Source organism: Pseudochaenichthys georgianus, chromosome 8 (genome assembly GCF_902827115.2).
Source record: "Pseudochaenichthys georgianus chromosome 8, fPseGeo1.2, whole genome shotgun sequence".
NCBI classification, from domain to species: Eukaryota; Metazoa; Chordata; class Actinopteri; order Perciformes; family Channichthyidae; genus Pseudochaenichthys; species Pseudochaenichthys georgianus.
The window spans coordinates 61,739-205,917 of NC_047510.2; the positions used below are offsets into that span (position 1 = coordinate 61,739).

The 144,179-nt window shown below is 44.0% G+C and overlaps 6 protein-coding genes and 2 long non-coding RNA genes across 13 annotated transcripts in view; 3 read left to right on the top strand and 5 right to left on the bottom strand.

The window, feature by feature from the left end:
• Positions 1 to 25,460: 25,460 nt before the first annotated feature.
• Positions 25,461 to 56,759, bottom strand: wipi1 (WD repeat domain, phosphoinositide interacting 1). Of its 3 annotated transcripts, none has more exons than XM_034089043.2 (13): positions 56,614 to 56,759; positions 48,496 to 48,578; positions 43,089 to 43,255; positions 37,331 to 37,427; positions 36,867 to 36,964; positions 34,147 to 34,239; positions 32,789 to 32,859; positions 32,469 to 32,576; positions 31,805 to 31,969; positions 31,273 to 31,380; positions 28,683 to 28,822; positions 27,996 to 28,096; positions 25,461 to 26,171 (listed from the first exon to the last, which is right to left on the bottom strand). In XM_034089043.2, the coding sequence occupies exons 1-13, from the start codon at positions 56,736 to 56,738 to the stop codon at positions 26,121 to 26,123; spliced, it is 1,407 nt and encodes a 468-aa protein (XP_033944934.1). In that variant the 5' UTR covers positions 56,739 to 56,759; the 3' UTR covers positions 25,461 to 26,120. The 3 variants fall into 3 exon arrangements, with proteins under 3 accessions (XP_033944934.1, XP_033944933.1, XP_033944936.1); XM_034089042.2 differs by having other exon boundaries at positions 43,089 to 43,258; XM_034089045.2 differs by lacking the exon at positions 48,496 to 48,578.
• Positions 56,760 to 57,952: 1,193 nt separating this feature from the next.
• On the bottom strand, positions 57,953 to 82,694 carry LOC117451496 (actin-related protein 2/3 complex subunit 1A-A). Of its 2 annotated transcripts, none has more exons than XM_034089822.2 (10): positions 82,568 to 82,694; positions 81,862 to 81,985; positions 74,604 to 74,708; positions 73,750 to 73,972; positions 72,211 to 72,318; positions 71,246 to 71,452; positions 70,893 to 70,968; positions 66,160 to 66,350; positions 65,540 to 65,630; positions 57,953 to 58,717 (listed from the first exon to the last, which is right to left on the bottom strand). In XM_034089822.2, exons 2-10 carry the CDS (start codon positions 81,923 to 81,925, stop codon positions 58,637 to 58,639), a joined length of 1,146 nt encoding a protein of 381 aa, XP_033945713.1. In that variant the 5' UTR covers positions 81,926 to 81,985; positions 82,568 to 82,694; the 3' UTR covers positions 57,953 to 58,636. The 2 variants fall into 2 exon arrangements, with proteins under 2 accessions (XP_033945713.1, XP_033945714.1); XM_034089823.2 differs by lacking the exon at positions 57,953 to 58,717 and adding an exon at positions 65,082 to 65,171 and having other exon boundaries at positions 82,568 to 82,691.
• Positions 82,695 to 90,856: 8,162 nt separating this feature from the next.
• On the top strand, positions 90,857 to 91,939 carry LOC139434281 (uncharacterized). The gene is made up of 3 exons (XR_011643639.1): positions 90,857 to 90,937; positions 91,182 to 91,346; positions 91,719 to 91,939. It is a non-coding gene; the product is annotated as an uncharacterized lncRNA (long non-coding RNA).
• A 4,407-nt stretch (positions 91,940 to 96,346) lies between these two features.
• Positions 96,347 to 98,545, bottom strand: cog1 (component of oligomeric golgi complex 1). The gene is made up of 4 exons (XM_034089119.2): positions 98,165 to 98,545; positions 97,293 to 97,540; positions 96,703 to 96,884; positions 96,347 to 96,546 (listed from the first exon to the last, which is right to left on the bottom strand). Exons 1-4 carry the CDS (start codon positions 98,468 to 98,470, stop codon positions 96,347 to 96,349), a joined length of 936 nt encoding a protein of 311 aa, XP_033945010.1. The 5' UTR covers positions 98,471 to 98,545.
• Positions 98,546 to 99,989: 1,444 nt separating this feature from the next.
• smim22 (small integral membrane protein 22) lies at positions 99,990 to 105,341 on the top strand. Its single transcript, XM_034089620.2, has 4 exons — positions 99,990 to 100,098; positions 101,932 to 102,058; positions 102,899 to 102,972; positions 104,974 to 105,341. Exons 2-4 carry the CDS (start codon positions 101,932 to 101,934, stop codon positions 105,019 to 105,021), a joined length of 249 nt encoding a protein of 82 aa, XP_033945511.1. The 5' UTR covers positions 99,990 to 100,098; the 3' UTR covers positions 105,022 to 105,341.
• A 3,400-nt stretch (positions 105,342 to 108,741) lies between these two features.
• rogdi (rogdi atypical leucine zipper) lies at positions 108,742 to 120,362 on the bottom strand. 2 transcript variants are annotated; one of them, XM_034089962.2, is made up of 11 exons: positions 120,152 to 120,362; positions 118,522 to 118,593; positions 116,554 to 116,636; positions 115,222 to 115,276; positions 115,070 to 115,150; positions 111,873 to 111,968; positions 111,684 to 111,782; positions 110,534 to 110,644; positions 110,391 to 110,440; positions 109,256 to 109,382; positions 108,742 to 109,048 (listed from the first exon to the last, which is right to left on the bottom strand). In XM_034089962.2, exons 1-11 carry the CDS (start codon positions 120,224 to 120,226, stop codon positions 109,007 to 109,009), a joined length of 891 nt encoding a protein of 296 aa, XP_033945853.1. In that variant the 5' UTR covers positions 120,227 to 120,362; the 3' UTR covers positions 108,742 to 109,006. The 2 variants fall into 2 exon arrangements, with proteins under 2 accessions (XP_033945853.1, XP_033945852.1); XM_034089961.2 differs by having other exon boundaries at positions 110,534 to 110,647; positions 120,152 to 120,360.
• A 3,823-nt stretch (positions 120,363 to 124,185) lies between these two features.
• The window catches only part of glyr1 (glyoxylate reductase 1 homolog (Arabidopsis)), a 28,080-nt gene continuing 8,086 nt past the window's right edge, over positions 124,186 to 144,179 (bottom strand). For both annotated transcript variants that reach the window (XM_034088652.2, XM_034088651.2), the window contains 8 exons: positions 143,671 to 143,744; positions 143,427 to 143,526; positions 142,504 to 142,614; positions 142,314 to 142,415; positions 127,572 to 127,734; positions 126,670 to 126,849; positions 125,301 to 125,425; positions 124,186 to 125,204 (listed from right to left, as the gene is read on the bottom strand). In XM_034088652.2, coding sequence (XP_033944543.1) covers positions 125,130 to 125,204; positions 125,301 to 125,425; positions 126,670 to 126,849; positions 127,572 to 127,734; positions 142,314 to 142,415; positions 142,504 to 142,614; positions 143,427 to 143,526; positions 143,671 to 143,744 — 930 coding nt within the window. In that variant the 3' untranslated portion in view covers positions 124,186 to 125,129. The remainder of the gene's footprint in view (positions 125,205 to 125,300; positions 125,426 to 126,669; positions 126,850 to 127,571; positions 127,735 to 142,313; positions 142,416 to 142,503; positions 142,615 to 143,426; positions 143,527 to 143,670; positions 143,745 to 144,179) is intronic.
• Positions 134,579 to 135,937, top strand: LOC139434282 (uncharacterized). Its single transcript, XR_011643640.1, has 2 exons — positions 134,579 to 135,230; positions 135,592 to 135,937. It is a non-coding gene; the product is annotated as an uncharacterized lncRNA (long non-coding RNA).

Sequence of the window (144,179 nt, forward strand, 5' to 3'; positions counted from 1 at the left end):
TGCGTGCGCGTGCGTGTACGTGTGTGTTTCTCAATCGCGAGTGAAGCTGCTGCAGAGCCACTATTTCAAGCATACTACGTCATCGTGTGCCGCCGAAGTATACTGTTCCAATCTCCAGCATACTTGGAAATCTACCGAGCCCGGCGTACTTCGTTAGGAGAAATTTCGAGGCTGCACTTGAGAGGCTTCTCAATACTCAAATTTCCCCTCCTCGACTCCCCTCCTCGACTCCCCTCCTCGAGACTTAGACCCGCCCACAGGAGATGCGAGCGGAGGACCGAGGAGGGGAACCGAGGAGAGAGGAGGGGAAGCAGCAGACGTTTAAAGAAATGAGAACTCCTCTCCTCTGAGCGGTCATATTAAAGCGACGTCCGTTCATTATGACGTGGCAACAGCTGCATCAGCTGTCGAGTGTTTTGTCATATTTTATAATCTCTGTTAGATCAGCTGAACATTGTTCCCCCACATATTTTATTTGAATTCATTGAGAGTGCGGTATAATGAGACAATAACAGGCTACAGATGCGGACACACACACACAAATATATTTATATAAATATATACAATTTAAAGTATGAGAGCACTCTCATAATAACGTAACACAGTCAGAGACTGGATATACCCCCCCCCCCCCATCTCTCTCTGGTCGCTGAAATGGGGAATTGAAATTACGGGCCAAAAGTTGTATTTGCAAGTATTAAAAGTAAGGACATCAAACCAACTGAGACCCGTCTGTCCGCGGCATCTGCGCACTGTACAACACACACCTACACACTGTACAACACACACCTACATACTGTACCACACACACCTACAGCTGCTAAAGCATAATCAGGCTACAGCCGTTGTGTATTTTATTATGTGAAGCACTAAATGGTTTTAGAAAAATATGGACTCTTTGTAGATATCTACTAAACTAAAGCAAATAAAGAGAGTAGGCCTGTTATACTGAGTGATATATATTTTACACACTGCTCTGCTTTCTGCAGGACCTCACAGCTGTTCTCACTGTAAACATCGCGTTGCGATGAGAGCAGGTTCTCAAATAATATCCAGGGGATGCATGCAGAGCTGTCATTGGCTGAGATAAGTCCGGCCGTGCGTCACGCCTCCACCGTTCCCGGAAATGCATCCGCGGAGGAGCCGTGGAGGAACCATCAGTGTATCCTCGGTTATAGCTCCTCCAGAGAGCCTCCTCGATGCTCGATCCTCGGTGTGCATTTAGAGAAATGAGACGTCCTTCAAAATGGCGCGCTGAAATTCATTTCCGGGTCACTACCGGAGGACCGAGGAGTCGAGGAGTCGAGGAGGGGAAATTTGAGTATTGAGAAGCCTCTATTGTCACTGTCACTACCCGATCCGTCCCCCTGCCCGATCTGTACTGCGCCTGTGCGAGATGGTGCGCCATATTGGACAATTCCGGACGGCAACCCAAGGCCCTTTCTCATTTCTCTAACTCCCCTCCTCGAGACGTAGTTCCGCCCACAGGAGATGCGAGCGGAGGAGCCGAGGAGCCGAGGAGGGGAACCGAGGAGAGAGGAGGGGAAGCAGCAGGCGGTTAGAGAAATGAGAACTCATTTTAAAGAGACGTCCATTAATGATGACAGGAGGCACAGCAGCCCTCTATCTGATGGACAGATGTGTTCATGACGACTTATATATTTACTTTTTATTAATTCACAGTGCGGTATAATGAGACACACACACATATATATTTATATAAATAATATATACAATTTCAGAATCAAACAGAGCACTCTCATAATAACGTAACACCATCAGAGACTCGATATAATATCGTTTTACTGCCATCCCACGGAGCTGTAATAATGGATACATTGCACATGTTTGCTGTAATTCATTATTATACTACATGGGCTGTATGATTACATCTTGTACCGTAAATGTTGTATTAAATAAAGTTAATATTACCGACGTTAGATTAACGTCCCTGTAGCTTCTTATTGCACTAAGAAGCTTATTGCACTGTGTGTGTGTATATATATATATATATATACATATATATATATATACCACCCACACCAACACCACACACACACACACACACACACACACACACACACACACACACACACACACACACACACACACACACACACACACACACACACACACACACACACACACACACACACACACACACACACACACACACACACACACACATATATATATTAAGTCCCCAAACAAATCCTCCTTAATTGATCTAATTTTAACAAATGTTCCACATAAATACTCATCTGTGGGAGTAGTTGCTAATGATGTGAGTGATCACTGTGTTGTAGCCACAATTAGGGACACTAAGGTCCAAAAGGTTAAACCACGTGTCATCACAAAGAGAGACAAAAAACACTTTGTGGAGCAGGGTTTTGTGCATGATCTGTTTGATTTTGATTGGGGTAGAATCAATCTGTGTGCTGATGTAGAAACTGCATGGTCTTATTTTTATCTTGGTTTTATGAAAATTATAGATAGACATGCACCCCTGCGTACATTTAGAGTGAAGGGACGAAACAATCCCTGGTTTTCTGCTGAGCTGTCCAGTCTCCTTCATGAGAGAAATAATGCTTGGGCTAAGGCTAGGAAATCAGGCTCAGAGGTAGTTTTAGTTTTAGGCAGCTAAGAAATAGCTTCACATCTCAAATAAAAAGTGCTAAATCAAAGTACTATTTGTCGGTTACCACAGAAAACCTGAATAACCCTAGGAAATTTTGGAAAGCCATAAAATCGATTTCCACTGGTGATATCCCAAATGAGCTACCTCCGTGCCTTACCACAGCATCTGGCATTATATCAGACAGGGCTACTATGCTACATTGCTTTAAAGGAATGGTATGCTCATGACACTCATTTTTTAAAAATTATCATCCGATAAAACAGACCAGTCTCTGCCAGTCTCTCTCTCTCTTTTTTTTTTTAATCCGATGACATTATCAGTGATTTTAAACTGATTATATACCGAAATAACATCAACACTGTGGGCGCCGCCATTTTCCGGACGTGACGTAATCCATGCGTTTGGTTTTCGAAGACACGTTGATCTCCATGTTATTTACTGTAGTTTCTCTATTCAAATATGCCTCACTGTATCGCAAAATATTGCCATAATTCGGATAGGAACAATCCACGGAATGCTCGGTTCCATCTGTTGCCAAAAGGTAAGCGTAAGAAGTACATTCGGAGGCAGTGGCTAGCGAAATGTGGCCGGCCCGAACCGAGAGATTCACAGGCTCATGTATGCAGCGAACATTTCACATTTCCGGACGACTACTCTGAGAGTATGATCAAACATAACATGGATTTAAAGAACAACCATTACTCAATGGAGATGCAGTACCATCGGTCTTTCTGGTGTCATCATCGACCAGGACACCAGTTCGGCCAGTAGAGAAATCGCCCTCTGCAAGTGTGAAGCGACGGAGGAGCAGAAGTAGTGCTCGGAGTAAGAATAAGGTATGTTATAGCGCATTTCCATTGCAGCGGCTAGCCCCGTTTTAACGTCCTTTAGCGTCCAGGCCAGGACAGTTTTTGGTGGCCTTTCCATATAGCGTAGTACCGGCTAGTGTGTATTTTACCCCAGTTTTTTCCGGCCCCATAAAATCGTGATTCTATGGCCAGGGACAACGAAGCTGAGTATGCTAAACTAGAGAGGGAATCGCTAGCAAGGGTGGTACTACATGCATACATATAGTATCTTTTTTTTTTTTATAAATATGTTTATTGATTTTCAGTTTACAAAAAATCACCTAGGACGAAGACATAGAGCCAAAAGCAATACATATATACACAGGACAACTACTTTACATTAAAGAAAAGTAGCAACACTAAATTAAATTGGTACATACCACAAGGGCACTCTAATACATCTGCAATCATCGAGTTTTCCAGCAATAGGACCGTATTTCTACAGAGGATATCACAGTCATTTACATTTTACCATATTGTAGCACATTATAGAATTATCGCATTATCCTGCCCCAGTTTCGTTCATAAATTGAGATAGGTCGTTGTTCTTGGTGTACTCTATAAAACATCCCCAGACCTTCTGGAACAGTTCTTGTTTGTCTTTAAGAATGTAAGTGATTTTTTCTAAAGGCAGACATAAAGAAAGTTCCCTAAACCACTGTGCAATACTAGGTTTGCCCAGCTTTTTCCATGTTAAGGCAATCACTCTTTTTGCTTGGAGTAAACATATATCTAAAAAACTTGTTTATAACGTTGTATGTTATGTCCATCCGGATATAGGCCAAGTAGGAACATTTTTGGTTCCAGCTTTAAGCTGATCGCCAAAATATTCTGTACTGTTACCCTAACCTCTTCCCAGAATTCCTTTATTCTTGGACACAACCATATACAATGAAACAGTGTGCCTTTTCCTTCCCCACATCTGGTGCACGTGTCTGGGATATTAGCGTTACATTTATTCAATTTTTCTGGTGTAATGTACACTCTCATTAGCCACTTGTATTGCAGAAGCTTTAGACGCGTATTACCCGTCTGTGTTTGGGCCACCTTACAAGCTGTGCTCCACTGTTCCAATGTTAGATTTTCCTGTAAGTCATTTTTCCAAGCATTGAGTCTAGAGTTCGAGGATTCTGAGGAGAACGCCAGCAGGAGATCATAGAATTCAGATATGATGCCCTTCCCAAAGGGGTTTTTAATTAAAACTTTCTCGGGGCCAGCATGAGTCGGTCCTGGTTCGCTCCTACAAAGCTCCTGAGTTGCAAGTATTTAAAAAAATGTTTACGAGGAATTTCGTGTTTACTGACAAGTTCCTCAAATGATAAAAAATAAAAAAAATGTCTTTTAACTGTCCCACCCCCTTTTCCGCCCATAGTCTAAAACCTCCATCGGCATTCCCTGGCACAAAAAGAGTATTTCCCCATATTGGGCTGAACCCGGAGAGAGAAGAGGGTTCGTTCATATATTTTTTAACCTCCTGCCAAACATCAATCATATTTTTAACTATAGGGTTAGTTGTAGTTTTTTTAAGGTTTTTAGGGTTGTCAGAGTATAAAAAAGTAGGAAGTGGGAGCTTTAAGGAGCAAGACTCAACATCCCTCCATGCCGGAGGCCTCTCCTCTGTGTAGTAAAACATCAATGTCCTCAGCTGAGCTGCCCAGTAGTACCACAACATGTTAGGGAACTGTAATCCTCCTCTATCATAAGGCAAGTACAAAAGAGATAAACGGAGCCTGGGGCGTCTGTTATTCCATATAAAATTACTAAACATTTTCTTCATTCTCGGAAAAAAATCTGGTGGGGGTGGCAGGGGGATGTTTTGAAATAAATATAAAAGCTTGGGGAGAACATTCATCTTGAGTATATTAATTCTACCCATTAGAGAGATCGGAAGGTTTGACCATCTATCAACTGATTTGGAAATAGACTCTATAATCGGATTATAGTTAGAGTTCACAATATCTTCCAATTTGGGGACAATCTGAATACCCAAGTAAGTGAAAGTATTTACTGTTCTAAAATGACCAGCATGTTTGGGTGGGTTAGACCTTTCCTCCGAGTTAAGGAGCATGATGGAGGATTTTGAATTATTTACTTTGTAACCCGATATTTGGCTGAACCCTTTAATCAGATCCATAAGAGCCGGTATAGAGTTCTCCAGATTTCTAAGGAAGAGAATCACGTCATCAGCGTAAAGAGCTATTCGATGGTCAAACCCTCTCACATGTATGCCTGAAATCATTGTGTGCTCTCTCACAGCAATAGCAAATGGTTCAATTGCGATTAAGAAAAGAAGGGGGGATAGAGGACAACCTTGTCTACAGCCCCTACCGATCCTTATCGGCTTTGATATGATATTATTTGTAATTATTTCTGCATACGGGTCGTTGTATAAAAGTTTTACCCAATTACAAAACTTCTCCCCAAAGCGGACAAGAAGTTCAAACAAATAGGACCATTCCACCCTGTCAAAAGCTTTCTCAGCGTCTAATGCCAAGAGAGCTGTATCCGGCGCCCCCCTTTGGTCATGTAGAATGTTCAAAACCCGTCTCACATTGTGAAATCCCTGACGGCCAACCATGAACCCATTTTGATCCTCTTTTATAATTTCAGGCAGCAGGCCTTCCAGTCTCCTTGCCAAGATCTTACAAAGTATCTTCAAGTCTGAGTTTAGGAGGCTTATAGGGCGCATATTTTCGCACTTGTCATTTGATTTCCCAGGTTTTGGCAGAAGTGTGATCAGCGCCCCTCTCAAGGTGGGAGGAAGTATTCCATTTTGAATAGATTCAATAAACATTTCCAAAAGGGGTGCCTTTAATTTCGCTTCAAATTTTTTATAGATATCGATGGGCAGGCCATCCGGTCCTGCTGCTTTCCCCGATTTCATGCTCTTCACTGCCTCGGAAATCTCCTCCAAAGACACTACATTCTCTAATTTCAAACTTTCCTCATCCGATAATTTGGGAATCGTGAGGCTATCTAAGAATGGACTCTGGAGCATTGTCCCCTCGTCTATTTCAGAGCTGTATAATCTTTCATCATAATCCCTGAAAGCCCCATTTATTGCCACAGGGTCTGCAACGGTCTCCCCCTTGTTCAGCACAGTGATAGTCCTTTCAATTTGAAGTTGTTTTATACGCCATGCCAGGATTTTACCTGACTTTTCCCCTTGATCGAAGATGGATTGTTTAAGCTTCAGTAAGTTAGCTGCTGCTTTAGAGGCTGACATTTCATTATATTGTGCTCTTAATAGTAACAGTTCTTGGTGTAATTTAGGACAGGGATTTCTAAAATAGGTGTTTTCCATGGCTTTAATTTTGGACTCTAATAATAGTATTTTTTGTTTGGCTTTTTTAGATTTGGAGCTCGTAAAGTTAATAATCTGACCCCTAATATAAGCCTTAAACGCTTCCCACCTAGTACTTGCAGAAGTTTCAGAGGTGTTAAGCGTAAAGTATAGATCAATTTGTTTTCCCAGAAATGCTATTAGGTCTGAGTCCTGTAACCATTTGTGCTGGAATTTCCATTTGGGGGGATCCCTCAACAGCCCTGGGTCTACATACACAATACTATTCGGGGCATGATCCGAAATCAGAATGCTGTCATACATACAATCTTTAACTTTGCATACCAAACTTGCAGAAACTAAAAAGTAATCAATTCGGGAATATGTTTTATGCGTATTAGAAAAACAGGAATACATTGACAATCCAGGGTATCTGTCCCTCCATATGTCCCTCAAATGTAGCTCTTTAATGGACTGGTGAATAATTTTCCTACTTTTGTTATGAGTCTTGTCTATATGTGAAGCTCTATCCTTAACAGGGTCTAGAGTACAGTTAAAGTCTCCAGCTATAATGTATTGACCTTCGAGAGATGCCAAGATAAAGAACAAGTCATTGAAAAAATGTGTGTCGTCCTTATTTGGTGCATAAATATTAACCAGATTAAGACGTTCTGTGTACAGAGTACCCTGAATTATCAAATACCTTCCCATTTTATCTGCGATTACCTTTGTGACATTTAATGGAATGGACCTATGTATAAGAGTCATGACCCCTCTCGCCTGGGTAGTAAAAGGAGCTGAAAATACCTCGCCCCGCCATCTCCTCCTTATTCTGATGTCTTCATTCAAGACCAGGTGCGTTTCTTGGAGAAAAATTATTTTGGATTGTAAATCCGTTAACCTTCCCATGACCTGCTTCACCTTTTTAATCTTTTGCATCCCTCTACAATTCCAGGATGTAAATTTAATTTCTAGTCCGCTGGTCATAACTATCCACTCCAAATGGACTTTTCATGTAGCAACATATTAGAGTACCCCTAAACAACAGTAACACAAATAATAACAACATATACAACATGGATGCTTCTAAGTGCATCAGCCCCAAAACACATACCCCAAAGCCCATAACCCAGGCTTCTTCCCCCCTCCTTACTGTACACTCCAGTATAGCTTGATACCACTCCACACTTGGTGAGGAGTAGTCTAACAACGCCATCCACCCTAACGTGTAATCTTTCCCTCCTGTATTTCAGGTATAACCAAACTCTTTTCCTTTTCTTTTTTTTCTTTATTCAAAACATTGCACAATTGAGCAGAGATGTCAAGGCACATCTAAGATTGTCCAAAAAACTAAATTATAAGTGTTCATGTTTATGCCTTAGAACAGAGTAAGGAGGGATGTAAACGCCACTCTGAATCACAGGACACCAAGTTGTCACAAGTATATGCTAACGGCTACCTGCATTGAGGTGAGGCAAAAACAAAGAGATATCACAGAGTAGCTTAGCCTTTAGCTATCTGTAGCGTTAGCCCCCAGTCTGGGAGCTCCGCTGGTGTCCTTTCCCACATGAACTATAGCATATCAATAAATCCGTATTACATGTATATCAAGGCACAAGTTTGTAAAAAAATAATATAGAAATATTCAGTATTTTAGCGATTACCTTGCTCAACTCAAATCAGAACGTAGCAGCTAAGAGAGGGTGGCCATTTTTAAATGCCCCGTTCCTTGTAGCTCGTGCTAACAGGAGCTATGCTGGCAAGCTAGCCATTTCTTTGGCCTCATAGCCCTGTTCGACCCGGTATCTCCTCCTCGGTTCGCCTGATAAAGGCCTCTACGTCCGCTGGAGTCTCGAAAGTTTGAGTTTTGTCTTTATATGTCACCAGCAATTTGGCAGGAAGAAGCATGCCGTATCGAATCCCCATGGTGCGAAGTTTCTGCCTCACGGCGTCGAATTCCTTCTGTTTCTTATGTATCCCAGCCGCCAGGTCTGGGTAGAACCGGACCGGCCTGTCTTTGTAGAATAGTTGTTTTTTAGCTCTAACCGCTTTCATCACCGTCATCTTGTCTCTGTCATTCAGGAATTTCACGATCAATGTCCTCGGAGGGGCATTTGGATCGCTTCTCTGACCAATTCTGTGTGCGCGTACCAGGGTTAGCTTCGAGTTTAGCGAGGGGATATCAAGGGCCTCCGGGATCCACTTTTCCAGGAATAAGCAGGCGTCGTCGCCTTCCGCTTTTTCCGGCATATTTACCAGCCTTAGGTTAGAACTTCTGGACCTTGCTTCCAAGTCGATAACTTTGTCCTCCATGACTTTGTTTTTACTCTCGAGACTCTGTACCTTAGCCTGTAGGTGGATGATGGTGTCCTCTGTGCCAGAAATGCGCAGCTCCGCATTGTCAACACGTTCCATACATTCTCCAACCTCCTTCCTCATTCCAGCAATTGCAGCCAATACTCCATCCTGTCTGATGGAGAAGTCTGTTTTTAGGTCTTTGATAGCCTCGAGAATTGGCAAGTTTCTAGTTATTTCATCTTCGGCGTTCCCAGCATTCCCATCTGCCATTGTGATAGCATTAACTGTAGGTTCTTCACCCTGTATGGGCGGGCCAAAATCTATTTTAGATTGGGCTTTTCCTTTTCCGCGACCTCTAACGGATTTTTTTGGGGGCATCAGGGTCTTCTTTAGCTACTATATTGTTCAGTTTGTTGGTTTTATATCAGGATTAGTGAGATTGTGCGGAGGAGAAAGAAACACGTCTGTCTAGCGCGCCGCCATCTTGGGAGCTCCCTACATATAGTATCTTATATCATCTTCCCATTATACACACATGCATTTCCAAACATTTGGACTACCTATGTTGCAAATGTATTATCTTTTCAATGTACACACGGCATCTACTGCACGTCTGTCCGTCCTGGGAGAGGGATCCCTCCTCTGTTGCTCTCCCTGAGGTTTCTCCCATGTTCCCTTTAAACTGTGGGTTTTCTCCGGAAGTTTTTCCTTGTACGATGTGAGGGACTAAGGACAGAGGGTGTCGTATTGTCATACTGATATGTATGGCTGAATTCCCCCATCCAATCTCTTCACATTGGTCAAAACTTGTTCCTCTGCTGACGAGTCCGAACTGAAATACTCCACCATGTTTCCGTGTGTTGACAAAGTGAACGCATGGATGACGTCACGACCATCACGTGACTACTGAAAATGACAAACATGGCGGCGGCCAGACGGAATATACAGGTCTTGATCAAAAAGAGCTATAAAATCATTATTTACCGGGGAATATGGCTGATTTCTTCAGGGTATGGTTTAAACATAACGTTTCACTAAATACTGAAGTTTTGATTAATTATCTAATGAGTGGACCATTCCTTTAATGAGCATTTTGTGTCTTATGGCTCTCTGTTTGGCTGTGTGGCTCCTGTGAACGCTCCAATCCTTGACTCTGAACAATGTGGTCTGGAAAACCCTTTCAGTTTTACTCCTTTAACTGTTGGTATTGTTCATGAAGCATTATCCAAGTTAGATCCTAAGAAACCGGCTGGCCCGGACAACGTAGAACCTTTCTTTTTAAAGATAGCTGCAGATTTTATTGCTCCACCTCTCACTACTCTTTTTAACCTCTCCCTCAGCACGAACACAATTCCAAAAGTATGGAAGTCTGCTTATGTCTTGCCTTTACTGAAAGGAGGGGAGGCAACTATTTTAAATAACTATAGGCCAATCTCTAAATTGTCAGTTCTGGCTAAGGTTCTTGAACGCTTAGTGAGTGAACAAGTAAAGGAGTTTTTATGTATAAATGATATCCTGTCTAAACATCAGTCAGGATTCAGAAAGAAACATAGCACCATCACTGCCACGATGAAAGTGGTAAATGACATTACTACTATTTTAGATAATAAGCAGAGTTGTGCAGCTCTGTTTATTGACCTTTCCAAAGCGTTTGACACCGTTGATCATTGCATTTTAAAGCAGAGGCTACTCAGTATAGGCATATCCAGCCATGCAGTGGGTGGTTTGTGAACTACCTCTCTGAAAGGTCCCAATGTGTTCATTTTGATGGACTGTCTTCTGAGTGGTTAAACATTTCTAATGGTGTTCCTCAAGGCTCTGTTTCAGGACCACTTTTATTCTCCATATATATTAACAGCGTAGGTGATAATGTGGATGAAGCTACTTTACATTTGTATGCGGACGATACCGTGATGTACTGTGCAGGTCCCTCCATTCAGGAGGCTGGTGTTAAATTACAGGCTGTTTTTAACACTATTCAGACTCAGCTCTCTGAATTAAAGCTTCTTTTAAATGTTGAGAAAACCAAGGTAATGCTCTTTTCAAAAGCTAAAAAGACACCAGAGCCTGTTTTAGATATTGTAACTAAGCAAGGAACAAAACTTGAAGTGGTTACCTGTTACAAATACCTGGGTATCTGGCTTGATGATTGTCTCTCTTTTAAACTTCATGTCAATAACCTGCTTAAAATACTGAGGGTTAGGCTAGGTTTCTTCTACAGGAACAAGTCCTGTTTCTCGCTGGAGGCCAGGAAAAGGCTAGTCACTGTGACCTTTTTACCTGTGCTGGACTATGGTGATCTGTTGTATATGAATGCACCTGCCAATTACCTGAGCAAATTGGATGCTGCGTATCACAGTGCTCTGAGATTTGTCACTAATTGTAAAGCGCTTACACATCACTGTACACTGTATACCAAGGCAGGTTTACCATCACTCTCTGTACGGAGGCTCAGTCACTGGTACACGTTTATCTATAAAGCTTTGTTGGGTAAACTCCCGTATTATATCTGCTCTCTGATAACACAGAGAGTTGCAAGCAGCTATTGTCTGAGGTCACATGATGTAGTCTTGTTAGATGTGCCAAGAGCAAGGACTGTCTTAGGTAAGACAGCTTTTATGTGCGCAGCTTTTATTAGGGCTGTCAAACGATTACAATTTTTAATCAGATTAATCACAGCTTAAAAATTAATTAATCATGATTAATCACCATTCGAACTATGTCCAAAATATGCCATTTATTTATGTATATTGTTGTGGGAATGGAAAGATAAATGAAAGAAGGCGGATATATCCATTTAACATACAGTATCTATATTTATTATAACATTTTTCTGCGTGTCAAAATGAAAAACAGCCCACACACCTATCAATCATCAAACCGTGGGGTCTTAATTCATTACGTGTTGATTTCTATCAACGGGGGAGTACTTCAGGAAAGTCGACAGGGGGGCGGGCTAGTGGAGTACTTCGTGACCACAGAGTGTGAACGTTGTGATCAGCTGTTTTAGCGCAGTTCTCCAGTGAAGGGGGGGGGGGGGGCTGCAGTCGAATAGTCCATTTAGCTTAGGAACCTTCCTAACCGAGTGAAATGACCCGGAAGTCCCTCAGTGGCAGCCATGATAAGTGCCGTTCGAATTCTCTAGAATGATAGGAAAGGAGGTTACCCCTCCGTGACGGAGTGAACTCCGTCTGTAGCCTCACTCGCAGCTCAACGAGGCTCCTCCTGTCAGATGGAGGGAGTAAACACAGCAGCAAGCTTTGGGACGGCCTCGCCTCTCTCCGGCAGAAACAGGAAATGCCGTAACTGTATCTAACAACGGTTTCAAATCAGCATCTCTTAGACAAAAAGTTTAAATGAATAACTCAAATAAAACTCCAAACATCTTTCATTGTGTTTCAAAGCTCTTTTAGTTTTAAACCTGATGTTTATAAGCTTCTTAGTTTTGCAACGGTCTGTAAATATACACAACTTTATGATAAAATGCACACATTTACCTTTTCTAGACTAAACGCAGGTTTGATCCTAAGTTAAAAACATATGAGGTTATCATGAGGTTGTTAACATCGCAGTTTGTCAGTGGATGTTTGCTGGAACTACTTGTAAACAGCGTGTTTCCTGACAGACACACACAGCGTGACTCCGGTCAGGCTGAGACCGGTCTCAAGTCAGCACCGCTGCAGACTCGCTGTTTGAGGGCTCGATAGCCCACTCCCCCTCCACACTCGTTGCTTTGGAACAGCCCTTAATATGGCGGACCCTCCGCGTGAACGCGCAAACGGAGGGGTAGGGTGTGGTTTGGGAATGGGCCATAACCTCCTTTAGCTTAGGAACCACTGGACCTCCCTAACCGAAAGGAGAGGAGAAAATGCTGCCCCACAATGCCTTGCAGCCGCAGCATTTGACGTCACACAACAACACACTCTCACTCCCTAAGCGTCCAATAGCGGCGTTTGGTCAGTGTCTGTGGCGTCCAATTGTGACGCTCCTTGGCTCCTTCAGCGTCATAAAGGGACACAAATAGCTTTCAACTGATTGCAATGTATTCCTATCTGCGTCGGGATTTGACGCTCATGGAAGCACGGCATTCGTTTGTGTCAGCTGCCCTTAAAGGCAATGTGAGCGTCCATTCTCATTGGATGGAGAATTGTACACCCGGATGTAAGTATTCCTCTTACTGTCGATTGATTTTACAGTGATATCTGCACTACTCATCGACTAAAAAACACCAGATTATCCTTGTTAATTACACAACATTGATTGGTTTAAATTGTGTGCAATGCTTTTGTATTTTTCCCCTTCGATTCGGAGAAACAAATATTTGTTCTGAGTAAAGGATGGCAGTAGACACTACACTACCCAGAATCCCCAGCTATCGTTTGGACTACACCAGGGGTCTGCAACCTTTTTGACCAAAAGAGCCATTTCGCTTCTTTTTCCCAAACATTTTTTTGTCTGGAGCCGCAAAACATATTTCATAGTTTTTTATTGTTATATCAGACAAAAACTACAGTGTTTTGCATTTATTAGGCTATTTATTACATGATATAAAACTGTTAACCTCTAATAAGAAACAAAGAACTCTTATAAGGAGAATTCAAAATACTACACAGGCCTACTTTAAAATAAATTAAACACAGCACTTGGGGAGTCCTCTGCACATTTGAAGGGAAAAAAAATATTATTAAAATGGGCCCACTTTGAAATAAATATATATATAGCTGCACCCTAAAAAGAGTTAAAGGTAGGGTAGGTAAGAATGGAGAAACCAGCTTGAGTGCGCTAGAATTTGAAAATACACAACCGGAAAATACACAACCTCTTCCTTCAGACTTTCTTACAGAGCCCCTCCTCCAACACACACGAACGCGCACATGACCAATGAGGGCACGAGATAAGTTTGTGCACAGATGGAAGGCTGACAGGCAGGTAGACCATCCAGTTATTTTAGCCGGGCTGAGGCAGATGATTGGTCGTGCTTTTTACAGTGCTACGGCTTCCACAGATTAATTTTTGTATGTATTTATTGTCAAAGCATTTAATATATTCATTGCTATCGGGACCTTAAGAGCATTCCATGGAATATAACAACAAGTGTTTTCTGAAATAAATTACATACCCCATTGAATTATGACTGACGATCGTCAGCTGTCTTCCTCTCCCTCGTAAAGGCTGCACCATCGTTGACAACTTCTCTCTACATATCAAACATACCGGTAAACCAGCATCGTTTGCTGTGAAAGCAGATAACTCTGTCCACGCAGAACTAAATCCTGTGTTCCTCCGGTACTTTTCATAGTTCGCTCATCGATAGGGTGACCAGATCCCAACAAACCAAATGTGGGACAAGGAGTATGGTTGTGTGGGACAATGTGGGACACCCTCTCAACAGCACCCCCCAACCCCCGGAAAAAAAAACGTAGCAAATATATAACAACTGAGCAGAAAGTGAAGTCAAAATGCAGTTGTTTAATAAAGAAAAGTAAACTAAGGCTGCAGGCATTATTCACTGCAAGTGTTTAGAAATGCATCTATTTAATTCAACTAGTGTATTACCTGTACAAGTAGGCACAACATAACTTAATAGATAAAATAAAACCAACACTGGCCAGGAGGGAACAGAAACATAATAATACATAAAATAAAATAGCTTTCAGTTGTGTCCATCACAGCAACAGAAGGTGGGCCCCCACACAGTGTGTGGGCTATTTTGTCACCTAGAACCACTGGTGTCTTTGACTCTGTCAAACAACTCTCCACAGAGGCAGGGACCAGCACATCTGTTATTATGGACGCTGCTTTTGTACGACCACATGACATTTTCTTTACTATCTCAGAGTCTGGAAAAATGGTCGGCGCTAGCTTGTTACCAGTCATTTGACCGGTATGAATGGGAGTGTTGCACTGTGTGGTAAACACTGGTTATTTCTGCTGCTGTTTGTCTGAGTGACCATCATGTTTTGGTTTGAGTAGGAATGTCTCCATAGAGTGGGATGTCTCTTTTTGAGCGACACGTTTCTTGTGAGAATCGCATTCTCTGTGTCTTTTGACGTCGTATTCACTGCCATGTGAAATTTAAAAATTACTCTTGCAAAGATTGCAAAAAACTCTCTGAGAGTCGCCCTGCACTGGCTTCACCCACGGGTAAGTGTCTTCCCAGTCTTTGTTGTATGTGCATATTCTTTTCTTCTTAGCTGTAGTTTCAGTTTCCTCCATTTTCCATAACCTGCTGCGTCGCCTGCGTTCGTTGTTGTTGTTGTTGGGCGGGGTGGGGGGTGAGGGGGGGGGGGGGGGTGTGAGTGAGTTACTCTCATTGGTTAACACTTGACCAGCACCCGCCGTGTGTTACAGTTTGATTGACAGCAAACACAGCCCCCTGATGATAGCCTTCCCTGCTTTCTCAACAGCCATTGGATGAATCTGATTTTAAAGAAAAGCGTTTTAGCCAATCAAAATGAAATATGCGGGACATCGTCTCAATATGCGGGACGCACCAAAAGTCGTGAAAATGCTGTGCAGTCCCGCGCAAAGCGGGACATCTGGTCACCCTACTCATCGAGCCGGGGGTCAGGTTATTCGCCTCCAAGAAAAGGCGCTCGCGCGGGACCGGAGCAGGATGTGACGCATATTTTAGTTGACCTAATTAAAACCGTTTTGTTTTTTATTTATGTATCACCTCAAAATACAAGATACGAAACATTTTCAACCATGCAACAAAATATAAATAGTCCTACAAATACTTTTATTTTATTTCCTTCTTATTTTTGTCTAAACTCAAGGGAGCCAGAGCAGAGGGCTTAAAGGGCCGCATGCGGCCCGTGGGCCGCGGGTTGCCGACCCCTGGACTACACCATGTGCTCTGTTTGACAAACCCCATGATAGTCTTCTCTGTGATTGGAGAGTGTGCTCCGAGGGTTAAGCCGATTCTCGAACTGGGCTGCAGTCGGATAGTTTAAAAATCAGCTCCTAAATTCTAACCCTATTGTCTATTCCTTGACCTCTGAGTGAAACGTCACGGGGTTAAGGGATAGTGGATAGGAGAATTCAAAAGGACTTAGGAGAAGAGACTGCGGTACTTTAGAGAATCTGAATGCACTTCACTATCTGACCTGTTTATGATTTTCTCTGTTTTTATCCTTTCCTTCTATGTGAGGACTAAAATGGCGAGAGACAAAGGGCTGTAAAAATAAGTTTTATTGCAGTGGGGGAGGTCGAGGTATGCAACACAGGGTGGGGAGAGGAAATTCTGTTTGAGATCTCTGGCAGGCCAGGTTTTAAGGAAATCTATGTATCTTGAATAAGTATATGTGTGAGTTTATACATTCCTGTGTGTTAATAGTTGAAGGAACAAAAGGTACATTTTTCCTCTCCAATATAGAGAAGTTTTTTATAGATTTCTGAAATAATGTTCCCTTTTTTGTTAGAAATAGATGAGCACAATAGTTTTTCTTTGACTTTTTACCTGTTTATCAAAAGAGTGTTTTAAGCTATTTGTGAAGAAGGAAGATGCAGAATTAAGGGTGATTTCTGTTTGGAGTGTAAAGATTATCCCTGATAATGTTTTCTGGGTTAAACCATCGATAAGTTTTACAAATGGGGAGGGGCATTTTCCTTGAGTTTTAATGAGGTGCCTTCCCAACACCTGTGGTTTTCAAAGCTGCCAGGCGCTGATTTCCCTGTGAGATAGCGTTTTGGTATCTCCCCAATGAAACGCCACCCCTTCTTTACACTAGGGAAATGTTTTTCTGGTTGTTGGGTCTCTCTTCATGCGCTGACAAGACGATAGGATGTCCGCAGTGCGTGAATAAGGGCGGGAGTACTCCACACATTGCTTATATGACTCTTTGAATTGTATAAGTAATGTATTATATTATATCGTATTGCATTATTACTACTTTGTTTAATTAAAACGGATTATTGTTTAACTGGTATCCTGGTGTCTTCTAATTCCTTCCCTGTTATGATTTCAAGCAGGACTCGTCAAAACAACACGCGGTGAGGAGTTGGGTTGTAAAAACCCCTACCTCGCAACAGCAGGTAAAAGGGTCTGCACATGATAGACATTACTTCCAGGTCGGGAGAGCAATGTGTATGTGTAACCCTGCTGTCCATGCACCAGTCATTGTGGATGTAAACACACAGACCACCCCCTCGGCTCTTACCGGAAGCGCTGTTCCTGTCGTAGCGGTGGGTAGAGCGGCCTGGTAGCTGCACTGCTGCGTCCGGAATCCGCGGGTGTAGCCAGGATTCTGTGATGATCATCACACAGCAGTCGCGTACGTTCGTGTTAGCAGCTAGTAGTACCTCCAATTCGTCAATTTTCAATCGAGGAAGAGGCTTGGTAGTGGTGGTCGGTGCGGCCGCTTCCTTAGCCTAGCAAGCAGGCCTGCACGGCAACCTCGCTTCTGCTTCCTCTCCCTCCGGCGCCTGCGTTGCTTCACAGGCCCGAAAACAATCCAGGGAGACCCGAGCGGTCTCGCTATGTCCTCCAGGATGTTGTTAGTCCGGTGGAAATCGGCTGTGATGTCAGAGCGACAACTCATCCCTATGTCAAATAAGTCCATACGACTGTATATGTAATTCGCCTGTTCTAGGGTGTTCACGCACATTAACAAAAAACAAACAGTGCACAACCAAAACAGAGAGCTGTGAGCCGCAGCGACTGAGCGCGCCGCCATCTTGGATCAAGAGGATTTGTTTTTAAGATGAACAAAAGCTGCCAGCAACTATCTTGTCCTCTCCTCCTGACCGTGTCCTACATCTGGACAGCCATGTCTTTGCCCTCTTCTTAATTTATCCATTTTTTAAACCTGACAAATCAAAGAACAATATTAATTTCTTGTGATAGCTTCCAGTAGTAATTAATGGGTGCACCAAACAGTTTGTTTTAGCAATTAATTAATCTGTACATTTATTTAATTAACAATAATGTTTGTAAAAAACACTTGTCAGGGTTAGATTTGCAAGGGGGGTGAGGGGCTCTTAATATCCCTGCCTCAGATTTATTATTTAACGGCACGTTGTGCCATTTCCTTTTGAAATATGTTCTGTTAAATATTGAAGTTTATAATCCGATGCATGGCCGATGCATGGCCAGACCCGATGCATGGCCGATTCAACATGTTGAATCGGCCATGCATCGGGTCTGGCAGTCGGACCAAATAATCACTCTGATTGGCTGTTCAGCTAGCAAATCAGTGCATGAGAAGCGAAGCGGAAGTGAGGGACGTAAACAAACGATTTAAGAAGGCACACACAGACTGCTATTCATTTTCATCTCATCATGGCGATCTGGAATGATGCAAACGAAGACCTGCTCATCACCTTGATCCAGGAGAGGCCAGCTCTGTATGATATTACGGAGAAAAGATACTCTTCTTCTTCTCTGTCTTCCGGTTGTTGCCTCTTTTGAATGACGAATACACACTACCGCCGCCTGCTGGTAAGGAGAGTTATTGCCACTCACGCACTGAAGTCGGTGCGGTGTGTTCCCGTGCGACACATGGCCAAAACGCAGGAGAACACGGCCAGGCAACAGCCGACTTCAGCGTCGGCTAGTCCTCTGGTGACTGCTTGGTGTGTCAGGGCCTTTACTGTGAAGACGGGAGAGCTTGGTCCCTCTCTACATTCACAGAGGGCCAGCTATAGTAACTCAACGAGAGAGTAATGTCAAATGACAGTCCAATTGACCAATCATATCTTCCCTCTAAATGGGCGGGCTTTATTTTCGCGGACTTTATGACAGGTTCCGCCCGCTGTGAGGTCTATGCGGTCTATGCAAGTGGTGCAGTGACGAGTCCTAAAACCCGGAAGTAAGCTGCGCTCGGATTCCCTCGACAGAAAGCAGTGGAATTTCTCCATAGGATTTTGGAAAGTAGCTCGAAATAAGGTCTGTGGAAAACGAACCTGTTAGATAAATGCACGTTGTGTTCAGCCGGATAATATCCACATGTCTATCCTACTTTTTTTGATTCATAAATCTAATCGATAGATTTATGATCGATAGATTTATGATTAGCATAAGTTCGTTCATGATGGCTCACTTCAGTGATAGTGATGATGACATCGTTGCGAAATTATTAACCGAGTCATTTTTAAGATTGAGTTCCAATGATAAACTGGAGTGGCAAAGGATCAGCTGAATGACCCGCCATCAAGTGCTTCATCCAAAAGGACAGGAGGATGGACTTTGTGTTTCAGTGATTTATCATCAAAGGTAGGCCAAGTCATTTTCAATGTGGGCCGCCGTGCCGACTTAATTCATTTGTAATTGTTCCTTGGCTGTGGGAGCCCTGTCATGATAGGTGTTTATATACATGGTGTTGTTCTGTGTGGGGGGGTCAGAGGGCCTAGGTATAAAAGTCACGGCTCGCCACTGTGTTTAATGAATATAAAGTAAAAGTTCAATTTGGATAAGAATGCGCTTGGTTCTTCATTCGAGGCTTCTATTACAAAACATTTTGGTGCCGAAACCAGGGATGTCAAGACTTTGAACTGTGTCGTAGTTGGAAGCTAACTGGCTAATGCTAGCTGTTGAAATGACTGAGCGCTACGAACGGATGAGACGGAAGCCTCGACAACGAAGCTGATTACTCGTATAGAAGAGGAGGTGATCAAAGATTAACCAGACTCTGATAGACTCTGTGAAATGCTGACGTTATTGTCGAACAAGGAAGAAAGGTTATTAGATTTAGACAAAGGCATTGAGGATGAAACGCCGACGGACCATCTGGAGGAAGAGATTGAAAACACTCAGGAATAGCAGGACCGCATTATTACATGGAAATCCCGGGCCACCAGATACATTCAGAAGGCGCGGGACTCTGTGACTGTGCGGGTGAGCGATGTGAGTGCACCTTCAGTCAGATTACTGCTGCTCGCAAAGATAAACTGCGAAAACTGGGAAGATGCTATGTGTGCCTTGGCCCAAAACACATAGCAAAATTCTGCAAAGTCGAGGGTGTTTCATGTGCCTCGTGTAGTCACAGACATCACCAGTCAGTTTGTGATCAAAGTGAAGCTAAACCAGATGCCGACAGTGGAAGTACGGATGCTGTGGTATCCGCTGTGTCAAGCACAGTTCAACTGAGAGCTAATGTCCAGAACGCAGTCCTGCTCCAGACAGCAAGGCGTGGACAGAGGGCCCAGCAGGGAGGAAAGTCATACGCTGTCTGTTGGATGGAGGCCGCCAGAGAAGCTCCGTTCATGAGAATGTAGTTAAAGCACTAAGTACTTTATAACTTAGATGACCAAATATGTACATATGCTGACAGTTATTTTACTCTTATTTTTACTCATCTACTATTTTATAGTCTTTTATTATTATCATTTAAATGTTTTCTTGATTTTATTTATTTTTGATTTTATTGATCTGTGTGAATCTTTGCTGTCCTGTTTTTTCACGCTTACCCTGTTGCTGCTTCGTACAACTGAATTTCCCCTTGGGATTAATAAAGGTTCATCTTATCTTATCTTATCTTAGTGGTTAGGCAGGAGACGCTACGTCTTCACACTTTTGGAGCCACCTCTCCAATATTAGTACAGCGCAATGTTGTGAAAGTGTCCCTAAAGAATGTGTGGAATTCACAGCAAGGAATAAAGATGGAAGCAGTGGAAACCCCTCAAGTGGGCAGTGCTGTGATAAAGGTGCCGGGCGAACCAATCCAAAACGAATGAAAGAAAAGGGTCTGCAGCTTGCTGATTGTCCACTGGAAGGCGCTGATGATCCAGAGCGGTCTGTGTTAATAGGAGCAGACTATTACTGGAGAGTGGGGACAGGCGAGGTCCAGAGGATAACAGAATCGCTGGTAGCTGGACAAAGCAGCTTTGGATGGGCTTTGCAAGGGCCAGTAACAACCTCAGGTGTCACCGAAGCCACTTGTATGCACATAAGTCTAGAAGAGGACACTCAGATCTCCAAACAGCTACAGGCCTTCTGGGAGGTGGAGTCACTCACTGGGCATCGCTCATGAAAAAACCCAGAGCCCAGAGGAAACAGAGGCTCTTCAAAACTTCGAACAGGCTGTAAAATGCAAAGATGGCTGCTATCAAGTCGCCATGGCGACCAGAGAGACAAGATCTCCCAAACAACTTCAGAGTAGCAAAGGGGAGGGTTGAAGGTCTTAAGAGGAGACTTAAAACAGATGTGACCCTGTACACAAGGTACAATGATGTGATACAGGACGACCTGCAGCAGGGCGTCTGTGAGGATGCACCAGTGAACACATCAGCAGGAGGCTGTGCAATACGACATGCCACATCATGCTGCTATCCGAGAAGATAAAGCAACAACTAAACTAAGAATTGTGTTTGGTGATCATCCCATGAAGAGGGTTGCCCCCCCCTTAAAGACTGTCTGCTGACGGGTCCAAACCGTAACCCAACCTGTTCATCATTAAGTTCAGACTCCACCAGAAGGCGTTACTGCAGGTAGCTCTAGCAGAAAAGGATACAGATGCTGTTAGGCTCCTGTGGCTACACGGGCCTCCAACCAAAGGCGGTAAAGATGAGCTGCGTATCATGAGAATGAATAGAGTGACATTTGGAGTGTCACCTAGCCCTTTCCTGCTAGCTGCAACAATAAGAACGCATATCAAGCCGTATGAAGCAGAGCAGCATGTAGCAGTGGAAGCACTGAGAGAGTCTCTATGTTGATGATATCATTTGCAGCTCATGTGATGTGGATGAAGCCTTTTCACTTACCACAACAGCAAAGGAGATTCTGCCTCAGGCCGGCATGAGCCTGGGCACATGGGACACATTCAGCAGAGCTGAGAGCCAAGTGGACAGAAAGTGGAGCGCGCAACAGAAACAGCCACTTGTGGAAATGTACTGAAGGTGTTCGGGTTAGTATGGAAAGCAGAGATGGATCATTTTGTATTTGACCTAAAGGGACTGCTGGACATCTTAAAAGGCAAAGAAAAGGCAAAGAGAAGTGTACTGCAGACATCAGCTTGAGTATTTGACCCCATCGGTTTCCTGACTCCCTTCACTATAAGAGCCAAGTGCCTGTTTCAAGAACTGTGGGAGAGGGGGGTCGGTTGGGATGAGCAGCGGCCTTCAGACCTGGCTGAACAATGGGATCAGTGGTGTGCAGAGCTGCCAAAGCTCCACCTGGTGGCCATTCCGAGGTGGTACCAAATTGAGATCCAACCAAACTCACAGACAATCAAACTGCATGTCTTCTGCGATGCCAGCGAAAAGGCATACAGTGCTGTCGCCTGTCTGCAAGGACAAAGCAAAGATGGAGAGGTTGTAACAAGTGTTGTGGCCTCCAAGTCAAAGGTAGCTCCATTGAAGAAAATGTCAGTACCCCGCTTGGAGCTTATGGGTGCACTAATCGGGGCAAGGTTAGGGAATAATCTTCTCAAGCCACTCAACATGGGAAAGATTCAGCTTTACATGTGGACAGATTCGATGATGGTTTTCCATTAGATTGGCAGCTCAGCACAAAGGTGGAAGCCCTTTGTGTCAAACAGAGTGACTGACAGTGGCGGCCGGCCCATAGGGGCGCTAGGGGCGCCGCCCCACCTCTTGCCAGATACAAAATAAAAAAAAAAAATATATATATATATATATATATATTTAAAAAATATATATAATTTTATATTTTAATTTTTAATGAACAAGGTAAATATCATACAATTGGTATCACAAAAATGTATAATCTACAATACAATCTCGTTTAAAATTAATTGTGTTACGATGTCTAAAGTTACTGATAAGTCACATGTTTCCTGCCTGGCCTTGCCCATGGCATTAGTTTATCATTACGGGGCAGAGCCCCCGAGCGAAACAGCAGCAACCAGCAGGTTGCAAAAGTCTCAATAGTAAACTGTGCCGCCGAAACATAATTTCAGCCAATCAGCGCCGTCAAATATTTTGGTCACATGGGCGCTCACGTTGGCGCCCATGTTGCTTACGTGCGTTGACGTGAGTTGTTTTTTAGACTCGTGAGTGACCAAGGTGACGCAGTATTTGGATGAGAATGGTGTGCAGGTGGAGTCGCCGGAACCTCGGTCCGCCCAAGAGCTACTCTCCAATCCTTTTGAAAGGAGAAGTTTGGGAGATAAATTGATACTTAAAGACCTTGGACCGGACCAACCCGATTTGTATATATCACAGCAAGCTCGTGAAAAAGACAAAACGTATCAACAAGGCTTCTCACATGGCTAGCTGCATGCAAACAGGTAAATGCTATCTTTTGTTTCACATGCTTGCTCTTCAAACAGCCGGGGACAGATACGATCTGTTCAGAAACTAGACAAAAGTTAAACAAGTACAAACCACAGACTGTCTGTGTCATGGAGAATACAGTCGCTGGTTTATTTATGTCTGTAGGCCGTTGTTGTGAGTGTGGACGGTCGGAGCATATATAGCGTTAGCTTAGCCAAGCTCCATTCAGGGAACAAGCATTCTAAAAGGTTTTTCTCTGCCGTCTGTCTGCAGACTTGTCAAAGCATTAATTCATGGTTTTTACTAACCGGTATCAGTATGTTGTTACGTCGGCATCATTTAGAAACGTGTATTACAATTTAATCACGGTAAAATATGTTCATGTTGTTGTAGCTGTAGCTCCCGAGCCAGCGCGTCTTGTTTGAATGATGCGAGTAAACACAGCTGGCAGCTGCGGTGAAACTCGAGCGACGAGAGCGATGCGATAGGAGCGTTGAGAGCGAAGCGAATATTCGGATCGCGTCCGGTCTGAACGCAGCATTAAAGCGAGCTCCGCGCTGCACTGGAAACGCGCCATGACATCACCAGAAGTCCTAATTTAAGGGGTCATTTCTCCCAAAACATTTTTTTTTACTCACTCTATCAGCAGCCCCACCACAAATATTTTCCACCAGCCGCCACTGGTGACTGAAACACAAGGACTCACAAATCCAGAGTCGTGGGCTCACTGCAGCGGCAAATCAATCCTGCTGACTTACCCACCAGAGGCCAGAGCGTCCAGAACCTCATCCAAAGCACGCTGTGGTGGAGTGGACCCACTTCACTGTTTTCCACAGATGGAGCAGGGGTCATTGGTGGAGCTGTGATGCAGACGAGGTGAACGCTGAGCTGAGGTCTAACTCTCAGGCTGGAGTAGTTTCCTAGCACTGAAGCAGCTGAGCCACTGGAGCTAGAGACGTACAGCAGGTTCAAACTGGATTGAGGATAACTGCATGGTGGAAAGGCTCAGAGCTGATGCCCGTTCTCATGAGAGGGTTCAGGGAGAGCTCACAGCAGCAGAAGTGATGACATGTAATCAAAAGAACTCAGGAAAGGTTGCTGTAAGATAAAATCGTGTTATAAAAACAAGAACTATTCAGTTTTAATGATCTTTATTACATGTTAAAAATATGTACCTAAAACACAACACTAAAAGTCTATATAAGAGCAGATCAAAACTAAGGTGGGCGGAGGCCAGTGCATGGGGGGGCAGGCTGCTCCACGTGACCGTAGGGTGCAGCCGAATACTTCAGACGGGCCCCCCCCGGTGCTCTGCACCACACCACAGTGAGGGTGACTAGCCCCCCCAATGGCCGCCACTCAGCTGTCCTAAAATAAAACAAACAACTGAAACACGTTAAACAAAAAGGATCCCAGTTGGTTAAATGACGAACAGGTCACGTATACGTTTAAGATAAATGCAAAACTAATCGAAATTCTAAATCAACCAAAACACAGTAAACAAACAAAACTAAGCAAAACGCAAGACGGCATAAACGAAGAGAACTAAGTCAAGAGAACAAAACAGCAGCAGGTGAACCACAGGAAGAGGATTTGGAACCTTGAGCTTCAGGAAGCAGCAAGGAAGCAGCAAGGAAGCAGCAAGATACAGGCAGAGCTGAGAAGAGTGTCCTCTCTCTTGGTGAGGCACCCTACCTGTGGCACCGCCCACGACAGCAGAGCCAAGGGAACCAGGTGCATTGTATACGCTGCTCTCATGGGGGGAATGTTGGGGGAGGAGTCCGGCCTTGAGTTGCCTTCAGGAGCACTACTCCCTACACAAGGAATGGCTTTCCAATTGATGTTCACCTGTAGTGAAGTTGTTTTATTCTGTAACTGTGTTTCCCATTGATGTACAACATGTCTTTTCTATGTGTCTTCAATACAAAAGTCCAAACATTACTACTACTGTACGCACCATGTATTCAGTAAGGGATGGGTGCACTCGGAGGGTCCTGGCGCTCAGCCTCACTGGAGAGATGTTGTATGGCTGTGACCTCGAGCCATGACTCTAACATGAGGGGCTGGTCATGTTGGTGTCCAGAGACACATCGATGTGTTTCACCACACCGACGAACATGACTATTGGCTTCTTCACATCGTGACCTTCAACACGCTGGGCAGTGTGCCACATTTACACGTGCACGTATAAAACAGAACAAAAAACAAGACAAGCGAGTTGCTTTGCATAGGTTCATTTTTTTCTTCACTGTTTATTTTTTCTTCCACTTGTTTTGGTCTTGTGCAATTCTTTAAAATAATTTGCTCTTCTCCAAATGATAATAGGCACAAACAAATATACAGCACACACACCTTCTGAAGAGCAGGGCGCACACTGAAGCATCTACGACATGTCAATGCAGCCGGACAGAACACACAGTAAAAGCATTCTTCATCATGGAGGTGAACTCAAACAGTGCTAATGAGAACACAAAGGTGCTACAGTGATGCAACTTACTACAGATATTCGTCAAGTAAGAAAGTTGGTTATATTCCTGCCCCAGCATGCCCCTCATACGTCCAGGAAACACTCCCCAACACAGACTCCCTGATTATAGTTCCACGGATACAGATGAAAGTCAACAGTACGAGGAAGGTCAGAGGTCTCCAGGTGCTGTGACTAAATCAGAAGTGTATCCTTAGCGTTATGTAACACGAGGACCAGAACCTGGCTCTCTGGATTACTCATTCAAATGTCCTTCTTGGTCAGTGTTGGCTTTCCCACGTCACCTTGTATGTTAATCCACAGTACTTGATAGTTGCTTGATAAACTTGGCACCCTGAAATACTTGTTGTTGCTGTTCATCCCACCAGTGCCTGTGTCGGTCCTTCTACCCGCTCAGGAGCGCCTGGCCGGGCCGCCTCCAGTCCCGTCTCGGCACCAATTAATCTACCAAAAACACAGGAACACACCCGTTAGCTTTTCCACACGATTTGTCCTCATCAGCTCCTCAGTCTCGCTTTCTGTGGGGCATGCCGGCACAACACATACAACACGTTGTACCGCTGCACAGTCTGCAGACATAAAATCATACCTGAGTCGTGCATGTTTGGTTATTACTGCAAGGCAAGGCACATTTATTTATATAGCACTTTTCAACGCAAGGCAATTCAAAGTGCTTTAGAAAAAATTAAAGACATTAAGCATTAAAAAAGAAAAGCTAATAAAATAAACATTAAAAGGAAAAATACATGGATAAAAGTTACAGTGCCGTTTAAGATGTAAATAGTTCAATTAAAAGCAGCGACAAAAAGAAAAGTCTTCAGCCTGGATTTAAAAGTAGTCAGAGTTGCAGCTGCAGATGAATAGGTAGCTAGTACTGTACTTTGGTTGGCAGACTAGTTACCTTGAAAGCAAATCCAAATGTTATTCCCTTAAATGAGCAGATAGCAAATGAAGGGGCTAACTTTTGTGTTTACCTCAGATGTACTAATCTTTCCACAACTAAGGTTTGGAAAGCTCTACAGGGACATGCCACCTTCCATTGTTCTATTGATGGATTCAAGGGGATGGCAACATTACAGTGGGCATGGGCCATAGAGAGGACGGAGTAGAACAGCTATATTCTCCAGTCTACTTTAATGTAACTTATATTTGTATATAATGTGGTTGTGTCCACAGTGCGCACTGCTCATGAGGTCACTGACTGGGGACATCCTGCAGAGCCATACCGCCTGTACAGGATTTTCAATACGGCTCGTTAGTCTGCATTATCAGGCCTCACACTACTGTACATGTCATGGCCATTACATATACATATTTGTTTTGGCTTCATCCAGGCGTGACTGTTATGGAAAGATCTACGGCATGATTTTCATTCTGGAGATGTAAAGGAAAGATAATATTGGCAGAAGAGAGTTTTCTGATCTTTCTCAGAGTGCATTAACGATGGATTCACGAATGTAGCTTCACTTCACCCCAACACTGATCGTGTATCTTTCAAACATGATCACTGTTACATTATTATATGTTGAAGTGCCACTGCCTGTTGTAGGGTTTGCCAGTGGTGTTCACACATAGGGGGACCCATGCACACATATACGTTGTTGAGCTGATAACGTTGACACATCCCAGCAACAATGGAATTGAGATGATCTGCAGGACGAGGTCCTTATTCCCCCCCGCCCGCTCAGAAGACAAGATAACCTCGGACACCACTTCTATTACAATATGATGCAAGGTTATATTGGTTTGATAACACATTGTTCTGCACATAAGCAATGATAATAAGTGATATGTTCTTACATGGCTGATTCCTACAATGTTGGATTGCAATCAGAAACTATAGAAAGGAGCATTTATGAAATGGGCTTAGGTACTTCTCTGTGATGAATAAAGAAAATGGAAAAGTGAATATTAGTTATTTCTCTGGTGAAAGGGGGCTACCTATTTTCTGTCATTACTTCTAAGTGTCCGGAAGACGAGTTTCAACAAGCTGCACTCATGAGGGCCATCGAATCAACACTTCTCTAAACTAGATCATAAAAGCTTCTTTGAGGAGGATTGTTGAATACTCGTTGCTGCCTGGTGTATGCCAACAAAGACACTCTATTGCTAATGTTAATTATGTGAAGACAACATTGTCCTAGTTGAGTCCAAGGTTCTGATTCTGCTCTCATTTGAACAGCAATGGAGGACATGATCTCTTCACGCAGCCGTGCGGGGACTCGAGAGGAGCCCGTTGCAGGAGAGAGTTAGCTTATGGATGCTCACGGGAGGAAACTCGTTCTCGTCGTCCAGACACACAGGTCCAGCAGCAAACTCGTGTTCTGGAATGACTTCGCCTTTCTTTGCCCCGCCATCTTCAGAGTAGCCTGGGTAGAAACCGGAAAAGGAGGCAGAGAATCATCTTTACTTACATGCAGACCTGATTACCTCTGGACATTTAACAAGTTCTTATCCTACGGAGGTTATTTCTTTTTCCAGATGTTAGTTAGAGCAGACAAATAATCCTAATCTGCTTCAAGGTGATCTGCATGTACAGTAGGTCCAAGCAGTGTGGTTGAAGGGGGAGGCTGTGGCTCAGTGGGGTAGTGTGCTGATCTTTGGTGTCAGCAACTTCAAGACACTTCACCCCTAATTACTCCTGTGGGGATTGCCCACAATACTGAATGTATGTGAGTCACTTTGCATAAAAGCATATAAGAAGTGACCTTTTCTTTAGTGGTGTGAAATTAACCAACCACAAGCAGATATTTCATTTTAGCATTATTTCAAAGCTAAAAATGACTAATATGAATCTGTATAAGGCTAAAACTAATCCTATTCATCAGGGACAACATCAATGATAAAGAACCTGGTACCCTGGTTCATCTCTTCAGTTCGGATTGGAGATTAGGGGTCTTTTAATGAAACACACGACCTGATGAGCTGAACCGAGAGGGAAGGCAGACCGCTCACCAGTGAGGGTAGCAGTGGTGGGACCAGAGACTGGTAAGGCAGCGGTCGCAGCGTAGGATGGACACGCCTGTGCTGGCCCTGTGACCTCTGACCCCTCTGACTCTTCTCCTTCGTCCACGTTATCATCTATACCAAAAAGCCTGAGAGGGAAGGTAAAGAAGAACACAACATGTTGTTAAGACTTTTTGGAGTTTGCAGTCTCCGACCCTAAATGTACGATTCAGAAGTGTTTTAGTTCCATTGGCTTCAACAGGATCTGTACTGTGAAAAGCTTTTTCAGAACCCATAGGCAGAAAAGTTCCCCTTTTCTACCATGCCTGGATAATATTACAGTTTTAATATCAAAGGAAAAAATCACAATGCAGCAGGACACAAAGTACATGCTGGCTAAAGCAGAGTATTGCATAACAATGAAACAGTTATTTGAGGTGTAGGAATAGAACATTATTCTGAGGTTGAACTGAATTTGCAAACTTAACCATTACACATTCATTAGTGTTTCTTCATCGGTTGTGTGTAGTAAATCTGTAATGTCCTGACGGCCAGCATCTCTCTAACGGCCCGTCCACACGACAGCGTCGACAGCTTCAATCTGCCCATTCACTTTCAATGGGGTGACGTCACGTAGCCTCGCTTTTTCGCCGAACTGAATTGTGGGTAGCAGAGCGGTCCGTCTCCGGCGTCAGAAGTTGAACAATGTTCAACTTCTGACGCCGGAGACGCCGGAGTAGCCAGCGCCAGCCAATCAAATCCCGTTTCCCAAAATCTGACAGCTGAAGCCGTAGCCAATCAAACCGCATTCATTTCTACATTTCAAAAAAAGTCGGAGGAGAAACTAACTATCGCCGTAGCGAATCACCCGGTTTTGTATGACCAGACCCTCTTCACCTACCGGGATACAAACCGGAGGAACCAGCATGGAGGGAGGTGGCAGAGACAGTGGGGGAAACTGGTAGGTTTTCGCCTGTTTGGGGAGTTTATATATATAATTTTAATAAGATTTTATGGGAGCAATATATATATATATATATTGCTCCCATAAAATCCCCGGGGGTTTTTGCTTTGTATGTCGTCGGGGGCGGGAGATTCATGTGATTGGTTGTTGGTCGTGTTGCTTGAATAAAATCCCCAAGCTCCAGACACGCCCAGCTCCAAGCTTTTTTTGAAGCTGTCGTGTGGACGCTCCGTGAGTGTTAGCGATGCTTGCTAATGTAAACACAGACCATAATACTTCCAAAACACGTCACGCATAGTTTCTGATGCAGCACAGAGCTTGACATGTTCTTTATTCTGTGTTTACAGCTAGAACAGTGCCATATGTATTATTACATTACATTACATTGCATTTAGCTGACGCTTTTATCCAAAGCGACTTACAATAAGTACATTCGACCAGGAAGACACAACCTTGAGGAAAACAGAATCATAAAGTACATCAGGTTTCAAAGATCCAATCATTTCAAGTGCTCCTCAACTGGCTATAGATAAGCCAGTCCTTTATTAGTATATAAGTGCTCTGTTAGCAGTTCTTTGTTAGTCATTCTATCGCTCGAAGTGGAGTCGAAAGAGATGAGTTTTCAGTCTGCGCCGGAAGGTGTGTAAGCTTTCTGCGGTCCTGATTTCAATGGGGAGCTCATTCCACCATTTTGGAGCCAGGATAGCAAACCCACGTGTTTTTGCTGATAACAACTGTACTCTGAGTCACTCTCGTAGAAGTACTTTTATATATTTCTTGGACAGGGAGAGAGGGGGCCGCCACAGTATATGGGCTCTGCATGCAATTTACTGTAGGCCTAGTGCTGTTGTTGTTATCTAATATTTATTATAAATAATTATTAGTGAAACAAATTATTAAAAAAAATTCCAAAGTTAAAAATGTTTAAGTAAACTGCATCATAAATTAAATAAAGATTTCCCTGTCAAGTTTGAGAAAAGGGACAAAACACCCAAGGGAAGGGTGAGGCGCGAGGCAACGCAGGAACCATATCCTCCAGAAGCAGCTGGAGAAGCAGGCAGTCCACAGCTTCAAGTTCAAGCTGCAGAGAACCAAGACATGTCAGCAGCTTGTCCACCTTCCTGATAGACACCGGCTAATACATGGGATGTTCTATAGATTCTCCATTAGTATGACTTCATCATGTTGGAATATGGCCCTGTTTACTCGCAGCAGTTCACTGTGTTTACCTTCGTCAAGTCATCAGGATCTTTCCAATTTCTATTTGTACAATCTAATGAGAAGACGTCTTCAAAGCACTGAGCCCGCTCATCACGGTATATACATGTTATCCATGTAACATTCTGAAGGAGACTGCATTAAAACATGTCTAAAACATGGCTTTCCACCAGGCCTAATTCCATCCAAATCATCTGACTGAAACATCTCACTTTGTTTAAAATAAATCTTTAGTTTGATCTCTGAATGCAGAAATCCTGTACACATTCAAGATATACAAATCTAAAGATTTATTTTAAACAAAGTGAGATTTTCCGGTCAGATTATTTGGATGGAATTAGGCCATGTTTTACACAAGATTTGTAATCAATCTCTGCAGTGTGCTTCTCCGCCCTGTGGTTGGAGGTATCGCCTCACCTGTGTTTGTGGGCTAACATACACTCGCCTCCGTCCAGCGGATCCACGTTGTAAATAAAGAGCTGACCGTCAGCGGTGGACACCAGGAGCCGTGGAAGCTTCTGGATCCTGAAACATCAAGTATTTCTTTCAGTTGTTGTGTAAAAAATCATGGCATTAGTCTTTCGTCCAACACAAAAGTGATCGGACAAGGAACTGCACCCAGAAGTTGTTTTCAGTAAATATAATATCTGTGTCGTAGCTCGATCAGTGAGGACGTAATGAGGCGTGGTGAGGACAGATATACAGGCTCATCACACATCTTAACTCTCAGGTAGGGCTCGATCAGTGAGGACGTAATGAGGCGTGGTGAGGACAGATATACAGGCTCATCACACATCTTAACTCTCAGGTAGGGCTCGATCAGTGAGGACGTAATGAGGCGTGGTGAGGACAGATATACAGGCTCATCACACATCTTAACTCTCAGGTAGGGCTCAATCGGTGAGGACTGATGGAGTGCCATGTGAACTGGGCATAGAGAGCAGCTCACATAGCCATGGTGCAGACGTTCCTCTGGACGGATGTCAGCAGGTGGACGACGGCAAAGGCCCGGTCCTGGCTCATCATACCCGAGACCTGGGCCGGGAGGTAGCTGCTGGCTGCTGAGAACATCTTCCCCACGTAGGCTGTCCAGGTGGCCGCCTCGTCCCCTCCACTGCAAAAAGGCTTTATCATAAACTCCATTTATACTTTGGTCGGTACAATGTTATGGAAAATGATGGCACTAGTGGCCAGAACTACAACACAAAGGATGAAAGGAATACTGCACCCCAAACATGGAAATGGTATATTATTAACTCTGTATTCTTGAAGAAAACCTATTTTTCTTGCATGCCTCCATTGAGAATCCAGAAATGGAGAATGGTCTTTAAAAGCTCTCACACAGCATATTCAGTGTTCTCATCTATCCGGCTCATGTCCTTCCAAACACATTTCACATGGGAAGGCTTTCACATAGTAATAGAAACCCTCGTAGAGTAGTGAGCACACAACTGGATAAACGAGACTTCACTATGCACACGTTGTGTGAGACTATGTAAACAGGTGTTTTAATATCAATGTGGCTCTTCAATGAGGCCTTTCTCAAGGTGTGTGTGTGTGTGTGTGTGCGTGCGTGCGTGCGTGTGCGTGCGTGTGTGTGTGTGTGTGCGCACCTTGGTCCCAGTTGATCCATCTTGAAGATGTGCACCGTCTCTGTGTTGCTGGAGGCGCAGAGGAACTGGCCGTCAGGACTGAAGGATAAGGAGCTTATATTGACGTACCTGCAGACAGACAAAACACACACTCACAATTCCACAGCACAAGAACTTGAGGATCAATGAATACTTTGAAGCTGATAAATCTCTTGGAGTAGGCTGTAGTGACGGACACCTCTGGTTTGTTCAGTTTGGTGTATGTGTGGCTGTTGGCATTGGACAGTGCGATTCTTTCATAGAGTGCAGACCTTGTATGATGGTATCTTTAAAGCACTGACCTCTTCATGCCCCGGCGGAACTCAAACAGACGCAGGCCCTCAGGAATGGAGAACACTCGGATGACGGTTCCCTGTGGAGACAGACAGCCGGTGATGCATCATCTTCACTTTGGTGTACATCGTGTTCTAGCACAGGCGTTACAGTCTTATGTAACGTGATGCATCGGTCCCTGGGGGATGTGAGGCAAAGCCTTAGAGTCCAGTGCACCTCTGGATGAAGGCGTACCCTAATACTACAGGTGAAGGGGTTTTGTTATTGGATAGCCCTGTTAGGGAATAATTAGCTTAGGTATTCAACCTTCGACCCGGTTCATCGTTTTCTCTCTTCACCGCCTCTTTCCCGTGGCATAGGTCTACGGCCTCGGGAAGCTGGTATCTCTCTTCAGGGGAGCAGCTTGAGGCACTTTACTGTTCAGGGACGCACACTCTCTTCTATGGACGAGAGCTCTGGTTAGATTCAGGGTCCATGATTGTTTCGTCTCACTGATAAAGAATGTTGATTATTACACTCTGACAGCCGCTGTGTCACCTCGTGGCGGCAGCACATGTCTTGCTGATTATCCCGCCGCTAACTCCATTGCTTCAAAAGTTTCCATCACAGCCACCCAGTGTCAAGTGATGGAAAGCACATGTTAGAATGTGATGCTGACTGTTGAGAATGTGTGCTTGTTCTTGGCAGGAGTTCACATTTTATTTAGAGAAGATTCCATCTACAATGAATTTGAATGATCTATGTTAGCACATGTTTGAAAGTCAGCTTGTTCTCAAAACACTTGGATTAAACACTTTGGGGCAAAGCGCATAAGCCAAACCGCTGGTCGTGTTTTCAGGAAGATATGGCTATTTGCTAACTGGTTATAAGCGAAGACACTGTGTGTTCCTCTTGTGTAGCCTCAGAGGGTGGAGCTGTTGTTCCAAGGCTTTGAGGATCTCAGACTGTACATGGAGCAGCGGGACCATGTGGTAATCTGAAGACTGGGCATTGCAGTTCGATGAAGACAAAAGAAACGTGAACATGTTACTGAGTCAAATGTCAAATAGCTAATTGTTTTTGTACATGTTTTTTCTCTTTTGGCTCTATCTAAAGTATTTGATAGCCCATAAACATCTACAACCATAAAACGCCTCTGTATCTGAAACAATGTCATCAGCAGAAATAAACCATGGACTAATGATGTTGCCATTACTAACAGATTAGTCTGGCTGATGTCAGGATGGCAAAAAGATGGTGTAAAGCTCAGGATGATGGGGTAAAAGGAAATGTCAGGAAGTCGTCACAAAGCAAGGATCATTGTCTTTGGTCCTTCACCAGCCCTCACAGGACCGAGGTGTCCCACAGGGTCTGAGAGCGGGGTTACCTTCTCCGAGGCGCTGGCTAGCTTGGTGGCCGAGGCGTTAAAGCTGAGAGCTGCCAGAGGACTGTCGTGGGCCGGGATCATGGCCACTGTGTTCTGAAAGAAGGACATTGTTTGAGTTGATGTATTAATGTCTCTAACACTGGCTGTATTTCCATCAAGTTGCAAACAAAATTATTTCCATGACGAGGCGTCAAATAAAAAAAGTGACATTTGAATTCTTAATTGCCAGAAGAAAATGTGCTTGTTGATAAAGAAGTTTATGTAAAATATTTCGAATGTCAAACCAATAATACCAGACTCTTTGTGAAGAATTGTTTAAAGAGTAAACGATCAGGCTGGCATTAGAGTAATGTTGTTTAAAATATGGCAGACCAACAATGAAATAATTCTATCAAAACATGTATATATATGTAAATTAAAAAATGAACATTGCTGGCTCTGGTCTTTTCAACATCATTGTTGGATACATACTTCTTATCACATATTATTATATCATAGTGTTGGGAAGTACAATTAAACATTTAAGATGACACATTTTATTTACTGCTCATAACACTATTTTTCTCACAACACACAGTTCTTAATTATTATAACTTGTGCTGTTGTTATAATAATTATTGATATAGATTGTATAAAGTCGAAATGTTCATTTATATTTTTTGTTTAGAATTGGAAAATATAGGGCTGATATGTTCTTATTGTTATTAAAACATATTTTTAACAGTACGTGCTACTATTGTGTAACATAGCGAAAACGTCTTGATATTGAGCAATAAAGATTTAGTGAAGCTCAGCAGATCTTCTGCAATCGAGGCTTCAATATGTTTTTAAAGCACTTTGAACACACTGATTTACCATCAAAATATTATTTAAATAAGTGTGTCTGCCTCCTCTTGAACGTCAAGATGGACCCGGAATTCATCAAAAGAGCCTACAGAGAGAACACATATGGCCACTTTCTGCATGGTAATACTGCTAATGTTGATACTGAAGATGTCAGAAATGGATTCAGCATCCTCAATAACCCCCAAAACAAGCCCACAACTGTCACAATCAGCCAAGGCATTGTGTAACTATTGTCCACATAGGCTATAATGCTAACTAATGCTAATAACGAAACTAGTTGTGCAAATTGCCCAATGTATGCAGGTTAGCATCCGGAAGTTTCTATGTGCTGGGGAACCTACTATACATTTCTAACATAACACGTTGGGGTTCTCAACATTTCAGGGTTCAATAGGATAGCTGGAAACTAGATGCTCACCTCCAGCCTGCTCTTTAATAAAGCTTCACAGCGTATGTGTGTTGCTAGGCAACTTTAAGAAATGCAAAATAATAATAATTTGTTATCAATAAATAATTACATTTTTTGTTGGTGTGTTTATGGAAATGAATATGTTGTGACTGTTTTATAAAATTAACTGTTAGAGGCTGTGAGTTAAAGTGAGCTTTAAACAGCTTCTGTTGGCCTCAATGTCCTCCAACAGCTGACTGCTTCACCCTGACACAATGTCCTCCAACAGCTGACTGCTTCACTCTGACACAATGTCCTCCAACAGCTGACGGCTTCACTCTGACACAATGTCCTCCAACAGCTGACTGCTTCACTCTGACACAATGTCCTCCAACAGCTGACTGCTTCACCCTGACACAATGTCCTCCAACAGCTGACTGCTTCACTCTGACACAATGTCCTCCAACAGCTGACGGCTTCACTCTGACACAATGTCCTCCAACAGCTGACTGCTTCACTCTGACACAATGTCCTCCAACAGCTGACGGCTTCACTCTGACACAATGTCCTCCAACAGCTGACTGCTTCACTCTGACACAATGTCCTCCAACAGCTGACGGCTTCACCCTGACACAATGTCCTCCAACAGCTGACTGCTTCACTCTGACACAATGTCCTCCAACAGCTGACTGCTTCACCCTGACACAATGTCCTCCATCAGCTGACTGCTTCACTCTGACACAATGTCCTCCAACAGCTGACTGCTTCACCCTGACACAATGTCCTCCAACAGCTGACGGCTTCACTCCCACACAATGTCCTCCAACAGCTGACGGCTTCATCCTGACACAATGTCCTCCAACAGCTGACTGCTTCACTCTGACACAATGTCCTCCAACAGCTGACGGCTTCACTCTGACACAATGTCCTCCAACAGCTGACGGCTTCACTCTGACACAATGTCCTCCAACAGCTGACTGCTTCACCCTGACACAATGTCCTCCAACAGCTGACTGCTTCACCCTGACACAATGTCCTCCAACAGCTGACTGCTTCACCCTGACACAATGTCCTCCAACAGCTGACTGCTTCACCCTGACACAATGTCCTCCAACAGCTGACTGCTTCACTCTGACACAATGTCCTCCAACAGCTGACGGCTTCATCCTGACACAATGTCCTCCAACAGCTGACTGCTTCACTCTGACACAATGTCCTCCAACAGCTGACTGCTTCACCCTGACACAATGTCCTCCAACAGCTGACTGCTTCACTCTGACACAATGTCCTCCAACAGCTGACGGCTTCACTCTGACACAATGTCCTCCAACAGCTGACTGCTTCACTCTGACACAATGTCCTCCAACAGCTGACGGCTTCACTCTGACACAATGTCCTCCAACAGCTGACGGCTTCACCCTGAAAGAAACCAGGATTACAGACTGCAGCATATTATTTCAGGTGCTTTGTGTTATATGTTTTTTACCAAGTTGTTGGAATCATACACTATGATCTCCCCGGTGGTGGCGCTGCCGGGGTACGCCAGGTAGGAGTTGGAATGGTTGATAGAGAGAGCACAGAGACCTGCGGACAATCAGTCAGTCCCCATCATCATCATCATCATCATCATCATCATCATCATCATCATCATCATCATCATCAACAACTCACACTGATCAACTGCAAGCATAAATGATTGCACCTGTTCTCAAGTCATAAACAAAATAAAACTATTTCGGTCAGATTTTTAAAATATATCAGTATATTTTTTCTTACTTGCTTCTCAGGGCATAATGCAGTATATATATATAAATATATATATATATATATATATGTTAGTATGATGACCATCCACTCTTGAGTGCTTTGTCACGCTTCACTATTGACAACAAGAGCAGTTTTTATAAACCTGGATGGTCCTCTCAGACTTGGTGCAGTGCTCTGCCTCACCTGAGGGGTTGGACGGAGTGTTGAGCAGAGTCTTGAGCAGCTTCATGTCTTTGATGTTGTGGATATAAATGGACTCTTCAAGGCACACCGCCAGCCTCTGCAGGACAGAACACAGTGCAGCTCACATCAGTGAAACACACAAACCACAAGTGTTCAGTCGACTCAGCAAAGGGAACTTAAAGCTCAGCCACAGGAAACACTTTTGTTTGAATGATACTATATTATAGACTTGATCTCTGTCAACAGTCTGCCTTCGGGCATAACAGTGATCCTACAGGTCCAATTCTGGACCAAAGAAATCCTCCCTTTTACACTTTGAGTAAGAAGCCGGTCGGCTTTTAACCTACAAACATTTATTTAGCTCAACTTGTGGAACACTTCTAGAGGCAGGTCTGCGGTCCGTGTCTCCAAGTCTCCCTGGCTTGATCCTTTGTTGAGCATGCTCGTACATTTTTCTAGTTTTTTTTGGAACAGATCTTTATTTAATAAAGCTAGCTTTTTGTTTATACTTTTTCTGCATTTGGGTCCTGATTACCCCCTGCTCCTGACAGTACGAACCGACCAAGATATGGACCCAGCTGTTTTTGTCTGTGGCCAAGAGCTGTATGAATTAAAATACACTCTGAATGTATCTTTGAAGACTGGAGGAGGGCCTGAGGTCAAACATGCTGCCCTCCAAATGGCACGGATGAAGGTAGCTAATAAGCCCTGGCTAAAGAGCTTGTTGCCCGACTGTCTCCTGCTCCGGTGGTCCCCCTGACTCCTTTTCCCCCAGTGCTCCCATGGCTGTCCATCCGGCCTCAAGAGGGGTCCCATCTGGTCCACAGGATGGGTCCCATCGGATCCACAGATGGGTCCATCGGGGTCTCGGATGGGTCGGGGCAACAGGATGGGTCCCATCGGGGTCTCAGGATGGGTCCCATCGGGGCCACAGGATGGGTCCCATCGGGGCCTCAGGATGGTCCACAGGATGGGTCCCATCGGGGCCACAGGATGGGTCCCATCGGGGTCTCAGGATGGGTCCCATCGGGTCCACAGGATGGGGCCCATCGGGGTCTCAGGATGGGTCCCATCGGGGTCTCAGGATGGGTCCCATCGGGGCAACAGGATGGGTCCCATCGGGTCTCAGGATGGGTCCCATCAGGATGGGTCCCATCGGGGCCACAGGATGGGTCCCATCGGGGCAACAGGATGGGTCCCATCGGGGCAACAGGATGGGTCCCATCGGGTCTCAGGATGGGTCCCATCGGGGCAACAGGATGGGTCCCATCGGGGTCTCAGGATGGATCCCATCGGGGCCACAGGATGGGTCCCATCGGGGCCACAGGATGGGTCCCATCGGGGTCTCAGGATGGGTCCCATCGGGGCCACAGGATGGGTCCCATCGGGGCCTCAGGATGGGTCCCATCGGGGCCACAGGATGGGTCCCATCGGGGCCTCAGGATGGGTCCCATCGGGGTCTCAGGATGGGTCCCATCGGGGCCACAGGATGGGTCCCATCGGGGTCTCAGGATGGGTCCCATCAGGGCCACAGGAGGAGTCCCATCGGGGTCTGCAGCCCTCCTGCCCGTCGTCCAGTTTCTCCGCCGTGGCACCCGGCCCCCAGAGTGTGCCTTGCCCCCCTGCCAGGTGTCAGCAGAGACAGTGGGTCAGAAGGGATTGGGTTCATTTTAGGTGTCTTTCCGATTTCATTGATCAAGTCCACAGCGTCCAGATGGTCCAGACCCACAGACGGTAGGACATCACATGTCCAGAGACAGGGGACATGAAGCTCTGCAGGGATCTATACATCTCTTATCATACTCCTGCTGCCATACAAAACATGAGGAAGATCCAGACATTTACCAAGCGGTGGAGTTGCATTAAGGGGATTGTAGGATTCAGAGTACCAGGAGCTTGACCCTTACTAGACACTAAAGGTCAGGCTATATCGACACCTGATTCTATGATTCAAGAATTATATCATTTTCTGGAACCTTGGAGCACTGAATATAGTGCTTCAGATAGCTGTAACAATGTTTCACACGTGGTTACAAGCACCAACATGTCAATGTTTATCCCTCTGGGGCCATTTAAAAAAGCCCGTTAGCCACCTCAATTTTCAAAATGGAAACAGCCGAGGAAAAAGTATTTTACTACAGAATTTCAACCACTGGGTACATTTGGGTGATTTTGGTATTGAATTATATGTTTTTGACTATGGGAAAGTCAAATGTATATGTTTGAACTTGTTCAGAACTGTTTTGTGTAATTTTAAAATACAAAATGTAAAAAATAACACTTAAAAAATTGATAATTGCAAAAAACATGTAAAACTACGATTTTCAAACACCAACAGGAAACGTATTTCCATGTTTATTAGATATAACAGTATGATTGTGTATGTATTTACTCCTGACACCTGCAGCTGCATAATGCTGTACAGGGATGACCAAATCGGTAACATTTGCATCGTCCACTACATTCCGACTTGCATCCACACTTGGTCAGCTGCTGACAGCTCTCAGCGAATATCTGCCAATGATCTTCTTCTTTGGTCCATCCCCACTCTGCAGGATTCTGTATTTCAGGTTGAAGCACTGTTGACTGACTGCATATACCTGCCTGGCTGCACGTTTCAAATGCTGCAGTAGAGCCGCTTGGGTAGGAGGAATGGCCTTGTAGGCCCTCTGTTTCCTTGCAAACATAATAATAATAATTCCTTACAATTATTATAGCGCTTTTCCAGTGCTCAAAGCGCTTTACAGATACACACATTACACATATCATACATGCAATGGTCACTGTGGACAATACCCACAGGAGCAAGTTCAGGTGAAGTGTCTTGCTCAAGGACACACCGGCTTTACAGACGCAGCAGCGGCGGGTTTCACCCCTTGATCTGATGATCATTGCACAGCGCACTGCGCCACACCGTCCATCTTCACGCCTCGAGGTCATCGAGGCGCTTTTACAAGTACACATTGGTATCATACATGTACTGTGGACAATACCCACAGGAGCAAATCCGGGTGAAGTGTCTTGCCCAAGGACACAACGGCCTGACGCAGTGGCGGCAGGAGCGGGTTTCGAACTGGAGTTCCCCAGCACCCCCCTTGATCTGATGATCAGATGCACAGACCACTGCGCCACCCGTCCCCAACATGTCAAATCTGGCTTCATTAACACCCTCAGCAACACTGGACCTGTCATACATCATGACCACACATGTTTCCATGATCTTCAGTTCGTCATCATTAAACCACTGCTGGTGGATACTGGCTGAGTTTACTGAAGAGATCAGATGCCTCGTCACCAACTTCCCATGTCTGCCAAGCTGTCTTCTGGCCTTCACCGCGGAAAGCCGACACAACATCCCAGCCAGTAAAGGCATGAAAGAAGAGAATCCCTTTGCTCTTTCCCATTCCAATAGAAAGACAAAGGTCATGCACAGGGATCCACTTAAGGTTCCGTCCATGGCCAAAGGCAATCCACAACTGTTGCAGACCAATTTCCTGAAGGGTTGGAAGAATGCTGACTGCAATCACAAGAATATCTGTGTCGTTGGCTTTTATAATTATGTTTGTCTGCCCTCTTTTGCTGCTTGCTTGGCATGCACAAAGATTATTGTGTCGGCTTCTTCGTGACTACAGGGAGCCAACTCGTCTAGGCTCATGGTTTGGGTACTTAGAGCGTTTTCTTCTTTGGTCACAATGACCACATTGTGCGCTGACATCTGTGCAATTTAGTCAGCAAGGTAGTGTTGTCATTGTCTCTGAGAAAGCTCTGCCAGTTTGATGGAATGTTGCCCTTGTTGGTCACCCTACGCCTGACTCCACATCCTCGCCTTGACCTGGTTTCAACCTTTAGGCTCATGGGCAGGTAGACATCAAACACAATGTCAGTCCTCTTGTACTTGGTAGAGTGTGCCTCGATCGTGGGAAGGGAATCCCGTACTGCATAGTCTTCAAAGCTCAGGAGCCTCGTGGTGGAAGACGGTATACCAGTGCTGAACCATCAATAATGATGATATCTGCCTCAGGCTCCGTGTCAGCGATTGCAACAAGCGACTCGAGTATGCCAGCAAGCTGGGATTTCTGGCAGCTCTGAATATTTCCCCCATCACTCCGAGCAGCAGGGAATGGGTGGTTCTCATGACCAAATTGGACAGTGTAGAGAATAGTTGACATTCCTTCCTACCTTCTGTTTGGAACAAATTATCGAGGCTGGTTTTTGACGAAAAAAATCCACACGGTTCTTCTCGATTGGTTTGTAGAAGGTTGAATCTTCTACTTCGATTACGGCCATGAATTCCCGGAACTGAGCTTTGCCCCTTTCATAGTGAGTTCTCATCAAGTCTACTGCACTGGTGTGAGCAATATCCTTTGTGTCTAGGGACAACAGGTCACGGACGCTCCTCTTGGAAAGGATTGCCCATATCCGTAAATCATATCATAACTTGTGAGAGCTTATCAACTTTCTCAAACTTTTCTCACTTTCTCCTTTGAGCTCGTTCTGTCTGCTCATGGTGGCTGGTGTGCTCTGTACCCTCTTTGACTTCAGAGGCTGCTTCACACTGTGCGACCAAATGGCTGATTTCAGGCCCAGCTATCATCCACCTCCTGAGTGCTGATGGATCTTCAGTTAGGCCAATTGCTCCCCCATCTGCCTTGACAACAGCGTTGGCCTGTTCGTGGGCTCGGTCGATGGCCATTGCTGAGAACTCTCGGCTTGATTTGTGCACAACACATGTTCCACTCTCAAATTCCTTTCCCAGTTGAGGGTTTTTTTTTTTTTAAGGTCATCATGTCTCTGAGGTGGATAGGAAGCCAACGTGTATAGTTTGTGTTGTTGTGGCCTGGGTTAAAAAATGCCACAATGTCCTTGATTTTGTCCATCACATGTCTGACAATAGCAACAGAGTGGGCTTGATCTCGGAGCAGAGGTAAAAGTGATATTTTCTTAGTGTTGCGCTCAACTGTCGTGTCTATCCTGCAGCGCATGCCTTTATAGAGTTTTAGGTTCCACCCAAGCGCTATCGCCCTCTAGTGATCAGTCTGCATATCGCACAACACAGTTAGAATGAAATTGGTATTTAAATAACTTAGACACATTAAAATTTAAATAAATATGGGGGGTGACACTTCTTGAACCTTCTCAACATCTACTCTGTTGCGAATTTTTAATAATAAATAATTTAAACAGACAATCCAGTTTCTACGTGGTCCAGAATGTATGATTTGACATCAAAATCATTCATATAGGGCAGGCGAAAGTGAATTTATAGCAAAACAATTATATTTTGAAGCCATCAGCGGCGGCCATCTTGAAAAATGGCGGCCATCTTGGATTTTTGAGTGGCTAACGTGCTTTTTCAAAAGAGTAACCTCCATGGAGTATATGTGCCAATTGTAGTGCTTGTAACCACTTGTGAAAGATTGCCCTGATAATATTCACTTATCTGCAGCACTAATAAAAGGGAATATGCAATAAAGAAGAGGATGGGCAGGATTGTAAGTTCAACTGAAAAATAACATTAGGATTGATAACACATGCACTGTGTTATCATTGTGCCCACACTGCATTCTTTTTCCACACTGAAAAGGCACCCATAGTGGGAATTTCATGACATTTCCACCCTAGAAGGGAACCCAAGTTCACCAAGAGTGGAAACTGCCCCCTCGTGTCGGCCAGTGACTAAAAGCTATGTGGATGACCTCCTAAATGTTATGAAGAAAGGGATCCACTATAGTATTTGAGGGTGTGTGTGGCAGCTCACCTGTCTGTTGAGCTTGACAGCCCGGATGGTGTTGGGGTAGCTGTAATTGCAGATCTCCGTCTCCTTCTTGAAGTGGTAGATGTTCATGCGCTGCGGCATGGCGGTGCTCACTACAACCACCAGACTGCTGGAGAACAGACGCTCCACGATGTACACATCTGGAGTCTCTGCTGGGGGGGGGGGGGGGCACACAGGTAGTGATGGGACGCTGCTTTATGTTGCGTCTCTTAGATCCTTACCATGCGGATATTAGAACCTGGAATTCTCTTTCACTTCTGGTCAGATGAAATAATTCCAGATACTTCAAACTAAAGATATTTCAATCAGATGGTTATATCTCAGATGTTTAACATTTAATAAACATTGTACATGTCAGCCTGGCATTTTTTAGATCTGATGAATAAAAATGGGTGGTCTTCAACATGAATTTGAAATCAAATTCTATCATGAGAAACGATACCGACAATAAATAGTAGCCTGCAGTGGAGTTTTTGGTAATCACACATACATTATGTTGAGATCGTATTCAGAAACCAGATACAGATTTAAGGCAATATATTTTAGAGCACTCCTATTGATCTTTGTTGACATTTTCTTTACATCCTGACATGAATCAATGAATCCCTGCGTGTCCTATAAAGTGTCCTGTTGTGAGCTCCGTCTTCTGCTCTAGCACAACCTCAGTGTGTGCATTTGTGTTTGGACAACGTTTGTATGGACTGTCATGAAATACAGTTCAGACCTTCATGTTCTCCTCAGGGTGAATTGTGATTCATCTATTTATCACACACAGTACAACATACATTTTCATCAATAAAAAATACCTTTTGACGCGTTTATCCGGTTAGCACCTTCTCAGCATAAACTAAGATAATGAACATTGTAAATATTGTACCTTGTTGTGTTTTTGTGATCAGTGTAACAGCAGAAAGCCAACATCAGCAGAGCGGGGGCCTATGCTGCGAAGCCGGTTCAACCTAACCTGGATATGTTTGAGTTAGCCGGTTGGCCTAATCCAAAACATACGCGCTCTCGCTAAGCGGTCCTACGACGCGGGTTATCAAGTGGATCGCTCAAGCCAGCCGTGTCCTATCTAGTTAGGTGCGCGTTCACATGAGAGGGGTGGTATCTGGAGCGTTCGACCAATCACAAACATGGAGAAGCGCACTGACAGCGCAGCGTCATACTTCCTGAATGAAAAGTCAACTCTAATATTAGACATATGAAGAAGTTAAACTTTAAACATCCATGACTTAAACACTTGATCAGGATCAAAGCACAGAGCTGCAGCTGCAAGGTGAACACAGCTGGAACAGAACAAGTGTTTGAATGCCTCATTAACAGGTTCATGATATCACTGCCCGTCTAACACACCATCTGACTTTCATTACGTTTGTGTTTCCTCAACTTAATGTGTTGCTTAAAATAATCCTTCTGCATCCAGTCTGTGACGCTGTGAGTGCTGCACGGCCAGATACGGCTCAGTGACTCAGATCAGGAGATATGTGATACATTATGAAGTGATATGCCGCGGACTGTACTTAATGTACTCTGATCCGGGTACTTATGTTGTGGCAGATATTTAAGTAAGCTTTCTTAACGCTAATGTTATAATAGTCAGATTGCTCTGAAGATGGAGGTGATATTCTATTCATGTTCACGTTCACACAGTCGGTGATTTTTGCCGGCCGTCTTTCCTGCGACGGCAGCTTTTCTGTATTTCCTTTCTCCTGTAATATGACTTGATCGCTTTAAACTCCGCACACTGAGCTCTGATTGGTCAGCAGGCGGTGCTTTCACTGAGTTGAGCTCTTAGCCTGCAACCTCACCTGGTCCCGACCAGGTTAGCCGCTTAGCATAAGTTACCATGGAGATCTAGCCGCTAAAAAGAGAACCAGCTTCATAGGACCGGAAAGCCGGAGTTTTCCCTGAATTTAGCCGCTAAGCGAAAATCCTGCTTCGCAGTATACCCCCCTGGTTAGGTTGCAGGCTAAGAGCTCAACTCAGTGAAAGCACCGCCTGCTGACCAATCAGAGCTCAGTGTGCGGAGTTCAAAGCGATCAAGTCATATCACAGGAGAAAGGAAATACAGAAAAGCTGCCGTCGCAGGAAAGACGGCCGGCAAAAATCACCGACTGTGTGAACGTGAACATCAATAGAATATCACCTCCCATCTTCAGAGCAATCTGACTATTATAACATTAGCGTTAAGAAAGCTTACTTAAATATCTGCCACAACATAAGTACCCGGATCAGAGTACATTAAGTACAGTCCGCGGCATATCACTTCATAATGTATCATATCTCCTGATCTGAGTCAGCTGAGCCGTATCTGGCCGTGCAGCACTCACAGCGTCACAGACTGGATGCAGAAGGATTATTTTAAGCAACACATTAAGTTGACGAAACACTCGACACAAATGTAATGAAAGTCAGATCGTGTTTTAGACGGGCAGTGATATCATGAACCTGTTAATGTACGCATTCAAACACTTGTTCTGTTCCAGCTGTGTTCACCTTGCAGCTGCAGCTCTGTGCTTTGATCCTGATCAAGTGTTTAAGTCATGGATGTTTAAAGTTTAACTTCTTCATTTTTGACTAGTATTAAAGTTCACTTTTCATTCAGGAAGTATGACGCTGCGCTGTCAGTTATGCTTCTCCATGTTTGTGATTGGTCGAATGCTCCAGATACCACCCCTCTCATGTGAACGCGCACCTAACTAGAGAGGACACGGCTGGCTTGAGCGATCCACTTGATAACCCGCGTCGTAGGACCGCTTAGCGAGAGCGCGTATGTTTTGGATTAGGCCAACCGGCTAACTCAAACACATCCAGGTTAGGTTGAACCGGCTTCGTAGTATAGGCCCCTGGTCCCAACCAGGTTAGCCGCTAAGCATAAGTTACCATGGAGATCTAGCCTGCTAAAAAGAGAACCAGCTTCGTAGGACCGGAAAGCCGGAGTTTTCCCTGAAGTTAGCCGCTAAGCGAACATCCGGCTTCGTAGTACACCCCCCTGTTTCTTATGGCAAGGTATACAGTAAACACCATCATGTAAACAGCAGTATTTTAAAGATCATTTATATGATTTATCTGAGGGGGAACAAACACTGGAAAGGTTGAACACTCGTAGCAAGAAATAAATGTAAGAAGAAAGTATTTAGTGGAAACAGATTAACCTCAATAAGAGCTCAACCTGGTTATGAACAATAAAGCTATTATGCACTGTGTAACAGGTCGTGTCAGCATTTCAAAATCTCAGTGTTGCTTTTACAGAAACCTGAGGAGTGTGGGACAGATGAGCGGATGCAACACTTCACACAATGCAGTCTGTCCTGTTATTACATAATCAAGTAAACGTAACGGTCCACCCAGGGGCGCCGTAAGGGGGTGAAAAGTTAGGACGATTCTAAGGGCCCGTGACTGACAGGGGCCCCAAAATGTTTAGAACATTAAGAATAAAAATGTAAGTAACCTTTCATCAATCCTCAATAATTAACATTAATAGAACGTTATATTGATAAATTACTCACTAGACTTACGATTCATTTAACTTATTTTCTTTCAAAAGTTAATTACCCAAAGCCTCTGTACACCCCCTTCTATTTACATGTAATGGTTTGGTCCTGCCTCCAAACGCGTTGTGGCACCGGCACTTGCAGAGAGTGAAAGCATGTGAGGAGGGATGCTAGTACTTAGCCTACATACGTGTGTTGTACGGTTGTACCATGTTTCAACGACCAACAAAGTCAGGCTCTAAGCAAAGAAGAGAAAGGAGAGAAAGACAAGAGAGAGGGACTAAAGGGCGACAGTATGTCACCCAGTTTTTCACAAGAAAAGGTGGGTGTGGTCCATGAGTGGTGCAAATTAGTCTGTTAGCTAATGTTTTTTTGTTTACTAAGCTGACATTAAGTACTGTTAATATCTTTACAGAAAATGCAGAGGTCTTTCATTTCACTGCTCTTTTAGCTGACATTTAAAAAGGTATGGTAGGTAATTCACTTCAGAAACACTTTTTGTTATATATTCTATGGAATGCTCTTAACATCCGATAGCAATGAATATATTAAATGATTTGACAACAAATACATACAAAAATGTCATCTGTGGAAGCCGTGGCGCTGTAAAAAGCACAACCAATCATCTGAGCCGGCCCGGCTAAAATAACTGGATGGCCTACCGGCCTGTCAGCCTTCCATCTGTGCACAAACTTATCGTGCCCTCATTGGTCATGTGCGCGTTCGTGTGTGTTGGAGGAGGGGCTCTGTAAGGAACTCTGAAGGAAGGGACAGATTTTTTTCGGTTGTGTACTTTCAGATTCTAGCGCACTCGAGCTGGTTTCTCCATTCTTACCTCCCTACCTTTAATAAATGCAGGCACATTTTTAGCGCCTATTCATAGCGCCTATTCACACTAAATCAGTTGTCCCTCCCCCTGGTGCCAGGACCAACAGATCCATCTTTAGGCTCAGCAGCCCTGTCCCCCCATAAGGCTGAATCTGAACCAGCTTTTCTCCCAACTGAAGGAGGTGAGCAGCATTGTGTTGAATGACATGCCACTTAACATATCTGAAGGGAGACTGGAATACAAAATATATATATATAACAAAAAGCTAACATCTAATTTAAATTATACATTTCAAACACAGTATTTTCCCACACAGCCAATGATCTATATAAAACAAAAAACTGCTTTTAGTCTATTTAGGATGATGGACAGTTTGAAGCATTGAGTGATCAGTCTGTATTAGGTAAACAAAATGTTAATCACCGACATTTTGGCTATGATATTAATACTAATGTTATTATATTAAAGCAGGGGTGGGGAACCTCCGGCCCCCGGGCCGTATACGATCCGCTAGACCATTTGGTACGGCCCTCGAGGTAATTTATAAACAAAGTGGCCTGTGCCTGGTGGTGGGGCCCAATGTGGTATATTTTCATGGGGCCCAAAATCCCTGGCGGCGCCCCTGGGTCCACCAGTAATACATTATGCCGTTATAGATTAATGTCTAAAAATGACACCGCCTTTGGTGTATAACTAGTGGACTTCTGCTCTGACATTGTCCCAATGTCCATGTTTCAAACAGCCTAAAGCAATCTGTCCTATGGTAACAATACAGTCAACAGTCCGTGTATTGGTCACCTTTAAGGGACTGGGAGTTGTCTGCCAGAAGCTATATGAACTGACTTTGTATTTAGTTGTTGTTGGGCATTTTAACTGTATTTGAATCAGATAAAGGATTTTAGTAATTGAGTGACTTGATCTTTAGTTGACAGAGCGGTTGATCCCTAGTTAGCGGAAAGTACGTGTCATGTGTTCAAGAGTACCAATAGGACAGCAGAGTCTCAGTGTAACAGAGCAGAGCTTTATCGTTATCCGTGGGCCAGAGACAGAGATTCATACTGACCACTCTCATGGAGACAGTCCAGTCTATCCACCTTGGTCAAAGAGAACAGCTTGTAGCCAGTCTTTGTTCCCACAGCCAGTGACCTGCGCGCGACACACACACACACACACACACACACACACACACACACACACACACACACACACACACACACACACACACACACACACACACACACACACACACACACACACACACACACACACACACACACACACACACACAGACACACACACACACACACACACACACACACACACACACACACACACACACACACACACACACACACACACACACACACACCATCAGTACAACTCGTACACATCTAGCCCTTAATAAGGGTGCATTCACTTATTCTTCATCACATCCCTTCCCTTACCACAGAGCGACCCCTAGTGGTGGAAATGGTCTTGCATAAGAAAAAGGAATCAAAAGGATCAGCTGACCTGTTGTCTAATCCAACAACCCTCAGAACGCATGACAGAAGTTAACAAATAGGTCCCTTTGATGCGTTTATTTTCAATTGTATCAAACAGTGTCCCTCAGTGGATGCAGTTGTCTCAGTCATCATAGAGATGCAGTTGTTCTGTAGTCATAAAGTAACCTTAGTAATGGTATCAGACAGGCGAAGTCCCGCCCTCTACTTCCGCTCCATGGGACCTTATTTCGGAAAAATTATGTATTGAAGTCAATGGAGAGAGAAAACGTATCTTTCGATCCCGTTTGAATTGTGCCACGAATTACACATATATGTTTGTCAATTTAAAAGATAATTTCCATGTAAAGAAAGTCACAGTTTGTCGTAAAACTGTTGAAATATAAGACTATGAAAAATACGCAACTAGAAACACTACAAATCCCAGAGTGATGTAAGTGTGAGTGTAAGTGATGTCATAACGTTACACATTACACTCGTGTTACTCACTGAAACCTTGTAAAGCCGGTCCCGCATGCTGGCTCTTATGGAACCGACTAACTCCCCTTGTGTGTCTGTACAGCTCTCAACATGCCCAGACTTGGAGTGATTTTCACCTCTTTTAATACTTTTCGCCTCATTCTGAAAGAAAGAGGTGACATGTGCTAACGTGACGGCCATCTTGGTGTTGGTGACGTGTGCGAGACCAGAGATGTAGTTCATTGAGCGTTTCACACACAAAAATGTGTTACTTCACAGTTTTACGACACATTTTAATTGTTTTGACTTGAAAAATTATCTTTTAAATTGACAAACATCTTATGAATAATTCATGGCACAATTCAAACGGGTTCAAAAGATAATCTTTCTCTCCCCATTGACTTCAATACATACTTTTTCTGAAATAAGGCCCCATGGAGGTCCCCCGGAAAGGGAGGCACTTCGCCACTCTATGGAGGTCACGTGATAACAGGTACACATGAGAGGTTTCTCAATACTCTAATTCCCCCTCCTCGACTCCTCGGTCCTCCGGTAGTGACCCGGAAATGAATTTCAGCGCGCCATGTTGAAGGACATCTCATTTCTCTAAATGCACTTTGAGGACCGAGCATCGAGCGTCGAGGAGGCTCTCTGGAGGAGCTCTAACCGAGGAGACACTGATGGATCCTCCACGGATGCATTTCCGGGAACGGTGGAGGCCTGACGCACGGCAGGACTTATCTCAGCCAATGACAGCTCTGCATGCATCCCCTGGATATTATTTTAGTAACTGCTTTCATTGCGATGCAATGTTTACAGTGAGAACAGCTGTGAGGTCAGTGCAGAAAGCAGAGCAGTGTGTACAATATACACCGAGGAGAGAGGAGGGGAACCGAGGAGAGAGGAGGGGAGCCGAGGAGAGAGGAGGGGAGCCGAGGAGAGAGGAGGGGAGCCGAGGAGAGAGGAGGGGAAGCAGCAGGCGGTTAGAGAAATGAGAACTCCTCTCCTCTGAGCGGTCATTTTAAAGAGACGTCCATTAATGATGACAGGAGGCAGCAGCCTCTGTCTGATGGACAGATGTGTTCATGATGACTTCTATATTTACTTTGATTCATTCACAGTGCGGTAATGAGACAATAACAGGCTACATATACGGACATACACACACACACACACACACACACACACACACACACACACAACCACACACACACACACACACACACACACACACACACACACACACACACACACACACACACACACACACACACACACACACACACACACACACACACACACACACACACACACACACACACACACACACACACACACACACACACACACACACACACACACACACACACACACACACACACACATGTATATAAATATATACAATTTAAAGTATGAGAGCACTCTCATAATAACGTAACACTATCAGAGACTGGATATATCCCCCCCCCCCCCTCTCTGGTCGCTGAAATGGGGAATTGAAATGACGGGCCAAAAGTTGTACAAGTATTAAAAGTAAGCAGAGGACACCAACCCAACTGAGACCCGTCTGTCCGCCGCATCTACGCACTGTACAACACACACCTACACCCTACCACACACACACACCCTAACCCTAACCCAATACCCCTCCTCGACTCCTCTCTTCCCGTCCTCCGGGACTTGACCCGGAAATCGATCAAGACACGCCATGTTGAAGGACGTCCCAATACTTGAAATGCACACGGAGGAGTCGAGGAGGGGTGCGGGAGGAGGGGTGAGGGAGGAGGGGTGCGGGAGGAGGGGTGAGGGAGGAGGGGTGCGGGAGGAGACGAAAGGGAGGATACACTCAGACTACGCGGAAGTGTTTTCACTACTCGCAGGTATAGAAGCTCCGCCCCCACCTTCACAGCTGGTCGATTTCAACAGAGGAAAACCAACAACTGGAAGATGAGTGGAAAAGTGCTCACAGCTCCGTGGGACTTATTATGTGCAATTAATTTCTTAAGGTTATACTAACAATTTAAGTCATGTTTAATGATCTTTAACGTCACTAAAACATAGCTATTAAGAAAGCTATTTCATAAATAACAATTATTTGTTTTGTGTTAAGATAATCAGAGTTAAATTATTTAAAATGCACAGTCCTGAATGTGGGTTTGTGGTGACGTGCCCCACCTAGTGTCAGCAGAAAGTATTACAAATAATAATTACAAAAAATAAAAAAATATCTAAAATATATTTTAAGATCATGTTTAATCGTCTGTACATTGCTTTTTTAGTCTGTGTTCTTCTAATTAGTGTCTACAGTGTGCCTATTGACCTGTTTAGAGCCATGTGGGACAAAACCCGATCCTACCCCTCCCTCTCACTGTCTAAGTGAACCGTGACTGTAAAAACTACACTGCGCATGCTCAGAGTATTGTCCTATTTAATGTGTGTGGCAAAAAAATAATGACCATAAGGGCATTGAGCTGCCATCCCCACCATACGTCATCTCACATCATTCAGAGTTGATTGGCTGTAAGTACTCACGTGTGCAGTGCTGCGAAACGTCACGTGTAGTTTGAAGAGGAGACGAGAGAGCAGCATATAGCTAACATCACCAGCGATTAAAAGAAGTAAAAAACTGAAAGAAAATGAATGAAGTTGACCATTTACTGGAGCACACATTTGAGACACTTAGTCTCGGAGAGAAACTGGAGGTAAAGCGCCTCGGTGCCCACCATCCACCGGATTTCCAAATGGTCCAGACTGCGGGCAAAGTTAAACGTGGGTTTAACGCTGAGTGGTTTGCTAAAAAGAAATGGCTAACGGCGAGCATCCAGAAGAATTCCCTCTTTTGCTTTCCTTGCCTGCTTTTTGGTGAAGATCAAGGTACTTGGTCGAGGACAGGTTACAAGGACTTAAAGCATCTGTCGGAGAGGACAATGAAGCATGAGAGCAGCAACAGTCATTTGGAAAATGCCGTAAAATTGGGATAACTTGGAAGGGTGAATGTTGCAGCTCAGATTGACAGCGCCTACAGACGCGGCATTGATGATCATAATAGGAAGGTGGAAGAAAACAGGTACGTGCTTGGTCGGATCATCACCTGTATTAAACTGTGTGGGAAATATGAGACAGCACTGCGGGGCCACGACGAGTCGGCGGACTCTCTGAATCCAGGGATATTCAGGTCAATTATCGAGACAATGTGTGAGGGCGATTCCAGACTTCGACGGCACTACGAAGCTCAGCCCGTTTTCAAAGGGACATCAAGCACCATACAGAATGAACTCTTGGACTGCATGTATGATGTGAACAGGGAGGAAATAGCCAAGCAAGTGGACAACACATCAGTTGCCGTTCAGGCCGACGAGACAACCGACGTCTCCTGTAAATCGCAAATGGTGATTGTGCTGCGATACATTATGCCTGACCTCACAGTTACAGAGCGTTCTTTGGAGTTCGTGGAAGTAAAGGACACAACTGGTGTAGGTCTCTCTAACAGCATCAAGGCTTTCCCAACCTCAAAAGGATAAAGGCTTTCACAACACCATGGGGCAGCCGCGACTTAGCGCATTGGCCAGGATTTCAGTTGAAGCCAGTTGATCCAGCAGCTACAGGACTTCCTCCCCAAAGTGACCGCTCTGTGGGAGGAAGGGCCGCCGTGCCGCTTTCCTCTTCACGTGAGCCTTCAGCTTCGGAGCTCTGACCTTCTGTGTGGCCTCTGCAGGATCCATTGATACGGTGACCTCAGTGATGAGTGTCTGTGTGTTCTTATATTTACAGTCTATGGTGTTTTAATGCTAAAGCATTACGGTTGTTGTTATTGTTAAGAATTGCTTTGTGATGGTGCCCTTTACTCCTATACTCCTTTACTATGACAACCCCACGCTGTGAAAAATAATATCCAGGGGATGCATGCAGAGCTGTCATTGGCTGAGATAAGTCCGGCCGTGCGTCACGCCTCCACCGTTCCCGGAAATGCATCCGCGGAGGAGCCGTGGAGGATCCATCAGTGTCTCCTCGGTTAGAGCTCCTCCAGAGAGCCTCCTCGACGCTCGATGCTCGGTCCTCAAAGTGCATTTAGAGAAATGAGATGTCCTTCAACATGGCGCGCTGAAATTCATTTCCGGGTCACTACCGGAGGACCGAGGAGTCGAGGAGGGGGAATTAGAGTATTGAGAAACCTCTCATGTGTACCTGTTATCACGTGACCTCCATAGAGTGGCGAAGTGCCTCCCTTTCCGGGGGACCTCCATGGGGCCTTATTTCAGAAAAAGTATGTATTGAAGTCAATGGGGAGAGAAAGATTATCTTTTGAACCCGTTTGAATTGTGCCATGAATTATTCATAAGATGTTTGTCAATTTAAAAGATAATTTTTCAAGTCAAAACAATTAAAATGTGTCGTAAAACTGTGAAGTAACACATTTTTGTGTGTGAAACGCTCAATGAACTACATCTCTGGTCTCGCACACGTCACCAACACCAAGATGGCCGTCACGTTAGCACATGTCACCTCTTTCTTTCAGAATGAGGCGAAAAGTATTAAAAGAGGTGAAAATCACTCCAAGTCTGGGCATGTTGAGAGCTGTACAGACACACAAGGGGAGTTAGTCGGTTCCATAAGAGCCAGCATGCGGGACCGGCTTTACAAGGTTTCAGTGAGTAACACGAGTGTAATGTGTAACGTTATGACATCACTTACACTCACACTTACATCACTCTGGGATTTGTAGTGTTTCTAGTTGCGTATTTTTCATAGTCTTATATTTCAACAGTTTTACGACAAACTGTGACTTTCTTTACATGGAAATTATCTTTTAAATTGACAAACATATATGTGTAATTCGTGGCACAATTCAAACGGGATCGAAAGATACGTTTTTCTCTCTCCATTGACTTCAATACATAATTTTTCCGAAATAAGGTCCCATGGAGCGGAAGTAGAGGGCGGGACTTCGCCTGTCTGATACCATTACTAAGGTTACTTTATGACTACAGAACAACTGCATCTCTATGATGGCGCGCTGAAATTCATTTCCGGGTCACTACCGGAGGACCGAGGAGTCGAGGAGGGGAAATTTGAGTATTGAGAAGCCTCTCTTGTCTTCTGCTGACCCATAGCATTTACTGAACTTAGGATATTTTGAGTCTCCAAACTTTAGGAAGGTAAAAAATGTAGTTGCTCGAGCACACCTTGAATATCTTTTATAAAAGTCACACTGCTGTTTCACAGGGTAACTTTTGCTAAACAAAAGTGTTTCTGAACAGATCCCTAAATCCAAATGAAATCGAATAACAATGGAACATTTGCTGCAGTAGTTGCCAGAGTATAGAGTAATTTGTTCCTTAACAGGAAACCACCAATCCAGTGGTCATGGTTAGGACCTCTGCTAACCAGGAGTGCAGAGTAACTACATGCTAGAGATGATACACAACGACAGCAACACTTTGATGTTCCAGAGACTTCGACCACAGCTCGATACAGAGGTATTGTCCATCAACACACCCCCTCGATGCCTTGTTGTGGCCAGCTTGTTGTGGCCAGCTCTGGGACACAAGGCAGATTCATATTCCAGGTTTTTTGTGGGTTAATTTGATGACCTGTCATTTTGTTTGTCCATAAAAAAAGGAAGAACAATGATATCAAACTCATGTTTCCATTACATTTGATATAAATGTGATGTTTTAAGCAAGCTTACAAGCTGACCAACATTCTGTCTCCTCCATGTCTGTACTTATTTAGCCTGTACACTTTATAGTAGCTCAGTTGTACGTGTTGGAGACATCACTTTATTCTTACACAGGTCATCTTGGTAATGGCCACCAGGTGTGCACATTCCTGTCCTGTCTCAAATGTATTCAGTAGTTTCTTTATGTTGTGTATTATTTGGATACTCTAGTGAGTATGTATACTTTCTTTTGTAATTTAGTATATATTTGCTGTGAATGGTCATTTGTAGTTGTATTATATTTGTATCTTATTGTATCTTTTAAATATGTTAACTCATGTAATGCTTGACAACACTGCTGCTGTGAATGAATAATTTCTCAATGTGGGATGAATAAAGTATCTATCTATATAATCTGTCATTTTAAGATATAGACAAAGCATACATATGGAGTTTCTGTTCTTCTGCTGTCTGAAGCTCTGACTGCACATGGACAGGAGACACATACACACAGGTATACATAACCAGACCGATTTGAACATTTCTTTCTATCATGTCCTAAATCTTTGGATTACTCAACACTTTAACAACATGGCAGAGGCAGGCCTGTCTAAAATACAGTGACCTCTGTTATTGTGTGTTTCAACTATTCAGATAATCTGACACTAAGCGGTGGAAGCCTCTGGCAATACGAGTTACACCCTTAAGACACGTTCTTAAGCAAGGCCCAGGAAACTCCCTACTGATCCCTGCGCTGCTGTTACAGCCATCACCATGGGTTACCATGTTTTAAATGCAACCCCAACCTAACATCATAGATGCAGGAGCTGTGAGAGACAGGTATTGTCCAGCACAGTCCAACACAGTATCCTGTCTTAGCTCCACTGTAGTTGGATGAGTCAAGTTCCAGAAATATTGATCGTACATTTCCCATTTCACAATAAAATCTCAGTCTGCGCTGCGCTCCGGGTCTCAGAGGTCAGAACATCCTCAGCTTAAATACAACTTCTGACCACGAGCTTTGAAGGTGCAAACAGAACATTTGAATGAAACCTTATATATCCTATATATATATATATATGTATATAAAAGGTTTCATTCAAGTTTTGTCTTATAGGCTACGAAAGTAGCTGCTTCTTCTGGGTTAACGGATTTGCCAAGTTTATAAGAACACTGACTTTGATAAGTGTCCATTTTATAGTAAGAGATCAAAATGTTCAATTTCAGAGGTGTGTGCATAAACCCCATCTCTTTTAGATGTCTGTTTTTAGTGGTGTCCAAGCCAAAATAACCCTAACATCACTATGACATCATCAGGGTTATTTCCTCAAATTTAGGAAATCTTCTCCAGAGCCAGAAGACAAAGCAATGTTTTGGATGATACTCAATCTGATCATTAGCAAACCGGTTTTAATATATAGCCATATGAAATCGGCTTGCCCCTTTATGGGTTGTAGGTGATCCCAGGACAATGATCAAAGCCTCCTGCATTCCTTTAGTCTGAGACAGATCTAAAGCATGTTGAGTGTTTGCTTGACTCATGTCATGTTCTGCTACTTACGTGGAGTCCTGGTTAAAGGAGGCGCAGCCGAACTGCAGCCCCGGTCCGTCCCCTCCGCCGGGCCCCGCTGCCTCTCCGCCGGGCCCCGCTGCCTCTCCGCCGGGGCCCGCCACTCCGCTCTCCATCCCGATTCCCAGCGACCTCCTTCCCTCACACACACACACACGCACACACACACACGCGCACACACACACACGCGCACACACACACACACACACACACACACACACACACACACACACACACACACACACACACACACACACACACACACACACACACACACACGCACACGAACTTTATTTACATGTAGCCTATTTATAAGTCCTGACCTGCTTTAATATTTTGAAATCAGGACTTGTGTTTGTTATAGAGTCTATATGGCGCGTTTGACATACTGGGTGTTTCTCAATCGCGAGGATGCTGGCTTGGTAGTCGCGTACTTCCAAGTCACTTCCTTCCTTCGGAAGTGCGCCGGAGTCTGATGAGAATATTCGTTGTGGCCAAACGGCGGTACTACACTTCCTTTAGGTTGCTGGGCCCGGAAACACTTTTCCACATTGACTTACATGGGGAAAGAGTGGTCTGTAAATCGTTGGATCATTTTTTAAAAACTAAATAAACAACCCAGTATGAACACTTGTATAGCCCTTATTAAAAACATTCGTTCCTCAAGTTGTAAAAATGTGCTAATAACGTTATTCTGAGAGTTATTTCCAGAGCCATATAATAGAATTATAATAGATATAATATAATATAATCTATTATATGGCTCTGGTTATTTCCCTCTGCATTATGAACGCGCATCTAACCCACGGGACCGCGCTGCCCGGCACGTTCATGTTACGTGTTCAGCACTACATGAGTTTCTCTTTACCCATGGATGCACAATAACAACGGACCATATGGCCTTACTGCCAGCCCACGGAGCTGTAATAATGGATATATTGCACATGTTTGCTGTAATTCATCATTTGTCAAATATTATACTACATGGGCTGTATGATGTACATTTTGTACCGTAAATGTTGTATTAAATAAAGTTAATAATATTACCGACGTAGATTAACGTTCCTGTAGCTTCTTATTGCACTTGCAATATAGCCTACCATTAAAAGAGTTGAAGTTGAGTTTGCTATTAGGCCGACTATATATTAAGTCGTCATATTTATACATATATCAATAAAGATATGTGTCAAAGCTCTAATCAAATTAACAGTTGTATTAATTATAATTGTATATATATATATATATATGTATATTGCCTGTGTTGTATATGTATACACACAAATGAACAACCTTGTGTTTTTTCGAAAGTTTTACAAGTTGTATTGTAGTGTTTATTTTAGTGTTGTTTTATTCTTATCCACATTTTGATTTCAGAGCACAGCACAGGAGAATGCTGGGCACAACATCACGCTCAACAGTGAAGCTGGCAATGCTGAACAAAACCAGTTATAATATTTATTCCGCTGAAAAAGTGAAAGCTTTACGAAAATGTAATTAAAAATACATAAGCATTTCAGGTAGAAATTAGCATTTTATATAGAAATTCACATATATAAGAAATGAAACCTAAAAGAGATGTTAACACATGTATACCTCTGATGGCTGGCATAGTAGAACTAGGTGAACAAAAATAGTGACAACAAATGTTAATACAATTTATATAGATTAAAAGGTAATATAATAATGATTACAATTATTCTATTAAAAAATCCACCAAACATTATCAACAGGAAAGCCCTCTGAAGGCATGTTGTGGTTTGAAAAAAGTTGAGGATGGGGTCCAGACAGTTCAATCAGGAGAGACTTTAAGGAACATTTATTGACACATATCTTATGATAAATGTTAAGTCTTTGGCGATTAGACCCCGATCCTGAAATGGTATATCTAAGAGGGGAAATGCAGCCGTGAGCATATCGGGAACCCCCCGGGGTCTAGACACTGGTGATGATGATGCTGAAGATCTGGATTTGATGAGGAGATGGGATGAAGAGGAGGTGTGATGAGGTCTTTGGATTAGCTCTGGTACTGGATGTGATGAAAGGAGGTGGATGGGGGGAGGCGGGCGGCAGCATGAACACCTGGAATCACAGCTGACTGCAGGAGAGAGGAGAACCATTTTAAAGATTGTAATATTGTCAGCAAGACATGAACATATATAACCACTATCATTCAATTCTGTAATTGCAGGTTTGTTAGCATGATATTTCAAACATAAATGGCCTGTCTTAGTTTAAAGCCCACTCACCATATTTATATTTATATATATATATATATATATATATATACACACGGTTGGTATTTAACAACAAGGGGTGTTGTAGTGTGTGATATTGGTATTTATGGAAACATTTTACACCATTCCTTCAAGTATTATACGTTTTAGTTACTTGTGGGCTACTTAACATGAATAATCACAGTTACTATCCTTTTACTCCATCACATTTCAAAGAGAAATAGGCTATTGTTATTTTAACTCCACCACAGTAATCCATCATCAGCTTTACTTTTTAGATAAAGTTTTAACTCACAATTGATCATAACAGGCTTCAACATATACATTTTTATATATTACCAAGTGGTTTCATGTACAACCCACACAAGTATCATGCTAAATGAAGCTCTGTTGCTTGGATATCACTAGATCCTGATGTCAGCGTAATATAAAAGTACATAACCATTGATGTGTAACTTAGCATAATTTACTAGCTAGCCGCTAGCTGCTAATTGCCGCCTCGATAATATAAATCCAGTACCAGGCAGCCAGGGTCATCAAAATCAATACTGACCCTTGGAACGTCTCAGTAGTATTTTGGTGTCATAATGTGTGGAGATATAACTAAGAAGAAAGGTGGGTCGCTGCGGCCCCCTTGCATTCTTCAGTACTTCAGGATGATAGTGGCCGTTTCTCAATCTCGAGGATGCTGGCTTCCAAGTCAATATTTCAAGGATGCTACGTCATCGAGTGCCGCCAAAGTACTGTTCCAATCTCCAGCATACTTGGAATTCCACCGAGGCCGTGTCCTTAACATTTTTGAAATTTCGAGGCTGCACATGGGTAGACTTTGCGTCCTTAAAATCCCCACAATGCTTTGCGCACAGACCAATTTCAAAAACCCTTGCGGAGAATGGCTGAACCGACGCAGCACACATTGAAATGTAAGTACACTGAACAAAAATATAAATGCAACACTTTTGTTTTTGCTCCCATTTTTTATGAGATGAACTTAAAGATCTAAAACATTTTCTATATACACAAAATAACCATTTCTCTCAAATATTGTTCACAAATCTGAAAAAATGTGTGATAGTGAGTACTTCTCCTTTGGCAAGATAATCCATCCCACCTCACAGGTGTGGCATATCAAGATGCTGATTAGACAGCATGATTATTGCACAGGTGTGCCTTAGGCTGGCCACAATAAAAGGCCACTCTAAAATGTTCAGTTTTATCACACAGCACAATGCCACAGATGTCGCAAGTTTTGAGGGAGCGTGCAATTGGCATGCTGACAGCAGGAATGTCCACCAGAGCTGTTGCCCGTGAATTGAATGTTCAGTTCTCTACCATAAGCCGTCTCCAAAGGCGTTTCAGAGAATTTGGCAGTACATCCAACCGGCCTCACAACCGCAGACCACGTGTAACCACACCAGTCCAGGACCTCCACATCCAGCATGTTCACCTCCAAGATGGTCTGAGAGCAGCCACTCGGACAGCTGCTGCAACAATCAGTTTGCATAACCAAAGAATTTCTGCACAAACTGTCAGAAAGCGTCTCAGGGAAGCTCCTCTGCATGCTCGTCATCCTCATCGGGGTCTCGACCTGACTCCGGTTCGTCGTCGTAACCGACTTGAGTGGGCAAATGCTCACATTCGATGGCGTCTGGCACGTTGGAGAGGTGTTCTCTTCACGGATGAGTCCCGGTTTTCACTGTTCAGGGCAGATGGCAGCCAGCGTGTGTGGCGTCGTGTGGGTGAGCGGTTTTCTGATGTCAATGTTGTGAATCGAGTGGCCCATGGTGGTGGTGGGGTTATGGTATGGGCAGGCGTATGTTATGGACGACGAACACAGGTGCATTTTATTGATGGCATTGTGAATGCACAGAGATACCGTGAGGAGATCCTGAGGCCCATTGTTGTGCCATTCGTCCACGACCATCACCTCATGTTGCAGCATGATAATGCACGGCCCCATGTTGCAAGGATCTGTACACAATTCCTGGAGGCTGAAAACATCCCAGTTCTTGCATGGCCAGCATACTCACCGGACATGTCACCATTGAGCATGTTTGGGATGCTCTGGATCGGCGTATACGACAGCGTGTTCCAGTTCCTGCCAATATCCAGCAACTTCGCACAGCCATTGAAGAGGAGTGGACCAACATTCCACAGGCCACAATCAACAACCTGATCAACTCTATGCCAAGGAGATGTGTTGCACTGCGTGAGGCAAATGGTGGTCACACCAGATACTGCCTGGTTTTCAGACCCCCCCAATAAAGCAAAACTGCACGTTTCAGAGTGGCCTTTTATTGTGGCCAGCCTAAGGCACACCTGTGCAATAATCATGCTGTCTAATCAGCATCTTGATATGCCACACCTGTGAGGTGGGATGGATTATCTCGGCAAAGGAGAAGTGCTCACTATCACACATTTTTTCAGATTTGTGAACAATATTTGAGAGAAATGGTTATTTTGTGTAAATAGAAAATGTTTTAGGTCTTTGAGTTCATCTCATGAAAAATGGGAGCAAAAACAAAAGTGTTGCATTTATATTTTTGTTCAGTGTATGTAGTGGCGTAGAACATGTGTTGGTAAATATGTTACTTTGTTACATTTGTTATCACCAAAAATGTGTTCCGTGAAAGTAAAGCAAGTTCATAATTAGATAGACGTCGTGAGGTATTTATTTTCGGTACAGTTTATGTTGAAACTGTTAGAGAGAGTGGCACACTTGTTAGCCTGTTCCATTCTTCTTCGTTTTCCGAAGCCGTGGCTTGGAAGCACACTTGCTTCGTTTCTGAAGGAAGTGACTTGGAAGTACGCGACCAGCCATTATCCTCGAGATTGAGAAACGGCCCCTGACTCCAGTCCGACCTTAAACACTGCACCTGGCTTGTATACATGCTCAGTGTTCTACAATAAAGCTTTCCTGTAGTAATTCATCCATTTCAGCATCTGGTCCGAATAACATAATAATATAAAAGCACAGAACAAAAGTTAAACCGCATACATAAAAACACGTTTTAGTAGAATTTATGGTATAAAAGCTGCCACAACCCTGATGACATTATCAGAGGTATTCTTTGGGACACCGTTCTATACACTCTAAAAACGAATGCAGGCGACCTTTCACCTCCACTTCATTAATGCATGGTTGCAAGATAAAAATGTGAGTTAATTGATTTAGATAAACATTTTAAGTTGCAAACATTCATTTATAAGTTGTGTTGACGTAATAATGTTGGTAATTACATCAACTTAATATTGTGTGTAATTTGAACTCTGATTTCTGCGTTAATTGGCTTCAAACTAAATTCAAGTTGTAGTAAGTAATGCAATTGGCTTGATAACTTCATTGTTCTACACCTTGAGTTAAGGATTTCAAGTCCACTCCCACTTAACATGCCTGGACAAGTTCCCACAGTTAAGACAAATAGAAATATACAAAGGACATTTTAAGGTGAGTGTCGTCTTTTGTCATTAAAATACAGCAGATAGCCTTGTAGTTGCACTGTATAGGCAACACTAGCAGCCTTTGAACTGTGAATAGTTCTGTGAGAGGATACAAAGTATAGAGGCTACTGTGAGAGTACAAATACTTTGGTTACTATAGTGATATCGCTTTTTATTAAAAATGCATCTCGTGAAGCAGATCAAGGACATGCTTCTTGAGGTAGGATCCTTATTTAGAGTTGTCATTGAAATGCAAGTTGTTGGCAGTCACCCATTCAGCATATATTCATTTAGGTCATTTCTCTTTTTTTCCTTTTTCAAAAATAGCACAATACAATAGAAGTACGCAGAGAACTATAGCATCCGCTGCCTTGTCGTGTGCCTCGGAGAAAAGGAAGAGGACCTTTTCAAGGAGTTTAGCGACGTCATTAAAAATCTTGAAATCAAATAAAATCCACGGGCCCAGTGACACAGGACAAAAGCACTGCTCTCTAAGTTACATTCTGAAGCATATTGCACTTTTGGCCACACCCCAATCAATAGTATCTTAGCAGCGTTCAGCATGGATGGGTGTTGACAGCAATGGCGTGGGGAAAGGGATTGTGCAACATGTGAAAAGTGGCTTCTGCTCTTCTCTTAACCAGTTCACATGTCGTATGGAACCTGCTAAACAGATGAGAAGGGACACTAACACGTGCACGGTTGGGATTGACCACATCTGTCCACATGCATTCAAACACTAGGCAATGTACTCAAAAGCACCTCTGTGTGTCTTCAGGACCACGTTGCCATGACGACACACACATGCAGACTCAATAGGTGAAAACAGTACCAGCGTTGCTTTAGCAGCTGGTAATAATGGCTCTGAATTCGCTAAGAGTGACAGTTTAAAAAGTATGCACCTAATTCATTATCTCTGATGAGCTAACCTATTATTTAATGTGCTTCAAAAGGACATGAGTATGGCCTTCCTCAGTGACCGGTCCACCCAGGATCTGACCGCACGATGCAGCCATCGAGGTCGAGGGAAACAAATGAAAGAGCATTCTGCGTTAAATGTGTTCGTACTGTTTGAAACAACGACTGTCGGCAGTGGAAACATCTTTGTTACATCTTTTGTGAAATGGATGTGAGATCTGCAGACTGGCGGCCATTGGGAGTTTGATCTGTAGTTTTACAAACACTTTACAGATGTTACATATTTGCCTCTGGTTTTAAATCTGCAAAGGCCTCTAACCTCATGTGATGGCAGCATGTATTAGCTGTGTCCCCGTGTCCCACGGTAATATGGCTAATGCGTTTATTTATTATTTGTGGGGCAATTTAAATTTGTGTTATTTATCTTTTTTTTCAAGATTGGAATGAAGCTCAGCGCAAGTTCTCTCAGGAAGACGGGGTGTGATACATTCACTCCGCAGCTGCATATAACCAGCTCATCACAGGCGTCTCTTTAACCTATTACATTTCACCTCATTCTCCAGCAGCCAATCAGCGAGCTGCAGCCAAACTATAAAATGGTTCTCCTCTCTCCTGCAGTCAGCTGTGACTTCAGGTGTTCATGCACCTTATCATAGGCATGTGTCAATAAAGGTTCAAGCTAAATGAAGTCTCTCCTGATTGAAACATCAGGTGTTGAAATAAACAACCGCAGTTCAAAATAAAAGAGAATTGCCTAATATTTTTGTTGTGGAATCAATTCATTTCTTTAAAGGCAAAAACATGAAAAAGATAAGAAAAAAAACTACTGAGCACAATATATTTGGAGCAACTTCATTTATAAATGGTTGTCCACTTAAAAACGTGTGTTCACAATGAGGGTAATTAAGTACATACAACTTACAATTCCTTTATCATTAATCATTAAGGAAGAGGTAATTAAAAAGCCTTCTCCCCTAACTCAAATAACTGTGTTGCTTTAAGACAATTTCATTAGAAGTTGTCTTAACTCAATAAACATCGATGCAAACTGTTGCGTTGACTTTCATTGTTGAGCCGAGCCATCTGTTTCAGAGTGCAGGGTGAGTCGTGTGTTCAGACACTAACATCGATGATACCGATGCATGCGTTAAGCAGAGCGACCCTTAAGGAGAAGGTCAAATAGTAGAAGTACGGCAGTGCAATAGTCAAACAGAAATAGAGTCATAACCTAAAGAAATACATGAATATGCAGTCGGACAGCAAGAATACAGCGAGTACACACAGAAACATGTAAAGAACCAGTAACTACAATTCATTGTCTGACCTGTACACTCTTTATTTACTCAAACATCACAAACAAATGTGCTTCCAGTGTTTTCCAGCTTCTCAGCTGCAGGTATGTGCAGCCGTGTGATGGTGATGGGTGTGGGTCTCTTCTCAGCTGCAGGTATGTGCAGCCGTGTGATGGTGATGGGTGTGGGTCTCCTGCTCTGGGGGTCTTAGTGCTGCAGGTATGTGCAGCCGTGTGATGGTGATGGGGTGTGGGTCTCCTGCTCTGGGGGTCTTAGTGCTGCAGGTATGTGCAGCCGTGTGATGGTGATGGGTGTGGGTCTCCTGCTCTGGGGGTCTTAGTGCTGCAGGTATGTGCAGCCGTGTGATGGTGATGGGTGTGGGTCTCCTGCTCTGGGGGTCTTAGTGCTGCAGGTATGTGCAGCCGTGTGATGGTGATGGGGTGTGGGTCTCCTGCTCTGGGGGTCTTAGTGCTGCAGGTATGTGCAGCCGTGTGATGGTGATGGGTGTGGGTCTCCTGCTCTGGGGGTCTTAGTGCTGCAGGTATGTGCAGCCGTGTGATGGTGATGGGTGTGGGTCTCCTGCTCTGGGGGTCTTAGTGCTGCAGGTATGTGCAGCCGTGTGATGGTGATGGGGTGTGGGTCTCCTGCTCTGGGGGTCTTAGTGCTGCAGGCAGAGGACACACAGTTGTACTGATGTGGTGCCTTAAAGGCAGATTACGGCACAGTGTTGGACCATTATTCATAAAACACATTTCTCAAACATCGATAGGTTCAACTGATTTTAAGTACGTAAATAAGACTATTTCTGTCAAACATATTTTTAGAAATTATAATACAGTGCACCAACATGTCCTCCAAACTGCTTCTGCTTTGAGGATAAGAAAATCAGATCCAACATAAGTAGGCTAAGGCTAACGATAACAATGCTTTATCTGACTTCATTAAGCTTGCTTACTGTTATTGGAGCAGTAAGTAACACACTTTACAGAGACCTAGGTCGGTTAGTCACTAAATCACAGATTTACTTTGTACCTTAAAATCCCAGATCACCAAGGCTCCATCCAGACCCACACTGCTGTATCTCTCCACTTTGGCTTTCTCCCCAGACACAACACACAGCTGTCTGCAGACACAACACAACACATGCACACGTATTACAAAAGCAGAACAAATAGTGTTTAATGTTGTTGCAAAAAAACCTCAAAAACATTGATTTCTGGAGACACCTTAACATCAGTAACAGTTTGAAGTGCAGCTGTATGTATTCTAAATGAGGTTGCTACTCCTGCATTAATGTGGTTAAATATTAATTTCAAAAAATATATTTCAACAAAACTAGTTAAAAAAAACACATGGAATATTTAAAAACAAATAACTTTCTCGACAGGAAGAGGTATAACTATTTTACAAAAAAAACGTCCCCAGAGTTCGAAACTAATAAATGCCTCGGGACAGAGCTTTTATGTAGCATATATAGAATCATGTAACATAATCATAACCCCTAGTCCTAGCAATTGAGCAACACTAGCAGGCTTTGTGTGACAAAAGGCCCGCAGTCTGCTGGGTCCAGAGCTACAGAATAGTTCCACTTCAGTCTAAACCTTCTCAGTTTGGGTTCGGTCTGTACTTTAATGGAAAGCGTTGGCCCTTACGTGATGCTGTTCTGGTGAAGGGTCCCCACTTCGTTGGTGTCGTCGTCAGTGGCCCTCTTGTCCAGGTTCTGGAAGTGCTGCATGGCTGTCAGGCTGCCTTTGGAGGACTGCTTGGGGATGTCCAGCTTCTTCACAAACTCCAGAGCACCTGGACCCTTATAGCTGAACTGGTAGGGGCAACAGTCATGACCCTGACCAAATCACATAAGGATATGGAATCATACGAATGTTTAAGGGAAAATTAAGACTTCATGAACTTTAAATGATGTGTTTTTAACCAAGAAAAAGACAAAGCATTGGGAATAGGGAAAGTTGTTTGAATATATTACAGTAATGCCACTATCACAACAATCACTTCAATAGTTCATTACCAAAAAGGCTAACTAAAATTCCAAATGTTTCTTCCCTTCTATAAGGACGTAAAATATCAAAGCACAAAAAAGATATATTATAAATGGGTTTTTGTTGCTCTTTAAGAGCAATTTGGCAGTGGGGTTGTCCAGGATCAACGTGCTGCCCGTTCTTCCAACAGGGGTTTTGAGCATGTTTTGGCTGTTGCTGAGTTGAGAGTGCTGGCTGTTTCCCATTGTGCTGCCATGGGAACCGGTTTGTGGCTGAGTCTCTTGACCACCTCAGTGGGGGCCGTGTTGAGTTTGCCGATTGGACGTTTGTAGATTTCTGGCTCTATTTTCTGCCAACATTTGGACAGGTTGTTGCAACATGGCAGAGCTGATGTAGAGTATCTTTGACATTTCTTATGTAAAAAGCAGACTGGACTGGGACTAGTGTGACTTCAAATATATATGTAAATATGTAATATATATGCTTTCTATTTCTATTCACCTGTTTTGCTGGGCCCACCTTCTTAAATTGCTTCTCAAGTATCGGGGTTGCTGGAGATGTGGTATGGAGCTACAGGCGGCATATTCAGTGTACACGCTCAGGGAATGAGTGGAGGTGTGCACAGTACTGTCCACACGAGGCGTTATAACGGCGCTCATGGGTTATTATGACCGTGTGTAGGAGGCGTATCTCGAACAGAGGAATGCCGCGAGCTCTGCAGGTTATTAACCGATAGGTTAAAACCAGCAGGCTTCTGCAGGGAGCCCTGCTGTCTACTTAATCAACAGATTAGTGGCAGCCGGCTTAATTACCGGCTCTGCTTCCTCGGAGGCTCTCGCGGAGCAGACCAGGAGCCTCACTCCCCTTTGACTCGCCGCCGGGAGACCCTGTCTCTTGAGTGGTGGGGGAGCGGAGACGTGGGACGGAGCCCCTGCAGCCGCCGAAGGGCGAGTCTGATGCCGAGGTGGTTGATGTGGGCGTCTCTCCTCTTGCGGCCTCCTGTGGCCCGTGGCCGGCGTGGACGCTGCTGTTGCTGCGGGTGTTGGTGCTGCTGTGGCAGCTCAGCCGGCTGGAGCCAGCTGTACATGCTGGCGAATGCCGTCTGCCTGTTCCGCGGCCGTCTTCATGGACTCTACCATGGCGTGGAACTGGGGTCCGAACAGCCTGTCCGGGCTGATTGGACGGGCTCTGTAACAGACGCCTGCTTCCGCCAGAGGTGGCGCTGGATCTGTGTCACCCACGCGGAAATCCTCGCCTGGGAGACAGCAACGGACGCGCACAGAATGAGTGCCGTGCTGGCCGCCTTGCTGATTTCCTCCGCCTCGGTGGTGGACCGCTCTACCAGTGTCCCCACCGAGTTGGAGAGCCGCGCGATGTTATTCGCCGCCGCGCTGTGGTGACGGAGAGGGGAAAAGCATGTTCGGCCGCCAAGCTGGCACCCTGCTCCGACTCGGTCTCCCCCGTCCGGAGGAGAGGAGGGAGGGGAGAACCGCACGGTGAACCGTGGAGGGAGGCGGGGCAGGAGTTGCTTTTCTTCGGACTCCTGCCCGGCACTCGGCCCCAGGGACACGAGGCCCCATCCGTGGCTCGTAAGCCTGGACGGGCCAATCGTCCTCCTCGGCCGCAGCAGCAAGAGCGTCCGCTCTCCGCTTCCTGTCGCCCGAGGGGAGACGGGCGCAGTGTGTGCATGCTACCTGCTGGTTTAGAGCCGCGTACGCGTGCTCTGACCCCAGGCAGGATTCGCATACTGCTTTTATCTCTGCTGGTCATAACTCATTATGAACCCAGAGCCACATGAGGGACAATCACGGACGCAGTTGTTGCTCATGATGATTCTCAATTGCTGTGCTTCAGTAACTGTGCTGGTTTGCTGAAGAAAAGAGGGAGCAGATTGTCGGGCCTCCTTCCTATTTATACTGGAAGGAGGCCCGAGGGTGGGGCCCACCTTGCGGGTGGGCGTGGACTACAAGTGTTTCAGTGCTGCGCGGGGGCGCAGGGGGATTACCCAATAGCGATAGCCTTAGAGGGCGAAGCCATATACGAAATAGAACCTGGCCCTCAGCCCCTTTCTCTGCAACTGGCTGCTGGACTTCCTCACTGCCAGACCCCAATCTGTACGGGTCGGCAACAACACATCAGGCCCCATCACACTGAGTACAGGGGCCCCCCAAGGACGTGTGCTCAGCCCCCTGCTCTTCACCCTGCTGACCCACGACTGCACACCCACCCACAGCTCCAACCACTTCATCAAGTTTGCAGATGACACAACCGTGGTGGGTCTCAACAGCAACAACGACGAGACCCACTACAGGAAGGAGGTGAACCAGCTGGCCACGTGGTGCATAGACAACAATCTCTTTCTCAATGTGGAGAAAACAAAGGAGATTGTTGTCGACTTCAGGAGAAACGACACCCAACACCCCCACCCACTGACCATTGGTGGTACTGCTGTGGAACAGGTGAGCTGCACCAAATTCTTGGGGGTGCACATCACCGAGGACCTCTCCTGGAGTAACAACACCACGTCAATCACCAAGATAGCCCAGCAGCGCCTCTACTTCGTCCACAAACTGAAGAGAGCAGGAGCCCCCCCCATCATGCTCTCCTTCTACCGAGGCGACATCGAGAGCATCCTCAGCAGCTGCATCACGCGGTGGTTCGGAAGCTGCCTGAGCAGGAGGTCTGGTTACCGGGACGGGTGGCGCAGTGGTCTGTGCATCTGACCATCAGATCAAGGGGGGTGCTGAGGAACTCCAGTTCGAAACCCGCTCCTGCCCCCACTGCGTCAGGCCGTTGTGTCCTTGGGCAAGACACTTCACCCGGATCTGCTCCTGTGGGTATTGTCCGCAGTACATGTATAATACCAATGTGTATAAAAGCGCCTCGATGACTTCGAGGCGTGAAGATGGACGGTGTGGCGCAGTGCGCTGTGCAATGATCATCAGATCAAGGGGTGAAACCCGCCGCTGCTGCGTCTGTAAAGCCGGTGTGTCCTTGAGCAAGACACTTCACCTGAACTTGCTCCTGTGGGTATTGTCCACAGTGACCATTGCATGTATGATATGTGTAATGTGTGTATCTGTAAAGCGCTTTGAGCACTGGAAAAGCGCTATAATAAATGTAAGGAATTATTATTATTAAGCTGTACAGCATCGAACTGCAAGACCTTGCTGAGAGGATCATCGGTGCCTCAGTCCCATCACTTCTGGACCTCTACAACACCCGCAGAGCATTAGCCGCATTCACACCGCTTACTTTGCAGCTCTTAGTGCCCCGGCACTTATTACCCCAGGGCACTAAGTACCAATCGCGTTCACACCGGAGTACTTTTCCCTGAGGGAAGATTATGCAAATGAAGTCGCTGACGTCACTTCGTCTTCTTCTGCTTTGGGTTTACTGGCAGGCTGCAAACAACTTCACGGCGTATACTGCCGCCCGAAGTCCCCGGCCGGAAGTCCCCGGAGTTGTGGACTGGCTTCTGCCACAAATACAATGGCGGCTTCACAAAACTTTTCAGAGTTTTACGGGGCGTGGTTTGCAATTCGCCCAGCCAATCAGAACTGGGGCACTTTTTCCCCCCAGGATAGTACCACCTCTCAGCAGGCACTAAGAATGGGGGTAAAAGTTCCAGGCACTAAGTACTCTTTTTGGTGTGAACGCAACATAAGGGGTACTAACGGAACTAAAGGGGAAAAGTACGGGTAAAAGTACTCCGGTGTGAACGTGGCTATTGTGGGTGACCCCACCCATCCCTCCACCTGCCGCTTCACCCTCCTGCCTTCAGGGAGAAGGTTCCGCAGCCTGAGGTCGAGCACCACCAGACTAAAGAACAGTTTTTTCAACCAGGCTATCAGGAGGCTGAACTCTCTCCTCTCTCCCTCCCTCCCCCCTCTCCCCCTGCCCCCACTGGACTTTAACACCCCCACACACTCAGACACTCAATTCCAGCACCAAAAATTCCTTTTTTTTTTACGCTTTTGTACATTCGTAAAGATATTGAAGTGACTGTTATTTTATATATATTGATTGTTGTTGTGTTTGTATCTTAATGTGTGCATATAAATGTGTTGATTGTGTATATATAGGATATACATATTTTATACATATTTGCTTAATTGTATTTTTGTATTCGGGATTGTTGGAAACGTTATTTCGATCTCTCTGTATGTACATACAAACTGAAAGATTGACATTAAAGTTGACTTTGCACACACACACACACACACACACACACACACACACACACACACACACACACACACACACACACACACACACACACACACACACACACACACACACACACACACACACACACACACACACACACACACACACACACACACACACACTCACACACACACACACATACACACACAGGTAATAGTTACCGCAGCAACTAGCTCCGTGGGGCTGACGTACAGGACATCCAGCAGGGGCAGGCGGTTGTTGGTTAGCATGGTGATCCTGGAGGTCAGAGACAGAGTGGTGGAGCTTGTCAGTTAAACACATTGCATCATCTGGTGAAATGGTTCTTGATGGAGTTTTAGCCATTGAAAATCAGACAGAGGTTAACATTTCAAATTGTGAAATTTGCTCTGGTGAGTTTGTAAAGAAGCAGATTGATGTTGGAATATGTTCTAGTCTAGACATAAAGTACCTGTTACAGAGTACCAAGTTTGTCACTTGATACTCTGTAACAGACTTTCTGAATATTAGTATGAGTATTAGCAGATGTACTCACTCTTTCCCCTGGGCGGCATCAGCCACAGTGATGCTGCTGTTGTGGGCCGTCCAGGCCAGCTGGTCTCCGCTGGGGGAGAAGGTGACGCCATGCACCCAGCCTCCACAGTCCTTATGCTCCAGCAGCACCTCTCCAAACGGCATCTTGGCCCCCCAGGCAGTGGGCCCAGGCTTGTCCTCAATGTCCTTGATGTAGGTTGACAACACCCTGAGAGGTGTGCAGACTGTTATTGTCAGCTGGGCTCAAAGGCTGGGTTGCATAAAGTACTGTCAGACCTCCTGCTCAGGCAGATCTATTTATATTGTTTGATATCATTGAAATATGAATGGGGATTGTCCACAGTATTGAGTATGTAAGTCGCTTTGGATAAAAGCATGACATGTAATTAATGTATTGGAAAAGCTGAGAGTTAACGATATGTGGATTTTATACAATTCTGGAGCTGTCTTTTTCTGCCATGGTCTTAATTGAACCTAAAAAAGGGAAAATAATAAAAAAAAGAAATATCAAAGATATTATTAAATACTCTTGTAACAAAGGCTACCACTACCTGCCTGCTTCTGGAAGACGTCCGGTTGCAGGAAATTAAAATAGATAATATAAGATCAGCAAGGGGAAAGGACAAACACAGTCTGTTAGCAAGGCCCCCACAGCTGTAGACATAAAGCTCCTTATACTAAGACGAGTTAAATGCAGAGTGTAAATGTTACTGTGTGTTTTGCACTGTGAATGTGTGAAGATTTCAAGTTGGTCTGACTTGCATCCTCAAATTCCAAACGGGATCAAAGAGTGCTTTTATTGTTATCTTGTTTATGTCATCGTTGTCTGAGCATATTTGGATTCGTTTTGAATGATTTATTTGAAATTGAGTGTTTACTGTTCAAGCTAGTTATTATTGCGGTGGTTCTTAAGGTATCTGATGGTAGAACTAGACTCCAGTATCAGAGCACTGGCGGGGGTGTCACCTGCAGTGGAAGTCTGCAGAGCCAGCAGCCAGCAGGATGTTGTTGGGGTGCCAGTCCAGACTCAGGACGGTGGAGCGAATGGACTTCTTGATATGCTTACTCAGCCACCTGCAAAGGAAGGAGAATGATGACAACCTGTAAACTAAATGATTGGCAAACATCAATGCAATACATGTATCAAGGAAGAGGTCAGAGATATATGAACAGTTGTTGTGTTTTTCTATTTGTTTCTGTAGGTTTCTGGATGTGACAGTACAGTAATTGTTTGACTTTGTTGTATCCTTTTCTTAACTTATTGACAGATATCACTTTTCCTGAGATCAGACACTACTGCGGTAAATCATCTTGATCCTCAAAATCAATATAATCTCAAGTCTCTGGAAGAGGTGGAGAAGTACTCAGATCTTGTACTTGAGTAAAAGTAGAAGTACTCAGATCTTGTACTTGAGTAAAAGTAGAAGTACCACAGTGTAGGAATACTACTGTTACAAGTAAAAGTCCTGCAATCAAAATGTTCCTCAAGTAAAAGTAGAATATAGTGAAAGTAGCGACAGTGAAAGTAGTCGTTGTTTGATTGGTCCATTCCAGAATAATATATATGATATGTGTTATAATGATTGATCATGAAAGTGTTCTCAAAGCTGGTGAAGATGCAGCTAGTCTGAAGTACTTTGTAGACTGCAGGGTAGCTGGTGGAGGTGCAGCTAGTCTGAAGTACTTTGTAGACTGCAGGGTAGCTGGTGAAGGTGCAGCTAGTCTGAAGTACTTTGTAGACTGCAGGGTAGCTGGTGAAGGTGCAGCGAGTCTGAAGTACTTTGTAGACTGCAGGGTAGCTGGTGAAGGAGCAGCTAGTCTGAAGTACTTTGTAGACTGCAGGGTAGCTGGTGCAGGTGCAGCTAGTCTGAAGTACTTTGTAGACTGCAGGGTAGCTGGTGAAGGTGCAGCTAGTCTGAAGTACTTTGTAGACTGCAGGGTAGCTGGTGAAGGTGCAGCTAGTCTGAAGTACTTTGTAGACTGCAGGGTAGCTGGTGAAGGTGCAGCTAGTCTGAAGTACTTTGTAGACTGCAGGGTAGCTGGTGAAGGTGCAGCTAGTCTGAAGTACTTTGTAGACTGCAGGGTAGCTGGTGAAGGTGCAGCTAGTCTGAAGTACTTTGTAGACTGCAGGGTAGCTGGTGGAGGTGCAGCTAGTCTGAAGTACTTTGTAGACTGCAGGGTAGCTGGTGAAGGTGCAGCTAGTCTGAAGTACTTTGTAGACTGCAGGGTAGCTGGTGGATTTACTCCAGGTGGAACTGAAGTCTGATTCAACACTTGATTATATTTCACATCATTCATCCACATCTGTAGAGTAACTGAAGGTATTAAATACATGTAGTGGAGTAGAAGTACACCATGTACCTATGAACTGTAGTGGAGTAGAAGTACAAAGTAGCAAAAACGTACGGTAGCTCAAAATTGTGCTTACAAGTACTTGAGTAAATGTACTTAGTTACTTCCCACCTCTGGTCTCTGATCATGGTGAATTGGTCATGTGTTGCTCACCAGTCGTTCTCCTTCTCGAAGTAGCAGACGGAGATGAGGCGCGCTCCGCTGCCCAGGGCGAACTTGTTCTCCAGCGGGGACCACCTCACACAGGTGGCTGCACGGTTGATGCGCACCAGCACCAGGGTGGGCTTCCACACGCCGTCCTTTAGGGTCCACACGTAGGCGTTGCGGTCAGAGGCACATGTGACAATGCGGTTGGATTCTGGGGCCCAGTCAATGCCTGTGGACATTATTCTGAAGCTCCATTCAAGTGTCAAAGCATACATTATGCAATGCTTTCTTTCTAATCATGAATTTAACTTCATGTCATTAACAGTTTTTATTATTCAGACACCCTAAAATCAAATGTGCTTCCTTAATTGTGGATATCAATACCAACATGTACAGTAGTCAAATAATTACATTAGAATGTAAGTTTCTCTTACTGGCTGTCCAAACTCTCGTGTTTGAAACTGAGGGAATGGCCATGCCGTGTTTCACGGTATAGACGAATACAAGCACCAGAACCCTTCCAATGTTTTCTCTTGTAATATGAATTCATTATCATTTTCCTCAGACTAGTTTTTCTTAAATATAACGGTGTGATGCCAATAAATGTTCTAGCCTATCAAATCATTATTCCCAAGTAAAAGAGTTAACTTTCAGTCCCAAATTCTTATCACATTAAATAAAAAGACATTTGTATACATCTCGTATTATCTCTCTCAAATGAATGTTCATATCAATTCATATCCCATCAATCCTTGTGTGTTAAAACAGAAACATACGAGTCGTAGGAGAATGGCAAGGGGCAAATGTCCAGCTGCACCTTTACCCCCGGCCTCGTCACTGTTGGAGGAGGGATACAGTACCTGTGATCCGCCCACTGTGCTCAGTCAGCTCGTGGATCTTGGCCCATTCATTGCCTTTCTTTTCATAGATGTCCACCACATTGTTGTTAGGACTCACTGCAATCTCTGTAAATAAACATGTATGCCCAAATGTTAGGCTTTTGAAATGTGATGATACTCATACAAAAACACTGGGGTAGTAAATATGACATCGTTTTTATTTAAAGGTGGGGTAGGTAAGTTTGAGAAACCGGCTCGAGATACACTTTTCCAAGGAATGCTCTTAACATCCGATAGCAATGAACATCTGAAGTGCTTTGACAACAAATCCATAAAACATGTCACCTGTGGAAGCCGTGGTACTGTAAAAAGCACGACCAATCATCTGAGCCGGCCCGGCTAAAGTAACTGGATGGACTACCTGCCTGTCAGCCTTCCATCTGGGCACACACTTATCTCGTGCCCTTATTGGTCATGTGCGCGTCCGTGTGTGTTGGAGGAGGGGCTCTGTGAGGAAGTGGCAGATTTTCTCCGGCTGTGTATTTTCAAGTTCTAGCGCACTGGAGCTGGTTTCTCCAAAATTACCTACCCCACCTTTAAGGAGAATGAATGTGCATTGTGATGACCCATATTCAGGGTGACAAAATTGACAAAACAGGGTTCTTCTTATGTTAATACACAGATATGCCATGTCATTTAGCCATTCATTATTCATTTTGCAATAGTGGAAATGTCACATCCTCTGAGGAGCATGACAATGTCATGGTAATATGCCCAGTTACATTTTCAATCAATCGTTTATTTTTTAGAATACCTAATATGACATTTGTGTCAAGGGTCTTTATGTTGTGGACAGCATACGGCACCTTTAGAGGATTTAACACCTACAGAAGCTAATTTAAATTCACAGTTTTCATTTGTGATTATTCTTAAAAACGCCTGAAAGGTAAAAGATTAATCCTCTGGGGAAAATGAAGTACTCAGCGATTTTGCATAGATACTGCACATTACATTTTGATTCTTAATGGGTACAGACCTATAGCTTGATAATTCCACCAGAGGAAAGTTCACGTCCAGAGAAATCCTCAGTATGGGGACCTAGACTCCTAGATATGACGTACAGGACCAACCCTGACGTCTGTTTATCTCCTTTAAGGACATAGGCTGCTTGTTATTGTTCCCATTCTGTGACCGGTCAACACTAGGTCACAGATGGTCTGTTGTTGTGGGTGCACTGGGACACTTCCTTCTTTGTTGTTTGTGGACTCCAAGGTATGACATCCTCGAGGCCATAGGTGACGGACGCAAGTGACTCAGTGTGCCCAACTGGTTAAACTATCTTATCAAGACATGTTGATGACTCTGTGAAACCAGTTAAATGGGCTAACGAGAGAGAGGCGCTCCAGAGTTGACGTGGCAACTAGGGGTCGACCGATTATCGGCCAGGCCGATTATCGGCCAGGCCGATTATCGGGGCCGATATTCATCATTTGACCGATTATCGGTATCTGCCTTTTTTTAATAAAATTGCCGATAACACTTTGGCTCTGATGCGGCCGTTTCTCTGTCTGCAGTCACCACTCTCTGTACACGAGCAATGTCCCGCCCACAGCGCTATCTGATAGGCTATTACTGAAGTGTCAATCAACACTGAAGATTTTCCGGGCGAGAGCCAGCCATAGAGGCGGGACCTTCTCAGATTACAGGCAGGTGCGAAGAACGCAGACACAGATAGAGATGGCAAATCCGGATCATTTTATGGACTCGGAGTCTTCTGAGTCAATCATTGAAGAGATCCGGATCATACGAGTCATTTGAGTCATTTGAGTCATATGAGTCAGCATGACCAAGACCGTAGAAATCCTACCGGTGAAACCGAAAAGTTGTTGCATTTAACCAGCATATTAAACTAACGTTACATTAACCTCCGCTACACAGTGTCTTTTGCTTTAATAAAACATGTGTGTGTGTGTGCATTTTAAAAAATAAGTGTTTTGCATTATATGTATATAGTTATTTTAATATGTTCCTGTACTTAAGCTAATTTTGCACAATTGTGTTTTCATTTAATAATAATAATAATAATAATAATAATAATAATTGTATAATTACATTTTATATATTCTAACTGTTTTGCAATTTTCTATCATTTGTTTCTTTTTGTGTGCCATGTTCAAAATAAACGAGTTTCCAAGTAAGATCCTTATTGGAAATGCAGATATTATTACAGGAGACTGTTGCACAACATGACCATTTTGTTAGAAGTCTACACTGAAACTTAATTTAGAGCCGGAAAAATCGCGGGATCCGTGAATCCAGGTCAATGATCGAGAGAGACCAGTAGCCTACGAGGACTCAGAGCCGTAACATATAGCAGGCAGCAGATCCAGAGATCCAGCAGACTCGTCCCCATGCACGAATCTACAGCAGACTCAGCCCCTCCTCCGGCTCGCACGGCTCCCGCGAGTCCCACGGCTCCCGCGAGTCCCACGGCTCCCTCGACGAGTCGCAGCAGACTCAGAGATTTGCGGACTCACGGCTCACGGCTCACTCACGGCTCCCGCGAGTCCAACGACTCACGGCTCACTCACGGCTCACGGGACTCTCGCGGGAGCCGGAGGAGGGGCTGAATTTGCTGTTGATTCGTGCATGGCGACGAGTCTGCTGGATCTCTGGATACAACAACGTTGTAATGTGATTGTACACGTTATAAAGAGAGTAAAGAGTGACGCAATTTATAGTTTTAATTGTTACGTCACATCAGGTGTAGGACTCAAAGGACTCGGGTTAATCGAGAGGGAGACTCGTCACGACCGGCTCATTACTAGGATCCGGGTTAATGATCCGGATGAATCATGACTCGCCCATCTCTAGACACAGACAGAGGCAAGCAGCAGCGCTGAGCGGCAGAGCCATACATGTGTTTCGAAGGTAAATCAGTTGAAAGCCGAAGTTCAATAAACATCCCAATCCCCTATGCTGAAGTTGCAAAAACAGCACGATCTATTGATTTAATTCTATCAGCTTCCCAGTTACACAGGGACGCGGGAAGTCAGTCAGCGTGCAGCGTCTTGCAGCGGAACTGTGGTGCGGAGGAGGGGCTGCGAGTGAAGCCTCGCAGTTTTTCAGGTTGATATGTGAAGCTCATTAGCTAGCCAACATGTATTTAGCAAATGTTTAGCAAAATATTAGAAGTGAGGCTACTAGTCTAACTTTAGGTCTACTGCAATAGCCTCACTTTTAATAGTTTGCAAAACATTAGCTAGCATAGTGTTTTGCAGTTGCTAGCAGTTTATTGGGATTGTATGCTAGACAGACAGGCATTGGTTTGATATAATAAATTAAGCATTATTGTTAGTTAAGCATGTCAGCCTGCTGCCCCACTTCTTGTCTCTCTAACTCATTGCAGATGGCTGCACTAAAGAAAAGGGCACAGAGAGGAAACCAGTTGTAAGATGTTTTAAAAGTTCATTAAACATAATATAGGCTATGCTTAAATGCATTTCAAAGAAGTTGTGTTGGAGTTTGTGTTATTCTACATTTTGACACCAAGATTTTCTGATTTTACTGCAAATGTATATCGGTTCCAAATATCGGTTATCGGTCTCCTTGATTACTAATAATCGGTATCGGTATCGGCCTTGAAAAAGCCATATCGGTCGATCCCTAGTGGCAACCACCCGTGCAGTCAGACCGTGACTGTGTGACTTGTGATGTGAATCCTCCGGCCGTAACTCCAAATAAACCTCCAGTGTTTGACATCGAAGCTCCTGCTCTACCCTGTCTCCTTCCTGAGTCGGTGACTCCCACTGCACTGCTACACAGACGTTTCCATAACAGGGACCATGACCATCCATAAAGGAGTTGCATGAGGTTTGGCAATGTCTTTCAGTTAGTTGCTCCACTTCAAAACCACACACACACAGTGGCATAACAATGGACTCCAGTGAACACTATTACAGGCACTATAGAGCACGCACAAAAGCACACACACACACACACACACACACACACACACACACACACACACACACACACACACACACACACACACACACACACACACACACACACACACACACACACACACACACACACACACACACACACACACACACACACTACAAAGATGTAAAATATTATTTGACCAACTATGTGGAATTTATTGGCTACATATTACACAGATGGGGAAGCAGGGAACCATCCAAGCTGTGTACAGTAAGGATGGGACGTTGTTGACCTCAACTGATGGAGTGTTAGGGCGTTGGAAGGAACACTTTGAGGAACTCCTGAACCCGACAACTCCGCCCTCTATGTTAGAGGCAGAGCTGGAGTATGACGGGGGATCAACACCAATCTCCCGGGGGGAGGTCACTGAGGTCGTCAAACAACTCCACAGTGGCAAAGCCCCGGGGGGGATGAGATCTGCCCGGAAATGCTGAAGGCTCTGGGTGTTGAGGGACTGTCATGGTTGACACGTCTCATCAACGTTGCGTGGAAGTCAGAAACAGTACCGAAGGAGTGGCAGACCGGGGTGGTGGTCCCCCTTTTTAAAAAGGGGGATCAGAGGGTGTGTGCCAATTACAGAGGCATCACACTACTCAGCCTCCCCGGGAAAGTTTACTCCAAGGTACTCGAAAGGAGGGTCAGGCCGATTGTCGAACCTCAGATTGAGGAGGAACAATGCGGATTCCGTCCTGGTCGTGGAACGACGGATCAGCTTTTTACTCTCGCAAGGATCCTGGAGGGGGCCTGGGAGTACGCTTATCCGGTCTACATGTGTTTTGTAGACTTGGAGAAGGCGTATGACCGAGTTCCCAGGGAGTTACTGTGGGAGGTGCTGCGGGAGTATGGGGTGAGGGGGTCTCTACTCGGGGCCATCCAATCTCTGTACTCCCAAAGCGAGAGCTGTGTCCGGGTCCTCGGCAGGAAGTCGGACCCATTTCCGGTGAGGGTTGGCCTCCGCCAGGGCTGCGCTTTGTCACCAATCCTGTTTGTATACATGGATCTGATTTCGAGGCGTAGTCGTGGGGGAGGGGGTCTGCAGTTCGGTGGACTAAGGATTGCACCACTGCTTTTTGCAGATGATGTGGTTCTGATGGCTTCATCGGTCTGCGACCTTCAGCACTCACTGGATCGGTTCGCAACCGAGTGTGAAGCGGCTGGGATGAGGATCAGCACCTCCAAATCTGAGGCCATGGTTCTCAGCAGGAAACCGATGGACTGTCCACTCCAAGTAGGGAATGAGTCCTTACCCCAAGTGAAGGAGTTCAAGTATCTCGGGGTCTTGTTCTCGAGTGAGGGAACAATGGAGCGTGAGATGGGCCGGAGAATCGGAGCAGCGGGAGCGGTACTGCAGTCGCTTTACCGCACCGTTGTGACGAAAAGGGAGCTGAGCCAGAAGGCAAAGCTCTCTGTCTACCGGGCCATGTCCGTTCCTACCCTCACCTACGGTCATGAAGGATGGGTCATGACCGAAAGAACGAGATCGCGGATACAAGCGGTCGAGATGGGTTTCCTCCGCCGGGTGGCTGGTGTCTCCCTTAGGGATAAGGTGAGAAGTTCGGTCATCAGGGAGGGACTCGGAGTTGAGCCGCTCCTCCTTCGCGTCGAAAGAAGCCAGTTGAGGTGGTTCGGGCACCTAGTTAGGATGCCACCTGGGCGCCTCCCTAGGGAGGTGTTCCAGGCACGTCCAGCTGGGAAGAGACCAAGGGGTAGACCTAGGACCAGGTGGAAGGACTATATCTCTTCGCTGGCCTGGGAGCGCCTTGGGACCCCCCAGTCAGAGCTGGTTGATGAGGGGAAAGGGACGTTTGGGGCTCTCTGCTGGAACTGCTACCCCCGCGACCCGACCACGGATAAGCGGGAGAAGATGGATGGATATTACACAGATTATGCAGCAGCTATAACCATAAAATAATAATTAAAATACCACAAACATGATATTGATACATACAGATTATGCACATGATTTAGCAGATTTAGCGTTTGTAGAGAGAGCAAATTCCGAGATACGTTTTTGCGCCATATCAGTTACTTGTGTTGTTGTGCGTCACGTTAAAAGTAGCCGACTAAAAACTAACAAAAAACTTTGTTTCCCCTCCTTTTTTATTTTTCTTCCCTGAAGCAAAATGATTTATTATATAGTTTTAAATTCTCATTTGAATAAAAATATATCATATGAAATATAATCTCAGGCACAATGAAATGAAATCAATATATATAAAATAAAAATAAAATAAATGTGCAGGCAGGGGAGCTCCGCTCCGCCTGCCTGACGCTAGGGGGTGCTGCAGCGCCCTCAGCACCCCCCTCAGCCCCTGCTTAAAGCGAGCTCCGCGCTGTAGTGGAAATACGCCATAAATCCCTCTCGTAGACATCCTGCTGAACACACAGACACACAGCTGAGGGAGGGGATTCAGCTAGCCGACTGTATGGGGATGATAGGTTGGGACGTGGGCGGGACGTTGTCAGGAGTTCAACGTAAAGCCAGCCCACATTTTATAAATGTCGTCATGACCGCAGCAAATATGGATCAGCTCTGTTGTACCCCACGTTTTTAGAGATGTGGGTAAGGAGGAAAAGAGAGTGTTTTATTTTCTGGCACTTTGTGAGTCTCCTTACACATTAGGGACACATATTTATGTATAAAAGACATCAACAAGTGCATTTTGCATAATAGGCGACCTTTATTGCTCATATGCTAACATCCTTAACTAAGATGGAAATATACCACCACAAGTTAACATCAGTAGGAGCATGTTAGCTAGCACTTAGCTCAAAGCTGTGCTCAAGCCTCACTGGCTGTGAGACTTGGGATTTAGTTGAGACATCAAAGACCAAAGTCCACCAACAAACCAAGTGACTAACTGCAAATAAAATAGTCTTGTTGCTTTTGTTTTCACGCTTTAGTTTCACAAAAAGATATTGTTGGCAAACAGCAACCTGACTTTCTTGTTGAAATCAAATTACGGTAGGTCAAATTTAAAGTGTGTATAAAAGTAATCTGCACTTCCGTGTGTAACTGTAATGCAAAGTAAAACACCGAATAAGACATCCTGGAACTGAAGTGCAGTCAGATGCGTGCAGTCAGGCTCTTTGACTCCATTTCCTGCATAGGTAATCAGATTCCCTGCGGTTCTCCAGACAACATTAATGAAATTAGATCAGGGAGAAAATGTATCTTCGCTCTGCATTGTTAGTATGGTCCCACCCACGAGTGCACCCATCATGGAAAAAGAACACAGAGGCATGTGTAACTGTGTTGCTGGTCACCTACGGGTTCTGTCTTTGTTCCAGGAGTGGCAGGAGAGTGGCTCCAGTCCAAAACTGTAGAGCGACATGTCTGAACAGAAGGAGGCTCTGGAATGCAGCACTGTTACTGCTGAGCTGCAGATGTGTTGCTGCAGGTCCCAGGGCCAGATCAGGGAGGAGGAAAGACAGATCATTAGTAGAGAAACATTTTTAGAGACAAAGCACCGCTCGTTTGTAGTATTTGGGTTGAGAAATAATGTGAGGAGTGAATTCTAAAGCAATAACAATAAAGTATACGTATAAGACTGTCATGCTCCTATTTAATCATAACACCTTAAATCCACCTGACTGGTATGGCTTACTTTGATACATCCACTTTACTGGCACTGAGTTCCCTGTCTGCAGCCACTGTGAGCTGCTCGTACTGACTGTAAGATAATGGCACACCTTTACCAGGTGTGGTGCACACGGTGCACACACTGGACTGTCACGTCTGTATGCTGTGCCCTCTAACAACTACCTGGATCGTACAGGAAAGAAACTGTGCACGTGTGCATATGAGCACATTCCAAGTGTTAGTAGGGTGTTTGCCCTGCCTCGTCAAACAGATTGGGACATACTGTTTTCCTAACCACCAGACCAGATGGAATGCAAAAAGCAGTTTTACAAGTGATCAAAAACTGAGTGAGCTGATTAAATGTAATAAAACAAAATGTGATGTTATGACCTACTTTTGCTCTGTGGTCAGGTTCAGTTTGTGGGGCTGCTCAGAGGTGCAGGGCTGTGCTCGTGGACTCTGGGCAGTCGACACGAATGAAGCAGTGCGACTGGTGAAGGAAGTGACTGTGTTATTACAGGAGGGAGGGGAGAAATGTGGGTGTGTCTGCTGATAGCTGTTGAGCAACAGCCATCATGAGCAAAGGCCTGTACTACGAAGCTGGTTCAACCTAACCTGGATGTGTTTGAGTTAGCCGGTTGGAGATGGGTCTGTCTGCAGACCGCAGCAAGGAGGCGTTTCCTATAGGGGCGTTTCCTATAGGGGCGTTTCCTAACTTTTTTTATCCAGCTGCTTTTATAAATCCTCGCAGAAGAAGTCATTGTTCTAGTGATGGGAATTCCGGCTCTTCTTGCTGAGCCGGATCATTCGGCTCACCAAGAAGAGCCGGCTCTTTCGGCTCCCAAAGGGCTCTTCAGTTTACCACATATTATACCTTTTAATTAAATCAAATGTAGCCCTGTTTTGACTAATGATTTATATGTGTACACATATATCACTTAAATCACTTAAATTATTCAAGACATCCTTTGTACTAAAGTATTCAAAAGTAAAAATTACATGTTTAATATAAATTATTTGCTGTGGCCAATTGTTTTCATTGCATTTACAGACCCGTGTAACTCTCTGATACCACCCAATGAATGCATTGACTTGCTTGTAGAACCACGCTACACAAAACAGATAGCAACACCTATAAAAACTATTTTAAAAAAGGGGCTACTGTATCAACCTATATAAAGTATATAAATATAGTTTTTCTCCCTGCAGGAGAGGGGAGCGTGCTTTGAGATCAGCTGCTGGGCTGCAGCGGGGAGAAGAGGGGGACAAAAAGTAGGAAGAGAAGTAATGGGTCAGAAACCCTCCTTTTTACGCAGCGGTCCAGACATAGACATCATAGCTACGGCGACATAGTTGCCAGTTACTTTTGGCATTAGGGCAGGGATATCTTTCAAGGTTTGACATAATGAATTGTGCTACTTTTAAAGCAAGCAGCGATGTTTTCAAATACGTAATCAAAAAGCTCCTCAAAAACACTATAGAAGCAGTTCCTGCCGTTGTTACGTTAGTTCAAACAGTAACAACGGACTACTTTTCTTAGCGGATGCATGTCAATTTAAATCAATACGAAAAACTATTTTTTAAATCAATAAAATCTTTTTCTAAATCCATAAAAGCATTTCAATTATTATTGGGAGTCATGTCGTTACTTTGTTGAGAATGTGGCCATGTGTAATCAGCGGGATAATGTCCACATTGCACATTGCATAATGTGCCTTCATGCCGATCTAGATCCCTCCGCAAAAACAAAACAAAAAACGTCTCGTTCGCGGGCGAGAGCCGGCTCCCGTCGTTCACTATAGGAAACGCCCCTATAGGAAACGCCTCCTTGCTGCGGTCTGCAGACAGACTCTATTGGCCGGTTGGCCTAATCCAAAACATACGCGCTCTCGCTAAACGGTCCTACGACACGGGTTATCAAGTGGATCGCTCAAGCCAGCCGTGTCCTATCTAGTTAGGTGCGCGTTCACATGAGAGGGGTGGTATCTGGAGCATTCGACCAATCACAAACTTGGAGAAGCGCACTGACAGCGCAGCGTCATACTTCCTGAATGAAAAGTGAACTATAATATTAGACATATGAAGAAGTTAAACTTTAAACATCCATGACTTAAACACTTGATCAGGATCAAAGCACAGAGCTGCAGCTGCAAGGTGAACACAGCTGGCAACAGAACAAGTGTTTGAATGCGTTCATTAACAGGTTCATGATATCACTGCCCGTCTAACACACGATCTGACTTTCATTACATTTGTGTTTCCTCAACTTAATGTGTTGCTTAAAATAATCCTTCTGCATCCAGTCTGTGACGCTGTGAGTGCTGCACGGCCAGATACGGCTCAGTGACTCAGATCAGGAGATATGTGATACATTATGAAGTGATATGCCGCGGACTGTACTTAATGTACTCTGATCCGGGTACTTATGTTGTGGCAGATATTTAAGTAAGCTTTCTTAACGCTAATGTTCTAACAGTCAGATTGCTCTGAAGATGGAGGTGATATTCTATTGATGTTCACGTTCACACAGTCGGTGATTTTTGCAGGTGTTCTGGATTAACTGGTTCCCCGATTAACTGGTTGACAGATGTGGGGGTCGTGGCCTTCGACTGAAATACACATTTCGATCGCTTCTTCTGTCGTTTACATAAATCTTTTGGTATATTTGGCTCGGTAGGAAGACTTTGATGCACATTCAGTACCAGTGTGTGAGGTTGTGGTTACGATGGAGATATCCGGACGCGAACAGCGGGGACTACAAAAAGAAAAACGAGTTGACTGGGGATGTCTGTTGAAAACGTTGCAAGTTCCAATAAATCATTTAAACCAGCTATTGTTGCCAGACTTATGACTGAATATCGTTCCTAATGTGATACCAAGTCCACCTGAGACCTGTGCACACCTTCAGACAGCCTCCAAGTGAAGCACACGTTGTTTACTCACAGTTTGAAAGTTAAAAAAAAGTTCATGCTGGACTCAAACCCGCTGTTGGGACTCGGGTTTGAGTCCAGCATGAACTTTTTTGTTATTTTCATGTCGATGCACACTGAATTATTATGTTTGAATAGAGGATTCCTAATATTGTTTGCCGAGACCAACATTCATGACCCATCAGCATTTTAAAGTCTAAGTACCTGCACATGCAGCGATGACATTTCTGCTGCTATCTTTGCAAAACGAGTTTCCAGTCACATGTTATCTGGATGAGTGCTGCAGAATGCTGTGTATATAAAGGGATACATGTGTGTGTGTCTTTCATATTAAACATGATCGCTGGTAGATAGCCACAGAAGTCGTAACACAGTTTAACCTGGGCGGATGTTTCCCTGAGAGGATCACAGTTTACAGCTGAAGACTTCTCCACGCTGCTTTCAAACTGTGAGTAAACAACGTGTGCTTCACTTGGAGGCTGTCTGAAGGTGTGCACAGGTCTCGGGTGGACTTGGTATCACATTAGGAACGATATTCAGTCATAAGTCTGGCAACAATAGCTGGTTTAAATGATTTATTGGAGCTCGCAATGTTTTCAACAGACATCCCCAGTCAACTCGTTTTTCTTTTTGTAGTCCCCGCTGTTCGCGTCCGGATATCTTCATCGTAACCACAACCGCACACACTGGTAGCCTACTGAATGTGCATCAAAGTGTTCCTATCCAGCCAAATATACAAAAAGATTTATGTAAACGACAGAAGAAGCGATCGAAATGTGTATTTCAGTCGAAGGCCACGCCCACCACCTCTGTAAACCAGTTAATCGGGGAACTAGTTAATCCGGAACATCTGCCGTCTTTCCTGCAACGGCAGTTTTTCTGTATTCCCTTTCTCCTGTAATATGACTAGATCGCTAAAAACTCCGCACACTGAGCTCTGATTGGTCAGCAGGCGGTGCTTTCACTGAGTTGATCTATTAGCCTGCAACCTAACCTACTCCGGAGCAGGGGGGTATACTACGAAGCAGGATTTTCTGGTTTAGCAAGATAACTTCTGGGATTTCCGGTACTACGAAGCTGGTTCACTTTTTAGCGGGCTAGATCTCCATGGTGACTTATCTTGGAACCTAGTCTGTGCTCCGAAGCCGGATAGGTTCCAGGATAAGAGACCAACTCAGCGAAAGCACCACGTCTGCTGACCAAGCCCCCAGGAAGTGTGCCAGACTCTGATGAGAATATTCGTGCTGGTCAAACGGCGGTACTACACTTCCTTTAGGTTGCTGGGCCCGGAAACACTTTTCCCATTGACTTACATTGGGAACGAGTGGTCTGTAACTCGTTGGAGAATTTGTTTAAAACTAAATAAACTACCCAGTATGAACACTTGTATAGCCCTTATTAAAAACATTCGTTCCTCAAGTTGTAAAAATGTGCTAATAACGTTATTCTGAGAGTTATTTCCCTCTGCATTATGAACGCGCATCTAACCCACGGGACCGCGCTGCCCGGCACGTTCAAGTTACGTGTTCAGCACTACATGAGTTTCTCTTTACCCATGGATGCACAATAACAACGGACCATATGGCCTTACTGCCAGCCCACGGAGCTGTAATAATGGATATATTGCACATGTTTGCTGTAATTCATCATTTGTCAAATATTATACTACATGATGTAGGCCTATATCTTGTACCGTAAATGTTGTATTAAATAAAGTTAATATTACCGACGTAGATTAACGTTCCTGTAGCTTCTTATTGCACTTGCAACTGTTTTAGTTACTTGTGGGCTACTTAACATGAATAATCACAGTTACTATCCTTTTACTCCATCACATTTCAAAGAGAAATAGGCTATTGTTATTTTAACTCCACCACAGTAATCCATCATCAGCTTTACTTTTTAGATAAAGTTTTAACTCACAATTGATCATAACAGGCTTCAACATATACATTTGTATGTATTACCAAGTGGTTTCATGTACAACCCACACAAGTATCATGCTAAATGAAGCTCTGTTGCTTGGATATCACTAGATCCTGATGTCAGCGTAATATAAAAGTACATAACGATTGATGTGTAATTTAGCATAATTTACTAGCTAGCCGCTAGCTGCTAACTGCCGCCTCGTTAATATAAATCCAGTACCATGCTGTCATGAACGCGCGGTGCTGTTACGTGTACACAAATTCACGTGCTTAATGTGAACGAGCCTTTTGGGCGGCGTGGTTAAAGTTGCGCATGCTCTATGAGTGCACATAGGGGTACTTCTCAGGCATGCTGGGTAATCTGTGACGTTTTGCTCTCTCAAAAGTTTTGTCATCATGCGCTAATGAGCAGCTCTCATAGGAATGAATGAGGCCCCGCCTCCCACGCTGTATCCAGTTCTTATACATCCATGCTGCTGACCAATTAGAGCTCAGTGTGCGGAGGAAATACAGTTTAAACTGCCATTGCAGGAAAGACGGCCGGCCAAAATCACCGACTGTGTGAACGTGAAAATGAATAGAACATCACCTCCCATCTTCAGAGCAATCTGATTATTATAACACTATTAGGCTATGTTAAGAAAGCTTAATTAAATATCTGCCACAACATAAGAAACCGGATCAAAGTAACATTACGTAGCCTACAGTCAGCGGCACTGTGAGTGCAGACGTCGATGTGTCCCATTATCATTCATATCACTTCATATCACATCATATCATAATGTATCATATCTCTCCTGATCTGAGTCAGCTGAGCCGTATCTGGAGTACGCTTCTCCATGTTTGTGATTGGTCGAATGCTCCAGATACCACCCCTCTCATGTGAACGCGCACCTAACTAGATAGGACACGGCTGGCTTGAGCGAACGAGTTGATAGCCAGCGTTGTAGGACAGTTTAGCGAGAGCGGCTTTGTTTTGGATTAAGTCAACCGGATAACTCAAAACATATCCAGGATATGTTGAACTAGATTTGTAGTATACCCCCCAGGTTAGCCGCACAGCATAAGTTACCATGGAGATCTAGCCTGCTAAAAAGAGAACCAGGACCGGAAAGCCGGAGTTTTCCCTGAAGTTAGCCGGCTAAGCGAAAATCCAGCTGGATTCGTGGATCGTGGATTCATATATATATATATATATATATATGCATTTATTGTTTTCCTAAAACTAGATATCGGGTCATTTTCTGCACATGTCAATAGCAGTTTCAACTATCTTTTTTTGGAAATTAAAATACTATATATAAATATATACATAGGTACACATGTACTTGGCAAATGAATAATAATAATATATGCATAATTGCATATAAACATTGTGAACACTTATTTTCAAGTGACTTTTTTTACAATGTTCACGCTGTGGTTTGGAACTGCTTTTGAATGTTATTAGGCATTTTCTTATGGAAAATGTTGTGCATAATCAGTACTGTTTTAAGCTGTACTATCTCAACACATTTTAATAGATTGAGTTTTTTTAAATATGGGAGTTGTGTGTTCATATTTACCAACACCACAGACTATTCGTAATACTTTTTTTTGGGATGTTATTATTTTTTGTAGATTTGTTGAGTACGTGTTTCCCCATATTTCAGAGCAGTAGTAAAGGTAAGGGAGAAATAGACTGTTATAAAGAGTATTTTTCTTCAAGAATGTTCTTAGTATGATACAAAATACCTATTGTTTTTGACAGTTTAGTCTGTACATAATTTATATGGTGCTTCCAATTGAGTTTTTCGTCAACAAGCAGTCCTAAAAATGTACATGCACCAACTTTTTCTATCTCTGTATTGCAAATCCGTATAATGCAGTCATTTCTACTCTCAGACTTTGTATTGAATAACATGTAATTTGTTTTGGCCACATTAAGGGATAATTTATTAACTGCAAACCAGTTACATAGTATTTTTAATTCTGCATTCACAATTTTAACAAGATTGCCAAGATTATGATGGGAGCAGAGAATTCAAAGTTCAGGTTCAGCCTCAATATATTTGGGGAGAATTAAAATGAGCCGTCTTTATTTGTAGACAGCCAAGCCCCCTCCTGTGTTCGCAGTGGCGTTTTTATATGTACAAAAGTGGTGGGGCACAAAAAACGTAAATGTCTATATATAAGCTTCTGCAGTGAGGTTCATGGCTGCTGAGGCACTGACTCTTCAGGTTTACAAATATTATATTTTGACCTAAATCAAAGTATAATATTATTTTCAAAAGCTTTTTTAGTCTGATGCTTCGATTAATTTTAAACAGACAGTTCAACAAAAGGATACCCAAAAAAATGTAATTTTATTATGGGCATAGATATGTCTCATAATTATTTGTGTGAACATAAAAATAATTTGTGTGTAAATATGTGATTTGTAAATGTAAAACACCATCCACAAATGCATTTAAAAGATTTGCAAACTCACAAATACATTTGCAAGTGTAAAACGGATCTGCAAATAGGCTAAATATTTTCACAAATAAAAAAAAATTTGTGGATGGTGTTTTACATTTACATATCACATATTTACACACAAATTATTTTTATGCTCACACAAATAATTATGAGACATATCTATGCCCATATTTTATCATTTAAATATTGAATTGTTCTCTCTAAAGCCCCTGTCACACTGTCCCGAAATTGACACCCGATGGACACACGAATATGGAATTGTGAATTTCGCACGAAGATGGCCCAGAACCACACACGAAGGCAACATTTACATTACATTTAAGACATACAACTGCAATGAAAGTACCAAAAACAATTATGTTCTTTACTTTATCCGTCTTTATATGTAGAAAATATTACGTTTTCTCCGTAATGTTGTTTCCATAGCAACAACAATTTCCTGTCAACTCTCCTTCAAAATAATATATTATATCCTTTTTAGTTTCACAGAACACAAATTGGGTTATTTACATAATATGTTTACATGATTTTGTTGTGCAATAAAACAACCCGATGGACACACGATAAAGGAAATGTTCAAATTCGGCTGTGATCCTAGCAACATCGGGCCATTCGTGAGGGCATCTTAAGCCATCGTATGATCGCCGGTGGAGTTTCTCAGGCTCCGGCATGCCAACAAATTGCAGAAGGACCTTGCGCAGGTTCATTTTCATGTTGAATTCGTGTGTCAATTTTGCCCTTCGTAAGGCCATCCTGAGGGCATCTTGTTATCATCGGTGCCATCGGGCATTTGCCCCGATCAGAGTGAGGGTGAATGATGATAACACGAAGATGACACTATTTGACAAGATGCCCTCACGAGTGCCTTACGAAGTTGCCGCTCACGAAGTTGCTGCCGGAGCCTGAGAAACTCCACCGGCGGTCATACGATGGCGTATGGCGCATTTCCACTGCAGCGGGTAGCCCCGTTTAAGCGTCCTGGACCGTCCTCAAGCGGCCAGGCCAGTTTTTGGTGGCATTTCCATATAGCCTAGTACCGGCTAGCGGGTACTTTTTCTCTCTTTTTCCGGCCCCATAAAATCGTGGTTCTATCAGACCAGGCCAGGGCTGTGACGTCAACACTCGACTGCTGATTGGTCAGAGAGAATCGTCACAAGATCGCGCGCGAGATCATCCCTCGCATCACATATATATCAAGAAGCAAGCTTGCAGCATTTTGTAAACGGAGGAGCTACAAAAATGGCAACGTCGAAGAAAAGCACACCGTGGTCGACCGAGGAGGTGACGACGTTCCTACATCTCATTGGGGATGATAAAATCCAGCGGGAGCTCGACGGAACAACTCGAAATATGAAAGTGTTCCAGGATGTCTCTGCACAGATGTCCGAGCGCGGATTTTCCTGCGATGTAGGGAAAACGGAACGGCTTTACTGGAGTCCCTGCAAGGTACGCTCACTTCTAACAAAGAAGTCTATTTTATCCTTACATTAATGTTCGACAACCCGTGCTTTTATGGAGCCCCAAAGAGCTACATAGCTAGCTAAGGCAGATAGCCTTAGCTAGAGCTATTGTTTGCTAACACCATATGTGCCATTGTTTACGTTCAGTTTTTCTTTTCTATAGTTGTTGTTGCTATTTAGTATTGTGCTGCAGTAGTTTGTGGAATTAACAAGTCATTTTGCTGTTCTAGATGATTACATTGGGACTCGTGAGGAGGAACATTCCCGAACAACGGTTGATGGCAGTGTTCCGTCCACATCGTCATCGAATCCAGAACGGACCCCAGCCGAAGAATCGACACCGACTCAACCACCAACACCGAGTGCCATCACGACACCGCAGCGTGTGGTTCTAGGTAAGAAATAGAAATGGCAAAACGACTGGAATTGTGTTTTGTTTTTTTAAACCGTGGATCATCCATCGTCAGTAATTAAAATAAGCTATACCACTGTGTGGAAATGCTCTGTTACAAGTAAAGTCTTAGCTAGTAAGCAGCTAGTACAGTTGTGTGTGACATCCTATCATATACATATATTTATATTCATTATCAACAGGCTGGACATAATGTAATTCACTTTCACAATCATTGTAAACATCTAGGGCCAGAACTTTCTTTAGTTCCCCTTTCTGTTGTTCTGTTTATACATGTTATTCTTATATCCTTGTGTGACCTGTACCTGTCCTGTGTGTTTTCCTTATTGCTAATTATGATCTTATTGTCACCCAGGCAAGAGGAAACGAGGAGGCGAGGATCGGGCCCAGCAGGAACGGCACCATGACTGGGCAGCCGACGTGGCCCGTCTCCTCCCTGATACTTCAAAAAACCTTAATAGTTATTGTACATATTATATATTTTTTATCTAGTTAATTTTTAAATGCAACATTTGTACTTCCTTGTTTATTTATTTTCTTTAAAATGTTCATTTTATATTTACAATTCCATGTATATTTATGCTGGCTGCAATACAGTTTTACATTTTTTATTTGGATTGTTTAATGGCATGCCTTTTTGATACAACATTTGTATTTTTATACTGCCATCAATAAAGTACTTCTTTGACTTATCTTATCTCTTGTTGATAATGAATGGCACCCAACATAAAAAAATCATAAACATACATGAATTTATAAAGCAATAACAAACACCATCAGTTAGGAAAAAGCCCCTTACTTTTAAGAGATTTAAAGCAAGAAATTGAGTTTGCTAGCTTGAGGTCCTCCTCTAAAACATTATTACATGTTTATTTTGTAATAGTATTAAGAATACATAATAAATACATAATACATGTAGAAATTGCTCAATTGTAATACCCTCCTTCTACTAGACTCAAACAACACATTCCTTATATATTTGAAAGACGAGAGAACAAAATAAACCTATAACCCATTCAAGCTTTTAACATGTCTAGAAGAAAGATTGAGGTTATATTTAATATATTATTTTATGTTGTGGATACTTTAGTCTCCATCCATGTTTACAATTGTCCACACTATTTTACACTTGCATTTATGAATATAGTTTTGCTGTGTTTTACACTTTAGTATTTATGTTTATAGTTAGCTTTGATATTTGCTTAATTGATTAGAAAGATTTTCTTTTCATGATCTGATATTTCCTCAAATGTTATTATGGGGCAGTACTTACTGGTGCTTGAATTTCAAATATTCAATTCAGATAATATTTGTTTAAAACATTTTACAAACACATGTATATTGAAAAAAAAAGGATGTATTTATGTTCAATACAATGAATACAATACAATGCTTGCTGTGATCACTTTCCTTCTTGCTGTGATAACAAGCCACACACCAAGAAACAAGTAAACGATCGCTTCCACATCCTCCATTGTTGTGTGTGTTTTGTGAGTTGTGTCGCATTGAAGATGACGCCACTGCAGTTTTACCCAGCGTCGCTCCGACCAAAAAGCTGATCGCCCCGCCTACACTGCGTTGCTACCCCAGGTCCTAAACTGTAATGGAAATGCGCCACGGCCTCGGCCGGCCAGCGAGGCAGCCCGAGGCCTGAGCGAGGACGCTTAGGGACGCTTAAACGGGGCTACCCCGTTGCAGTGGAAATGCGCCATTAGATGCCCTCACGAATGGCCCGATGTTGCTACGATCACAGCCGAATTTGAACATTTCCTTTATTGTGTGTCCATCGGGTGTCAATTTCGGGACAGTGTGACAGGGGCTTTAGTAAGATCCCATTTTAAATAAAATTGCGGTCTTACCTTGACTTGAAGATGAAGTCCATTTGCCTATCCTTCTGGACAAAAATCTCTATTACTTTTTTGTAAAAGTCCTCCTTATCTTCTTGTAGTTTCAAAAGTCTATCATAAATCTAATCGATAGATTTATGATTAGAAAATTATAAAAGTAGGGTAGACATGTGGATATTATCCGGCTGAAAAAAACGTGCATTTATCTAACAGGTACGTTTCCCACAGATCTTATTTTTTCCAGCTATTTTCTAAAATCCTATGGAGAAATCTCGTTGCTTTTTTGTCGAGGGAAGCCATGCACAGCTTACTTCCTGGTTTTAGGACGCGTCTCTCTCCTCATCTTCACACACCACACTTTTCGCAGCACACATACTTACAGCCAATCAGCTCTGAATTATGTGAGATGACGTATGGAGGGGATGGCAGCCCCTATGGTCATTATTTTTTTGCCACACACATTAAATAGGACAATACTCTTAGCATGTGCAGTGTAGTTTTTACAGTCACCGTTCACTTAGACAGTGAGAGGGAGGGGCATGATCGGGTTTTGTCCCACATGGCTCTAAACAGCTCAATAGGCACACAATGTAGATATATTTATATATTTTGTTATTTATTTTTTGCATTTTTTTGTAATCAGTATTTGTAATACTTTCTACTGACACTAGGTGGGGCTGTGCCCTAATGACCAGTCGCCACTGTGTATTCGGTGAAGCATTATATGCTTACAATCCAATGTAAATACGACTAAACTGCAATGATAGCAAAGCTGTGGCTTGGGTTTTTGGGGTAATAAAGTCCAAATCATGGGCTGACAGCCCAACGATCCCTCATTGGCTGACAGCCAATGAGTGACGTCTGAGGAAGATGAAAAATGTAAATTAAACATTGTTGAGAAAATGCTGCATCTCTTGCATTTATTGACATAGAGGAGCCTTATTGTTTACCTTTTTAATTTTTTTAATTTTTTGTAATTTTCAATTGCTTGGTTTTCGTGAAATTAACCTGTTTTGCCATTAAAGTGTAACAAATTGATGCATCTCCACAGATCATCTTAAAGGCTTCAGAATCCCCCCCCATTGCAGTTAAAAAACGGTCAAAACTAGGGCCCCCAAACAGCATCTTGCATAGGGCCCCCAAAAAGCTAGAAACGGCCCTGCCTACACTGCCTCCTATAGATACACACATATTGTTTCTGTTTGTTTTATACATAATATAATGCCCCAGCATGTTCAGCTTAATTTTATACGGTAAAAGAGAGTTGCCGAAAATGTCAACCTTACGAAGGTGAAGAACAGCGGATGATTTGTTTGTTTTTAACATCTATAAAGACCATCGTGTCATATCAAAAATAACTAATCCGCGAGTGTTTCAAGATTTTAAAAAACGGTAAACAAGTTGAAAGTTTGCAGTTTCAGTATACCTTCTATGGATATCATTTGAACCTGTATATGTCATTTGTTGTTATTAGAGATTTCTTAAAACAAATAACAAACGTATCCTCTTCTTACAGGTGATGCTTTTATTGTGAAACGTCCAGGCGGAAGTGGTGGTTTCAAGAAGGAAAACAATCAGAACCACGTCATTTGATATTTGGTAAAGATGTTTTTATTGTTTGCTGTGTGAATAATGGCACACTGTCCTGCATGACTTAGTGTCAGCTTAGGTCGTGTTTCCGTCTGTTACCGCTCATTATTCACCTTGTTTTCAGACGAGGCTGTCGTGCTAACTGTTAGCTCGCTAAGCTAATGATTGTGGTCAGTATTTCAAGAAGGCTTATCATAAGAAATCATCCGGTGAAATAATTCATTTTTCATGTGTGTTGCATTGCATTGCTAGAAGCATTGCTAGAAACAGTGTAAATAGACTAGCCTCAGCTCTGCTAAATACTAAATAATAGGCTACTGAGTGATTGTACTACAGCTATAGCTCAATGGCTGGTTGGGTAGCATAGCAGAGGTGGAAAAAGTACTTGGACCTTGTAATGAAGTAAAAGTATAAGTACCAGAGTGTAGTACTAATACTCTGTTACAAGTGAAAGTCCAGGGCTGCAGTTGAATAGTCCATTTAGTTTAGGAACCTTCCTAACGGAGTGAAATGACCCGGAAGTACCTCAGTGGCAGCCATGATAGGAAAGGAGGTTTCAAACTTCCTCGATAACCTCCTTTAGTTTAGGACCAGTCCACTGGACCTCTCTTGACGAAAGGAGAGGAGAAAATGCTGGGATAGAACCTGATCCTCAGATCTGGGGGCTTGGGGGCTTTTCAGTGTGTAGACAATGTTTTCCAAAATTAGTGTCCATCTTCCAATCTTTACTACAGGTTACGTTTTTAATGCCAACATTTTTTGTCGCTCGAAACCGTTCTGTATCAACACAAATTGATTCACTTTATACCTAACCTGCTTCCATAAAGAATGATTCTTCCATCACACAAAGTCATTGAGAACATTTGTTTAGTTTTTTTAGATAATCATCTTTATTGCTTTTATCAGTGTAAAGTCATATTATGGTTCTTGTTACATTATTCAAAATATGAATCAATCATAGTATGGCATGTTTCTCATTTGAAAGGCTTATGGGACTCATATTTCAGAGAAGCTGTGAAATAATGTTTAATAAGGTTTATCTTTTAGACATGAAAGGAAATGAAAGTAAGGAAGGGCCAGTGCTTGTCCCCTATAAACATGGCATGCTATTTGTAACTTTCAACTGGGAAACCCCTTAAGTTCATAGGTCAAAATAAGGCACAGTTTCTGAATAATTCCGAATATCAGAATGCTGCTTCCTGATCCGTTTTGTTTTTCCTTCTCCTCTTGCTGAGGACAGAGAGGGGGTTTAATGCTCCAACACAAAACACATCTATTAGCAGCCACATGTATATAAACCCTATTCACACACTCCTCTTTTAGTAGTCTCCAGTTAGTACACACAGCACGGCTGAGTCTCTACAGATACTAGTACATCTGTTTAGAAATGTTGATACCACATTAACATGACCTTTCCAATCTGTTCAACAAGTATTAACAACGCAAACAGGAACCGCTGGGAGCTCGTGTGGCATTGCTTTTCAGGGTGTAGATTCAGAACATTGAACTGGCCTGTTTTGTTTGTTAGCGCTCTGTAAGGACATCACTAAAAGTATCCAAGCTGTTTACCTGCATACGTGGTAGAGGTGACATTCTCCAGGGTGGAGAAGAGCATGCCACAGCTCAGAGCTCCCTCTGAAGGCCGGGGCTGTCCCTCTGGGGGCAGGTAGAAGACCGCGTAGGCCTGGAACAGGGTGGTGACCAGCAGCTCCACCAGGCTGCACACCTGAGCCTTAATCCCTGCACCTGCACCACACACAGCTTTATGTCAACTGACGCATCTCGTTCACAGCGAAAGCCTTCCAGCAGAACATGCTGCGCTTCTTGCTTCAGAACTCCTATGTACAAAATATGCTGTTGCACACTGAAACTAAAACGCATGACTGGACTGCTGGCAGGTACCGTGCTGTGGTTTGTTGAGCAGCTGATGGATGGAGGCCTTCCGGGCCAGCAGGAAGTCAGCCAGGGCCTGGCGGGGGGAGCTGCCCTCCAGCAGCATGGTGGACACCAGGGCCTCAGCGATGGCCTGGTCCGACACGGCCCGGCCCCGCAGCAGAGACCTGCTGTCCAGCAGGATGGTGGACCTGCAGGAGGCCAGACGGTCACTATCATCCTCAGCTGAGGCCTGGAGATTCTCTGGCCCCATCACTAACATCAAGCAGGACTTGTACTTGATGCCAGTGGGCCTCATGCAGAAAGCAATACACACATGTCCTTTCACTTTTAGAGTGCTAGTAGCCATCCATGGAACCCGACCACGGATAAGCGGGAGAAGATGGATGGATGGTGTCCAGAGCCCTCTAACCAACACTAATTAAGTACACTAAGGCTCTACAATTAATCAAACACAACTCAAATAGCAGGAAGCAGAATATATGTGAATGGTAATGTTTTAAATACCATTCTGAATGAAGTATAAGACACATGTCCGATAATGCTGCTGCATGAGACCCCTTTGTCCTGCAAAAGACACAGCAGTAGGTCCTCCCTACCTGACGTGCCCGGTGGTGGCCACCTGCCGGACCAGGATGGGGAAGCGGGCCAGGACGGGGCTGTAGTGCCCCCCCGCGGCGGCCTCCAGCTGCAGCGTGCTGTGCAGGTGGCAGCCCAGCAGGTAGAGCTGCGTGGCCTGCAGGAAGCGGCACGCCTCCATGGAGCTCCAGATGCGCTCTGGGATCTCCAGCAGCAGCTTGATCTGAGAGGCCATGATGTAGAACTTGTCCTGCCACTGCCTCTGGTTCTAACACACACACACACACACACACACACACACACACACACACACACACACACACACACACACACACACACACACACACACACACACACACACACACACAACACACACACACACACACACACACACACACACCACACACACACACACACAGACAGACACACACACACACACACACACACACACACACACACACACACACACGAAAAATAATGCAATGATCCCCCGTTTGCCACCAATAGTACACACCTATCAGAACACGTGTTCTGCAAAACATGTACCCACGGGAACAAATAAACAACCTGTGCAGTCAGCAGGGTCTTCAGGTACACCTGGTAAACAAGTGACCCAGCAGCAGCACCTTATGCGTCTGGCTCAGGCAGTGGCCTCTTATGGCTGTACAACTCTAGAGGTTAGGTTGTATTATGAGATATAATCTATGCCGAAATCAAAAGAGTTGTTATTATGTGTGTGTGTGTGTGTGTGTGTGTGTGTGTGTGTGTGTGTGTGTGTGTGTGTGTGTGTGTGTGTGTGTGTGTGTGTGTGTGTATGCGACACATGAGATAATTAAACACCCCTTTCTTTTAATAAAGATTCCAAATGACAGGGTTACATAATGAGATGTACCTCCTGCCTGCAGCTGCCACCCCCGGTCCTGCCTTGCTTCAGGCTGTGGCAGTACTGGTGCATGTCCCGGATGGACAGCACCACACTCTCCGAGCACTGCCTCATCTCTCCGATGGTGTCTGCGGCGTCGATCAGGTCCCGGTACCGCTCCCCCACCATCTGTCGCAGCTCCTCCTTCTTCTGCTCGATCTCCCCGCGGACCTTGCGCTCGATGCGGCGAATCTCCGCGGTATTGTACCGCTCGAACAGAGCCGCCGGGTCCTTGATCTCCGAGACCCGGAGAGACAGAGCGGGGTCCTCGGCCATCGCAGCGCAAAACAACACCAGCTGCTCCGGAAGAAGTGCACTTCCTGCTTCCACGTCAGCAAAATGTGACGAAGGCTGAGTTGCTTGATGTTGGTTGGTCACCACAGCTGTCTGTCAGGGAACATAGCCGGGTAGGTAAAAAAATCTATTAGAAAGCTGCAGCTGATTCAGAACGCCGCTGCTCGAGTCCTCACTAACACTAAGAAAGTGGATCACATCACTCCTGTTCTGAAGTCTTTACACTGGCTGCCTGTGTGTCAAAGAATAGATTTCAAAATACTGCTGCTGGTTTATAAAGCACTGAATGGTTTAGGCCCAAAATACATTTCTGACCTCCTGCTAAATGATGAACCATCCAGAACTCTCAGGTCTTCAGGGACTGGTCAGCTTTCTGTCCCCAGAGTCAGAACTAAACATGGAGAAGCAGCGTTCAGTTATTATGCTCCAAATATCTGGAACAAACTCCCAGAAACCTGCAGGTCCGCTGCAACTCTGACTACTTTTAAATCCAGCAAGAAGACTTTTCTTTTTGTCGCTGCTCTTAATTGAACTATTCATATCACTGTAACTTTTATCCATGTATTTTTTCTTTTAATGTTTTAAATTTAAATGTAATTAATTTCTCCATGACATTTATGAGAGGGACTGCTCGAAAGTAGGATATTTGGGATATCCATCGTAGCCAGGGTTTACGATCAGTTTTTGGGTGATTTGTACTGAGGAACAAGCATCACAGCACCGACGGGTGAAACATAGTGTTTTGGTAACACGGGGTGTTCAGGTAACACTTAAAGACTTTGTTATGCGACGCAAAGCAGAGCAGGGGGCTAGTACACCCTCCTGAGGGTCCGGTTGTGGATGTCATGCGAGCAAAACATGGTGAAAACAATCAGTCTAAATGAACAATCGGGACGGAAATGTTCGGATTTCCAAAGGGAGGTTCTGTGAATAAATAAAAAATCAAGAACCGAAATAATTGAACTATTCATATCTTAGACTGCACTGTAACTTTTATCTTTCAATGTTTATTTTATTAGCTTTCTTTTAAATGCCATTTCTGAATGTCTTTCATTTTTGTAAAGCACCTTGAATTGCCTGGTGCTGAAAGGTGCTCTATAAATAAACTTGCCTTGCCTAGGTAGGGAGCCGCCTACTCTCACTACCTGAACCAATCAAATCGTCGCAAAGAAGAATTACATTACGTTTGGAAAATACTTCCACTACTAGTTTACTCAGTATTGGTAAGTATTTAAATACTTTCGCCTACGTATTATTTTTTTGTTACTTGTGATTTACTTGAGTATTTCCATGTTATTTTTACCTAATAGTTACTTACAAGTTACCGGTAGGCTTCTCAACAATACAGAGGTAAATATCAAACGTTTGACTGTACTTCCTGTGTTTGATATTGGTTCTTAGTTACTATACAGATTCATAATTAACACAACATATTATTAACAAATACACGATTTATCCAAATTAATTATTATTATATTATTGAGTGTGAATGTGAGTGTTGGAGATGTAGGTGTGAACGTGTGTGTCGTCACCTGACACACATTGTCAGGTGACGACACACACCTTTGGACCCGGAAGAAGGACAGAACAACACACAACTCCGAGTACAGGTGAGTCACCTGGTGCTTCGAATTAAAAGATGATTTCTTCATTTATTATTTATCAAATGGTATCAGTTTGATCAAACGTCATCTTTTAAAGCTTGTTAGTGAATGAAGTAGGCTTCTAACCTGTAGACAGAGCCTCCTAATGATGTGTAATGTGTGTGCGGAGCAGGATGTGCTGTTCATTCCGGGCTGGGTCGCCATGGTAACTAATGCCCCCCAGTCATTGTGGAGATTGGTCCATTTCAGAATAATATATATATATGTTTTATAATGATTGATCATGAGAGTGTTCTCAAAGCTGGTGAAGGTGCAGCTAGTCTGAAGTACTTTGTAGACTGCAGGGTAGCTGGTGAAGGTGCAGCTCGTCTGAAGTACTTTGTAGACTGCAGGGTAGCTGGTGAAGGTGCAGCTAGTCTGAAGTACTTTGTAGACTGCAGGGTAGCTGGTGGAGGTGCAGCTAGTCTGAAGTACTTTGTAGACTGCAGGGTAGCTGGTGAAGGTGCAGCTAGTCTGAAGTACTTTGTAGACTGCAGGGTAGCTGGTGAAGGTGCAGCTAGTCTGAAGTACTTTGTAGACTGCAGGGTAGCTGGTGGAGGTGCAGCTAGTCTGAAGTACTTTGTAGACTGCAGGGTAGCTGGTGAAGGAGCAGCTAGTCTGAAGTACTTTGTAGACTGCAGGGTAGCTGGTGAAGGTGCAGCTAGTCTGAAGTACTTTGTAGACTGCAGGGTAGCTGGTGGAGGTGCAGCTAGTCTGAAGTACTTTGTAGACTGCAGGGTAGCTGGTGGAGGTGCAGCTAGTCTGAAGTACTTTGTAGACTGCAGGGTAGCTGGTGGAGGTGCAGCTAGTCTGAAGTACTTTGTAGACTGCAGGGTAGCTGGTGAAGGTGCAGCTAGTCTGAAGTACTTTGTAGACTGCAGGGTAGCTGGTGAAGGTGCAGCTAGTCTGAAGTACTTTGTAGACTGCAGGGTAGCTGGTGCAGGTGCAGCTAGTCTGAAGTACTTTGTAGACTGCAGGGTAGCTGGTGGAGGTGCAGCTAGTCTGGAGTACTTTGTAGACTGCAGGGTAGCTGGTGAAGGAGCAGCTAGTCTGAAGTACTTTGTAGACTGCAGGGTAGCTGGTGGAGGTGCAGCTAGTCTGAAGTACTTTGTAGACTGCAGGGTAGCTGGTGGAGGTGCAGCTAGTCTGAAGTACTTTGTAGACTGCAGGGTAGCTGGTGAAGGTGCAGCTAGTCTGAAGTACTTTGTAGACTGCAGGGTAGCTGGTGGATTCACTCCAGGTGGAGCTAAAGTCTGATTCAACACTTGGTTAGAATTCACATCATTCATCTGTGAAGTAACTGAATCACATGAATTTAGAATAAACACATTTAGCTCAAGTTTATCACAACAAGCTGGAACAAACAAGTACAATCTTAAACCTTGTCTTCACAGAAACTATCTTATACCATTAATAAAGAACAATTAGTAACCTGAATTCAGCTATGTAACAGTAGCATACGATGAAACATGTCTGAGTTCCAGCAGCCAATCAAATACAGTTGGTATCACCCAAAGTTACTGTGTGTGTGTGTGTGTGTGTGTGTGTGTGTGTGTGTGTGTGTGTGTGGTGTGTGTGTGTGTGTGTGTGTGTGTGTGTGTGTGTGTGTGTGTGGTGTGTGTGTGTGTGTGTGTGTGTGTGTGTGTGTGTGTGTGTGGGTGTGTGTGTGTGTGTGTGTGTGTGTGTGTGTGTGTGTGTGTGTGTGTGTGTGTGTGTGTGTGTGTGTGTGTGTGTGTGTGTGTGTGTGTGTGTGTGTGTGTGTGTGTGTGTGTGTGTGTGTGTGTGTGTGTGTGTGTGCAGATGGAGCACAGAGAGCTGCAGCAGGATCTGGAGGCTCAGTGGGGTCAGGTGGTTTCCAGACTGCAGGGGAAGCTCTTCCAGTCGGACTGGGACATCGCCTCCTTCACAGTCTTCTTCATCTTCATCGGTGAGCGGCGGCGAAGACAAGAGGCTTGAGCATGTTTGATACAAAATACATTTGGACTTTCCCCCTACCCATTGTTGTGTCATTTATCCACACTGCCTTTATCTGATCCATGTAGTTACTTTACAGATTAAGATTATGAATGCAACATATAATAAACTAATCAAATACATTTATATAGGAAAGAAGAAGAAACATGAGCTCCACCAGCTGCAGCGATCAATGATTCGTATCCAAACATATGATGTATATATTTCTGAAACGAGCACCTCTGCATGGCTTTGGAAGAGAAGTATTACTAATACAGTAGGTGTGTTCTCCCCCGTGGTGTATCTGAGTTCTCCTCATGGACTGCAGTCTGACATTTCACTGGAGCCATTTTGTTGGCAATTTAAGAAGCAAAGTTGATCTGAAACTAACGTCGTTATGTCTGATGCTCACCATCGCAGTAAAGCTCTGTACGATGACGCTTGGATACAAAGATAAGCGTGGCTGCACAAAGTGAGTAACAGGAACAGACATGTGTCCAGTGCCGGATCAGAACCTTCAGGGCAGCAATGAGGCAGTTAGTTTACTCTTAGTAAAGTATCCAGCTGAACACGGAGCAGCAGTCTCATTGCATTGCAGTAATGCCCCTGGCTGCCCCTGCACAGAACACGAGAGGAAGCTGCAAACTGAATACTGCCCTCTGCAAACATTTGTATGAATAAGTTGCTTATCTCCTGAGCACCTGAGGAGAGGAAACGTCAGCCTGTGAAATCCTCATGCCACGTGTAGCCTAAAGGTAACCAACGAGCTCCTTTCTTCCTGCTGAACACGGTCTGATCGGGGTTCTGCTTTCAGGCATGGTTCTGCTGCTGGTCCTGCTGGTGCTTATCCGCTGCTGCTGCTGCTGCTGCTGCAATGATGATGAGAAGGTAACACACACACACACACACACACACACACACACACACACACACACACACACACACACACACACACACACACACACACACACACACACACACACACACACACACACACACACACACACACACACACACACACACACACACACACACACCAGAGAACATGTGGTGAGGTGATGGCAGAAATCAAAAACAGAAAGGGAAAGCGCTTCGGTAAATCTCCCAGTAAAGTCATGGAGACGTGTTTCGGCCGCCGGCTGACACCAGCTGGACAAACAGTTTCTGATCTGAGCCGTCAGCTTCACATCCATGGCTAAAGCATGTGTTCAAAATCACTCCCTAATTATTAGAACGCGCTATATTTACCCTCCATCAATGTTATTTCCTTTGCTGCCATGTGAGTTCATATGGTGCGTCAAATATGACCTGATGGAACAAACACATCTGATTGCACAACAATCCTTCAATGCAATGCATATGTGAAAACCACAGCTGCTCGCTCCTGGATTTGGTTGACCCCCCCTCCAGCGAATAGTTCGAAATCTAGATACCGAATTAAACTGGAGCAGCAATCCAAGAAAACTGAAAAGTTCTGCACCAAGGATTTATCAATACTCAGCTAGCTTTCAGGTGGTTCAGAGCCACGGCGGGGAACAGATTCTACCCCCCCCAGTAGTAGTCTGCTGCTACGGACAGCGAGGGGCGTGGAAGGTTAAAAGAGGACGGGTGTATTATTCTTTTTCTGACAAGTGATCACACCCCCTCATATGGCCGTCTACAGAGAGAACAGTACAGAGAAGCAAAACATGTTTAGAAACGGTCCCATTGTACATGGAGGAGCCACAGTGTTGTTGTTGTTGTTGTTGTTGCTGCTGCTGCTGCAGCAGCAGCAGCTGTAGGCAGTCCAGGAGAAACACTGCCTGGAACCCTTTAACGTTTCTTCCTGCTCACATTACATTGTTACATGAATGTAATCCACTGCCCTCCGGACAGCAGACGGTCCTCAGCGGGCACTGGCTGCCCTGCTCCCCCTGGCGCTGGAAGGCAGGACCTCTCCTCGTGTATTTAATGCAGACACACCATACTCAGTGAGCGATGGCGTGAAAGGACTCTGTCCTCTCCATGACTCTCTGACTCTACCATAAGAACCTAGTGAGGCTGTCCAACCACATCACCTCTGACCCAAACCATGTTCTGAACAGTGAGTATGAGCTGCACCGTCTCATCGGAGATACAGGGTCCCACCACTCAGTAAGGTCAGACTGAAGCATGCTTTGTGCATCAGTCAATCCTCTCAGTGAACACAGAGCTGATCCCAGATCAGACGCACGCTGAAGGCTTTGAGCAGCTTTTCTCTCACTGATTGTGCTGTTATGTGCATCATTACATTACATAGCATTTAGCTGAGGCTTCTATCCAAAGCGACTTACAATAAGTGCGTTCGACCAACAAGATACAACCTTGAAGAAAACAGAATCATAAAGTACATCAGGCTTCATAGAGAAACAACATTTCAAGTGCTACTCAACTGGCTTTAGATAAGCCAGTCCTTTATTAGTATATAAGTGCTCTGTTAGTAGTTCTGTCCTCGAGGTGGAGTCGAAGGAGATGAGTTTTCAGTCTGGAAGGTGTGTGAGCTTTCTGCTGTCCTGATGTCAGGGAGCTCGTTCCACCATCTTGGAGCCAGGACAGCAAACCCACGTGTTTCTGCTGATGGAAACTTGGGTCCCCCTCGCAGCGAGGGTGCAGCGAGTCGTTTGGCTGTCGCAGAGCGGAGTGCACGTGCCGGGGTGCACGGTTTAGCCATGTCCTGGATGTAGGAAGGGCCAGATCCATGTTAATGTTTGTTGTTTGTGTTTCATGTATTGTGTCTGGATACTTGTCTGTTGATGTCGGACATGGAGCTGCTGTGACGCAAGGAGCATTTCAGACCTGATCTGACAAATAAAGTAATATCGTATCGTATTCTGATGCTGACAGAAAGATGTTTCTGTGCTTGGTCCACAGCCTCGCAGACACAAGGTGGGCATCGAGAACATGGCTCTGCAGCCTTGAACCCCCACACACCACATGAGTCCGGGAGGAACCAGAAGCAGAGCCTCTGTCAACGTGCACACCAAATGAATACTTTTTTCCTAATTAATAACGCATCCATTTCAGCTGTGCCATGGGTATTGCTGAAACCCCAAGAAGCCAAGCACTTGAGTTCATGTAGGCCGTGTAACGGATTCACCAGCACTCACTCTGCTCTCATTTAGCTTCAAGTGAATATATCTGCACTTTCCTTGTTGATCGGAGTTTGATTGATAAAGGCTAAATGAAATGGATTGTAACACATCTGTAAAACTAATAATAAAAAGATCAACTTTGCTCTATTTTGTGTTGGTGTGCGTCTCATCAGGCTGTGTTCATTCCTGAGCACAAACAGAAACAGACATGTGTCCAGTCCAAGTGCACAGAGGAAGACTGATCCCAGTGCTGCCTCTCTGTGGTCAGCCTGTGTCCTTTAACCCATGCAGGTGTTTCAGCACAACATGCACACACTCCTTTAAGCCATCGTGTGACCTTACAGTGGTTGTGTGCACGCAGCGTGTCGTGTGCAGAGATCTGTGATAGGACTGACCTCCTCACACTGGCCCAATGTGTGTGTCGCTCCTCACTGCAGAAGCCCCGTGGAAGTGACACACAGATTCTGGGGATCCAATGGCTGGCTGTGAGGCTTTGCTCTTGTATTTATGACTGAAGAACAGATGACAAAAAGCTTTGACAACGGTCAGGCTTTTGTTTGTCTGTTGTTATTATTCTCAATACGACCACCGGGGGGTGAGGTGACATGCAACAACATGAACCTTTCTGTTGGTCGCTTGTTAGCAGACCCTTCACGCGATGGCAGAGCGAACAGGTACAGGCAGGGCCCATAATGATAGCCCTATAGTTTAAATCTACTACCCACACATGAACATATGGAAATGGGTTACTATTTAAAAAAATAAATGTATTTAGGAACCTATCCATGTGATTTTTAGTGGGGGTCGACCTCAAATCCTCTAGGGGGGTCTAGGGGCATGCCCCCCCAGTAAGATTTTATTTTGGAGTTAAATGCATCAATCTGGTGCATTTTGAGGGGAATTGGAGAGACTAGATCTATGGAAACACCTATATTAAACAGAACTGTATGCATTTCAATAATCATAAAAGCATGGCCATAACCAATAACATACCATTTCCAATATGAAAAAAACACTGAAACTATTCATTTAGTTTTGGTTCATTTATAGTTGTGAGTGTGTCTGTGCTCCTGAATCAGCCTCTCCTGTCTCCCTCCTCTTTGAGGCAGCAGCAAAGACTAGTTTTCTCTCAACAAGTTTTAAAAGTGTATCTTACCTTTTTTCACCCAGTTAACTTTTTATTTATTTATTCATGCATATTTTACTAATCACACTACATTTCATTTAGCTGACGCTTTTATCCAAAGCGACTTATAATGACCGATTACAGGGACATTCTCCCTGGAGTAACTAAGGGCTAAGTGCCTTACTCAAGGGCACACTAGTGGTGGTGTTCCTGGTGGGATTTTAACTCATAGCCTTCCGATCTTCAGCCCACCTCGCTATCCATTAGACCAATCACTACCCTCTCAAATGGAAATATGTGTTTACATAAATGGTGACCACACCGTTTGAGACCCACTGAGAACGTAGACTAAGTTAACTATCTAAACACTCAGAGAGTCCTTTACCTCACCTGAGCTGAGCTTATCCCGAGCTTGAATGACACACAGAGACCAATCAAGGGCTTTGATGTATGATCTGTATGACAGTGGCCGTGTCGGCAGGCCACATCATGTGGACAGCCAGTCACCCTGTGTGAGGCAGGCCACTTAACAGGCCAGAAGGAGGCGAGATCAGTGCAAGGGAGCGAGGGATCATTGTCCACAAGTTAAGCGATCGCAGATGGCGTCGTGGTCACGCACGAATAAAAAAAAAACCTAAATGGGTCGCGAAATATACCTGGGCGGCCGTTAATATACCTGGGGGCCCGCCCAAGTATAGTCTGTGTGGGAAACCCTGGAAGCCCTCGGTGGTCAATGTGGAATCATGTAATCAGAATGAGTGCAGACATGCATCACTAGTCAACATCAATGAAATCAATAAGTCAATAACAACAAGTCAGGCAGTGGGACAGCAGCGGTGCTAATGGTCACTGCCTGGGCATGTTCTGCGTCTCCAGCAGGAACACGACTCCAGCGAAGGGATCAGTCACACGGGCAGGTTATCCTTTAGAATCTTTTTATTGCACCACAGATACATCATTTCACATTTATATGATAGGCAGCTTTTTAAGATAGTTTAACACTTACTGGAATGAAGACATTTGTTCATGATTGGATCAGTGTTCACAGGGAATCAACAACATACGTGCACAACATGTGAAATGAACATCAACAGAGCACCCGGGTGACGTCCCACAGGCAGCTTATCGCTAACAACGGGAATGTGAGGCAGGCAATAATCAATCAGCAGCAACCCCAACAACGACATGCTGGAAACAAATGTAACAGGGCTTAAGGATATGCTGACATGAGACGTTTAGCATCAGTGTCTGAGGGGACTTTGGCCCCTGGGACGATCACTGCGTCAGCGGCCTGCTACACCTCCGACCTCACACCACACTCTGCATGCCTCCTCACGCTGAAGCGCCCAGTGCTCCGTCAGGGGCTCAAGTGACTGCATCCCAGCTGGTGCACTGGAGAGGACTGATTGTGTGTATCCTTAAGGTCGGGCACTTGCAGACAGAACACGTCTGTGCTGTAGCGGTTGAACATCCTGACTGAGAGTCCTCAAAACGATCTGATAAACCCTCATCACGAGCCCCGTTGAGCCTTTGACCCCTGACGCGCTGTGTGTCAGGGTTAGGGTCTACACACACACTACAGGCTCTCAGAGCCGCATCCTCCGTCACAAGTCCTTCTGAGTGTCTGTTGGTGCGATCCAGCCTGAAGCGGATCACATCCAAGCATGCTCCTCAGGGGTGAGCTGAAAGGCTTCTGTCGACGGGACGAGCTTTGTGTTGTTGGTGTGAGCAACAGCTGAGCAGCGTGACACACTTTGGCTTTCTGATGTTTGGACAGACAGAAGCTTCTTCTCCTGACCGCCTGACTCCGCCTCCTGACCGCCTGACTCCGCCTCCTGACCACCTGACTCCGCCTCCTGACTCCGCCTCCTGACACGTGGCGGCTGAGAGCGGAGAATTAGTGATGCATGTACACACAGGTTAGTACCCCCCCACAGACTTGGACCAAGAGACCTCCCCCACAGACTTGGACCAAGAGACCCCCCCCACAGACTTGGACCAAGAGACCTCCCCCACAGACTTGGACCAAGAGACCCCCCCCACAGACTTGGACCAAGAGACCTCCCCCACAGACTTGGACCAAGAGACCTCCCCCACAGACTTGGAGCAGAGCTGGACCAGGAGACCTCCCCACAGACTTGGAGCAGAGCTGGACCAGGAGAGCCCCCCACAGACAGCTCACAACACATGATACCCTCTCTTAGTAATAACAGCCATGCCTATAGTTCTGGCTCAACACGTCACATGGTGCAGGGCCTCTTCAAGAGACTTCAATATATTATAAAGTAAAACAAAAAGTGACCTCCTAGTGTTCCCGCCCTGAGTGCCACACACACACACACACACACACACACACACACACACACACACACACACACACACACACACACACACACACACACACACACACACACACACACACACACACACACACACACACACACACACACACACACACACACACACACACACACACACACACACACACGTGAATATTGATATCTGTGGGTTTGATTGGCTCCTTCACTAAACATGCAACACTTGAAGCTGAATGACTGCATGAGATATATATATATATATATGTGTATATATATATATATATATACATACATATGTGTGTATATATATATATATATGTGTGTATATGTACTGTGTATAAAAAATAAAGCGGTCGTCACGAAGAGGCTCAGAACGGCCTGTAGTTCCAGAAGCTGGAGAAGACGGAGATCTGCAGGAGGAGAGAGAGCGCTCGGTCACAGGTAGCTAGCAGTGACCTATGAGGACGTTCATTGCATTTCAGACAGACACACCCTGTGGCCGTCGTTGTTCTCAACTGCAGCTACAAAGCAACTGTCACAAGCGGGTCAGAGTGAGGGAACCCCCCTCTCCCAGGTGAGTCATGTGACCCGACTGGCTGGTGGTGCAGGACACTCACCTTGTCCTTGAGCTGCTGGCACAGCTGCAGAGAGATGGTGAAGAACACCAGCGTGTCGTTCAGCCACGGCACCACACACTCCACCTTGTGGACGTGGCTCACCTCGAAGCGGTTGTTGTTGAGCTCACTGAGGAGGAGAGGGGGAGGACCAAGGAGACGTTAGAGGGACCTTAAACAGAGACACAGAGAGACAGAGACACAGAGAGACACAGACAGACAGAGACAGACAGAGACACAGACAGACAGACAGAGACACAGAGAGACAGAGACACAGAGAGACACAGACAGACAGAGACACAGACAGACAGAGAGAGACACAGAGAGACAGACAGACAGAGAGACAGAGACACAGAGAGACAGAGACACAGAGAGACACAGACAGACAGAGACACAGACAGACAGAGAGAGACACAGAGACACAGACAGACAGAGAGACAGATACACAGAGAGACAGAGACACAGACAGACAGATACACAGAGAGACAGAGACACAGACAGACAGAGACACAGAGAGACAGAGTCACAGATGGACAGAGACACAGAGACAGAGACACAGAGAGACAGACACACAGAGAGACAGACACACATACAGACAGACAGACAGACAGACAGACAGAGACGCAGACAGACAGACAGACACACAGATGGACAGAGACACAGAGACAGAGAGACAGAGACACAGAGAGACAGACACACATACAGACAGACAGACAGACAGACAGACAGAGACGCAGACAGACAGACAGACACACAGATGGACAGAGACACAGAGACAGAGAGACAGAGACACAGACAGACAGAGACGCAGACAGACAGAGAGACAGAGACACAGGGAGACAGAGACAGAGAGACACAGACAGGGAGACAGAGACACAGAGAGACACAGAGACAGAGAGACACAGACAGAGAGACAGAGACACAGAGAGACACAGAGACAGAGAGACACAGACAGAGAGACAGAGAGACACAGAGACACAGACAGAGAGACAGAGAGACACAGGCAGACAGACAGAGACACAGAGAGGGAGACAGAGACACAGACAGGGAGACAGAGACACAGAGAGACACAGACAGAGAGACAGAGACAGAGACAGAGAGACACAGAGACACAGAGACACAGGCAGACAGAACTCACAACATGGCTCCTGGGTTGTGCAGCACGGAGCTTCCAGCCGGCCTGTAGTTCTAGAGATGAAACAACGAGTCCCAGCTGTGAGAGGTCACACACTACACACTACACACAGCACACTACACACAGCCACCGTCATGGTGCGATACCTTGGTGGTGTTGGGAGGCAGCACGTGCAGCTGGTACACCGTCAGGCACAGTTTGCTCAGGTTGATGTAGAAGTTCACCATCACGTCCCCAGGCATGGGAGGGGTGAACATCTTCTGGAGATGGAGGACACACACAAGTTGCTTTCTGTTCTTCCACCACCTTGTGGAACCCGGCACCTGAAAGGTGTGGGTTCAGTCAGCACTCAACTTCTCCTACACCAAACCATGAACAGCCATATCTGAGCTTCATAATATGAATCTAAGCTGCTGGAAGAGGAGAAGCAAGATGCCCCAACCAAAAGAAAACAACATATTTCGGTTTTCTCAAGTACAAATACTCAATTGGGCCCGAGAGGTGCCGCAGCCCTGAAGCATGCGTCAGGGCTCTGCAGAGGCATGCCAGGATAGTCACACCGCCTGCAGTACACCTTCATTAGAGTGGATTCATATCAATGTTTTAGTTAAAACACTGGCTAGTGATGCACGTCTAAATGAGTACAACAACAACAACATGTTCACCTGCCAAAACATTGCTTTTGTCCTTTATTCACAAACAAACATTATTATTTGATGATGATTATTTCAGACGGATTATCTGCCTGGCCAAGCTTTTCTCTCTGCACAGGACAAAGGCTACTTAGTTCGGACTCTAACCCGGTATCTTTGGTTTGCACATCCCTGGCTTCCACACCAGGCCCTGGAATTACATTGATTTCATCAATTGTTTGAGTTAGCCTGATATATTCTTCTTAACTTAAAAAGGGAGGGAAATATCATACCTCAGATATCATTGTATGCTGCTAGAGCATTGAGATGTTCTCTTCATTGGAACTAAGTGACTCAGACTAAAACAAGATTTATAAAGCTACATGTTTGTACAAACACAGTACATATACACACATATATATATATATATATATATATATACACACATATGTATGTATATATATATATATATATACACATATATATATATATATCTCATGCAGTCATTCAGCTTCAAGTGTTGCATGTTTAGTGAAGGAGCCAATCAAACCCACAGATATCAATATTCACGTGTGTGTGTGTGTGTGTGTGTGTGTGTGTGTGTGTGTGTGTGTGTGTGTGTGTGTGTGTGTGTGTGTGTGTGTGTGTGTGTGTGTGTGTGCACCATCAGCCCGCTGGTGGCCAGCTCGGGCAGCGTCATGGAGGCGGGGGTGGTGAGGCGGTTGCGCGCTCTGGTCAGCTGCAGCATCACTGCGTCCATGAGCTGAGGCAGACACAGGAACAGGAAGTGAGCTCACTGACACAGCAAACAGTTAGCCATGGTCAGGGTTGCCATGAGAGACGGAGGACACACCTTATTGACCTCGGCCCCCGTCTTGAAGTGGTAGCTCTCGTCACGGCTGCCCAGGAGCCCCAGGGCCTGGTTCACGTGGTTCCTGGCATCCTGGATCTGAGGAGAGGAGGGGGAGGTGTGAGGGATCAGCGAGGCATACAAAACACATTCTATATTCAAAGTGAGAGAATGGCACTCAATGCATGGGCAGGCTGGGGGGCAACGGGTGTCAAGGGGTACGTAATCAGGATACAAAAAAGAGGTAACTATTCCCTTACAGTTACATACAAATAAGAGATACATTTCTAGAGAACGGGGATCACGAGCATGATGACCGTGCTCGTGATCCCTGAACAGAGCATGGCGTGCTTGTTGCAAAGGATCAGATGCTCTCTTCTCTGTTCTGCAGGCGAACACTTTCAGCGTGAATCTATACGCCTACTGCCTGAACCTGCTTTATGGTCTTCACTTTCTTTGCTTCCTTTGTTCGGTTTCTCATTCAGCAGGTCAACCTATATCTCCATAACATAGTGTGTAACTAAAACGGAGCATTGTCTGTCAGCTCCTGTGTTTCAGTTGGTGTTGAGGCTGCTGCCGGAACATGCTGAGTGACAGGCAGCATCTTTTTAAATGTCTTGGTTTCTTCTTTCCTAAGGTCACATTGTTCTGTTTTCTCACATGATACAAAGTCAATTCATCCTATTGATATTTATTTTCTCTGGTCTTTATTTGCATTGCATTTGATATTGAGGTAATCCCAAAGTAACGGAAAGTAATCAGATTAAATGACTCTTATATTTTGATACTCAGATTAGGTTACTGATTACATTCTTCTACAGGTTGTTGGTAATTGTAACGCATTTCATTTTTAAAGTAACCCTGGCAACCCTGTGCATGGGTGTCAGAACACTTACGAGCCTCTGAACTGTCAAATGAACTAGAACATTCAGAGAAATGTTGACTGACTGAAACTTGGGTGCGCATCCCGATGGATTCTTGTACCACATTCGTTTCTGAAAATGTTTAGATTACCACTGGATTTAGTTAACGACCCACAGGTGTGTTAAAGCTCCTCTCCCCTCGAGCCATGATGTTACCCACACTAAGTCTTAACCAGCTCTCCCATACACACCCATTATAACATGTACAGCTGCGACTCCGTGAGAACCGTACTAGCTATCAAAAAATATCCAAACAGTCCAATAAAGTCCATCGCCTTGAGAACCGTGTAAACTTGTAATTCTACGTTAGAGAATGTGGAATCTGTTTGGGGTCAAAGTGGGGTGTTTTGAGCTCTGTTCGAATGGATTTCCCATTCTTTCCTATCGGGCAAATGAAAGCAAATCTCTTATAAAAGACATAGCAACACGATCCCGGTCATTCCGCACGTTTGGATGTCTTTTGTGTGTGTTTCGTGTCAACGCTGCCGGACAAGAAGCGTGACACAATGTGTGGCGGAAGAAGGAGAATAAGATGAGATAATTATGTTGAATAATATTCTGTGTGTGGCTTCGCCAGCCACACAGAAATACCAGCAGATTGCTGAACTGCTGTAACTAGAAAATGCATTTCCTGCAGAAAATGCGTGCGAATGTTGTAAACTGTGAACATTTATGGCTGAATTTAGCTGAACATGCAGAAAAAGCTGAATATGTTATTAGCTGAATGGTAGCTGCTTTTGGCTACAAAAAACAAGTAAGTGTGTTGCTGAATTTAGCAGAGAAATGCAGAAAAGTGAAATGATTTGAATCAAATTGTTACAGCTCAAATGCATTGCCATGTTAAAAGCAGACTTTAAAAAGCTGAATATTTTAAAAAGTATAACATATTTTGAAAAAGTTGAAAGTTTCCCATCATGAGTTGAAAAGGCTGAATGGTTTGATATCTGAATGGTTCCTGCAGCTGAAATGAGGCTGAATGAGTTACATCAAGATATTACATGTAAGTAGTAGTGATTGAATGTTTACAAACACCTGTGTGTGTAAACCCAGAGATCAAAGGTTACCATGGTGTCTGCTCTGATTGGATGATGTGACTCACGTGTGTGTGGCTCCAATCTGCGCAGCAACACCATGACAACCAACTGCATCCCATAAGAATGCATTGAGGAGTATATCTGACAATTTTGCCACCTGTTAAAAAACTATGGCTCCTATAAAAAAAAATGAGCAGACCCTGAGCATCAGGGACCCCAATGAACTGAAATATGTTGTTTATTTGGGTTTTGTGTGTAAAATGTGGAGATGGGAGCAGTTTGTCTAAAGTGTACTTCTCCCTGCTCTGAAGAAAGATCCGGATTTTTTTTACATAGGAGTCTAATGGGAGCTAGCTGGACTTGTTCTCTCTTCATGCCCTCAATTTTTTTTTATTTTCCAACCTAGGAGAGGTTTTCCTACGTTTTTTTCCTACGTTTTTATGTCAAATTATGTCTGAGGAGTGTAGGGTTTGGGAATTATGGCAGGTTTAAAACATTTTTTTGGGAGAATTTCAAGCTGTCCTGCACTCTGTTTTGAGATCAAAGCACTCTAGACTTAACGAGCTGCTCAATACACACTGATGAAAGCCTCTTTAACAAGTTCCAAACTAAGTTAAATATCTCAAAAAGTGTAAAAGATATCAAAAATAAGAATAAGAATTTAATAGCTGATGGTCTTGTGATCATTTTAAAGTTGGAATGAAGTCTCTAGCTGAAAGTATGTGGCAAGAGAAGCATTTGGCGCAAGGTGTAGTTAAAGAGGAAGCTTCCTCCCATAGACTTCCAGGTTAAAAAAAGAGTTTAAAAAGCTGAATATTTCAAAAAGTATAAAATCCCATCGATTCCTGAAAAGGCTGAATAGTTTGATATTTGAATGGTTTCTGTAGCTGAAAGTAAGCTGAAGTTATGGAGAGCCAAAGTATTGGCTGAAATAATAATAAGGGGAAGAATAAAGAATCGAAGAACATCAATAACAATAACATCAAACTTGAGCAAAAACACATTGAAGGAATCAATGTGTATAGTTAATACCAACACTGTTGGAGACATTCATTTGAATGCTAATTCGTTTTACACTATCTTTGTCAAATTGCACATTGACAAAAAAACACTCCTTATGAGAGAAAAGTAAATCCTCACACTCTATTCCCTGTGTTTCAGGGTTGTGTTGTGTGTGTGTGTGTGTGTGTGTGTGTGTGTGTGTGTGTGTGTGTGTGTTAGCATCACACACTCCACACCGTACCTGCTGCAGCTTCCACATTTTGTCCTCTCTGAACTGAAAGTGTAGCACTTGGCTGCTCTTTGCAACCTTCAGGTTTATGTCCTGTGAAGAGAGGAAAAACATTAACTACAGTCAATGAGTAACATGAGAGGAGTAAAGCTTGAGAAACTCACAGCCTGAGTCAGAGCCTCTCCCTGCAGAGTCAGCACCCCCTTCACCTGGTCCATGCTGCAAAACATCACACTCTGTTTCAACATCACCGGGAACTACAGACTCTCTACAAGACACATGATGTCAAGGGACGGCTTTACTCTGGGTGTTTCTCAATGCCACTATTCAAGCATACTACGTCATCGAGTGCCGCTGAAGGACTGTTCCAATGTCCAGCATACTTGGAATTCTACCGAGGCTGGCGTACTTCGTAGAGGGACATTTGGAGGCTGCACATGTGTAGAATCCGCAGTCTTAAAATCCCCACAATGCTTTGCGCACGGACCAATTTCCAAATCTTTGGCGGAAATCGCGCTCCATTTACGGCGGGGCCTCTCATATGACGTATACTTTCTCGTGCACACGAGATACTTTAAAGTTACCTGTGCGCCAAGTAGGAAGAGGAGCGCACAGGAGACAACCGTTTCATTGCAGACTGTTATGTTTACGTGGGGAAATGGCAGTTCATACATTATTTGTGATATATTTCAAACACGGACTTCATTTTAGGGACATTTCAATTTCGGCCAGAGGTGTCGAGCTATTTGTTTAAGCACCGAATCGGCAAAACAGGAGAGTATGTATGTAGTATGTAGTATGTGAACCAGTCTGCCTTGATCTATGAATTCATGTCCGTGACTCTCACTGTGTCCTTTACGCGCCGCCTTCACTGTGTTTACCTTCATTAGAACAGCTGAATAGAGATCGAGGCTGCTACGTTTATAACCCCCCCCCACACACACATCGAACTGCCCGATTATTCCCCCTATTACTCGTTTTATGAAGGAGATGTCCGGTCACCAAGGCACATGATGTGTGTGTGTTTGTGCTCTGCTCAGCTCCACTCTGTGTGTTCGGTGTATATGTCTGTCCGACACCGGCATTTGTTTTCAAATGACTATGAACAGTAATTTACACACATCTGGCTAAATCCATAGGTATATGTGTGTATTCACAAGTGAAAGAAGTTTGTTTAATCTCGATGAAGTACACACACACACACACACACACACACACACACACACACACACACACACACACACACACACACACACACACACACACACACACACACACACACACACACACACACACACACACACACACACACACACACACACACACACAGTAATAATCCGGCAGTTCGATGTCGGGCGAACGAGAAACTTCTTTTTGCCCCCATGAACTTATAGGGGCTCCGTATGTTAAAGACAGGACCTAGTTATTTCACTACAGACACACTATTGTATTTCATTCATCCTGTCCATAGTAAGTTGAGGTACACAGAGTATTACGTTGAGCTGCCGAGGATGAAGTTCTCCTGTTTGAGCTGACTCTCCAGGCCTGGGGTGGGCATGGAGAAACGTCGGGAGGCCTCCTGTTGGCAGAGCAGACTCACTGTTAGAAACATCACTGAGTTGTGGATTGGTGGTCTTTGAGTTGATAGATGTATCATTTGAGGTGTGGGAGAGCATTGGAGAGACATGATGTTTCTGATCTTAACCTCTGGTGTCTAACTCAGTCACTGGGTGAATGACTTTCACTGGTACCAGATGGTAATGTTTAGATCATCCTGTTTCAAACTGACACCACTCTGTAAGGCAGGATTTCTGATATCAATGTAAAGCTCAAACCTGATAAAGCCCCCCCAGAACCACAAAGAGCTGTTTTGAATAACTGAACATTACAAATAGACGGACCCCCACATTAAATGAATGGTAATAATTGGACCACATCACCAAGTTGTTGTATAAACGCCTGCAGGGCCAATAAGTCAGGCCGGGAATTATACACCCAGCCAGGCCACTACCAGTTTTTTGTGACATTTTGCTGGATTTATTTGTCAATATTTACAGCGTTGCTGCCCGTAGTGATAGCCCTCTAAATCTACTACCAAAAAATAAACATATGGAGATGGGTTACTATTTAAACAAATGTGAAAATCTATTTAGGAACCTGTTCATGTGAACATATTTTAAGTGGGGATGGACCTCAAATCCTATAGGGGGGTCCGGGGGCATGCCCCCCCGGTAAGATTGTGTTTTTAATGTTGGACTTAAATGCATCAATCTGGTGCACTTTGAGGGGGAAATAAAGAGAGAGACTACACCCACATGAAACAGAACTGTATACATTTCAATAATCATAAAAAAAACATGGCCATAACCAATAACATACGATATCCAATATGAAAAAACATTGAAACTTGTTTATGTATTTATTTTTGGTTCATTTATAGTTGTGAGTGTGTCTGGGCTCCTGAATCAGCCTCTCCTGTCTCCCTCCCTGCTCCTCTTTGAAGCAGCAGCAAAGACTAGTTTTAGCTCTCAACAAGTTTTTAAAGTTTATCTTACATTTTTTCACCTAGTTAACGTTTTATTTTTTATTATTCATGAATATTTTACTAATCACTCTCCCTTCAAATGGAAATATGTGTTTACATGAATGATGACCAAACCATGAGACCCACTGAGAACTAAGTTAACTATGTAAACACTCAGCAGAGTCCTTTACCTCACCTGAGCTGAGGTTATCAGTCTCTCAGTCTGACAGGAGAGGACTCTCCTCCACCTTGTTGTTGAAACGGCTCCTTATATCCGTTAGCTCAGCTAGCTAGCACCAGATGCTAACAACAACAATAGCCTACACGTAACCGGTGCGCGCGCTTTCTCTCTTGCTCACTTGCGCCACACACACACACCCTCCCGAGCTTGAATGACACACAAAGACCAATCGAGGGCATTAGTGTATGGTCTGTATGAAAGTGGCCATGTCGGCAGGCCACATCATGTAGACAGCCAGTCACCCTCTGTGAGGCAGACCACATCATGTAGACAGCCAGTCACCCTCTGTGAGGCAGACCACATCATGTAGACAGCCAGTCACCCTCTGTGAGGCAGACCACATCATGTAGACAGCCAGTCACCCTCTGTGAGGCAGACCACATCATGTAGACAGCCAGTCACCCTCTGTGAGGCAGACCACATCATGTAGACAGCCAGTCACCCTCTGTGAGGCAGACCACATCATGTAGACAGCCAGTCACCCTCTGTGAGGCAGACCACATCATGTAGACAGCCAGTCACCCTCTGTGAGGCAGTCAGACCCACATTTGCGCAGCGTTGCGTTCACAATACATAGGCTACATACAAAAAATCCTCAGGCCAGCAGGCCACTGAAGGCCTGGCCATCGGGAAACCTCCCGGTGCTCCCGATGGCCAGTCCGGGCCTGAACACCTGGATACATGAAGCTGTCCTTTTACCTTGAGGACGTCCTGGAGCTGCTTCAGGACAGCATGCACTTCTTCTTTCAGCAGCCAGTTGAACTCCTCCTCCTATTCAAAAGTCAAAAGAACTCATGCATACAAACGGAGGAATATGGGGTGGCCACTTCAACAATAGATGGGCTCACAAATACCTTTGTATTACAGTCATCTATTTACGCCTGAGTTAACACAAGTACACTAAAACGGTGTATTTATTTTAAATGAATGAAAGTTAACAAATGTGTCATTGTCTCGAAGATAAAGAGATGCTTCTTTCTGATGATAAATGCTGTTGTTGGGCACAAAACTATTCCATTAATGTGTCATTATGCTCATTTCTTCTGTTACAGTTTGGTTTGTGCATTACATGTGGACATGTATTCAGTTGATCTGATTGTGTGATAAGTGTTAAATTAAGATTCAGCAGTGCTGTGTCTCATTTATTAATATGAATATGATTACACTTTGTATTTGTATCAGATGCAAAGAACCCACGGAACTAGGATATTCGGGCATTGCATATTGACCGTCCTGGTCTCTGAAAACAGCAGGGACATTTACTTTGTGTGTTATATTGTAAACTGGGATTTTTTCCCAAAAATATTTGTTGTTCAAATTGCTGCTTTTTCATAGTCTTATTCTGTCAATGGAGACACACATCCAGTTGCTTCAGCAGACCACAGAGAGGCTTAACATGTGTTGTAAAGACGTATACGCGAATATTACAATTCCATTGTTGAATTGAATTAGGCTTTACAGATTCCTTTGTTAAAGCTCTCTCCATTGGTTAGCACTAGGAACCTTTGAAAAGAGAAACATTCTTTGACAACATCAAACCAATGGACCAGCCCCATTCACAAATCTCATGCCAATTTTTGATGATTAATTGATTTTGGACATTATACAGGAAGTTATAATTGTAACATTATAGTTGTATGTGCTGGTATTTATATAGTATTCATCTGTATTTTGATATGTTTGAATTGCAGATGCAAATCAGCTTTGAGCTATAATCTGGCATATAGCATGTCTTCACTTTGTGAGATTTATGGATGTGTATGCATGGTCCTTGTTGAATAATAATAATAATAACAACAACAACAACAATGCCATTACAGTAGAAAGTAACCAGATTTCCAAGGCTAAGTTTGAAATATGTTCTGTTAAAGTTCTTCACTGGGAACATTCGGGTTATGCTTCTGGTGTTGTTGGAATGACGCTGTTTTGCAGTGAATGGGAGAAACAGGTCAAGTCTTTAAGGCCACCACGTAGTTGCAGAAGGGTTGAGTCTCAGCTCAGAGCTTACCGAGCAGCTGAGCTCCGTTGGTTAACAGTAAGATAATAATGTCTATATCGTACAGAGTGTAGAAGACCTGTACAGAGATGGTGACAACAGAGAAACAGGCCCACTGTCACAGCATCACTAAAGACAGCACCTGTATGGAGGATGCTACACTTCCTCTCGGCTAGCAGCAGCTACATTACTCACATCCAGACAGTATCTACATTCCTTTCAAATATCACTTCAAAATGCCAACACATTTGGTATTTACGGACGGGCTGTCAGTCAAGCAGCCATAGACACAAGCAGCAGTCTGTCCCTGCGGACCGCGGAGCTAACACTCACCAGCACCGCTCTCTCCACCTGGCTGGCGGCCGACATCTTGGGCAGCTCAGACAGAGACCTCTGCGGGTTCAGCATGTTGTACAGAACCAGGATAACACTCGTTGTACACCTTCAAAACAATGTCCTCTCCCTGAGATGAAGGTCTCTCTCTCTCCCTACGAGATTAACAGAAGATGTGTTGCCTTCGGGTACTGTCGGAAATAACGCGAGCGCAAACACAAGTGACCAAAAACAGCGGCAAATACAGTTGTAAAGATGACCCTTTCGAGCTTGGTTTTGTCTCTAATATAATGGTCCTGCTGGGAAATTAATCCTCTGCAATGCATGTTTAACTCTTACAGGTAATATTGTATTAATTCGTTAACAGCTGTTAAACCACACTGTTAAATAGTGTTTTCTTTCTTAAACATTTCAAACAAAGTACTGAACATTTGAACATTGGTTTATTTTTGCTGTTGTGTTATAGTTCTCCTATTCATTACGTCACTGTGCAAAAATCAGTCGCATGCTGCTTGTCATTTTGAGAGACATCCAAAATCACAGATATTGTCTGACTGATCGTGACTGATGCCTTTTTTGTTCTGAGGAGAAAATGTATTGCTCTTTACGAGGACCACGTGAATGCAGCATTAAAGGGTCACACGTTCATCATTAGACTGGCCCCGCCCACCAGTCAGGCTTTGAAAACCAGTCTCTGATTGCGTTACGTTATTATGAGAGTGCTCTCATACTTACTGATTCTGAAATGGTATATACATATATGTGTGTGTATATTTCCGCATCTGTAGCCTGTTATTGTCTCATTATACAGCACTCTCAATGAATCAAAGTAAATATAGAAGTCATCATGAACACATCTGTCCGTCAGACAGAGGCTGCTGAGCCTCCTGTCATCATTAATGGACGTCTCTTTAAAATGACCGCTCAGAGGAGAGGAGTTCTCATCTCTCTAACTGCCTGGTGCTTCCCCTCCTCTCTCCTCGACACCTCCGCTCGCATCTCCTATGGGCGGGACTAAGACACGAGGAGAGGAGTCGAGGAGGGGACATAAGATACTTGAAAAGCCTTCACAGTACGCAATCAAGGGCAAAAACATACCTGTAAAACACTTTTTTACTCCTCTACATTTATCTAACACTCACAGTTACTAGATACTTTGTATACATAATAACACATGCCGATATGTTATAAGGCTGTACTGTATATACAGTATGTGGAATTATAAAACTACAATACTAAATGCTTTGACCTGTATAAAAACAGGATAATACAGTAACCATAATAATTAAATATAGAGTAATGTCACTGTTGATACTTGAAGAACATTTAGCTGATAATACTTCTGTTCTTTATTCTTAAATGGACCATTAATACTTTTATTTTGTCTACTTTAAGATGGTATTATTGTTGTATCTTTACTTGAGTAGAGTTTTGAAATCACGACTTGTTAGTGGAGTATTTCAAGACTATAGTATTTGTACTTTTACTCAAGTAAAGGACCCCAGGTCTTGTGAGAGGCCTAATCTATGGTGGATGGGAAATGGAGGCTCAAGCCTCAAGGGTGTGGATCTTCCAAAGACAACCTTTCTGGAGTTGGCCTTATATGATTCCATACCTTTACCTCCGGTGTATTATTCTGCATCTACCGGCAACCCATAACAGCTCAAACAGAGTGGCTTTCATTGGTCTTCCACCATCACATGTTTGTTTCCCTCTGTGCTATAGAGCTTTATTTTTGAACACAAACTATTACAAAACAAATGAATGTTGCACTTATTGCTTTATCAACAGTGCACCCAGCCTGTGGTGTTAACGCCATCTTATACTGGCTAGTTACTGCCTCTTCAACAATTCTGATGCCCAACCTGTTCATGTTTCCTTTAACAATTGGGGAGGAAAACAATAGTGTGTGCTGCAGTGTTTTTGTAAAGGTGTGCGGTGTGACTCGTTCTTTGGACTTCTATCAGGAGACATTGAGCTTGGGTCTGAGGGCTGCAGATAAGATGGGACAGTTACACAAAGACCAATACGTTTTGAATGCATCGAGGGCCAAATATCAGAGATCAAACCAACAGATTAAATAAGATGGGAAACTAGCTGCATTTCAATTGCATTTTCTATTATATTTGTGTGACAATTTAACTGGGAATCAGTCATTAAACACAAAAACATGTCATAATCAGGAGGGAATTTATTAAACAGCACAAAAGTGTTGATACTTCCACATGTACACAAAATCATAAATATCCCCGAAACCAAAGGTACACCCTCCTTCCTTTAACGCGATCCGAGTCATTGTTATTTAAATGCCATAAACCAGATTATATAAACCACTCAATAACCAATTTACACTTGAACTGAACGATCTACGGTATTAAGACACAAATATTTTAGACTGTAGTCAAAAGCAAAAGTAGTATTCCCGGTTATTGTAGATATAAAAGAAAGCCTACTCAACCTAATGTGCTATTTACACCTGCCTTCTAAAAACCCATCTTTACACTGCGGTGTGGAAGGGCTACTTCAATCTAAAAGCTTTAGCATTTCCTTGACAAATAAAACTGAACACATGCATTGTTTTATGGAAAACTCATGTATGTACCGTTTAACTGATGAACTGTGGGCTCTAAAGAAACTAAACACAATGAGCTCGGTTTTGATGGTGCACACTTTCCTGTGTCTTCATATCATACTGCATCATGGGTAAAAGTGGCTTGCTGCCATGTTTAACTCACATCCCAGAAGGTGACAAGACAGTGGGGTTCACTATGATGAGCTCCTTATGAGAATATATTCCATGTTTCTTTTGCATATGTTGGACATTAACATCTGCATTAGTCTGGGTGTGATGCAGGACATTAACATCTGCATTAGTCTGGGTGTGATGCAGGACATTAACATCTGCATTAGTCTGGGTGTGATGCAGGACATGAACACCTGCATTAGTCTGGGTGTGATGCAGGACATTAACATCTGCATTAGTCTGGGTGTGATGCAGGACATTAACATCTGCATTAGTCTGGGTGTGATGCAGGACATTAACATCTGCATTAGTCTGGGTGTGATGCAGGACATTAACATCTGCATTAGTCTGGGTGTGATGCAGGACATTAACATCTGCATTAGTCTGGGTGTGATGCAGGACATGAACATCTGCATTAGTCTGGGTGTGACGCAGGACATGAACATCTGCATTAGTCTGGGTGTGACGCAGGACATGAACATCTGCATTAGTCTGGGTGTGACGCAGGTCTTCGAAGGTGGAACATTGTGGACAACATGCTAAATGGAGCTTCACTGGACAGGACACTTTACAGATGATGATGCATCCAAATGGATGAGGGTATTATATATTGACGCAGATAACTGAGCACCACAGTAACAACTTGACCCGTCTAACATAATTATACTCAACAGAAAGTGGACACAAGTAGATCCCTACTAGATCAAGGATGTTGGAAGCAGAAAACCACAAGAACATTTGAGTTATCAGAAAATGAGTATTTATATATGTATGGAGCAGGAACATTTACAGTGTGAAGACCCCCACTACGCAGTCAAGGACACACTGAGTGTGAACGTGTGAAGACCCCCACTACGCAGTCAAGGACACACTGTTTGAGTGTGAACGTGTGAAGACCCCCACTACGCAGTCAAGGACACACTGTTTGAGTGTGAACGTGTGAAGACCCCCACTACGCAGTCAAGGACACACTGTTTGAGTGTGAAGTGAGTGAGTGAGTGAGTGAGTGAGTGAGTGAGTGAGTGAGTGAGTGAGTGAGAGTGAGTGAGTGTGAGTGAGTGAGTGAGTGAGTGAGTGAGTGAGTGAGTGAGTGAGTGTGTGTGTGTGTGAGTGTGTGTGTGTGTGTGTGTGTGAGTGTGTGAGTGTGTGTGTGTGTGTGTGTGTGTGTGTGTGTGTGTGTGTGAGTGTGTGTGTGTGTGTGTGTGTGTGTGTGTGTGTGTGTGTGTGTGTGTGTGTGTGTGTGTGTGTGTGTGTGTGTGTGTGTGTGTGTGTGTGTGTGTGTGTGGTGTGTGTGTGTGTGTGTGTGTGTGTGTGTGTGTGTGTGTGTGAGTGTGTGTGTGAGTGTGTGAGTGTGTGTGTGTTGAGTTTTGACTGCTGTAATGGTTTATCAAGATACCCTCTGTGGAGGCGAGCAGGTTGAAAGAAAGGAACAGCTTCAAAGTGTTCAGTCTATAATGAATACTGCCCATGATAGTCTCACATTGGCTCATGAAACCCAGCCACCCTTTAAAGCTCCAATCGGCTGATCGAGAGACGAGTGGAATGGGGCATTTTATCTCCTTTCGTTAAAAAGCAACTCAAAATGTAGACATTATCTAGTTTCATTAAAAAAAATAAAAAAGTGTAAATGAGAACTCTTCCCAAACGTCAGAACAAAGGGTTTAAAATATAGAAATCTCAAGATCAGATTTATCAATAATTACTGCAGTGTAAGGCCTCAACACTTGGGCTGCTCCGTCCTCAGACTGTTCCAGATAGATCAGAAACGTCACACAGAACCAAGCAATGGCCAGTCTGCAGCAAGCAGACCTCGAGAGAAACACAATAAATACTAATGTTGAAAGACTTGAGGGGTACACAATATTAAGGCAACGCAGTGGCATGCTCTCGGTGTTTTCTGTCGTGGAATTCAGGACATTTAAAAAAAAGAAGCAAAAAGCAAATATAACTCATTTTCACATGAACGGAAAAAGAATCTTCTTTAGGGCGATCCATCCAGGAAACCCCCCGTCAGAGACTAGGCAAAGCAACTGCAGTAGTACAAGCTCTCACAGCATTATACCACAGTACAGTCAGTGCAATGCTCAAGCCCCCAGCTGAGGAATAACAATCCCCCCAGCGGTGGGCGGCGGCTGCTGCGGCAAAACAAAGTCAAATAACTAGAATTTAAAATGACATAAGAAATGCGTTACTCGACAAGGGAGAAAGGAGAAGGACTGAAGACGATGGGCCGGCTCAGTGGATGTAGGCTCTGTACACAGCAGAGATATCGTTGTCTGACTGGTCCAGTGCCTTGGCCCGCTTGTAGACCTGCAGGGGAACAGCAGGGACACAGGCTCACTCATCGCACTCATCTTAACACAGAGGGCTGGAACCCTGATGGAACGCGCTACACTGAAGACATACCTCATTGGCTGCAGCGGCCATGGGGGTGGGATGGTTGGCCGTGTCGCCCATGGAGATGGCTAACCTCAGGTCCTTCTGAATGTGTTTCAAATAGTAGTCCGGCTTAAAGTTGCCCTGTAAAATATCTGAAAGAAAAGGTTCTATCAAACACATACACATTTCGTCTCGTTACAAATGTTCTGATCGCAGGAATCCTGAAGTCTAATTTAAGACCCTTTCCATACATTGTAAGACCTCATCGCAACTTCGACTTCTAACCGGTTACCTTGGAGACACACTTGACCTCACGTTGACTATATACAGTATGGATTGTAAGATAGCTCAACTAAACAGTTTGTGACGACTCCTGATCATAATTCAGATAGAACAAAGCACAGGAGAATGAGGTGTGTGACCAACCCAATGCCTTGATTTAGGCAGTGTTCCCAAGAGTGCAGACAGACTCCTGAAGCCTCCTCTCCACATGACCTTCAACCTCTCTGTGAAGGTCAGGTTTAGTGCAGCATGCTGCTTTGCTGCTTCTGTGCTCTTTCATTCCAGTAGAACCATCAGAAACCAGTAGAAACCAGTATTTGACCAATAAACAAAACTTTGAACTATGAAATATATGAAACGTTGGTGAGCTTCAGCGGTAATGCCATATAGGAGCTCCCTCACAAAGACCCACGGGCTACATTGGGCTGGGGCTGTCCGGGGCTAAGCCCGGCACATAGGACGATGCTCCGACGTCATCACCCTCACACATTTGTCATATGTTTACAAAAAACGATATATATGTTAAGACTTTTCTCGTTCTTAATATAGACTATATTTAGGGTCGATATGTGTTGTTGACGTTACTTTAAAATAGCAGATCTCGGTGACCGGATATCGTTTTTTTTGGCTTTGTGAACAAGTGTCTCTTCCTCCGTGCACAGAGTCTGCACTGCAACGGTGTGTGTCAGCGACGTGCAGTCAGGGGAGGCACGGATTGGCCATCGGGAGAGTCGGGAATTAAACGCCACGGCTTTCTGGCTAGCACCTAGCATGTGGGACCAAACAGCTTTGATCCCCATCGACAGTGGTGATTCTAGAGTCTGTGGGCCCCTCTAGAGTCTGTGGGCCCCTCGAACCAGCTTTCATCACCACCAGTGGCCCACACACTCTTCCCCCCCCCAGAGTGGAGCAAGGCAGAGTCTGTGGGCCCCTCGAACCAGCTTTCATCACCACCAGTGGCCCACACACTCTTCCCCCCCCCAGAGTGGAGCAAGGCAGAGTCTGTGGGCCCCTCGAACCAGCTTTCATCACCACCAGTGGCCCACACACTCTACACAACCAGTGAGCCGTGTTCAGGCGACTCAGTAGAGAAATATCCTGTGTGAGCACATACTTTGGCATTTCTGGTCCACAAAGGTGCTTGCCATCTGGCCCTGGCTCAGGATGTCCAGGAAGGTCTGCTGTGATTGGCCGGTGGCACGGGCCAGGGTCAGCCCTTCTGCAATGGTGGCCATGAAGCTGCCCTGCACCATGTTGAGGATCAGCATCATCCTCGCTGCATTCCCGGCTTCCCCTGGAAACACAAACAAGCATTTGGAAACACATAAGACGTGTCTCCACCAGAGGTCGCGTTAACCGAATATTTTCCGTCTATGACGGATTTTTTTTTAACAATGACGGAAAAATCTGAAAGCAGTCCGTCATTTTGACGGATTAGAAGAAACTCGGAACAGCGCCACAGTTTCCCCGCAGGGAGGCTCCGGTGTTAAGCACGCCCGCCAAAAAGGAAATGATACCGTTTCCAAACCCAGCTTTGCCACAGATCATTGAACTGTCTGAGAGTTTTGGCTTTACGCTGTGGCCCTGACGGCATCGGGTAGATCATTGTGTGACAGAAACCACAGACCCACCCTGACCTGTTGTCGGCTTACCATCTACCCACACGTCCATAATGGACATACTTGAATCACTCATGTTATCTTGCAGAGTTGGATTTAAAGATAACAATATGTATCTGAAGCTAGCAGCGGTGTAGCTTGGTGCAGAGGCTGGAAGCTTGTCTGGCTCTGTCTGCAGTTAATGCAGACCAAGATGTAGTATAAAATAACCAGTCAGTTTTATTCAATGTGATGTATCAGGTTTGTCTTGTTAATGACCAATAACTCACTGACGTCTCTGTTGGTTGCTTGGCAACAGCACAGAGCCAAGAAATGTCCAAGTGGTTTGTGTTCTTGTTAAAACTATTGTGAGAGTCTCTAACAGTAAAGCCAGAGCCTGTGTCTCTCTGGTGCGTACCCAGGAAGAAGGAGGTCTTGCCCATGGCTTGGAAGCAGCTGCTGCAGTCCTCATACACCGTCCTGTCCCCCGCTGCCAGGATGACCAGCATCCCATCGTTGGAGAGCTGCTGGCTTCCTGCCACCGGAGCCTCCAGGAACCGGCCGCCCCGCGATGTGATCACCTTACAGTCAAACAGCAGAGAACTCTTTAATACACAAGTACTGACACTAGAGCAGGGGTCTTCAACTACAATCCAACGAGGTCCAGTTAGACAACATGTCCCCATGCAAAGGTCCGGAACATCAACACGTCTAAGTTGCTTCATGAATTAGTGTGATATTGAAGTAGCTTTATCAACGTCTGCATGTAATCAACAGCTGACTGCCAATCAAATAAAGAAAGTACAATTCAAAAACAACAATATTTATTGTAAATGAACATTGAACTACAGATATACAGTAAATACTGTGGATATGTGGAATGTTCCTCTCGGGCTGCATTTACAAATAAAAGAGAAAATAAATAAAATAGCTTTTGAAAATGTGTGCATCTTAAAAGTGCTTCATTTTAGATAAATAACATAAAGTGTAGCAGCAGCTTGAGTTTCCCTTTTTCTTTGTAACCGTTTCACATCATGACTCAACAGTTTCAGACGATTATAGAACAATATCAGTCTTTACACATCATAACAATTGAACAGTTTAAAAGTGTCTCTTTTTTCCCTCTTATATTGCAGTCCCTCACTCACTTTGTTCTGTTCAGTGTGAGAATTGAGCTGGAGCTTGTCCTGCCTGGAGTTTAGATCTGGGCTGAAATGGAGTCAGGCCTATTCTCATACACATGTGCTCATTGGTTAGCCTCGGTTAGCTCATTGGTTAGCCTCGGTTAGCCTGCCCTGGAACCATATTTAGTTCTTGTGAGCTCAGTTCTGACTTGAGAGGGAATGTTTGGTCAAACACTTTGTGTGTTGTCTCATAGTGGCGTGTTGGCACTTTTAATGAGCGCCACGGTCTCTGAACAAATGAGACACACTGGCTCTGTGCTCCCAGTGGGCAGGATGACATGAATGAGTCCACTCAGGGTTCAAAGCTCTGTTCCCACTGTCCACGTTCCTCTTCTTGGAGAGCGCCATGTGTAATTATTTGTCTCTCCCCGTCTGCCGCTAACACGCCTGTTCACTCTCCTCTCCGCTTCTCTCCCTGTATCTCTAATTATTGCCTTCACTTCACACGCTCACTCGTCTCTTCTTCTGTGTTTCTCTCCCTGTATCGCTCACTCGTCTCTTCTTCTGTGTTTCTCTCCCTGTATCGCTCACTCGTCTCTTCTTCTGTGTTTCTCTCCCTGTATCGCTCACTCGTCTCTTCTTCTGTGTTTCTCTCCCTGTATCGCTCACTCGTCTCTTCTTCTGTGTTTCTCTCCCTGTATCGCTCACTCGTCTCTTCTTCTGTGTTTCTCTCCCTGTATCGCTCACTCGTCTCTTCTTCTGTGTTTCTCTCCCTGTATCGCTCACTCGTCTCTTCTTCTGTGTTTCTCTCCCTGTATCGCTCACTCGTCTCTTCTTCTGTGTTTCTCTCCCTGTATCGCTCACTCGTCTCTTCTTCTGTGTTTCTCTCCCTGTATCGCTCTCTCGTCTCTTCTTCTGTGTTTCTCTCCCTGTATCGCTCACTCGTCTCTTCTTCTGTGTTTCTCTCCCTGTATCGCTCACTCGTCTCTTCTTCTGTGTTTCTCTCCCTGTATCGCTCTCTCGTCTCTTCTTCTGTGTTTCTCTCCCTGTATCGCTCACTCGTCTCTTCTTCTGTGTTTCTCTCCCTGTATCGCTCACTCGTCTCTTCTGTGTTTCTCTCCCTGTATCGTTCACTCGTCTCTTTTTTAAAAAAAATTAAAAATGTACATCCCCTATAAATTTACATCCCCTATTAATGTATTGATTATAGGCCCGGGTCAGTATAGGTCGGCGTCCGGATCTGGACCGCGGTCCGCCTGTTGCTGACCCCTGCACTACACTAATGACGAAAACTGATAGTACTTTATACAAATGAGATGGAGAAGATAAGCCACTAACTCCACCTGCACCCTTGACCCAATGCCCTCCACATTTGTGAAAGAGAGCATCCCTCCCAACTCATCGCCACCATCATTAACTGCTCCCTCAGATCTGGATCAGTTCCCCCCTCTCTCAAACTGGCTGCTTTGACCCATTCTCAAAAGACCTGGACTCACACCTGATATCATGTCCAACTTCCGGCCATCTCAAATCTCCCCTTTCTGTCAAAAATACTTGAACGTGTCGTTGCCTCACAACTAAAATCCCACCTCAGCTCCAATGACCTCTTTGAGCCATTTCAATCCGGTTTCCGATATATGTTTTCATTTTCATTTCAAACCTTTATTTATACAGATAAATCCCATTGAGATCATTGATCTCTTTTCCAAGGGAGACCTGTTCAAGTAGTTCCACATGAAACATAAAAGCATAAACAGAACAACAAAAGGACATCATCCAGCATCATTTACAAAATTATCCACATAAACAGGTACCAATAGCTTCCGATTGAGTAGCATCCAACCGAGCTTTAAAAACATTTAGTGGCACCAGATTGTTAAGTTTCCATTTAATTTGCAGACTGTTCCAAGACAGAGGAGCTGCGCATCTAAAAGCTGTCTTCCCTAAGACAGTCCTAGCAGTTGGCACATTTAATAAAACCACTGCATTCGATCTCAGGCAGTAGCCACTTACAATTATCCGTGAGATCAGGGAGCAGATATAAGATGGAAGTTTCCCTAGCATGGCTTTGTATATAAAGATGTACCAGTGACTGAGCCTCCGTACAGTTAGTGAAAGTAAACCAGCCCTTGCATACAGGGTACAGTGATGGGTTAATGCTTTACAGTCTGTCACACATCTCAGTGCGCTGTGATACGCAGCATCTAACTTGACCAGGCAATGGGCAGGTGCATTCATATAGACCAGATCACCATAGTCCAGCACAGGTCAAAGGTCACAGAGCCTTTTCCTGGCCTCCAGCGAGAAACAGGACTTGTTCCTGTAGAAGAAACCTAGCCTAACCCTCAGCTTTTAAGCAGGTTATTGACATGAAGTTTAAAAGAGAGACAATCATCAAGCCAGATACCCAGGTATTTGTAACAGGCAACAACTTCAAGTTTTGTTCCTTGCGTAGTTACAATATCTAAAACAAGCTCTGGTGTCTTTTTAGCTTCAGAAAAGAGCATTACCTTGGTTTTCTCAACATTTAAAAGAAGCTTTAGTTCAGAGAGCTGAGTCTGAATAATGTTAAAAACAGCCTGTAATTTAACACCAGCCTCCTGAATGGAGGGACCTGCACAATACATCACAGTATCATCCGCATACAAATGTAAAGTAGCTTCATCCACATTTTCACCTAAACTATTGATGTAGATGGAGAATAAAAGTGGACCTGAAACAGAACCTTGGGGAACACCAATAGCAATGTTCAACCACTCAGAAGACAGCCCATCAAAATGAACACATTGGGACCTTTCAGAGAGGTAGTTTACAAACCACCCACTGCATGGCTGGACATGCCTATACTGGCTAGCCTCTGCTTTAAGATGTGATGATCAACGGTGTCAAACGCTTTGGAAAGGTCAATAAATAGAGCTGCTGCTTATTATCTAAAATACTCGCCACATCATTCACCACTTTCATCGTGGCAGTGATGGTGCTGTGTTGCTTTCTGAAGCCTGACTGATGCTCAGACAGGATGTCATTTGTACATAAAAACACCTTTACCTGTTCACTCACTAAGTGTTCAAGAACCTTAGCCAGAACTGACAACTTAGAGATTGGCCTATAGTTATTCAATAAGGTGGCCTCCCCTCCTTTTAGCAACTCAGGACATACGCTGACTTCCACACTTTTGGAATTGTGTTCGTGCTGAGGGAGAGGTTAAAAAGAGTAGTGAGAGGTGGAGCAATACAATCTGCAGCTATCTTTAAAAAGAAAGGTTCTACGTTTTCCGGACCAGCCGGTTTCTTAGGATCTAGCTTGGTTAAAAGCTTCACGAACAACATCAACAGTAAAAGGGGTAAAACTAAAAGGGTTTTCCAACACATGTTTTTCAGAGTCACAGACTGTAGTGTTCACAGAAGCAGAGTTAGTGACAGAATCAAATAGAGAGCCACAGGACACAAAATGCTCATTAAAGCAATTGAGCTTAGTAGCCCTGTCCGATATAGAGCCAGATGGGTAATGAGGTAGCTCATTACGGACATCGCCGGTGGATAACGATTTAATGGCTTTCCAAAATGTTCCAGGATTTTTCAGATTCTTTGTGGTTACTGACAGATAGTACTTAGATTTAGCACTTTTGATATGTGAAGTGAAGCCTCTGAGCCTGATCTCCTAGCCTTTGCCCAGGCCTCGTTTCTCTCATGAAGGAGACTGGACAGTTCAGCAGAAAACCAAGGATTGTCTCGTCCCTTCACTCTAAATGTACGCAGGGGTGCATGTCTATCAATGATCTCCATAAAACCAAGATAAAAATAAGACCATGCGGTTTCCACATCAGCACACAGATCGATTTTACCTCAATCAAACCCAAACAGATCATGCACAAAACCCTGCTCCACAAAATGTGTTATGTCTCTCTTAATGATAATGCGAGGTTTAACCTTTTGGACCTTAGTGTCGCTAATTGTGGCTACAACACAGTGATCGCTCAGATCATTCTCAAATACTCCCACAGCTGAGTATTTAGGGAGCATTAGTTAAAATGAGATCAATTAGGATTTATTAGGGGACTTAATGTTAGGGCGAGTAGGACTGTCCACAATCTGAGTAACATTTAAACAGATACAAAGGTTTTTAAAATCCTCTGACACTGCAGTTAACCAGTCCCAGTTAAAATCTCGTTGTAGTCTAGCTGCGATAAAAGATTTTCTAGTGAAGACAAGGAGTCTTTGACAGCTGAGGGGGATCTTTGACAGCTGAGGGGGGTCTGTAATAACTCACCACCATGACCTGTTGACCCTTTGCCACTTCAAATTTTTAGCCTTAAATATAGAATTGCTTACTGATCGATTTGGAAACTAATGTGGTTACACTGAACTTATTCTTAATATAAATGGCAACGCCACCACCTTTATTAGGCCGGTTGGTACGATACACATTATAACCATTTAAGGCAATGTCAGAGGCCAAAATAGATTTGTTTAGCCATGTTTCTGATAAAACAATGACGTCAGCGTCAGTCGAGCTCGCCCAGATACGGACAAAACCTAGTTTACCTAACAGACTGCGCACATTCAAGTGGATGAAACCCAACCCAGATCTAGCTTTAAAATCAGCAGGAGTAGCGATCTGACTACTACTACTGGGCGGACCAGGGTTAGGTTGTACATTTCCTGACAGTAATAACAACAACAAAAACAGGCATCTTTTCCTCTTAAGCGACACACTTACATTGTCATCTACTTTAGAAACACCGGAAAAGTCTGCGAGAGTGTGATGAGAACTTAAAGAGCTTACGAAATGCTTTTAGCACCTGTTAGTGGGCTTAGTATATGATAGAGGTTGCATTTGTATTGTGGAATGTGCCATATGATTTTTTTATTATTGATCTATTTTTAATAAATCACGATTATAACAGCATACAAAAGTTGTCAGTTAGTAACAATCGTTCGTTGCGCCGGAAACATCAACTTCGGCCATTTCCGGCGGTGACGTCATGAGTGGAACACAGCTGAGCTCAGTCCCGTTTGAATGCATTGAAGGGCCAAATATTACGACAAAGGATGCACAGCAATAAGACGCCAAGAATAATTGGCAAGCGATATGTTGTATGGGGATGTGGGGCCGTCTCAACATCTGGTTATGGGATGTTTTTGTGGCCAAAAAATGATCAAATGTTGCGTATATGGACAAAACAAGTGCGTCGTACGAGGCGGACGTTTGCTAGACCAGGTAACCCGGGGTCGATGAAACCGACGATGTGTGGGGCAGCACATCAAGAGATCGTGTTTCGAACAATCAACAATGCCCGCTAAGGAGAGAGAGTAAACGCTTTCTCGAAGGTTCGTTTTGCTTTCTTACAACGTTACGTTAACTCAACCTTACGTTTGCCATGAGGCTATGTTACTTCCCTTAAGAGCTAGCTGTCTTAGCTAACAACAGTTAGCAGCTAACGTTTTCTGCAGTTTGTGTTTCCACTGAAAAACGTGATGTAGTTATTTAAGGGTAAGTTAACTAAACGTTATCTTACAAGTAGAGAAAGTTAAGTTGTGTTTAAAATCGTCAATGTAATGCACGTTAAAGGTTTTGTGTTGAGCATGAAGTTAGCTTTACTGTAGCTCACCAAAGGTTAGCATGTTAAGCTGCACTTTCTGTGGCAGCTCGCTTAATACAAAGAGGGGTTTTGTGCTTCATTGTAAACTCTTCTTACAAATGTGTGTTAATCTACCTGAAATTGTAGGGACAGTTTTTTTCTACTCAACTATACAGACCATTGTTGAGGAGATGCAAAACATACTGTAAATGAGTTGGGTCTGACATACATGTTACTTTGCTGCTAAAAAATGAAACATTATCAGATGAGGACATCACCAAAGTGTGTGAGTCTGTCAGGGTTTGATCTGTTCTCTGCGTGTCGTACAGGGCCTGTACACACTGCTCTGGTATGAATTAAAAATATAATTGTAAAATGTATGTCTCTCGCTCTTGTCATCATTCAGGCTTTGCATTTGAACTCCTATGACTGGTTGCGGACTTGAAGGGAACGACTCCATGGCCTTCCTGACATCCAGGAAAAAGGTGAGATTCTAATCCATTTCAATGCCAACAGCAAGTCATTGTTTTTAAGTCATATTACAGGAGAAAGGAAATACAGAAAAGCTGCCGTCGCAGGAAAGACGGCCGGCAGAAATCACCGACTGTGTGAACGTGAACATGAATAGAATATCACCTCCATCTTCAGAGCAGTCTGACTATTATAACATTAGCGTTAAGAAAGCTTACTTAAATATCTGCCACAACATAAGTACCCGGATCAGAGTACATTAAGTACAGTCCGCGGCATATCACTTCATAATGTATCACATATCTCCTGATCTGAGTCACTGAGCCGTATCTGGCCGTGCAGCACTCACAGCGTCACAGACTGGATGCAGAAGGATTATTTTAAGCAACACATTAAGTTGAGGAAACACAAACGTAATGAAAGTCAGATGGTGTGTTAGACGGGCAGTGATATCATGAACCTGTTAATGAACGCATTCAAACACGTGTTCTGTTCCAGCTGTGTTCACCTTGCAGCTGCAGCTCTGTGCTTTGATCCTGATCAAGTGTTTAAGTCATGGCTGTTTAAAGTTTAACTTCTTCATATGTCTAATATTAGAGTTGACTTTTCATTCAGGAAGTATGACGCTGCGCTGTCAGTGCGCTTCTCCATGTTTGTGATTGGTCGAATGCTCCAGATACCACCCCTCTCATGTGAACGCGCACCTAACTAGATAGGACACGGCTGGCTTGAGCGATCCACTTGATAACCCGCGTCGTAGGACCGCTTAGCGAGAGCGCGTATGTTTTGGATTAGGCCAACCGGCTAACTCAAACATATCCAGGTTAGGTTGAACCGGCTTCGTAGTACAGGCCTCTGGACCCTATGACTCGGACACTAGTTCTACCAAGGCTTATTAGAGGTAAGAGTGGTAGGAGAGGAGTGGAGTTATCTTTGTATTTAGGCTGCAAGTCGACAAAGGTGATCAGATGCTAATAATGATCCGATTCATTTGATATTGATTGTCTGCCAATACCGAATCCTGATCCGATTCTTCTATTTCCCAGATAACACAGCCGCACCGTGTACACTAGCTCTATTTGTTTTTGCCATTGTAATTCACCATAAGCAATTGTTGACTAACGTCTAGACTCTATGCCAACCAACTGTAATTTGTAATGTATTATACTTTAACGGTTCTGGCAACCACAGCAGCCCAAATGTTAACGTAAATATTAAGTTTTCTTTTTACAGTGTACTTATATCTGTACATTTCTTTTCAGTTTGCTTCAAGAAGTGGCTTCAACAGACAGAAGTGCAGGCCAGATTGGGAAAGGCTGCACGCTACACAACGGGAAACATTATAGACATGAACAAGGAAAAACAACAAACACTTTCTTTGTTGCCTTGTTCTTATCATACATAGTGTTACGGTTTTTGTTACCATTTAAATATTGAATTCTATGTATTACTTTTATTTTAAATCAAATGCACCGGTTTTAGATAATATATTTATTTTGATGTGTAGGTTGATTTGCAGGTTGGTTGTTATTTGTATAATTATTGTATTGTTACTGTGTATTTTATTATATTAACTAGCTATTTATTAAATTAAAATACTATTGTGAACACTATACAATGTCTTTATTTTGTAGATACCAGAATACATGACACAATGAATCTTTGTAATATATTTATGTTCTCTTGTTTAAATAATCATACCAGTATTTAATGTATGCTGGTCACCTGGAATCCTGGTGAGCTCCCAGCAGGGTATATTCAATACTATTATTAAACATAAGCTGGTGATAGATGGATAAACCAGCCCTCCTGGCCAGCTGAAGTGTCCAAAACCCCTCTAAACCAGCCAACCATTCCAGCCTAATATCTACTGGCTGGTCAATTTACAACAGCCTGACCAGCTACATGTATCTAAACTGGTTATTTCAGCAGAGTCATTATTATTTATTTACTATTTTTTGAGAATCTCTGAATTTTAGTCAAATGTATATACCAGTCTGTTCTGTTGCCTGAGCCAAGTTTGCCTGCTACATTACGATGTATTATTATTTATTTACTATTTATTGAGAATCTCTATGAATTAAAGTCAAATGTATACCAGTCTGTGTTCTGTTGCCGCATCGGATCTCCGCCAAATGAGTCTTGTCTGTCACTCGATTCTGTCTCCAGAGTCCGACATCAGCCACAGAGGTAGTGTATTATTCAACAGGTGTTCTACTCGTGACGTGCGTGACGTCACTAACCGGCGAAAGCTGTTTTGTTCGGAGCGGTTGTGTAACATCGGAAGTGAGCATGGAAAGTTGTAATAAACCACGGTTTATAAATACTGCGGGCATATTGTCATGAATGACATGATTTCCCATTAATAATAGTATATATATTATCGTAATAAGAACAGTATTGTCCTTCATTTCGTAAGCTCTTTAAGAAGCAGTCCTGAAGAACCATCATCGCAGGAAAACAAAAAAGACAAACATATTTTGTCGAGCAGATTGTCTGTGACAAGGCAACCGGTAATTGTTTGAGCAACACATCCGAACCTTTGCAGGGATGCCCACTGCGGGTGGCAGAACAGACCTGAGTCCAGTAGACTCCTCAGAATGACTAGAGATCTTCTCATAGTCCAAAACAGTTAACAGGCACAGCAGAATCCCGATATGGGCCATTTTCCCAGACCAGCACACTGTATGCGCGATGTTCCTGGAGCAAATCAGCACAGCAGCAAAGGACAGGCGAAAACAGCAGCGTGGAAGCGCTCCGGTCCCTCCATGGTATCCCCGGGGTGAAAGCAGGCCTCTGCAACAGCAGAACCAGGACAGGTGGAAAGCAGGCCCCAGCGGTGGTAAAATCCTCCTCCGCACAGCAGCACACGCCCGGTGGAAGCAGGCCAAGCCCGAAGCGTGGATCCACTCAGTCTCTCCGCGACGACTCCGGGGTAAAAACCTCTCCAGTGCAGCCATACTGTACAGGTGGGAGCAGGCCTCCGTAGATCGCAGGCAGCAACAGGTGGAGCCGCTCCGTCTCTTCGCGACGAGCAGGCCTCCGTAAATCGCAGATCGCATGCAGCAACAGGTGGAGCTGCTCCGTCTCCGGAGGAAAAACACCTCAGTACAGCCGTACTCGACAGGTGGGAGTAGGCCTCCGCAGATCGCAGACAACTAAAACTACTCTAATTTAGTTAGAATTTTGTTCATTGGTCACAAACCAATGAACAAAATTATATATTATGAAAAACTATAAATACAATACACAAATTGAACATGTTTATATGAGGACCCCCTTAGTGTTTCTAGGAATATTTTATGTAAAATTGTGTTTTCTATTTAACTTATTGTACTAAGATTATTTTTGTAATCATGCATGGTATTTCTTTAATTAACCTTTTTTTTTTTTATCTCATACCCCCTGCAGTACCCCTGCAGTACCCCTAGGGGTCCACGTACCACCATTTTAGAATCACTGCTCTACGGCAGTGATTCTCAAACTTTTTTCAATAATGTACCCCCTTTGAAAAAAAATGCAGCCAAGTACCCTCTGATCAGCGCAAAAACTATTTGTTGGGAGGAAAAAAGCCTATATAAAGAGGTACAGTACAGTAGGGGTTAGTGCTGCACGATTAATCGAAAAAAAGATTGTGATCTCGATTCAGACACCTATGCGATCTCATTTCTAAATTACGGCGATCCTATGACGTCAAGCTGATTTTGTGTTGTTGATTTTTTTACATTTTTTAATTATTTTGCTTCTGAATAATACCAACTTGCAATGTCAATCATACTTAAACGATGTAAAGCAAATATACTCTATACATTTAACATTAAAGTACCATGATCGCATCCAAATGGTAGTGTTCTGTCTGTCTCTCCTCCTCTCATGCAGTGTTAACGCTGCAGCCACGAGGGTTGCCAGTTTTTGCGGAAGGAATAAGCAACCAGGTCTATGAAAACAAGCGCAAAAGAACATGAGCACTTTAAACCTATATATGTCGGGTCTACAAGCTCACAACCGCAACAACCATTATTACTTACTACCAAGCAACTTTACAGAAAGATAAGCCCAATGTGGCTTATAATAAGTATACCTGGCAACACTCACTGACTGCAGCACGTGAGGGCAGGAGCCGGCAGTATGTTTACAGAAGCGTTAGCACTGATTAGCAAAGAGTGACGAGAGGGACTAGTAGTACAGGAAAAACAGAAATGAGTGACGAGGAGGTCGAGGACAATGACAACAACACCGATGAAAATCCCGGTGGCGACTCTGGCGAGAGTGAGAGGGAAGTTGTGCTTGTGCCGAAAAAAGTAGATGGACTGTGCTAGTAGCTAGGCAGCTAGGCTTTATTTACATTTATTCTGAAGCTGTAACTTTATGTTCTGTTCCGTTTTTATATTCAGTACTGACTGCAGTATTTAAGTTAATCCTTTTGATTCAGTGACATTACTACTCAGTGGAGTCTAGCACTTTGTTTAAGTTTATGTTTTTTCAGTACAAGAACCTTTAAGTGCAGTAGTTGAACTGGGTGCTAGCCGGCTAGGCTTTTTTTATATTATTATTCTAAAGCTGTGACTGTTTTGTTTTATATTCAGCACTGTGGTGAGGTATTTTGAGTAACTGAAGTGCATTCCTCCCTGTAACAAACAGGTTGGTGTTGTTGTACAGTAGTTGGGTGTCCTGCGTGACTGGACAGGTGCTACTGCAAAGTTTACATTTTGTTATTATAAAGCTGCAAAATTCTATTTTTTATGTTCAGCACTCAGGCAGCAGCAATATCTTTATTTTAGTTACTGTATGTTTTGTTACCAGAGAGACTTGAGTTTAAGTCAAGCACTTTGTTTAAAGCCACAGTAGTTGGCTGTCAAATTCATTTTAGTTACTCTATGTTTTTGCTACAAGAAACTGAGACTTGGATTTAAGTCCAGCACTTTGATGTTGATGGTGTCTGTTAAAGCCACAACAGTTGGCTCCAGGTTCCACATTTTGAATGTAGTAATGTTTGTTCAGTATTCAGCAACTACAGACAAAGTTATGTTTTTGTTACAAGAGAGACAAATGGTGTCTGTTTAAATTCATTGTACTCACGTGACGTCTAAGAGTAAGAGTGCAATAAATATTTTCATTGAAACGATGAGGATCGTGATCTCAATTCTTATGGAGGAAAATCGTGATTCACATTTGAGCAAGAATCGTGCAGCACTAGTAGGGGTGTATCGGTTCACAAACATTTCGGTTCGGTACGTACCTCGGTCTTTAGGTCACGGCAGAAAAAATTATCGCAAAACATAAAATATATATATATATTTTTGTATTATTATTAAACTGTGAATAATGTATTCACTCAAATACAAAATATAGTAAAATAAACATTAAGGTGCAGCATTTCGATGAACTGAAATAATATGTATTTGAACTGTACTGTACTAGTACCTAAGCAGCCAGTTTGACATTATGACTTGCTTGTCATTGTATTTTCATGTTGTTTTAAAGAAAGATGAACTTGTCCACATTGCTTGCCGAAAGGGCAGATCTGCTGGCACTAGCAATGTCTCCTGCCGTGGAGAAAACCCTCTCTAGGGACAGAGGTAGTAGCAGATACAGCCAGGTAGCGCTTTGCTACCATGGTAACATAAGGATATTTGCCGTTTGTAATAGCTTTGGCTCGGTCTGAACTCTCTGCGAGTGGTGGAGGCTACATGCTAGCGGGAGTTGGGTTTGCACTTCAGTCTTTTGGTACCGGTGATATTCACGTTCGGGTGATGCCTTTTCAAATGAGTGTGCAGGTTTGATGTATTTCCAGCCGCGTAACCAATGTTAGTTGAACAATGCCGACAAACAGCTTTGGTTCGGTCCACCTGTCTTTGTCCGTCATCCTTGTTCGTAACTGCGAAACCAAAATGTTCCCAAACCGGAGACTTCAATGATGCTGGAGGATTTTCGAGCTCAACTTTATCTGCGTTCGCCATTTCGACAGTTCCTCAAATGACTGACTACATTTGAACGCATCCCTCTGACCAGCTCTCATAGTATGCCTCTCGTCCCATGAAATGACTTGCTCGCTCTATGACGCGCTGAACCCAATGTGAGCAAATTACTCTGAATGCTGCGACGCAGCACCTGAGATTACTTCCAAGAAGTTGTTCACGTTCTCAATTCTTTACGTTTAACGTTATATTAGTTCGGTACACATGTGTTCACACGTGTACCGAACCGAAGGGCCCGCACGTGTACCGTTACACCCCTACAGTACAGCCTTGCACCATCAGTGTCTGATTTATTAAAACAACAACCTTGTAACTGAGAAACACTTAAATGCTACATTTCAAAGGTTTACAATCCATCACTAAATTCATGGCAAACCAATTTTAACATCATGCGATAACTCTAAGACGACATTAGTTGCATTGAACTGAACCTTTTAATAAGTTCTACTTACAATGTAGTGAAACATGGGCTTGTTCTGACAGGGAGGCAAACTGCAGTTATTAGACTTCGTGTTCTGAAATATGTGTAACTCTATTAATATAAAACACACACTGCTCAAACTTCCTTACTTTTCCTAAAATTGGTTTATTTATTTATCTATTTTTTTTCATTAACATAAAATAAATCTCGCGTACCCCCTGCAGTACTCCAACGTATCCCTAGGGGTCCGCGTACCCCCATTTGAGAACCACTGCTCTACCACCCAACCTCCTCAATAAACTCCAACATATCCAGAACTCTGCTGCCCGCCTCCTCACCCACACCCGCTCCCGAGACCACATCACGCCGTCCTCCAGAACCTCCACTGGCTCCCCGTCCGTCAAAGAATCCACTTCAAAGTCCTCCTGATTACTCACAAAGCCCTCAACAATCAGGCCCCCCCACCTCACAGACCTGCTGCACCACCACACCCCTTCCCCCTGCCTCACAGACCTGCTGCACCACCACACCCCCCCTACCTCACAGACCTGCTGCACCACCACACCCCCCCTACCTCACAGACCTGCTGCACCACCACACCCCCCTACCTCACAGACCTGCTGCACCACTGCCTCCGCTCATCAGAAGCCAACCTCCTATCCATCCCCACCCGCATCAATCACCGGACCTGGAGGGACAGGGCCTTCTCCGTCGCTGCCCCCTCCCTCTGGAACTCACCCCCCAACCCATCAGAGATGGCACCGACCTCACCACCTTCAAAACACTCACCTCTTCAATCTGGCTTTTAATGTGTGATTGTTTTTGTATTATTATTCCCTCACTCCTCTGTACCTCTCCGACCTCCTGCACATCAACACACCCACCCGCACACACGGGTCTTCTGCTTCCCTCAGCCTCGCTGCACCCCCCTTCCGTTTAACCACCATGGGGTCGAGAGCCTTCAGCCGCTCTGCACCCCGCCTCTGGAACTCCCTCCCACCTAACATCCGCAACACTGACTCTCTCCCCATTTTCAAATCACGCCTCAAAACACATCTCTTCACACTCGCATATCCACCCTGATCGTTATCATCACACATCCTGTTTTATTGATTTGGTTATTTTATTGATTTATAAACTGCATTGTCTTGTTTATGTCTCTTATGCTGGTGTTATGTATTGTGTATCTTGTTTATTATGTGTTTGTACGGCGACCTTGGGAGCCTTGAAAGGCGCCTATATAAAATAAATGAATTATTATTATTATTTGACTTTAACTATATATATTTATTTGTTGTTCTTTTCTTTTCACTATATCTGTAAAGCGTCTTTGAGCACCTGTAAAAGTGCTAACAAAATAAATCTATTATTATTATTATTATTATTAAGTAGTGCAGATGAAGTACACTACACCCATGTCAGAAAAAACATAAATACAATAGACTAAATGTTGCAGAGGATGTTAGTGACCACGTCAATGTAGGAGTCTATATACATATCAGTTTCACTGTGCACGTGGGTGCGGGTAAGACTACACTTGAATTGTTCCGACAGGAGTAGGAGTGTGTGTTGCAGCAGTGTGTACCTGTGAGATTTCTGTGATGGTCTCTGGGTCCACGGTGGACATCTCTATGTAGCACTTGCCCGGCCTGATCCCCTGCAGCACTCCACTGGGGCCCATCACCAGCTGCAGAGCAACACACACACACAAGCTCTTTTACCCACGAGCCAGCCAAGCACACCTGCATAGGACACTGAGCTCAGGTGGGACTCACATCGCGTGCCGCCTTTGGGTCAGAGACACAGGAGAAAGTGATGTCGCATGTGGAGGCCACCTCTGCAGGGGTGCGGCCTAACCGGGCCCCCTCCTGGGTGAACAGGTCGCACTGCAACACAGGAGAGGACATGTCTCTAGTTATTATGAGTCACATGGACCAACCTCTGGTACACGCGTTGTAATGCTGATTGGTAACCTCATTGTCGTTCATGTATGTTATACCTGTGTTATTCCATATTGGTTATTTTATTCTCTTTGCTTTGTAATGACTGTTTTTAAATACCATTTTATAATGTGATCAGTTGCACTATTTCTTAATGCTCTTAATGTTTTAAATTGTTGTAAAGCACTTTGAATGGCCTTGTGTTAAAATATTTCTATATGAATACAACCAACGGGACCTCAAACGCTCCTTTAGCAGGGTGTCCTGTCGACAGCCTGACACGAGACAACTATCTGTGGATGTGTGCAACTCATTAGCTGGAAAATAAACTAGTGTTACTGCTCTACGAATTAACCCTCTTCATTTTCAGTGGCTGAATGAGTCTATAAAACTCTGACAACTTAAAAAAGGCCGCACGATTAATCAAAATGTAATCTATCGGCATATTCAAATCGCAGGAGGATCAATATTAGTTACAGGCAAAACGTATGTAAATAACCGTATAAAAAATGTATTTTGGTGTTCCATAGATGTACGGTTTCAAACGGTATTCCACAGAATAAAATATTAAATATATATTTATTTTACATTTAGTGTGAAATCCACAGCCTCTGCTTCTTCACAATAAGATATACAACAATTGAAACACCATTATTCCTTCAACAATGAGAAAAAATATGCAGAAAAGAAAAAACTCATTCATATTGCAATATCAGTTAATGAGATGGATCAGTGACAGGAGTGTGTTCTGTTGGTACCTTTTCTGCCGTGCGGTTCCACACCGTGACAACATGACCCATTTTCAGCAGGTTGGACACGATCCCGCTCCCCATCAGCCCCAGCCCCAGGAACCCTATCCTGCAGGACAGACATGAAACATTCCTCATGCGGGTTAGCTATAAGTAAGATGAGTAAGAAAATCAAACATTTTTATCTTAAGGGATCTAGTTATACAATAGTAACTGTGTGATTTAGTTAATAGTGTTCCTAATGTGCAGGTACCTCTTATCTGTAGGTGTGATGCTGCCGTTGATGGCTGTGCTGTCTGCTGCTTGGATAGATGTTGACCCTGTGTCCTGCAATCACAAGACACGCTTGAAGAAACTTCATACTGAAAATACTACCGTATAACATCGAATAGTAGAAGTTCAAATGAAAAATAACGTCAATCCTTAAAAAGTTGGAACTTTTCCACTGGTAGTTACTAGGGATGCACCGACACATCGGCACTGGACGATGTTCGCCCTACTTACTGGCATCGGCAAATGAGGTGACATTCATCAATGGTAGTGGCCGATGCTCTTTCCTTGCGTTCCATCATAACACCTGCAGCACCCGTAATTCGTTTATAAAAAAAACATGAACTAAAGAAAACCAAAAAACAACATGTCGGCAGTGTGGGACTATTTCACCGTTTCACCATGAGATCGGCGATTTGCAAAAAGTGTTCCGTTGACACGGCCCGGGTATAATAAACAGGGCGCTCTCTTTTCCTCTCTCCCTCTCCTGAC

Coding starts and splice junctions, on each gene's coding strand:
- wipi1 (XM_034089042.2), bottom strand. CDS start 56,738: ATGGAGAGCGGAGTGGCGGGCCCCGGCGGAGAGGCAGCGGGGCCCGGC. Junction 43,259..48,495: donor GGACTGTCTCCATGAGAGTG/GTCAGTATGAAT, acceptor CCCCCCCCCCAG/CAGAGACTCCAGATGTGTAC. Junction 31,381..31,804: donor AACGTCTGCACCATGGCTAT/GTGAGCTGCTCT, acceptor TTGATGTTTCAG/GATCCAGAAGCTTCCACGGC.
- LOC117451496 (XM_034089822.2), bottom strand. CDS start 81,925: ATGTCGCTCTACAGTTTTGGACTGGAGCCACTCTCCTGCCACTCCTGG. Junction 74,709..81,861: donor CTGGAACAAAGACAGAACCC/GTAGGTGACCAG, acceptor GTTTATTTACAG/AGATTGCAGTGAGTCCTAAC. Junction 66,351..70,892: donor CCACGGAGCTAGTTGCTGCG/GTAACTATTACC, acceptor TGATTTGGTCAG/GGTCATGACTGTTGCCCCTA.
- cog1 (XM_034089119.2), bottom strand. CDS start 98,470: ATGGCCGAGGACCCCGCTCTGTCTCTCCGGGTCTCGGAGATCAAGGAC. Junction 97,541..98,164: donor GTGGCAGCTGCAGGCAGGAG/GTACATCTCATT, acceptor TGTGTGTGTTAG/AACCAGAGGCAGTGGCAGGA. Junction 96,547..96,702: donor GCTCAACAAACCACAGCACG/GTACCTGCCAGC, acceptor TGTGTGGTGCAG/GTGCAGGGATTAAGGCTCAG.
- smim22 (XM_034089620.2), top strand. CDS start 101,932: ATGGAGCACAGAGAGCTGCAGCAGGATCTGGAGGCTCAGTGGGGTCAG. Junction 102,059..102,898: donor AGTCTTCTTCATCTTCATCG/GTGAGCGGCGGC, acceptor TTCTGCTTTCAG/GCATGGTTCTGCTGCTGGTC. Junction 102,973..104,973: donor GCTGCAATGATGATGAGAAG/GTAACACACACA, acceptor CTTGGTCCACAG/CCTCGCAGACACAAGGTGGG.
- rogdi (XM_034089961.2), bottom strand. CDS start 120,226: ATGCTGAACCCGCAGAGGTCTCTGTCTGAGCTGCCCAAGATGTCGGCC. Junction 116,637..118,521: donor AGCTCCAGGACGTCCTCAAG/GTAAAAGGACAG, acceptor CTCTGCCAACAG/GAGGCCTCCCGACGTTTCTC. Junction 109,049..109,255: donor GCCAGCAGCTCAAGGACAAG/GTGAGTGTCCTG, acceptor CTCCTCCTGCAG/ATCTCCGTCTTCTCCAGCTT.